The following is a 124,394-nucleotide window of genomic DNA, read 5'->3' as shown; positions in this document are numbered from 1 at the left end:
TCTTCATACCGTGAACCTTGGATCTGCAGGATCATTTGTTTCTCGGAAACGCTGAACCAAACCCTATCTATCCCAGGCCCACTGAAGTAGACTCCAGATCTCAAGATCCAAAGATCTCAAGAGAGCCATGTCCTCATGGAGCGTCACTGCTGGAGGGTGACCCCAGAGTCTTGCCAATTGTCTGTCAAAGTCTCATAAAGGGGCTAGGGAGGAAGCTCAGTTGGTAAAGTGTTGGCCTTGCAAGCATGAAGACTTGAGTTCGATACCTAGCACCCGGGATGGCAGTGTGCTCCAGCCATCTCAACCCTGAGGAGGAGGAGAAAGGAGGGCGTGGAGTTTTCTGGTTAGCCTAGATGATCGGCAAGCTCCAGGTTTAGTGAGAGGGAGGGCTCATCTCACGCAATAAGATGGAAACGTGGTGGATGTGTGGCCTTGTTAGAATAGGTGTGGCCTCGTTGGAGGAAGTGTGTCACTGTACAGAACAGAGAGCCTCCTCTGGGCTGCCTGTGGAAGCCGGTCTCCTCCTGGCTGTCTTTGGATCACGATGCAGAACTCTCAGCTCTTCCTCCAGCACCGTGTCTGCCTCCCTACGGCCACGTTTCCTGCCATGATGATAGTGGATTGAACCTCTGAAACTGTAAGCCAGTCTCAATTAAATGTTACCCTTTGTGAGAGTTGCCTGGGTCACGGTGTCTCTTCACAGCAATAAAAATCTAAGACAATACCTAATGTCAACCTCTGGTCTCCACCCAAACACACATAATGCACATACTGGCATGCACAGACAGACGACAGACAGACAGACACTTCATAGCAGTCTTTATGCTGAGAGTTCCACCCATGCATCTGTGCATATATTGTGTGTGTCTTGATGAAGTGCACCCCCATCGCTCCCCAATTCCTCTCCTACTCCCAGCATTGCCTTTCCCTTCCACCCACATGTGCTCTTTGGTTTTTTAAATCCATCGAGTTCACTTAGTGCTGCCCGAGTGTGCACAGGTGTAGGGCCCGTAGGAAGCACTGGTGCCTGGGTAACTTTTCAAGGGCTGCATCCCCCAAGAAAACTTACTCTGGGGAGTTTGTTTGTTTGTTTGTTTAGCAGGCTATGCTGTCCAGGATGGCCTCGAACTCTTGATCCTCTTGTCTTGGGTTTTTAAGTATTAGTCTTCCAGGTCAGAGCTTGCCTCTGCTTCCTGTAGCCTTCTTTCTCTCCTACCTAGTGTTGGAGGGTTGGAAGGGTGGAACGGGGGTGGAGGAGTGATAGAGAAAGGAAGCCACAGAGTAGCCAAAAAGTCCAGCTACCCTCTGAAGACAGGACAGAGAGAGAGCAGACCTTCTCCACCAGAAGACATAGCAAAACCATGCTAGCGTGGGCAGCACCCAGCCCACCTTCTCCTGGAGCCAGTTTATCTATGAGAACAGGTGAACTCCCTGCCCTTCAGTGGGCCCCTCTTCCTCCTAAGCAGTCCTCATCCAACCTCCCCTCTCTTGGATTTTCCTGGTGGTCATCTGGTTTTCTTTGTTTACATTGCAGGGTAAGAGAGGAATGCTTTTCTCCCATGATCAGGACCAAGGTTAGCACAAATCCACCTCTAACGATCACTCCACTCGAGATTCTAGCCAGTGCAGTCAAACGAGAAAACAAATACGAGCTGTCTGGATTGGAAATCAGGACATAATCCTGTATGAAGAACTTCTCAAAGAATCCAAAACACAGCAGCTAGCACTGAAGAGTCCAGGGATGTTACAGGATGCGCAGGCTAGTTTAAAGTATCAACTACATTTCTACACAGCCGCAGTGAGCAACCTGGAAACAGAGCCGGGAAAATAGTTCCGCTTATCCTGGCCTAAAATATTAGCATAATTCCTATCAAAATTCCAGCGAGGTTTTCAAAGATTTATTTATTATTTTATGTATGTGAGTACACTGTCCTCAGACACACCAGAAGAGGGCATTGAATCCCATTACAGATGGTTGTGAGTCACCATGTGGTTGCTGGGATTTGAACTCAGGATCTCTGGAAGAGCAGTCAGTGCTCTTAACCACTGAGCCTTCTCTCCAGCCCCCTCCAGCGAGGTTTTCAACAGGCCTAGACAACTTGTCCTTAAGTTTGTTTGGCAGGAACTAGATTAGCTGACACAATCTTGACAGAGAACGAGATGGGAAGAATCACTCCACCCCAAAGGCCTGCTGTTTGGCTACAGTGATGGCTGTGTGGTGTTTGTGGAAGGAGGCTCAGAGATCAAAGGAGCAGAATAATAACCCCACACAACTACGTTCAAAACACCGGCAAAGGTGCAGGGCCTATTCAGTGGGAAGCCGGCTTTTCAAATGATGCTGCAAGAATTAGATATTCCTGGCCCCAAAGAACTCTAAACCTAGGTTGTGGCTGGCTCAGACAGAGACAACCTAGCATGCTCTGGGTCTGATCCTTAGAGCCAGGGAGGAATGGAGGGGTGACCCAGAGACCTAAATCTCACAACTCAAACGAAAGACTAACTTGTTTGATCACTTACACACAGAAGGCAAACTATAAGACTCAGAAGAAGCAGAGCCTCAGAGATAGGGCTCGGGAGAGATGGAGTTCTGATGCAGTTTCAAAGACCGTGAGAATAAAAACATTGCCTCACCGAGCAACAGGCAACAAGGGTTGCTAAGCGAGGCTCAGGTGTCTAGGAGGGACAGCAGCAGGCTGTGGCTGACAGTCTTGCTTGATCCGGGTGTATAGCAAACACAGACACTCACCACAGACCACTTGGACGATGTCTCATGAGCCTCCCTCAGAAACAACGCAAAACACATGCCGAGCAAACAAATGCTAGTCAAATCAAAGGAAAGGCAGCCCCAGGTCAGGCAGCGCAGACAGAGGAACCAGCTTACCAGCCAGCCCCCCCTTTCACAAAGTTTCTGCCTCTGTGGAGGACATTCTCACCATCCCCTCAAGCCCCATGCCCAGAACTAGGGTCCCAAGAGGACAGGCGGAGCCTAAAAGCCTCACTGTTCAACAGCAGTTCTGAGAGAAACCTCGTTCCACCATAGTGCCTCCTGGGCACTGTCCCGGAGCAACACAGTCTCTGCTGTTTGGAAGACTTGACCTGCCCATTTGAAGATCTGGAAGTCTCCAGAAACCAGGGCTATTTGGTAATAGCCATCTTCACTGGAAATAAGAAGGCATGGTTACCCAGACCACATGAACAGCGTCGTGAAGCTCTTCCCCTCAGAGAGTGATACAACCGGTCACTCACTGGTCTTTAACGGTCCCCCATCTGCCTTTCACCCTGGCTCCGGTCAGAAGCCTCCCTTACCTCATCCACCACCAGGACCAGTGAGAACTACTCAGATGTACGCGGACTCTGCCTCTTCAGTCTACCAACCGCCCACATAGTCCACAGTCTGGAGTTTTCCTATATACTTACCTGCTCCTCTAACCTCATTTGCAACCTGTAGCTTAAAGGGGGGCCAGTACCCCTAGCTCAGAAGTCTGAAGTTCTTGTTCTGGCTTACAACAAGGTCCTGTCTGGCATGGGTCCTCTCTTCATTCTTCTCTCCACTGTCCCTCTCCTCTTCCTCTCTTCCTTGGATGGCCATTCTTGTCTCTCTCTCTTCTCTAAGAGCAAATGCCCTGTCTAAGGGCTAACTTCCTGTCCCTCAGGTCTTGGCTCACCCTTCTCAGAGCGGGTGACCTTACACCCAATCTCAGTAGATCCATTGCTGCACTACTGAAGGCAGGCCAGCAGCTTTGCAGGTAGATTGGTCCTTCAGAGTTGCTTTGACTCAGGCCTCAGATGGCCAGGCCCTTGTCAACCTGCGTTGATCCGTCTATATACAGAACCTTCCCCAGTTCACCACTGGCCAAGCGCAGCTGAGACCGTCCCCAGGGCTATCAGCCAAATGCTGCCAACCAAGTGCACTCCTAGTAGCTCTCAAAACAACTGCTTACACAAGATGGCTGGGCAGTGAGGCCGTGCCCACCCTAGCTTTCCTGACTGATGGTGTTCATGCTTGCTCTTGTGTCGTTCTAACAGAGGCCCCACAGGACCAGGGCCTTCTCTACCTCACATATCAGGTAAAGCCAGCATACAGGAAGCATTGAACACTTTGCATTCGATTTTCACAATGCCTGGAAAAGCAGTTTGTGTGTTTATTTGTTCTCTCTCTCCCCCATTGTCTAAATGACTTGAAAGAGGCTCTGCCTACAGAACATATTCAGGAAGTGGTAAGGACCCAAATTCAAATGCGGCTTCATCGAACTCCATGGCCCACATCCCTCTTCTACACAGGAGTGATGAGAAGAGGACAGTTACAGAGTTGGTCCTATGTCCAAAGATGAAGAGGAACAGTGAGCACAGGCTGGACCTCAGCGGGCACAGGCTGGACCTCAGCGAGCACAGGCTGCACCTCAGCCCCCTGCACATACAGCAAGTGAGCAGCTTGGTCTTCATGGAGCAGGGGCTGTCTCTGAGCCTATTGCCTGCCTGCTTGCCTGCCTATGGCTCCCCCACCCCTACATGAACCACCTTGTCTGGGATTTGCTGTGCAGGGGTGGGTGGGGTGTTGTGTTAGTTGGGGAGTGATACCCAGAGAGGGCTTCTCTTTCTCAAAATAGAAGGGGAAGGTGGAATGGGGGAAGGACTTGCATGAGGGGGTACCAGGAAGAAAGGAAGGGCTGATATTGGGCTGTAAAGTGAATAAATAAACAACAACAACAACAACAACAACAAAAGACGAAGGGGAATATTCTGGATGTGCTGATCAGATGAGAAACCATCGTCACAGACTCAATTGTTAATACAATGTCCCCCAGACAGAGATTGTCATGAACATGAATGGAGACGTCTATGAGCTGAAAACAGTGGTCAGGATTGACTAAGGAACAAAACTATGTCCTCTTTTCCGTTTTATTTCTAATTATTCTAATTACTGCCAACTCTTCTCAAAGAAGCCTGATAAAGCCCTGTCTTCACAATGACCCAGCATTTTCCTGGTCCACTATCTACTGAAAGAAAGGGCCTCCAGCCTGTGGGGTTTCAAGAATTGCCAACCTTTTAAGATACATCTTGGATCATAATAGTTCGGACTCTCAGAAAAGTCCCCAGAGTGATTTGGACTAACAGTCCCATTTTTTAACATTTTTATAATTAAATTATTTATTATTGATTGATTGTGTGATGTATGTGGGGGAGGTGGGGTATGGGGTATGGCCTGTATGGAGATCAGAAGACAACTTCCAGAAATAGGTTCTTCCCTTCCACCATCTGGGTCCCAGGGATTGAACTCTGGTTATCCGTTAGGCTCAGCAGCAAATGGCTTTACCAGACGTGCTGTCCAGCCCTACAACAGACCTCTTGCCCGGTATTTTGTTAGGCTCAGAAGAAAAAAATTGTCAGGACCTTTGTGGATATGGAAATCATAAACTGGAAACTCTATTTCTCCATAATATTCACTGAATTATCAGCCTCTGTTATTGGGTGGCCGAAGATGTGCAGAAAAAAAAGAAAGAAAAGAAAAAGAAAAGGTTTGTGAGTGCAGATCTCTGAGGAAATGGGAACATTGTTTCTTCAGCTGGCAAGGAATCACAATTTGGCCCAGTCTATTCATCCACAGGATACACATTGCTGCTTCCATGCTTCTCCATGGACCACTAGGACTAGCTGCTGGTTGCATCTACGGGTGTGACTCTGGCTACTCCGTCTAAGCCTGGCTTTGCATCTGTACATTTGGTTTATGAGACCGTCAAGGACACAGCCTGCTCAGCTCACTTTGCATATGGCGTATCAGGCACACAGAGGCAGAGGAAATGGTACACCTGCTCACACCGATGTCTCTCAGCCTCTGCTGGGCCTTAAGCTCAGGATCCTACTGCTTCCTCACAGAACCCTAAGTTACCCCCATTTTATAGATGAGAAAGCTGAAGGTTTGAGGCCAATAACTCTCAGAAGCTGATAATCCATAGCTAGAGTAACCTTGGTTACCTGCTTCTTCCTTTGCTTCCTTTACCTTTGGGCTTCCTTAAAGTTCCAGTTCAGAGTATCTCTAAACCCGACTGCCACAGTTCATGGCACCAGAATGCGGTCCACCACCTATGAGGATGCTTCTGCCAGCACTGACGTCAGCAGACCCCACATCGCACCAGCATTCAGCATCAAGTGTGAACTGGAGAGACAGACCCGTGCACCTTGCTTCTACTTTCCAAAGTTTTGAACTCAACTAGTCAAGGTAAACTAGACAGGGAGCTCAGGGAATCCAGAAGACCACCCTTTCAAACTACGGAGGACAGCAGGCTATGGGGCATGACATAGCTACTCTTTGGGATTGAGCACATTTCCTCAAGAGCCAGAGTCTAGGAGGGTGAGCCTCAGTCAGGCAGCTTGTTTCTCATCTTACTTCCCTGCACATGGGCTGTGCTCTGTGTTTCTTGTGGGGAGGAGGGGAGGCAGGCTACCCTCTTAAACTGATAAGAGAGAATGGCTAGGTTTTCTAGAATTGGTACTACTTGGCCTGACAGTGGGGGGCATATCATCCCAGCACTGGGGAGGCAGAGGCCAGCTTGGTTAGAGTTCCAGGACAGCCAGGGCTATAAAAAAAAAAAAAAAAAAAAATCTCAAAAGCCACCAACAACAAAAAAGCAAAACAAAGAGGTAGTACTTGAACTAAAGCTATTTAATAAATTGAGAGAGACAGTCTTGGATAAAGCAGGCTGGCCTGGGACTCTTAGTTTTCTTTCTTAGCCTCCCATGTGCTGGGAGACAGGCACGAGCTACCACTGTGAGCTTTGACCTTGAGGGGAAGTAGAAACAGCAAGGCTAACAGGGCAGTTTGGATATTCCAGTGCAAGAGTCACCACATGCAGACATGAGCAACTGCAATAGCCACACAATAAACTTCCTATGGGTCGAATGCTGTCCCAAGCACTGTACAGAGAAGGACATCATGTCATCCCAGTTGCTTACGTTGTCTGTCTTGATAGCAAATCAATCCCTTACAGGCCGGAACACCCTTCAACCCCACCTCTGTATCCCCATTGCTCAGAAGAGTGCCTGCTATGTAGATCAGATTCAGTAATTTGTCTTGTTTCTCTTCTTTCCCAAGTATTTAAATAAATGTTTAAATCCACGAATCTTCTCAGCCTGACAAGATAACCTAATTCATATGTGACGCAGAAAATAAAAACATCTTACACAACAGACTTTATAAAGCTTAAAGTTATCTGTATTTTCTATTAGCATAAAGTCAAAAGCACTAGTCTGATTGTCTCAGGGCTAGCCATACGCAATGAAAGGTTGTTTAGAACTGTTATGAAAAACATATGGGAATTCTAGAGAAAATGAAAGAAATGAGACTCATAGCTATTTGGGAAGATTCACGTCTAAACCTTTGAATTAGCTGACTGTAGAAAGCACTCCTTCTTTGGGCAGTTTCACAGGGGTCCCGGGATCACAGGGGTCAGACTACAGATGATGTTTTAGCCAAGCCAGGCCAGAGTCTCTAAGATGTTACACTTGGTTGCAGTCTATTAAGTCAGTCTCTGCACCTATGGAAATGCCAGGGGTCGTGGCACATGCCATGAGCTCAAAGCCAGACTGAGCTATAGTCTCAGAACAACAACAACAACAACAAAAAAAACTAAAACTCCTCAGATGTCCTGTTGCCAAAGACTGGGGAAGTGGTTCATCTGTAGAGGGCTTATCTAAAATGGAGGAGATCCCCATTGGGAGCTGCCGAAACCCAGAATGAACATGCCTGAGAGGTGCAGAAGTCAAGATGATTTTATTTATCTACCTACTTGTTTACTTTTTTCAGACAGGGTTTCTCTGTGTAGCCTTGGCTGTCCTGGAACTCACTCTGTAGACCAGGTTGGCCTCAAACTCACAGAGATCTGCCTGTCTCTGCCTGTGCTGGGATTAAAGGTAGGCGCCACCACGCCCAGATCCATCTTTTGTTACAAACCAAGTGCCAAGATAGATTGGGCTACGTAATTTAAGAAAGAAAGGAGTGGGGGTTGTACATACAAAGGTCGTGTGAGACACAGTGCAGTGAAGAAGCCTCGGCAAGAGAAAGGCAGGCCTCCGGAGAAACCAACTCTGCCAACCCTGGGTCTGTGGCTTCGAGAACTAGAAGCCCATTCCTCTAAACTGCCAAGAGAGAGTAACTGGAGCCGTCTACCATGAGCATGAACGGTGAAGAGCAGGGAGTGTTTCTGCTTGCACTTACCTGTCCGATGCCCACGGATTCCTGAACATCACTTTACCCTTACGGTCCTTTCACTTTACCCTTACGATCCTTCTAGCAATCGCCTTCGCTGGAAGCAAACTCAGATTATCCTTCATTTTAAGTAAATGACACACCAGAGTCCAGGCAGCTCAGTTAACTCCTAACATGGAAAGACTTTAGTCCTTTAATTATTTTTACTTATGCATTTGGATGTCTTGCTTGCACGTATCTATATACCAGTTGTGTGTCCAGTGCTGCCACAGGCTAGGTGTTATCTGATACCCTGGAATTGGAGTCATAGGTAGTTGTTGTAGGTGCTGAGACTCGAACCTGGGTCTTCTGGAGGAAAAGCCGATGCTCGTAACCACTGAGCCATCTCCCCATCCCCTGAGAGTGCAAACACTTCAACATCCCTTCCAAGTGGGGACCTAGGGCACATTTAATTTTATTTCTGCCCTTAAGTTTCTCATTCCAGGTGGAGTTGTTCGAAAACCTGGGGTCTCTCTTTACGACTGGTAGTCTCAACATTCTAGCACTTACTTCCTATGAGTGAGACTATTTGCTGTTGACGATAAAATTCCCAACAATTACTAACACTAACCGACAAGATACCTCTCAGGATGACTCCTGATCTGCAGAATAAATGCTTCTTCCACACTAATCCTTATTTTGCAGGGTAATACTATTTGGCTGGTATTATTGGCAGGGCAGGGAGCTGATGGCAGTCCTAACTTTGGTTGTTATTCACGGTACTGAGGCTCAACCCCAGGGCCTGACACAGAGGAACAACCCCAACCCTGATCCTGGGCTCCTTGGCTTGTGTTCTAAGTTTTCTTCTGCTTCCTTTCCCTGTCCACCCATCTTATCCTTTATTCTTTCCACCAGGAACTGCCTGTGGTCTCCGCACTGCTGCCTGCTTGGTTTTATGTGGGTCAATTCCACAGTGGCTGTGATGTCAGGGCATCTGAGGGAGAGGGGAGCAAGGGAAGGGAGCAGTGCGTCTGACCGTGGGATTTGTGAACATCTGCTTATCTTTGGCGGACGTGGGGGAGAGGGAAGGCTAACTTAGGACATTGGAGGTTCATCCCCTTGTCTCATTGATATTTCTTAGAGATGCAACACAGGGCCTCGGTCATAGTAGGCAAGAACTCTTCTCTTTGGTTTTTAAGGACAATGTCTTCTGTGCACGGTGGCTCACAACTTTAGTCCAGCACTTGGGAGACAGAGGCAGGCAGATCTCTAGGAGTTCTAGGTCTTCACACTGAGTTCAAAGTCCACAGAGTAAGTACATAAACCAAGGCTACAGGGAGATTCTGTTTCTTTGTTGTTTTTGTTTTTCCTTTTCCTCACTATACAGCTCAGGTCACTATAGCTCAGGCTAGCCCTCCAATTTGTAATCCTACCTCAGTAGTGAGTTCTGGGATTACAGTCATATACTGCTGTATGTAGCAGAGAATATTTTTTTAATAAAGCATGAAGATGACCCTGGATGATATTAACGGGCTCACTGAAAGGTTTCTCAACCAAATAAAACAAATCGTGCCAAATCCAAATTACAACACTTTATTGCAGCATCGGCAAAGGTCAGATTTCTGAAGCTGGTGAAGATTGGGCAGCATTTCCATGTGAAATGTTACAACTTTACAAGTTTTGTTTCTTATTGAAATCTACATGCAGAAACTGAAACATGGTAAAAGAAAGATGCAAAATAGAAAAAGATGTAATCAAGTTGTAGCATACAGATGTGTCTGTTAACTAAATGACTACGCCTACTGGGAAGCAAATGAAAGACACCTATCCTAATAAATTAACAGACTGTCAGAAACAGACTAAGAACCCTCATTTCTACTGGGGAAGGGGAACAAAAGGAAACGAAACAAAAGCAAAGTAAAAGCTCTACTTGTTTCCATAGCTTGTTTAGACACAGAGGCTGTAAACCCATGAAGGTCAACCAAGTACTCTGATCCACTTCTGTCGTCCTTCCTTCTTCTGTGACATGCTCACTGGCACGGCTTGTTTTCAATGATACTTACAATGGGCTCAACTACATCCCCGTTCTTAGGCTGCTGTCAGACCTTCTAAGCCATCTGAATGAATGCTTTGCATATTAACAGTCTTCAGTTTTCCTTCACTCTAATAGGCAACTTTACATCACTGACTCTGATGGTTAAAACAGGTTTTTCTCCCTCATCCCTTGTCCCTCTTGAAACAAACTCCTTACACAGACCTTTCCTGGCGGCTTGTCTGGCATTTGGATATCTTGCATCATTTTGCTGTCCTGCATGGAAGTTTTACTAGAAGATTTTACTGCTTGCTCTATACTGTTCTACTGTAGTCCTGGAGCCCCCAAATGTATCTTCTTCCAACATGGGATGTTCAATTCAGAGACACTGTAACTTAAATCAAGTTTAAAACTCAAGTTCATTTCCCCCATACCATTCCCATCTCAACCGTTTCTTCTCCGGCTCAGTCACCTCACGGACGCTCTTCTTGGTGTAGCTCTCAGTAGTCAAGTGAACCTTCTCATTTCTTGACTGCCATTCTCAAGAGAAGATTAACCCTCACGTGATTTCCATTACAAAAGGCCTTTCTGCCTTGTCTGGAAGCGTCGGCTTGTTCCGGTGTTGGCAGAGGCTGGTGTTTCTGCCTCATGGCCCCAGCCTGTCCCAGGTTTAGATTCGCAACTCTCTAGACCGACATGCTGAGATGTGTCCGCTGCTCTCATTCAATTGCTGGAGGACTCCACTATCCACAACATCAGATACAGGACCTAATGAAATGACACGTGCTGCTGGATCAACGTCTCCTAAGGTACAAACACAACGGTGTTAGGAACTTTACCACACGGGGCAGGAAAGTGTCAATCACCAGCAACCACCATCACAGTTAATGCTTCCTGAAGATCCTAGATGCCCTCCATTGGAGGTGCGGCTCCATACCTTTTCTTCAGCTATTTCCTCTCCCACTCCCTCCCTCCGTTGCCCACACTTTCAATATGGTCATACACAGCCCAGCCTGGCTTTGTACTCACTATGTAGGTGGCCGAGGATAATCATGAACTCCTGACTCTCCTGTCTTCCGCTCCCAAGCCATCGGGTTATAAATAAGCAATGTGCTGTCATACTTGGCCCTCTACACTAAATTCTAAGATGCTGAGAAATCATGCTCTGTGAGTCGTTGGTGTGTATATCGCCAAAATGTGTATCACCAATTTGGTGCCGTCTAACATCTAAAACATCAGACTATTAACTTATTTGGAAACAGCTGTTGGGGGGTTGGGGATTTAGCTCAGTGGTAGAGCACTTGCCTTGCAAGCGCAAGGCCCTGGGTTCGGTCCCCAGCTCCGGAAAAAAAAGAAAAAAAGAAAAAAGAAAAAAGGAAACAGCTGTTGGCAGATGCAATCAGTTAAGATGCAGCCATGCAGGGATAGGCTGTTTCCCACGATACTGTTCTTACAGAAACAAGTATGGACTTGCACCGGGAAGAGTGCTTTGTGAAGACAAAGACAGACTAGGGCGATGCATCTGTAGCTCCAGGACTGCCAGCAAACTCCTGGAAGCTGGGACGCTTGAACACGTTCTTCCCGGCTCAGAAAAAATCAGCCCTGCCTTACTCACATTTCCTGCCTCCAAAACTCAGACAACAAAATTCTGCTGCTGGAGCCACAGAGGGCAGGGGAACAAGCTGCTACCCTATGGTCTAACGAGCAGCAGGTCAGAGTGCCGAGAAACTTTCAAAGAATAAAACACAACTCTGTCTACTCAGAAAAAAAATCTCTTCAAGAACTGAACTAAAAAGGGGACAAAATACTGACACAATCACTCCCTGACAGGGAGAAGCAAAGACACAAGTCTTTCCTGAGGTAAAGGCAAGCGGTTTCTGAAGCACAATCACCAAGTGCAGTGGATGAGAGAAAATCTGTAAGTCAGGCTTCCAGCAGAGTATCACTTGATTGATTACCTTACAGGCAAAGAATTATCCTGAGTGATTCTAAGAGCTGAAAAAAAAAGTATTTCTAATACATACCTGAGTTAATGTTATTCTAGGAAATATGTAACAAAAGTACCAAGTAACCTTAAAATATTGGCGTAAAGAAGTCCCACGTGGGTGCTGTGGAACAATTCATAATTCTACAGAGCCTGGAGTTCCCAGAGCTGAAGGCCACCCGAGCTACACATAGGGAGAGTCTGTGTCAAGAGAAGCCTCCAGCCGGGGGTGTAGCTCCGTGGAAGAGCACACACCTAGCTGGGTTATTCACCCATCAGTGTGGGTAGGGAATATAATACAAGCTGTGAGCCAGCTGTCCTAGGTGCTTGAAAAGACAAGATGGGAGAACTAAGGCAGGGACAGCTTAAGTCAACCTGGACGGTACAGCAAATGCCCCGTTTCAAAACAAGGGAGGGCAGGACGCATTTTGGTAGATAACCCACGCATATCTGCCGAGCTTAGAGAGCACTGCACTAATCTACAGGAAACCGTAGCACCCAGGTGCACCAGTCTCAACACTTGCTGAAGATGTCACGGCGTCAGCTTCTCAAGCCTGACTCAACTGAGAGCAGCTGGCTCTGGACTACAGGAGACTAGAGGGTGGCTTACTTACAGCAGTTACCTCATTCACGGAAGTGCCTGGAATGTTCTAAAGGAGTCAGGTTTTATTTTACATTCTTATCAAGTCTTGATTAAGCCTTCAAATCCCTAGGCAAAGATGTTACAACTACTTCAGTAACAGGTAAATTTCACTTTAACTGACATGTCGTGTCATGAAGATTAATAACTGGCTCAAGAATCCATCTGGAAGCAGTTTCTCAGGTGTTTACCTCACCAGAAAGTCCCCCTACCACAGTACACTCAAGACACCTGATGACACCACATTCTTCTACCACCGTGCTCTTGAAGTGAAAAGCAAAGAAACTAAACAGAACCCAAACTACGAGATGATTCCAATCTGTCATTCTTTTTTCAAAAAACTGTTTCTTCACTTAGAATTTAAATTTTAAAACCAGAAACCACTTGCCACTCCAAAAGGCTCAACACCTCTTTACATGCTTGCCTTCTCTTTTACAATGTTCATTCACACCTACATTGTTAAAGTGTTCATTGCACGTTACAAAGGGCCTTTAAAAAGACCTGTGTGAGTTTTTGCCTGCATGTATGGATGCATATGTACCATGGACATGCCTGATCTCATGGAGGTTAGAGGAAGGTGCCAGAGCCCCTGGAAATGGAGTTACATATGGTTGTGACTCTCCACCTGAGTGCTGGGAACCAATGTAAGTCCTCAGAAAGAACAGTAAGTGTTCTAATTAATCACTGAGCCATCCTTCCAGCCCCATGCCATCCCTGTCTCCCCCTTCTGAGATGGTCTGGAATTTGCTAGGATGAAGGCCAGGCTTGAGCTCAGAGAAATAACCCCTGCCTGGGTCTGGCTAAGTACTAGGGTGTGTGCCGTCATGCTGGGCTCAGACGGTCACTTGTAGAAGATTATGGATGCTGGCTAGTTTTATGTCACCTTGACAAGAGACACCTAGAGTTATGAGAAGAGGGACCCTCAATGGAGAGTGCCTCCATCAGATCCAGCTGTGAGGCGTTTTCCTGATTAGTGGCTGATAGGAGAGCCCACTGTGGGTGGGGCCATCCCTGGGTTGGTGGTCCTGGGTTCTATAAGCAAGCAGGCTGAGTAAACCATGAGAAGCAAGCCAGGAAGCAGCACCCCCCGCCCCCCCCATGGCCTCTGCATCAGCTCCCACCTCCAGGTTCTTGTCCTGACTTTCTTTATTGATGAACAGCAATATGAAAATGTAAGCCAAACCCTGTCCTCTCCAACCCTAAAACAAGTGGGTATCAGTGTACTGCGGTATTACTGTGACAGACCTGACCATGGTTTTGGAGGATTATGGAAGACTTTGGAAGTCTGGGAGAGGACAGCTCAGCAGGACGTTCTGTGGGAGCTTGGAGGACAACAATGTTGAGAGCAGTGCAAGCTGGCCTGTGATGTTTCAGATGGAGGTTTAAGATTCCATCACGGCCATTTGCTCTTCTAAGACTCCATGGTTCTAGTTAGCTGGGGCTGACCAATCAGCTGTGATGAGTGAGATTCCTGAACTACTAACGTGGAGTCTTTGCTTTGCTGGGATACTCAATGTTGGTTGGCTAGTGCTGAGAATTAAGTGGTGATTAAGAAGAGACTTGCACCAATGAGGTGGAATCTTCTAGGAAGTGTTTCCTGAGAGCACAGAGAAGCTCTGTTCCAGAGGCAGCCATGGCTGTACCTCATGTTGGCAGCGGAACTCAGTAGTTTATGAGTCACACAGGTGGTACTGGTTTTGAAGGCATGGAAGAGTCACAGAGAGCAGCTGAGGCTGGCACTGTGAGAAGCTAGAAGAGGCCATTACTGAAGGTGCAGCCTCAGAAGCAGGTGAAGGCCTGGGAATAAAGGGGTCATGAAGAGAAGCTGAGGCTGACGCCCAGAGGAGAGCCGGAGAGACTAATGGCGAAAGTGCAGCCCAGTGGCAGCAGAGGACCCCAGCAGTTCTGGAGATGACAGCACCATGGGACGACCACCAGACACACCACAGCACTGGAATGGAGCCCTCCAGAGCCTAGAGGTCAAGCTGTGTGCTACAGAGGGCAGAGCTGGAGAAGTGACCCCAAGCCCTGAGTCCAGAAGATCACGAGAGAATCCCAGACACTAGACATTGTTCACACAGCTGTAGTTCTGTTTTGATTGCGACTATGTCCTGGTTCTTCCCTCTTGAATTACATACTTGAAAGTATGTAATCTAATTTTGATTTTTACACGAGCCCACAGATAAAGACTGACTTTTAAAAGAGATTTTGGACTTTTTAGGAAAATTAAATATTTTAAAGAAAGTGAAGTTTAAATGGGTTTAAATTTTTAATGATTATGGGACTTTTAAAGTTATTTATATTTTTAATGTGAGATCTTGGGGATGAATAAGAAAGGAAAAGTGGTTTGATAGTGATGTGTTTCTGTGTTAAGTTGACAAGGGGTCAGTTGTACTGGCTGGTTTTGGGTGTCAACTTGACACATGCTAGCATTCATCAGAGAGGAAGGAGCTGAGCTGAAGAAATGCCTCCATGAGATCTAGCTGCAAAGCATTTTTTCAATTAGTGATCATCGGGGGAGGACCAGCCCACGGTAGGTGGTGCCATCTCTGGACTGGTGGTCCTGGGTTCTATAAAAAAGCAGGCTTGACATACCACTCCCGAGCATATACCCAAAGGATCCTCATCCTTCCATAAGGACACTTGCTAAATTATGTTGACAGCAGCTTTATTAATAATAGCCAAACATTGTAAAACAACCTAGATGCCCCTCAACTGAAGAATGGATTGAAAAAAAAAGTGGTACACCTACACAATTAAAAAAAAAGAATGTCATGACATTTGCTGGATAGAACTAGGGTTTTAAAAAAAAAAAAAAAAATCAACCTGAGTGAGGTAATCCACCATGGAATATGCTCACTTATAAGTGGATATCAGCCATAAGTACAGGATAATCATGGTACAACCCAGAGACCTAGAGAGGCTGAGTAAGGAGGTCGTTAGAGAGGAGGCAAGGATCTTCCTGGGAAAGGTAAATAGGTTTTTGAGAGTGGCCTGGGGTGGGCAGGCATGGAAACAGGAGGGATCAGGTTGGGGGGATGGAGGGAGGACTGGGTTTGGGGGACATTTTGGGAGTGGGGTAGAAACCTAGTGCAGTGGAAACTGCAAGGAATCAATGAAGGTGACTCTAGCCAAGAGTCCTCGTAATGGGGGACAGGGAGACTGAACAGGCCATCCTAACACCCAAGGCCTCAAGTGGAGGGATTGGGACACCAACCTAGTCACAACCCTCCAACCTACAGTTTGTCATGGCTGCAGATGTGCTGGGACTAAAGCCTAGCAGGCTCCTCATTAGAGAGACCAGAGAGACTGCATCGAGATGGAGAGCCTCACAGCCACATATCAGTCGGAGCTCACAGAGTCCTTTGGAGGAGTCAGAGGGATCAAGGACACTACAAGAACATGTCCCATACAGTCCCCATTGATGGGGACTCAAGTGGGCTCACAGAGATCAGGGGCCTGTATGGGTCTGACCTAGGTCCTCTGAATATATGCTGTGGTTGTGTAGCTCAGTGTTCCTGTGGGGCTCCGAGCAGTGGGAGCAGGGGCTGTCTCCGACTCTCTTGCCCACCTTTAGGACCCTTTCCCTCCTACTGGGTTGCCTCGTGCAGCCTTGATGTGAGGACATGTGTGGGATCTTACTACAGCTTGTTATTTGTGTTTGATTCATGTGACTGGGGGCCTGTTCTTTTCTGAGGGAGAGACTGGGGGAGGAGAGGAGGAGAAACTGTACTCAGGCTGTAATGTTTGAGAGAAGAATACATGAGGAAAGATGAAGGGAAAGCAGCCTCGGCATCAGCTCCTGCCTGAAGGGTCCTGCCCCGACTTCCTTTAGTTATGAACAGCAATGTGCAAGTATAAGCTGGATAAACTGCTTCCTCCCAGCTTGCTTATTGGTCATGGTGTTTTGCTGCAGCAAAAGCAACTAAGACAATGGATACGTTATTTTTTTTTAAAGTTGTGGTCTTAGATAAAACAGACCAAGAGGTTAGCTGAAGAGTGGAGATGGAGAAGAAAATGAAGTGATAAAACCTGGGCTGTAGAAGTCTCTCTGTCTGTTCACCTGATGCTTCCTCAGCTTCTGATAGATGCCAGGGAGTAAGCACCCCGTAGGAGACGCGAGACAAACAGTCGTGCATCTGCAGCAATCCTCTGCGGGGAGAGGCAGCCTAGCTTTACTGTGGCCAGGCCCAAGTTACCAAGGCAGGCCCTAAGGAAGGAAGAGAATTCCCTGGGGCTCAGGAAAACCAGGAAATGGCTCCAGAACGACGGTGTTAGGGATGCAGTTAATTAAGAGGCCAGCTTGGCTGAGAATATGAGAAAGAACATTAAGAAATGTTAACCAAGCTGTGTAATTCAGACTTTATCCTAAAGTCACTGAAGGGCTTTAGGTAGACGGTTTCACAAGGTCAGAAGGCAGACTCCATCTCAGAATACTAGGTCTGAGGAGAATGACCTGGAAGAGTTCACGCAGACTGCAAAGGTGACGGGCTACAGCAGCAGTCTGCGCTCGATGTTAGCTAGACAGTGCCGCCATATTCCACGAGAAGTAACAGTCCTTTGATCTGAATCTCGGCACTGATGTGGAAAACATGGGCACATTACAAGTACTTTACTCAGTAGAATACCACAGAGAAGTTAACGTATTATTAATCAGAACTGAAGGAAAGAGACGAGTCAACCTCCTTCTCAGTGTGCAGAGAGAGGGAGGGCTGTCGTGTTTGCATTAACGAAGCTGGAGAACACAGTGTGGGAGGGGTTGGGTCAGGCCACCTTCATGTGAGGTTTGCCTCAGACACGCAGGAACTCAAGTTCAAGGTATTGATAAGAGATCTTGATAGCAATGGGTCACAGCAGGGAGGGCTGAACTATTCACAGAAAATAGAAGGCTAAGAGGAGGCCAAGGACCAGGTCCACAGGGCAAGGACATCTGTACTGTCTGTCTGTGCTCACAGAGTTTAGTGGGGCTGGAGAAAAGGGAAAACGCAGACCCCAGCAGTCAGAGAAACGACAGGAAAAGAGAAAGAGAGCCTGATGTGGTAGTCAGGTATCCCGGTAGTCAGGATCTCTCAGTCCAAAGCCACAGAGCTACACAGCAGGACTCCATCCCACAAAGGGAGGGCACTGGAGAGGTGGCTCAGGGCTTTTTCAGAGCACGCAGATTTGAGTCCTGGCACACATGGTGGGTCATAACTGCAGGCCCAGGGAATCCAGTGCCTCTTTCAACCTCCTCAGGCACCAGGGATGTACGTGGCACACAGACACATACATGCAGGCAAAACACGCATACAGAGAATTAACAGTGTAAAAAGAATAAACAAAGCTTACACTCAAGTAAGACTCAGAGAGTGCCCAAGGGGCAGTAAGGGTGCCCAGTAAACTTCAGCATAATGGCGGGACTGAGTTACAACCTTCCAACGAGGAGAGGAAGAACACACAAGGCTCCTTCTCTCAGTGGGGAACTCGAAGGGAAATGCTAACAAAGAGTTTTGGAGAGACTAAAAAAGCATACACATTCATCTATAAAATTTATATATTTATATATCTACTTCTCCATATGCTGTTCTTGTTTCCTACTTCCTAGGAAGTACTTCATATTAAGTGTCTCTCCTGCTCTCTCTCTCCCCTCCCCCCCTCAATAAATGACTAAGCTGGGCAGTGGTAGTACATGCCCTTAATTTCAGGCAGAGGCAGGCAGATCTGAGTTCAAGGCCAGCCTGGTCTATAGCAGCCTGAGTTCTAGGGCAGCAAAGGCTACACAGAGAAAGCCCCCCTTTGAGGGGGAGCACCCCTCCACCCTCCACCTCCAAACACCTCCCCTCAGAACAACAACAATGACAACAACCAAGAAAACAACAAAATACTCAAAGCCAAAGCCAACAAGAACTAGGGCAGAATTAACTCTGAAGTACTCCAAAGTTCATTTTTCCACTGGACTCTAGCCCTGAGGGCACTGACACTTGTTCTACTTTTTGACAATCTAACATATATAAAAATGATTAAAAGACATTAACTCTGAACACTACAGCATACACTTTACCCTTCTTTTAAGAAAGTGAATAGGCAGGAATCTAATACTTCTCATTGCCTCTTAAGCTACTTTGTGTTTTAGCAGCAATGTAACAGGCTTCAATAAAATTAAGCTCTATCATTGAGTCTAATGGTAAATTCTTATTTTGTTCACCAAAGCATCATAACAGACATTTGTTAGGAAGAAGCGAGTGAAGGTTGTTTACCTCCCACCAGTCTTAAAGATTAGATCTGCATTAGGTGCTCCCTTTGGATGTTGGTAACGAGGCCGCCGCTCACGATTAGTGTTTGCTGGAGCTGGGCGCTGTGCGAGAGACTGCAACATTTCTGTGGTAGGAGCGAAGAGGAAAATGCTGTTAGCTCTGGTAAATATATCTCCACAAGGCAATGAAACACCAGGGAGAGCAGTCTATTAGTCCTTGCATGGAAGAAGCTGACTTTCAAAGAAGAACGTTCTATAGGCTAATGGTTATGAAGTATTAAAGCATGAAAAAGCAAAGGAAGTGACTGACAGCTTTGACAGCTACCTAAAGCTCTCTAGGACAGCCCAGGGTGCTGCTCCTCTGCAGGTGCTGTCTGTCCTGTTTTCCATCGGCAGCTTTCACTGGCCTTGGGCCTTGGTTGGTCAGCAAGCCCAGGGCTCTGCCTCCCAACACTGGGGTTGCACACTGGCTTTTTATGTGAGTGCTGGGAAATCTAACTCAAGTCCTTTGCTTGCATAGTAAACAGCACGGTAAACACTTTACAAAGTGAACTTTATAGCCCCAATTTCCCACATTTTTATTTTTATTTAAGTTGATAAGATTTATCTTTATATCTGGTTGTTGTGGTGCACCCCTTTAATCCCAGCACTTGGGAGGCAGAAGCAGGTGGATCCCTAAGTTGAAGGCCAGCCTGATCTACAGAGCAAGTGTCAGCATAGTGCTACACAGAGAAACCCTGTCTTGAAAAAAAGAAAAGGAAACATTATTATTAATTTTAGCTCTGTCCGTGTGTGGGTTATGTGTATGTTAGTGCAGACAGAGCCTAGGAGTTGTCCCCTGGAGCTGGAGTTACAGGCAATTATGGAGCCGCCTGATGTAATTGAAGGAACTTAAACTCAGGTCCTCTGGAAGAGCAGTGTGTGCCTAACTGATGAGCCATCGCTCCAGCCCCTCTCCATTGTTAATAAGTGATCTTTCTTTCTTTCTCTGAGATAGAATTTTACTATGTAGTCCAAGCTGTCCTCAACAGCCTGCAGAGTGATGACAGGTAAGTGTATTATGGGCCGCACTACCATCCCTAGCCTGTAGCTCTCTTTACCTTGATAATCTTCTTGTTCTTGTCGTTCGTTGATGTCTAAGGTGAGCTTTTTCATCCTCATCCTCTCCTCTTGTTCTGCTTGTTGCTGGTTCCAGTGATTTGCAGCAAGTTGGGATGACATGGGCACATTGAGAATCTTAAACTGGAGGAAAAACAATACTGGAATAAGAAACAGCCTGATAAAATGGCAAGGACGGTTAAATAAATGAGTTTACAAAACAGTACTATCTGTTCTCCACTGTAATCCCATCTGTTAAAACCTGTGCTATTCTAAGGAGACACAGTGTTATTCTAAGTCTAGCAGTGGATGGGAACTGGAAGGCTAGCAAGGTGTGACCGGCCTCATGAACAGCAGTGCTCTGGACGTATAACCTAGAGACAGGATCGCCCTGCAGACGTGTTGTATGTGAGTGAGCAGCAGCGAGACGAAAGCACATTCCTTTCAGCCCTACTTGCCTCCCCAGCTAATGGGGAAACCTGACCACCTCCAGCACACCGAGCACTTCTTTGTTCTAAAGACAGATGTGACAGGAGGAAGCAGGGTGACACAACCGACACAGAATCCAGGTCCCTTTCTTGAAATGCTGGTGTGTAGCAGGATGTTTCTAGCTGAGGAATGCACATGGCAGACAAACCTAGATAAAAACCTATTAACTAAGGCCCAGGGTCCCCTGGGAAACTCTAGGTGAACTATGATAATCAGCTATGCATAAAACAAAGTGTTTCATAACCTAAACTCTGTGCACAGCAGTGTGCATGCTTCACACAGGAGACTCGTCTATGACTGGATGAGGCACGGTGAAGAAAGGCAGGGCTCTGAGAGCTGTGCTCAGCAACCCAGATCCCTCTCCGCCTGAATCATGCCTCCAAGGAGCTCAGCCATCACAGTCACTGCTAAGGCGTAACACTGCACAAGGTCTGATTCACTGCCGTCTCACTTGGAAACTCGGCTCTTTGTATTCCTTCAAGTCTCTATCAGCATTTCCTTATGATGGGACCAGTCAGTCAGCGTTCCCCTCAGACGGCAATAACATGGGCATGACACACAAGGTCAGACATACTGCATGTACACTGCACCAACTGTATTCTGTTTTTATGACAGCAGATCATATCGAAATAAAATATATTAAGTTAAACTAAGTAATTTTCTAACCCAGGCTGAGATGGCACAATAAAGAATAAAAAAACGCTATTGCATTTTTAAAAATTTTACTTAGTTTAAAAACAAACAAACCTGATTTCTTTTTTTTTTCTTCTTCTTCTTTTCTTTTTTCTTTTTTTCGGAGCTGGGGACCGAACCTAGGGCCTTGCATGCTAGGCAAGCACTCTACCACTGAGCTAAATCCCCAACCCCCAAACCTGATTTTTTTTTTTTTTTTTTTTTGGTTCTTCCCCGGACCGAACCCAGGGCCTTGCGCTTCCCTAGGCAAGCGCTCTACCACTGAGCTAAATCCCCAACCCCCAAACCTGATTTCTTAATGTAAACAACACACCAGTGTCATACACCATGTTTGGGAGGCTGGTTCTCTTAGTCATTACACTTCCTGGTCTCAAGCACTAAAAATGTATGGAGATTTTTAGAAGGAAATGGCCCAACTTACAAAATACCAGAACAAGGTAGCCAATAAGAAACATACATAATTGGTTTTTTTTGATCAATTCTAAAATACTTTCTATTACATTTAAATATTCAGTAAAATAGTACCATTTTCTTTTTATTATGTTCCTGTGATAAAACCTGAAATTTCTTCTCAAGTTCAATTATGACAAACTTAATTATACTGACAGTATACTAATAAAACAGTACAAAGGATTATAAAGAAATTTTCACATTGAGTTTGTTCTCAAAATGTATTTAGTATTTGTAAAACTAAAATTATCTTTATTAAATTTTATGACCTCTAAGAAACTATATAAAAGGAAAAGTTCTCAAGTACTGTGTGTTTAAAAGAACTTCTTTAAAAAGTAGGAATAACTTTGCTACCTCCACCGAATACCTTCAGTATAAACCAGCTTGGAAGAGGGGCTCTCCACAGCGAACAGGATGGGAGGACTGAGGTCACTCGAACTGAGCTTCTGAGGCATGGCGTGAATATGAGTAACATCGGGAGACTGATGGTGCTGCTTTCAGCTGAGTTTTACGTTTCACTACATTTTAAAACTACATACGCATACATAATATAAAGTGATAGGATACAGTAAGTACTAATTATCCTAGTAAAAAAGTGCAATAAATCATAATTCCTTATGACTACTGACTGTAACACAGTGGTTTTCCTTCCAGTATTATGTGAAATATACTTTGCCTTTTTCAATCATTCATTTTATTTGCACCTTTGCTTGTGGGAAGGGGAGAAGTGCATGCTGGATCCCTAAGAGCAGGAATCTCAGGTATCTGTGGGACCCTGGTTTGTTATATGGTGCTTCAGACCAAACTCTGATCCTCCTGACTGTATTGCAAACACTCAACTGTTGAGTGATCCCTCTAACCCCGACTTTATAGTTTTAAAAATAAAATATGCTGACCTACATAACTGAGCTGTATGTTACATGTTTTACTTTACTCAAATTCATAAATATGTAAATGCAAAGCTTGTCACTGCTCTCCTCTTACGTCTCTGCACCCACCCACCTCACCGGTCTGCTTTTCCCACCGTTGACTGTCACTGTAAGGCTTCTCTAAACAAATGTAGTACAAAGAAATCTTTCACTGAAGTAAAGAACATTCCTATACATCACTACACTTCACACTTGTAGAAAAGCCACCGCTCCGGAAAACAGAAGACCAACTGCCAAAAACTAAATTAAAAAAACAAAACAAAAAACCAACAGAACAATATAAGCTCTCTTATTCAGACCACAAGATACCATGATGTTTCTTTAAATAATAATTTTCCTGAAACTGGCCTTCAAATTAACGACCCTGTCTCAGCCTCTCAGAACTGTAGTAAGTGTGCATCACCACACCTGGCCATAAGGTGCATCTTGATTTACTGTTAGAGCCTCCATCCTGTGTAAGGACTAACCAGCGTGGGGGAAGTTGGTGACAATGCACCCTTATGTACACCTGGATATAACAAAGAGGAAAACTAGTATTGTACAGCTTTTACTCAGAAAAGATAAGTTTCCTTTGAGTTAATAAAACTAGAATCCAAGATACGTGTAAATACATTATGCAGTAATGCTATGCAGTAATGGGAATCAAAAAACACTTCTTATAGTTGCTCAATACTGTCCTTTACGCCGCACCTCACCGTGTGTGTGTGTGTGTGTGTGTGTGTGTGTGTGTGTGTTCGTGCATGAGTGTCTGAGTGCCCAGAGAAGGGTGGGAGGGAGTGAAGGAAGTATTTAACTTTACCACACTGACTTTAATGTCAGTCATGGTGTAGTCTTTGCTGGCCCTATTGTTTTACTATTATTGAAGCTATTTTACACTCTAGCCACCAAACTAAACGTATAAGGTAGGGCTTTATCACCCCTTAGTTAAACAAGAAATTACAGACGGGAACACAGTTACTCATCTAGAAATTAAAAAAACAAAAAACAAAAAACAAAAAAACCATGTATGTAGTCTCATAACACAAACTCAGACCAGCTGGGATCAGCACTGTGGAGGGTGGGTGAGCACCGGCAAGGTCCTTCTGAGGGCAAGGCCCTCAGGCTTGGGGTAGGGTGCTGATGGCTATCTTAATCTCTCCTTGTTTTCCTACTGAAAAGGAAGGAGGGGTGTCAGGTCTTAACTTAGTGGGGGTTGTCTTTATCAAGGGGCAGGCCCTCAGCTCTCACAGCCTGCAGAATAGCTTGACCGCCAAGAATAGAGACTCCAGCCCGACTCCTGGAGGTGGAGAGTCAAGGCTCCTCTCACTGTGTAGGGAGTATGTTAAAGGACTCATCCTGCTTATTCCCAGGGTTTGGGTACTGGCACCCACTCTGGAGGTAGCTACCTCAGTTTCAGGCTCTGGTGCTCTTACTAAACAGGGCTGAGGGCATGGAGGGGACAACCCACTTTGAGCCCCAGGTTCAGGAAGGGCTCCGTCTCAGCAAGTGTATGTATAAAGGGAGTCAGTCTTTATGTGGGCTCCCATGTGCTGGCACTGGTGACTGAGGATGGTGCCGCAGGGCTGCTCTTTGTCCTCAGGACAATTCAAGGCTGAAGCTAGGCTTCAAGGACCTGGGTGGGTACAGAAGGTGGCCCTCTCTTCTCTAAGTGACAGAACTGGGCCTCAGCTACTGGATCCAGAGGGGGATAAATACGAAAGACTAGCAGGGAGGCAAGCTGGGCCTAGGGTTATGGAGGAAAAAGGGACAGAAAGGCAGACATCCAAGATCAACGTAGTGTTTACCAGGAGCTGGCCCTGCTTCTCTCAGGGATTCCTACTCACCATTATCCTCCTCATAGGATCTTGTTTTTATTCAGTGTGTGTGCATGTGAGTGTGTGAGTGTGTGCGTGTGTGTGTTGAATGGACACTGTCCCTGCACCCACTGAGCCATCTCACTATGCTGGTCTCAGTACTTTAACTGCAGATACTTCTTTCAGGCACAGACAGCAATCACTAACGCCACAGCCTCCCTTCCTGCTCGTCCCTATGCCTGTTGTCTCCTTTCACTTGTTTTATGTCCCTCATCTTCCCAAGCCAACACTGTGAATTCCTTTACTAGACCAGAATGAAAGCTCCAAGAGAGAAGAAACTACTTAGCTTACGCTCTACGTAAAGAGCTTGGCATAAACACAAATAAACCAAATGGTCATGTGAGTAACATGTACCCACCTAATTAGCCCTGACTCCCTGTGACAGCTCCTGTAGTTCCTAAATGCTGGCACATTTTTCATTCTAATACATACCATTATTTTATATATCATTAAGACAAAAGTGAGTTATAACATGAATTAATGAACCTGGTATCAGAAATGACAAAACATAAAAACAGAACTGATACGTGTGCCTGCAGGAGCCGTTTCTGACAGCCAACCTTCATCTTTGTATAGCATCTCAGTGGGGAATAAGGCCCATGAGGACAGGTAGGTATGCCGCTGTGTGTCACCTATAGTCCTAGGACAAGGACACGTATGTTTACCAGTGCATAGGTGATGCTCAGGAAACATCTGCTAAATGAATACATGAATCCCTAAAACAATGGCCTAGTAGCCAGGGACATGATTTTGAGAGACCATATGTTAACATACAACAAAGAAAGAAAGAGTAAGAATGTAGGAGAAGGTGTGGGGCCAGATAACAGATTTCAGAGAAAATTGAACCTTGGCACTCAGTCCTTCTTGGTCTGTCTGTCCATCTCCTCCTCTCCCTTGCCCTGCTGAGCCTCCTTATATAGTTTTCTACTTAGTCAAGTAATTTATATGTCCTTACAAATTATACACACTCCGACCTTAGAGGTCCTTCCCATTAACACACCAATCACTGCATCGTCTCACACACATCATGGGTAATATTTCTACCACTGACTACTCTTAAAGTTTCCATCTCTTTTTGTAGGAAAAACCAGTAGCTTGGAATTTACTGAACAAAGCAAATTCTCACACTGATAACCAGGTTAGCTGCACCTGCACAGGGAGAGAGCTTACCTGCTGTTTATTGCCTTTCCTTGTCAGCATGACAAACGGCATCGTGTCTGCAGACTCTGTCTCTCCTTCCCCCCCACCAAGTGGGGGACCTTTCCTCAGCTGGCTTTTGAGATGCAAAGGAATAGCAACATCAAGTTGGTGTACTTTCACAGATTCACCACTTCGCTGCTTCAAGACAGAAATGTAAAAGTATATAAATATTCTGAAACACACAGAGAAATATAAAGATAAACCGCAAATGATTCATTCGACATCATATTTCTTAAAACACAACCTTAAGATCCAGACTGGCAAACACAAAACAAAGAAATATTTCTCCTCTCTGCCTAAAAGTCTCTGAGTCTGATGACAAGGAACCCTGTGGTTTGGCTTGTTTACTGCACCAGCCTCCATAGGCACACAACACTGTGGGTCCCGCAGACTGAGTTCTTCAAAAGCATTCTGTCCTCCCTCGCATGGCTTTGTAATTACAGAGACTCTGTGAAGTCTGACTCTTCCACGGCACACACACAGGTGCTCCCTAACACTCAAGAACAAATGAAAGCTATAGCAATCACATTAATTTCTTAGTAGTATCAACTGATTTTAGCATTTATAAAAATTTTCCAAAAAGTTAATTGCATGAATCTTCACTGAAGACATTAAGTCTGGAGGCAGTAAGATTAAACACAGTTAGCCCTGGGGTTTGGGAGACAGCTCAGTAAGTAACGTGCAGGCTACACATGCATGGGAAGCTAAGTCTGGATGGCTGGCACCCTCATAAAAGGCTGGGTAGAGTAGTATTTGCAGTCCACAGGGACCCAAGCTTGGATGGCTGGCACCCACGTAGAAGGCTGAGTGGAGCACTACTCGTAGTTTGAACACCAGGAGGCAGACAGAGGGAGATCCCAGGCAGGGGCTCACTTTCAAGACTGTGTACGCCAATCTCTAGGTTCAAAAAGTCATGTGAGGAGTGATAGATGGAGACGCACAATGTCAATTTTGGTGTGCACACGGGGGGGGGGGAGATTGATTTAGTGTATCTTCGGAAAGCTTAACTTTTAAATGAGACATGCACATCAGAGGGGTCACCTGTTTGGAGTATGCCTAACTGGGAGAAGGCAAGTGCAGGGATTTCATTGAGACTGAACAGAAACGGGACGTATGAGACCATTAAAGACTTAGGGTAACTTCTTCTAAGCAAATGGTAAAATACCAGTTTTGGGAATGCAGAAAAAAAAAAAAAAAAAAAAAAAAAAAACCAAATAGGGAGAACAGATGCCTGAAAGGATGTAGTTAGGTGGGAGCCTACATTATGCTAACAACTGTCTAAACCCTAATGAACGCAGCAGGCTGACTCCTCTGAGGTCTCAAAACTGCTTTTCTAACATTTAAATCTTCTTTTGATACAAACTTTATATATTCAAGAAACTTGCCCATCAAGCAAAACGGCCATTTTACTGGTTTTTGTTACAATTCATCAGAACTGGCCTGAAGTAGTCTCAGATGTACTAGGTTTATAAGGATCTTTAACTTAAAAAGCGAGAAGTGCTACGGCAGGTAAATATTGACCTGCAAAGTATTTTTAAGTTATTAATGACGAGAAAATTAACATATTCTCTTTGTATTTTGTTTTTACATACAAAGGGATATTAGTGTCTGTACTAGTTCCTCTATTTTCTCTCTCCGTGCCTCAGCCTGAGGTGCAAGCACTGTTAGCAACAGGCTGTTGCTCCCCTTTCCCTTACACATGCTAACACACAAATACTCACACAACTACTTCCGAGCAAACCGTCCTGTACTAAACACAGAACTCATTTGCAGAGTCCAGAGCTTTGAACATGTCCAGGTAACACTGCATCACACACCTGTGTCCCCAACCCTATTATTATTATTGTTGTTGTTGTTATTATTATTATTATTTTACTTTTGTGAGACAGGACTAAACTCACTAAGTTGCCTGTGGTAGCCTTGAACTCATTCTGCAGTTCAGTGGGCCTTAACTTTGTGATCTGCCTGCTTCAGCTTCTGAGCAGTGGGGATTCTAGGCATGGCACATACTGTCCTTCCCGATCCTATTCCTGGGCATCTTTCTCTGTGAACATCATATACACACGGGGTGGGCAGCAGATATAAACGCACACACATCTCCTTATCTGATTCTTCATTGATAGGTAACTCACATTTATCACTGATAGACAACCCAAGCTTATTTGACATCTATTTTGCACGGTTTTCCCTAGGTGAGTAAGAGAGGAATGTGGGACCTGTGCTCCAGTGTATACACAGGTCAGAGGCCACCCTGCTCTGGCTGGCTCACTCCTTCCCCCATGTGGGTCCCGGGGAAGAATTCAGACCATCAGTTTGGCAGCACTGCTTTACCTGCTAAGCCATCTCAGCAGCCTAGGAGCGAGAGATGGCTGGATCCTAAGGATATGAATCTACTCATGGAGGCGCAATATGATGACATCATTGACAAGTAATACAAACTAAGGAAGTGAAACCTTGCTGAGGCTTTACATGAAATGTGCTTTCTAGATTCACGTTAAAAGGAGTCCCCAGGCTGGGTGTGGGTGCTAGTGCATGGCTTTAACCTCAACACTAAAGAGGTAAATACGGGCAGATCCTTGTGAATTCAAAGTCAGTTTGGTCTATAAAGCAAGTTCCAGGCAAGATCAATCCAGCTACACAGTGAAACTCTATCTCAAAACAAAATCCCTATAAAACAAAACAAAACAAGTTCAGTCCCCAGCTAGGAGTGCTACTTTGGGAAGTGTTTGAAATTTTAGGAGGTGGGAACTTGGAGGAGGAAGTGAATTCTGGAGAAGGACCCTCTGAAGAGTCCCTGGCCCCTTTCTGTGTCTCTCCTTCCCCGCCATTATGAGGTATGCAGTCTTTACCACACACTCCTATTACCTCGCCTCAGGCATAAAGTAATGATGGACTGAAATTGGGGCCAATTTTCTCCCATCTTGGACATCTTTCTTCCCTAGAAGTTGTTCTCTCGAGTGTCAGAGTGACAGAAGGTCTAACCAACACAAGCAGGACACTGGGGGCACTGATGTTATCAGGAATGTGTCTTGTCTCTGTCCCCTTTCGGTTTCCTTGGGGTGATAGCTTCCTACACTATACACTTCCTTCATGATGCTTCTGTGCTATGTAACAACTGAAACAAAGATACAAAATGAATTCTTCTATTAAACTATTTCTTTCAGGCATCTGTCACTGCAACAAAAGATCAAACTCTTAATCTGGTCAAGCACCTAATGAACCCTGTTCACTCCACCAACTGCAAAGCTCTCCCATGTCTCTCTTTCCTGCTACTGTGCCTGCACATTATCAAAACAGTTGCCTACACAGGCCTTCTGTGTTTGCAGTCCTGCCTCTGTCAGAACTAGCTGCATATGGGACTTGCTCTTCCAAGGCTTCCATTACAGTTCTCTGTTCTTGTCACCATTTGTCTGTAGATTATGTTCACCGATGCTAAGCCTTTATTTAGTTTTCAAAGGTGAGATATTTTCTGTCATAAGACCTCTGAAATTTTCTCCACTTTTCCAGAATTAAACTTTTTTGTATGTGTGGATATTCTGCCTGCATGTATGCATCTGCGCATCGCTTTTATGCCTTGCTCCTGTTGAGGCATCAGATCCCCTGAATCTGGTGTTACAGAGAGTTGTGACCACCATGTGGGTGGTTAAAATTGGACTGAATTGACTACCTGGAAGAGTAGTCAATACTCTTAACCACCCAGTCTTCTTACCAGCCCACTTCTAAAATTCTAAATTTAAATAACGCCATTTGACCAGCTCTATTTAAAATTTGTGCTATTAGAAATGTCTTTTCCACTATCCCATCTAAAGAAGGATCTTCCCTTTCTATAACCCAAAACATTCTATCCTTACCAATGATCACAATTTAGAGTGTCTACACAGTGGTTTTTAAGTATGCATCCTCTCTGAGAATAAGAACGTCTGTGTTACTACTTGTGCCTCACCTTTTGTACAAGGTTAGTCACATGCTAACTTCTTCAATAATCACCAAATGGTTACTGACTCCATAAGCTTCTTCATGGAAACTGTTTTATTTATCTTGTAGAACATTACAATTATTAATTATGTTTATTTGAAATGCCTCTAAAATGGTAAGACTCTTCAGGCTAGTTTTGAAAGCACACACATGTAATTTAAGCGCACAGGAGCTGAGGCAGGAAGACCGTAACCTGAGGTCTCTGGGATAATTATCATTTCAGCCACAGGCGCCTGCCAGCCGTCCATCACTGGTGCTAGGGAGCGAGCTGAGCACGGGAGGTGCATGCCCTTAAAAGCGATCGCTCCCAGTCTTACCGTAACCACATTTGCTCTCACTCTCTCATGAACTGTGAACTGGGATTTGGAATACAAGGCAGGACATGCTGGCAGTCACATGTGTGTACATTAGGGAGTAATGGGTGTCTGTTTACATAAGGGATCCTCATATCAATCAGAATCTTGTATGCCTCAATGGTCTGTGTTCCAAAGAGTTGTCAAAATAGAGCAGTAATTCATACCTGAAGGTTTTCTAGCATCATTTTGTCCAGAGCTTGAATGAAGTCCTCATCTTCTACACAAGGAACATGCTTCAGTCCGCCTCCCTTAATCATCACCTCCTTATCAAAGGAAAAACCACAACTCATTTTCACTGTAATGTTTCTAGGTCAGGGCCTTTCTGTATGATGATGTGGTCAGCATAACCAAAGGTAAAGGGTATAAGAACTTGTTACCCAAGGGAAAACTCAAAGGGAGCGCCCATGGAAGCTACTCTTTAAAATCACAAGCAAAAAGGTCAAGGACTAAAATTCAAGTACTCAAAACCACCACACAATTTGGAAAAAACAAATGCTGTCATACATACAGCATTCTCTTCGTCAGTCTCATTCTCCTTGTTGGAATCTGTGAGGTAATCTGTATTCTCTTCTTCCTCCTCCTCTCCCTCGTCTTCATCATCAGAACCCTCCTGAAATGACATCAAGAAACAATCAAACCCTTCCATAGGGTGCTTTACTTGCCTTATGAAGACGTGTAGTCTACTCACTCCTCCCTTCCTTATGGAGTCTGTTTAAAATGAATGGTAGGACAAGTCAGAAAGCCAACATTTCCTACAGGCCAGGAGCTAAACCACAGGTCAAATGGCATATAAGGCTTCTGCATTAACGTAAATTACACGAGAAAGGAGTTCCTGAACCTTTAGTAGTTCTCTCTTCTAAGAAAATTTCTCACTGTATTTTTTAATATTCATCTAATCTACAAAGTTCAAATTTAAAACCACCAGTTAGAAACCGAGATAGAGCACTAAGTTTTACAAGGTGCTTTAGTGTAGGAGTGTTCTCTTGTCCTTTTTTGTTCCTATTTTTTACATTAAAAACAAAATAAAAATCCAATCTGCAGCTCTATTGACCCACTGCTTCTGAACAGACAGGTTACTTTACTGCCAGACATGAAATTCATTCTTAGTTTAGCCTCCTCCATGAGTGAACATACATGCTAGCCTTTTTCTGCCTGTTACTTCACCTAACACAATGCCCTCCAGCTCCATTCATACAAATGACAAGACAGCATCCTCATATGGGAAAATTAACATTTCATAGTGTAAGCATGCCATATTTTTATATATACCATAGAAACCATCAAGGTTTGAGGAGACAGATTTGATAATTACTAATCTGATCACTACATAGTATATCTGGGTATCATAAACCATACATTCCATATATATGGTAAATGAGGTGTCAATAAAAGTTTTAAGTCCACTATGCTACACTCAGCTGCTTCCTGCTGTACCAAGGCAAGTGAGAAATACTCCCTGAGACCATGACTTGAATTGGTGCTACTGTCAGCTGTGTGTATGTGGAAAATGGTTCTAAGTCCCAAAGATATACCCCTATACAAACATCTGTAAGGTTTTAGAGTTCTACACACAAGATTTAATAAGAAATACTACAGCCATCGAGGAACAGTGTTTTCTGCCAAGCCTGCAGACCTAGGCTTGATCACTGGAACACACAGAGTATATGACCGCCCCATGTAAGTGCCGTGGTACACATGTATGCCCATACACTCACCTCTAATAAATACTAAGAGCTAATAAATTAAAGCCTAAGCTTTATTTTCTAAATAGTTTTCTACTTTAAAATTGAATTCACAAATGAAGTTCTTAGCTATGCATGGTGCATATGCTTTTAATAAATCCCAGTACCCAAGGCAGGATGGTCAGGAGTTTGAGAGATGTACTGGCAAGTTTCTTTGAGCCAAGCTAGGGTGACCTGGGAAGAGGCAACCTCAGTTGAGTAACTGCCCCCTTCAGACTGACCTGTGAGCATGTGCTCCCAGGTTATGTAAGAAAGTAAACGGGCTAGCCAGCCAGCAGTGTACCTCCACCATCTCTGCTTTATTTTCTGCATCTAGGTTCCCCCGTGATGTCCTGCAAGCTGTACCATGAACTACACCTTCCTCCTTCCCAAGATGCTTTTGAGACTATGGTGTTTATCACAGAAACAAAATACAAAGTAGGACAAAGGTTCTCTCTCAAGGTACACAGTAAATTCAAGAGCAGCCTAGAATACATGAAACCCTGTCTCAGAAACAAGCAAGCAGACAAAACAAGAACCTAATCTTAAATCCCCCCCTGAAGAAAATGCATCGTGTGTGTGTGTGTGTGTGTGTGTGTGTGTGTGTGTGTGTGTGTGTGTGGTGTGGTGTGTGTGCGCGCGTGTGCGTATACACGTATATAGACCTATTTTTGGGGGGACCAGGTTTCTCACTGATTCAGTTAGAGTAGGTGGCCAATGATCTTCAGTCTCTCCACAGACAGTATTACAGGCTTCTCTGTGTGGTGGTGGAGATAAAATTCAGGTGTTCAAAGGTACTCTGCCAAATAAGCCATTTTCCCAACACCTTCTCCCCATGAATCAATTAATACGCAAAAGATGCTTCTTATTAAAAAAATTAAACTAAGTTAAACTAATTAACAAAACCCCTTTTCATTGCTCAGTCAATAAGCTGTATGTCAGGACTCTGAGGGAGTGAATAATGCCGAGATCACTTATATACCTAATACAAGGTAAGTGCTACACAACACTCACTGTGAGGGCACGACTAAACAGGTCTACATCTGCTTGGCAAATGTATTACTCCCTTGAGTATTTTTAGGGTATGAATAGTTGAATGCATAGATGCAGAGAGCCAACTGAACAGAATGCGTTCATTTTCACACACACACACAAAATAGATCCGTTTGTCCTGATCTCCCTATATAATAACATAATAATGGGTAAAATTAATGCACCACAAAACCTTAGCTAAGTCAAGCAGGAGAGGGATACAACAACAACAACAACAACAACAACAACAACAACAACAACAACAACAGCCCATGTTGTAACCTGGCTCTGCTACTACTATAAATGTGGGCAAATTACTTAATCTATTTGTAACTTAAGTTTCTCACTGACATCAACTGTGTTCACAGGAAACAATCATACAGACAGAGCTCCTACAATAGTGACTAGAGTAACAAATGTCAGTAACTATTATTGTTACTGTAACAATGAGTTTTAATACTTTCTTTTGATAAATTACATGTTGCAGAAAATTGCTTTAATACACTATCTACTTAATCTTCAACAGTTATTTGAATTTTACACTGATATTTAAGAGAAAATATCCTGGTTGGGAGCTGCTGAGACATAAAAGAACCAAGATGGGGCTGGAGAGATGGCTCAGTGGTTAGGACTTGCTGTTCTTGCAGAGATCCTGGTTCAGCTCCTAGAACCCACATGGTGGCTCACAATGGTCTGTAGGTCCAGCTGCAAAGGCCCCAGTGCCCTCCTCTTATGGCACTGCACACACGTGGTGTGCATACATATATGTAAGTAAAGCACTCATACATACAAAAGAAGAACCAAGCTGAAAACAGAACTGTAGCTCTGTGGGGACGGGCATTGAAGAGCTGAGCCCAAGGCTATATGTGTGCTAAACAGATTCTCTGCCACTGAGTTAAGCCCGTATGGTGCCCTGCTGTTCCTAATTAGTTGAATTCTTGCCTTTTCTTTCTCCACTGGAGTAAATAGTAGAATACTCCCTCCCATGTCTAGTACTCCACACACATCTTTCTTCTTCAATAATTTCTCTGCTTCTGTTTGGAGGATAGCTATGGGGAACAGTGACCTTGGATGTGAGGAGAGGTAAAGCACTCCAATCCTACTCTTGCCAAAGTCAACCCATGTTTTTCATAGAGCCATGCAACTCCTCCAACTGAACGTTCTGTTTGCTTTTCTCCCTAGCAGAGATGTGTCCTGTGCAATGGTTCCTTTTTGACTTGAAATACAAGTTTAAAACAATAAGCCCTTCCAGATACAAAGTTCAATACTGAAAACAAAGAAATGCATTTAAAAAGAAAAATATACCTCAAAGTCTTCACAAGAAAGTTATTTCCTATTTACTGAGGATGTTAGATTCAATAGACTTTGATCTAATTAGTACCACAGAAAAATTCAAAGACAATAAGTCTCAAAATCTAAAAGGAATCGCTCTCATTTCCTTTTGTTATATAAAGTACTTAGCAAGCCAATTTTATATTTCAGAATTTTTCTACAGCAATTTCATTTTGAAAATGAATCAACAGAAAGTCCATCCATTATGCTGAAACCAATTATGGAAACATACTCCAGCTCTCAATTGTTAATATATCTATTTTAAGGGAGCTGTAAGGTTCCAAAGAAAAAGTAGCAGCACATAAATATTTAAAAGTACGTTCCTGCTGCCTATAAATACTAGCCAATTATGGAAGCCATAGAGTACTGACTCTTCTGCTTTTCCCAATCATCCATTTCTAACTAAATGACTTGGGTAGTTAAATCACGTGAAATATCTGTTAGCAGCTAGAAAATCTACAGGCTTAAAGAAAACATGGTCTGACAGATTTCCACTTATACCGTAGGAAATCTTAATTACCTTAAATTGCTGGGTCCATTCCCTTTATATCTAGATAGAGCTTTAAAAACATCTATTGTGACCCATTAATATTCTTTTAAACACTAAACTGTAAATTCTCTAAATATCTAGGTTCCATATACTTAAACCAAAACGTTACAACTTAAATTCCCTAAATATTTAAGTATTAATTATAAGTGTTTTTCAGTGTTTAATGAAAAATCCTACTTCTAAGCTACCACACCATCCTAATTGCTTTAAGCACTCAACACAAAAAGTTATATACACTAATGATTTTATAATCTGGAAGTATAAAGAGCCATGGAATAACTTCAATTTCTGCATTAAATTTTACCTTCATTGTTACTCCACCTTACATTTATCCTACTTATAACAGAATGGTCTTATTTTTAATTATACATACTTTAAGAATTTATTTAACTTTATGCACGACTATTTTGTCTTTATGTATGTGCACTATGTGCGTGCCTGGGGACAGAGAGGGCGCTGTACCCCTGGAACTGGCAGTTGATAGCTATCTATAATGTGGGTGCTGGGAATTAAACCTGGGTCCCCTTCAAAGATCCTCATACCCACTGAGCTGTTTCTCCAGCTCCTACTTTAAAAAAATGTATTTATTTATGTAGATGGTGGTCTCTCTTCCTGTATGTCTACATGACAGAAGAGGGTATCGGATCCCATTACAGAAGGTTGTAAGCCACCATGTACTTGCTGGGAATTGAACTTAGGATCTCTGGAAGACCAACCAATGCTCTGAACCACTGAACCATCTCTCCAGCCCCTAGCTCTTACTTTATATTAAATTACATGTATGTATATTCAGGTATACATGTGACCACAGACACCAGAAGGACATGGAGCTGGAGGTATAGGTGAGTCTGAGTCACCTGAAGTGGCTGTTGAGAACTGAACACAGGTCTTCGCAAGAGCAGTATGTGCTCCTATCAGACCTAACCCTTCATTGTTAGTTTATTTGAGACAGGGTCTTCACTAGCTGGGGACTCACCAAGTAGGCAGGGCTGGCTGGGCAGTGAGCCCCAGGGATCCATTTGTCTCCATTCTCTAGATGGAGAACTTCAAGCAACTAACATCTTGCCTGGCCTCCGCTGTTTTAAGATAGGGTCTCTCTACATCAGCTTAGCTGTCCTGTGAATTGACTGATCAGACCAGGTTTGCCTTGACAGATATCTATCTGCCTCTCCCTTCCAAGTATTAAAGGCATGTGCCACCATGTCTGGTTTGTTTGTTTTTGATTTAAATTTAGAGGATTGAATGGAGGTTCTCCTGCTAGCATGCAGGCATATTATAAAGTAAGCTATCTCCCCAGGTCCCAAGAAAACATTTTTAGTGGATCCTAAATTGCAGGGAAGGAATTTCATATAGTTTGACCTAAGAGCACAACACCGAAAGGGCAAACTATGTACACAATGAATCTCCAATTTCAGATCTACTACAGTTGGTAAAAATAAAGCAAAGTATATAAATATTTAGACAGTAAAATTGTTTTTAAGAGTATAAAACTCAAGGGGTTGGGGATTTAGCTCAGTGGTAGAGTGCTTGTCTAGGAAGCGCAAGGCCCGGGGTTCGATCCCCAGCTCCGAAAAAAAAAAAACAAAAAAAAAAAAAAAAACAGAATATAAAACCCAAAGATTGCCCACATTCAACAGTAAGATTAAGATATAAAGAAAATCAAAACAATATTTCTCTCAAACTGTGTGTGTGTGTGTGTGTGTGTGTGTGTGTTTTAAGAACATGCGCTCCGCCGCAGTGCCCTCCTCACACACGCACGCCTGCACGCTGGCTGGCACTGAGCGCACTCACTTCTTCTTCCGGCTCGTTTACTTCACTCTCATTTCCAGACTGCTCCTCTGTCTCAGCTCCTCCTTCTTCTTCTTCTTCATCCTCTTCAAGATTTTCCCCTTCTGTCATAGAATCTTTGGACTCTTTGTCATTTACTAGGCCTTGAAAAGAGGGCGAAAGTGGAAAAAATACATTTAGAAAGATAAATGTTATATATGGTTTTTATATCACTTCACTTGAAAGGTGTGAAGTAACTTAATAGCCATTTTCTAAGAACAATAAATGGTAATAATTGAAAGTAATTTTGAGAAACATGGAAAAAGTATACATTTCTTATCCACTAGACTATAAAAAGGAAAAATAGTATGTATGCACACATATGCTTTTTCCCCTTTCCTTACAGCTCCGAATACGTAAAAGATAACCTGGTTTAAACTCGATCTCAGATGAATAAAGACAAAAGACAGCCGCATATCAAGTTCAGTCTCAGCATTTATAAACACAGACCCATGCTGCACTCTACAAATATTTCAACACCCTTGAAACCACAGAAGTAAGTAGACAGAAACCGCATCCCTCTAGCAGAGGCGTCGCGTTCGGTATCAATCTACGCAGACTGCTTTGTTGTTCAGTTTAACACGCTTTCCTCCATGGGGAACTTGTCCCAAATCTTTCCCTTTCCGTGGCACCTACGTCTCCCTGCACAGCTCTTCTTCACACTGGATTCGTTTCACCCTACTCACTCGACTTTGAAGAAACACGTAACAGAGGCCGACCTATTTCCCAACTCTGTCCTACAAATTGCACAGAACTGGTCTTTAGATGTTGTTCATCCAATATCCTTCTCAATGGAGTATCCTTGAATATGTGGCTTGAACTGTCACTGACCTTCCTATCTGGTATAAATCTACCGACTGCCTGGTCCTAAAGCACATGGACCTCTTTACAGTTGATGCTACACCACCTTATTTCTTTTCTAGTGATTTCATAAATGTTGCAAGACCATTAAGGACAAAGAAATTAGTTTATATATTTCAAATTTAACAAAGGCTATAAAGTGATAAGCGTACTGAAGGCTTAGTAAATCAATACTAGTTATTCACAGAAATTTAGTAAAATATAGGAGAATTACTGATAAGTATTAATCCTCTCATTTTATGAATACTGATGTCAGAGTTTGAATTTACTGTAGTGCTCTAGCCTAGGCACTGGTGAGATTACAACAGGACAGAGTGATCCAGCACCTACTTTCCGTTGGAGGGAAAAAGAGGACAAAGGGAGGAAGCTCAGTACTACCTATTTTAAAAGTGAAATTGATACTGAAGAAAAACCGATGGTGTTACAGGTTATGTCTCATTAATCTAAGTATTTAGTTATTGTTTACTGGCTTTCATATATAAAATTTTATACATGTATATGTTTTCTTGGATTTTAAAATCTTTATTTACTTGCTTGTACATATGTACATGTATGTTGTATGTGTCAGGCCATGGCATGAGTGTGGAAGTCAGAGAACAATCTGCAGGAGTCAGTCCTCTCCTACAACACGGGTTCCAGAGCTCCGTCAGGTTTGCCGGCAAGCATCCTTACCTACGGAACCATCTTGGAGACCTCTAACTGGATTGTAAAGACAAAATATTTCACTGATGATTATCAAAGGCAAACAATGCAAACCAGGGGTTTACAACCTAAATGTTAGCCAATAAACATAACAACGCAATGGTAAGTTATGCGATATGAAACATTATCACACCATTGTCCTCTTCTTTAAATATGCACCACTGAGAAAACTATATAAGCAACTGTCTTGACAGTCGTGCTTCCAAAGTATCAGGAAAATAGTATTATTTCTAACGTATTTTCATTTGGACCACAACAAAGCTTCAAAACCAATTTGTAAGCACTGCCTTTCCAATTTGCTTTACTATAGAAGAATGATCAAACTATGAATGAATACCTAGGAAACTGTCAATGTAAACAACGTATGTGAAATATATAAAGGACATATGGGTAACAAAATGTAAAATATAGACAAAACACAGGCTATTAAAATATTAGACGTGTATATGGGAACAAAGTAAACTGCTGGACGGCTCAGTTTGCCTGCTCATTGGAGTGGCCAGGGCTGCGATGCCTCTGTTTCTTTCCAGGGGTTCAGGCGAACGGACTGCGCCTTCCGCACACTTGGAGTCCTAAGAGCAAGCACTGTTTGCCGTCTTACACATTAGCTGCTGCTTCAGTTTGAACTTTGTTTGTCACACGTGAAGAACACCTCCCTCGTTCTGGCAAACAAACCACACTCGATAAAACCCTACAATCCTGGTCTGCATACGCTACACTCATTTCACTATCCTCATGGACACCACTCTCGCAGTTCACCTGTGCACTTCATACAACTGTGGTAATGACCTGGCAAGGAAATCATTTTTAATTTCAAATCGTATAAAATGTGCACAGTTTATGGGGACTTGTTTATTTTGTGGGTTTGTTGTTTTGTTTTTCTGAGACAGAGTCTCCCTTAACAATCACGCTGGCCTTTGACTCTGCCTCTCTGCCTTCCAAGTGCTGAGATTACAAGTGTCTGCACTGGACCACATACGGGAAAATTTCAAACAACCAGATTTGTTGTTTTTGGGGTACATTCTTTTGCAAACTTAAAATTTGGAAACATGAGTACGAGACCATTTTTAAGACTTTTATTCAACCCATCTGGTTCACTGGGTTTCTTTATTTTTAAGAGTCTTTACTCATTATATGCTAAATTAAATGCCTCATATTTAATTAGAACTACTTTTGGACCTTTATTAGTTTTTGGCTTTGTTTAAATTTAAGAAGTATACTCTTTTGCTTAAGAATATATTTACTCATATGCCTATGTTATTTTTACTTCTCTCATTTCTGTTTTTCGCAGTATTAGCTGGAACCTCCAAAACAAAAATTGATCATTTTGGCTTTATTTATAGTTTAAAGAAAAACGCCTTACTCATATATTCTATCTACCTAAAGATATGACAATCACTTTAAAAAGCAATACAATGGTAAATCTTCAGAGTCAATAACAGAATTAAGCACAGCACAACCAAACAAAGGAATACAATCTGTTAAAACATACAAAAAAACCAAAGATTCTTAAAACGTCCAGTTACAAAACTGCAAAAGCATGGAAAGCTAAAAACCCACCACAAATCACATTAACATATCACTCTACCTGCAACACAGGTGCTCTTTTTTATATTTCTCAGAATCACTGGCACAAATGTCATCTACGTTAATACTGTAAATGGCTTCAGACATTAAAACATAAGTTGAGTATTTCCCACTAGCTTCACTTTGCACTGGCTGCTCTAACTTAGGATGAGACGTCCCCCGGGGGGCTTGAAGACAATGGCGAATACTGAAGGATGCTATGCTCTCTCAGCAGAAAGTTTACTTAAAATGCATGATCTACATACATCCTCTTCCTTGTATCTAACCTCTGAGGCCAGGAGGGAACGGAGTCTGACTTTAAGTGACACCATCTTTATAGTTTCAAGCCATAGCAATGATTCATTTTTCCTTCTTCATTCCCCTCATGAATAGTTCAATGCCTTTTAACCCTTTAGTTTACAAAAAGATAAAGCAATCTCTCTTTTCCTTCCTTATGCCCCTATATGTAGTTGTATCATTTATGAAAATTTCTGGGCCCTAGGCTACGTCTTAACAATTTCAAAACATACAAAGAACATGATAATGCTTTCTGTGAAATGATTTATTTAATTGGAAATCTGAAAAGAAGAAGAAACGGGGTAACCTGGGTCAAGGTTGAAAAGCCAAGATTCACCCCAGGTCTTTGTGACGTGAGCAGGAGGAGGACACATGGGTACTGCACACTCAGTGCAGAGATCTGAACTGTCAGGCAAGCACAGGCATAGTCTCAGCTGAGATTTACCGGAGATGGTAAGCTATCAACATCCTGGAGGCCTGGGGTAGGGAGGGCTGTCACTCACCTCTATCTCCGCCCCTGACTGGCTCTTCAGACAAGCAGTGGGATACAGCAATACTCTGAGTGTAACTGAAGGACGGGTGCAGATGAACACACCGAGTGCTCACGAGAAATAAAATAACTTTACCAACTCTGAGAAGATTACCAATTCCTGAGAAGTCTCAGGAATAATGCCTGCTGAAAATACGCTATACATATGAGACACTTTCATCCAAAGATTTGCTCAGAAACCAGAGTCTAAAAGTAAGAGCAGTTGACAAGACTGTATTTCCCCTTCACTATCACTTGCTTTACGTCCTGCTTGATCGTTTTATTTCAGCTAGAGACCAGTTAGTGAAACCAACCACACCACACCTAACACTCACCAGTGCTCAACATCAGAGATACAAAGTATGCAAGTGCAAAGCTCTGACAGGAAACACAATAAAACAGATTCCAGAGACAGTCTGACCAATCCCCTCCATTCCTCTCTGTATAAATTGCTTACCTAGTTTTATTAAGAATTCTCGTTCCAAGTCTTGTACCTGCCTGATGGATTCTTCCAGAGAATTACAGAGTTTGATCTTTGGTCTTAGCAGTTCTAGTGTATCACTGATCATGTAATCTATATCAATAGGAAATGGATGGTCTTTTGTCCAAACCTCCAAACTTTTCTTCCACCAAACATAACGCTGACAACAAATAAAAAAATAAATTTAGCTATAAGATATTAATAACAAAAATTTAAAATAGTAAGTTGTACTGTGATGTTACCTAGTTATAATAACTAAGTTAAAAGGTTGAACAAGAAATCTATAATTTTTATCAATCGACAACAGCAATGATTCTAATTCCGATTATTTTCTCCTATCTATTTTTGAACCAGTTGTTGAGTTTAGGCTAAATACTTTTTTTTTAGTCTGGTTGTCATAGGTTTAAAAAAAAAAAAGACAGAAAAAGTATAAACAAAATGTCACATACACTTTAGGCTTACCACGGAATTGACACATTTAAATTTATAAAAGTAGATTGGATGCCTTAGTTTTAATAAATTATCATTATTTTCCTATGCTACCCGCTTCATTTTTTTAAAAAAGGTCTGGTAAAGTATTTAAGGATGAAACCCCTTTTTTTGGAGACAATGTTTTTCTGTGTAGCCCTGGCTGTCTGTGCTGTAACGCAGAGATCTACATATCTCTGTTGCCTGAGTGCTAGGACTAAGGCGTGCAGCACCACGCCTGGAGAAGATCAAACTTCTGAAAAATATGAAAATACATTATGAAATTTACTGAGTACCATGTATATGCTACTATATATTTACATTCTTGCTCTTATTTCTAATATATATTAACAAGTAACACAACCTAAGCCCTTTCTATATTGTTACATTATATTATTAAAAATATTTTTACAGGCGCCTCAGTTATCCTCTCTCCCTGGTGACCGAGGCTCTTGCTAATCAAAGTGTGGGCCCCACAGGAAGCTCTATAGAAACACAGATGGCCCCAGATCATAAACAAGCACTTGGAAGTTAGTGTTTTCCAGCTGGCCCTTCCTACCTGCCTTCTAGAGCCTAGTCTGTGCTCCACAGTAGTGAGCTGCACGGTCTCATCTCAGAGGCTGATACTCTGTACTCTAGGTGCCATACAGTAACTGTATCTCTGGAGCCCACTCCATTCAAACTCCTAGTTCCTGTATCTATCTCGGCCACACGTTTCTGTCAAATTAATTTAGAAAACAACTTTCTTGATTTTTAGTCTTCAGTATTTCTCAGTGACTCTTTTCTCTGAGGCTGGAATAAGGCATCAAATAAGAATTTCTACTTTGGATATTAATACTCTTTAGAGCAAACCTCAGGTATTTAATATAGACAATCTCCAGTTTAAGCAAGTCTTAAGCAAGTTTACACAAGGACTTTGACGTTGAACCTGCAAACTCCATTCCATCCCTTGTTCATAAATGTATAAGATAAGGCAGTAGGTACAAAAGTATGAGAAAGCTAAGACTGAAATTCCCCAACATTACTTACGCCCCCTTCCATCCAGCTACTCTGTGAATGCATTCCGGTGCACAAGTTATAATACCAAACCTCCCTCTTCTCAAGAGGCAAACTGTCACAACTGTGGTTGGGTAAAATCAAGTACTACTGATTGGTATTTAACTCAGCAACATTGTAAGCACTTGATGAGCTGTCCCTTCTAATCAGTACTTACTATGTTGTATTTCACAGGGAATAATGGTTGGGGAGCATGGTTAACTTTTGTGATACAAACCTTATACAAATTGTATGATTACCCCTGTATTTGTACTGAACTTATTCTAAATCACAAATTATGGAATAAATAAAAATATCACAAGTACAACCCAAGAGTTTACTAATAGATACATTTGCTTTCTACATTATAAATGTTTATGTGAACCATGATTTCTCTAAGGTAAGTAAATAAACAATGAATAACTAGATAAACTGGATCTTTTAGAAACAAGCATTTTGGACATAAACTAAAACAGACGTGAGAGAAGAATGTTATCAAATCACAAGTAGCTGGTTGTGGCAGTGCACATCTATGAACCTAGCACTTGGGAAGATGGGACAGGAGGGTCGTGAATTTAAGGCCAGCCTGAGCTACATGGTGACACACTTTCTCAAACAAACCAAAACAAACAATCCCCCCCCAACAGGTTTTTACTTTAATTAAAGAATTATTGAATGAAATACTATATTCTATAAATTACCGTGCCAAATTTACAATCTACATACTTTTCAAAATTGTCAACCTATCATTACCAATGATAGGCTGCAAAAATTAGTGTCTGTGTGAATCTGTAACACAATTTAAGGTCTCCACAGTAAGTATAACCTAAGTGTGAGCATATATAAACAATACATAATTTCTTTGCTAAAATTTGTTACATATGTACCTAGTGAAATAAATTGTATATTGTGCTTTCATACCTGAAAATATACAAGGAAGCAGTCAAGTTTTCTTTTACTGGAACCTCTGTCAAAGTACTGGCCACAGGTATCCAAAATAGTGCAGACTAGTCTAATTCTAAACAGATGCTCAGGAGGGTCCAGGGAACTTGGAGACCCATCAGGGTTGACACCAAATGAAGTAAAAGAATAAAGAGTTCTGAAAATAACAGCCGATTCGACCATTCTGTAATTATAAAGTTCTCCTAAGAACTTGGCACTACTGATGCGCCTCTGGTTAAATTTAGGTTGATTAACCTGAAAAACAAAACAAGAAACACCCCACAGGTTTTCAGTGAAGGGTAGCAATAAAACTGGAAGGGTTATTCCTAACTTAAGAGTACCAACTATTCAAAGAACATCTGTCAGAGCTAATAGTAGCTTCTTTACTCCTTTTCTAATACTGTGGCTATTTCTAAATAGCCTGTCATTTTCTAAGAAATGGTTATCTTTAAAATGCCTTAATAAAAGGTACATGTTAGATATTGAGGTAAATATTAAGCTATCATAAGTGAGCTTTTTCTAAATAGTTACAATGTCTTCCTATAAGCCCACCCAAGCTATTTCCTTTGCAATCTATGAATCAAGAAATAAAGGTAGCTAGTTATATAACATTTATATTAAGAGGAAAGTATGCAAAATACCTATAATTATCAAATATTTATAATTAGTAAGCTTATCATTTCCTGTGAATTGTCTCAATAACCTAGAAATAATAAAAATATAGTGTAATCTTACAAAATAAACTTAAAGCAGCTTCAGAAAAAGAATTAAAATAGATACTAATGATTGTTTGAGTTTGCAGCAGAAAATTTATTTTTATTTTTTATTTATTTTATGTCTGTGAGTACACTGTAGCTGTCTTCAGACACACCAGAAGAGGGCATCAGATCCATTACACATGGTTGTGAGCCACCATGTGGTTGTTGAGAATTGAACTCAGGACCTCTGGAAGAGCAGTCAGTGCTCTTAACCGCTGAGCCATGTCACCAGCCCACGGCAGAAAATTTAATATACAAGTTCACTTACAAGTAGCTCCTAAGAAGCAGCAAATGATTTAATATAAAAAACAGGCTTTGTTGTTGTTGTTGCTTTTTTAAGACAGAGTTTCTCTATAACCTTGGCTGTTCTGGAACTCTCTCTGTAGACCAGGCTGGCCTCAAATTTACAGAGATCTGCCTGTTTCTTCCTCCTTACTGCTGGGATTAAAGATGTATACCACCACCCCCCAGCTCAAATTAATATTTTCAATAGTAGGGTTAAAAGACTTTTACGTTCTCCACAAACTGTAACTGGGTATAAGTATGGAGGAAATGTGTTACCTCCATTCCCAATCGAATATCTTCAAGTACTCCGTCCACAACGTGGATCCCAACATCCTCCTGGTAAAGCACTAGTCCTGCTAGGAGGTTGGCTACACAGTGAATACTATTGTATTTCACATTCCAGATGTTTATCATACAACAAATGACATAGTCTTTAACTTCTTGGTCCTGCCAGGGCAACTTTCGCATCTGTCTCAAAACCTACATGAAGAAAATGTTGTTTAAATTATTAAGATAATTTTAAAATCTGAAATACTTTAGTAGGTTTTTATCAGTTTTCTTATGTTACAAAGAGGTAAAATGAGATTTATTAATTATGAAAATTTATTACCATTACTTTCTAGACCTTTCCATAATTTCTACAGTATTTCTCAAAAATGTCCCATAGCATTTGGGTCTTAAAAGAGTCAAATGAGAGCTGATGAGATGGTTCAGTAGGTAATTACACAGCACGTGCATGTATAAAAAATGTACAGAGTATAGTCAGAAAAATAAACTAACAGTAACTTAGTCAAAGACTAAGCTTGCGGAAAGAAAAAAAGCCATGGTTTGCCAAAACTAGTATATATGATTTGACATAAATAATCTCATTTAAAATCTATTTCTAACAAATAAAGCCATGTTCAGACCAATGAAAGAATAGATGGTTGAGAAACAAGTTGCACAATCAGAGCCACCTAATCTTTGACAAAACCAACCAGTGGAGAACAAAACCAAACAAGACAGCCTCATCAGCAAGTCGTACTGGAACTGGCTATCCACAGGGAAAGAGTGAAACTAGATCTATCCCTCTCCCTTCAGAAAAATCAATTCAAATGGACCAGACCTTAATGAAAGACTTGAACTTCTCAAAGTGCCAAAAGACACCAGAAGAAACATGTTAGGCACAGGGAAGGCCTCTCCAAAGAACTTAAGAAATAATCCCCCAAATTAACAAAGGGGTCGACAAGAAATTAAAAGACTTCTGCACAGGAAAAAAAATCACCAGAGTGAAGAGATATAGAGAATGGGAATTAATTATTATTGTTATTTAGATAAATACTGGCAATATCTTCTAATCAATAAGTGAATTAATAGGAATAAATACAAATTGCAATATGTAAAAAAGTGTCCAAAATCTTAAGCCATTGAAAAAAGGCAAGAGTCTAGGTCACCACAATCATAATGGCTATCAACAAGAAAGCAAATGCCAGCCAATTCTGATAACCATTGGGAAGAGTCAGTGGTGGTGGCACAGCCCTTCCGTCACAACACTCAGGAGGCAGAAGCAGGAGAGCTGTAGGTTCAAGGCCGGATTGGCCTACATAGTGAGTTCCGGGGCAGTCAGAGACTCGTGGAGAGAGCCTGTCTCCAAAACAGTGGTGGAGGGTTGGGAGGAAGAAGAGAAAGAATAGGAAGAAAGGAGGAGGAAGAGGAAGAGGAAGAGGAAGAAGAGGAGAGAAGACAAGAACCCAGCATTACAACTGGTAAGAATTTTAACTAGAATAGCTATTATGAAAGTCAGTGTAGACATTCTTCAAGAAAGCTAATAATAGAACTGCCGTACCATGACAAACCACGCCATTGGGGTATGCTAACTCACTGTACCAGAAACCTGAACATCCATGTTTACTGGTACATTTATCAAAATAGCTAAGTTATAGGAATCAATAAAGACAGAGGACGGGTAAAGAAAACATGGTACACAATGGAGTATTACTCAGCTGTAAGGAAAAATGAAATTATGAGACTTGTAGAAAAATAGAGCAACAGATCATTATGTTAAGCAAGATAAGTCATGCTCATCACATGTTCTCTCTCATGAGGGCTCTAGATCTAAACTTGTGTGTGTGTGTGTGTGTGTGTGTGTGTGTGCATTTGTAAGATACAAAGTACAGAGAAAACTTGGGGACAAGAGGATATAGATGACAGGGAAAGGTGGAATACAGAGGGTAAAGGAAAACGTGCTATTACAGCAGAGGGAGGAGACAAGCAGAGGGCAGAGGGGGTGACAAGAGAAGGGTATCAGAGGGGGTAGGGGCAGGGCAAGTGTAATAACACATTATGTATGGAAAAGCCATAATGACACTCACTATTTGTAACTTAAAAAAATTAAAAATTGAGTTGGGGAGGTGTTTGATAACCACTAAGTCCACATAAAAAAAGCCAGGCATGACTACACAATGACTACAATTCCAATGCTGGACAGGGGAGGATGGGAAGCTCCCTGAAGTTTGCTGGCAAGCAAGGAAAGGTGAATTTGCTAGTTCTAAGTTTAGCAAGAGAAAACACCTAAATGACATTAGCCTTTTGGCCTTTATATACATGTACAAACACACACACACACACACACACACACACACACACACACACACACACACACACACACATTTTCTAAGTCACTTAAGAGAGAAGACAACCTCAGTTTCCTTGTATGTAAAATGGGAAATAGTAAAAGTATCACAGTTGGGATCAAACAAATTAAAATATGCGCAGTGTTTACTGAAGTGACTGATAAAACAAATATGTCAGCTTTACTATTTCAAAATCTCTTGGGGTTGGGGATTTAGCTCAATGGTAGAGCGCTTGCCTAGCAAGCACAAGGCCCTGGGTTCCCGGGTCCCCAGCTCCAAAAAAAAAAAAAAAAAAAAAGAAAAAAAATCTCTTATGATCACAGTGATCGGCAGAGCTCACTCTGAGGACAGATTCTTTGTACCTTTGCTATGGAAGGAACAGATAGATATTCCTGGCAGGCTGTGAAATGGCCCTTTCACGTATCCCCGCTTTGTAGAACATCTTTCAAGCACTAAGTGTGTTTTCCTTTCCACTCCCACTGGAAACGTCAGCCTCCCCTATGGAGAAACTTTCAGTGCTCTCCAAACTGTACCCAGCTCTGCACTGCTTTGAACAACCCTGAAGGCAGCTCCCTTTCCTAAGGCACGTCACTCCTTATCACCTTCTACACAGACAGAAAGGAGCGCTCTGCACTCCTAGTACAGAAACCTGTAAAGCTAACAAGCCAACAGTCTGCCTACTGTCTTAGAGGTAAAATTTTAACAAGGTAACCAGATTAATGTAAGTCAGTGGTTCTTAGCCTTTTCTGAAATCATCATCCTGTTGTGATCATTTCCAGAAAAATCAAAATAGATATCCAAAATTAGAGATTTCAGAGGAATCTTGAACCTGTTCCCTGCCTAGCATGCACAAGGCCCAGGCTAACCCCAACTCCCCTGCAAACACCAAAAACAATAAGAGTAACAGTAAAAAAGATAAAAATAAGTTTTAAATATATATATAACATTACAATTAAAATCTGAAGTGAAACATCATAATGATAAAAAGTCATAAAAAATACAGAATACGTATCTCTAAGATCCTGCAGCACCCAGCCCATGAGTGTCTTCTCAGGAGGACTTGAACAAAGTCATTCCTAATAGAGCGCAGATCTGCCCCAACCCGCCCTGGAGTGCACGGGGGCAGCCCCAGCACAACCCTCAAGGTGATCATGACTAGATGATCCGACTCAGATTTTACCTTTTCCGTGGTGACCTTAGAGAGATCCTTGTACAGAAGTTTGCGGACATACTCCTGAAGAGGAGGCCGCTTCCTTCTCACCGTCTTCTCGGCCGGCGGTGGGTTGCAGTAGTAATACGCGTTCTCCACCATTGTAACGTAGCGCGCGTCCAGGTGCATTGCTTGCTTCTTTCTCATCATTTGCTCCTGAGAGAGAATGTCTACATTAGCCAGAACGTTCCACACGCATGACGGAAAAACACGGTCTGCTGTGAGAGGCAACAGCATAGAAGTGTGCATCACTAAGGTCTGAGACCCTGAGCGCTAAGCTTCCCTGTCTGCAGAGGCTCCTGTGGAGATGGGATGATACTGGACGGCATCAGCTCTGAGGAGGAAAGATTGCCAGTCACACACGGACAGCTCAAGTCCGAGCTGCAGCTTTACTTGATTCTGACTCCTAAATTTTACTTACACACTTGACCCTTGTGCTCCTTAGGGTTAATACTGGCTAGAATAGTCATAAGTCAAGTCACGAACTAACACATTCTAAAAACTGTAGTAGCACAATAGTTTACATCCCGAGAAGCTAAATGATGCCCCTGACCCCCAGCCTTTCTACTGCCTTGACCACTGGAAACAGAAGCTAAGCTAGAGAACTCTAGAATGCGTGCATTTTGGCTTCATGTGAGGGGAACCCCATGAATAAAAATGCTAAGAAACCACACAAATCCATGCCTCTTCATTTCAAAACTTATCAGTAAATTATTCAGCCTCAAAACTAGACTATAAAAAAGAATAGATAAAATATCACAACCAAGACATGTATAATGGGTTTGACTGCATAATCTACATAACTCATTGCTGTGAAGAGACACCATGACCAAGGAAACTTTTGCAAGGAACAATATTTAAATAGAACTGGCTGGCTTACAGGTTCAGAGGTTCAAGTCCTCTATGATAAAGGGTAGAACATGGCAGTGTCTAGGCTTGTTCTAAAGGCAAATAGAAGACTGGCTTCTGCACAACTAGGAGGAGGATCTCAAAGCCCACTCAAACAATGACACATCCACTCCAACAAGGCCACACCCACCCCAACAAGGCCATACCACGTAATAGTGCCTCTCCCTGGGCCAAGCATACTCAAACCACTATCCACTACTCCCTCCCTGGTCGCCACAGACTTGTTCAAATACATGAGTCTACAGGAACCACACCTAGCCATAGTATGATGAAAAATATATTTAGTCCAAATTCAAAAGTCCCCATAGTCTATAACAGTCATAACAAAGTTAAAATCCAAAGTTCAAAGTCTCTTCTGAGATTCAACCCATCACTGAAGTGTAATCCCCTATGACATCAAAATCAAAAAGCAGATCATGTATCTCCAACATCACAGGACATATATTACCATTCCAACATGTCACAGTGAAGAAATACTGGACCAAAGCAGGACCAAAAACTGGGCAAACAGACTCCAAACTCTGCATCTCTGTGCCTGACGTAAAAGCTTTATCTTCAGATCTCCAAATCCTTTCATCTTTGTTGACAGCAGCACAATTCTTTCTCTTGGGCTGGTTCTACTCCGTTAGCAGCTTTCCTCAGCAGGTAGCCCACAGCCCTGACTGACATCTCTAACATCTTAGGGTTTCCAAGGCAACTTCAACTTTACAGCTCATGTTCCACTGTCTAGGATCCACAACTGATCTTCTGGGCTCCTCCAAAAGGCTTGGGGCCCTTCTCCAGCTCTGCCCTCTGTGGCACTCCAGGCTCTGGCTGATCCACCCCAGTGCTGCTGTTCTTGGTGGTCATCCTGTTTGATACCGCCATCTCCAATACACTGGAGTCTTCTGCTGCACCCAGGCTTCACCAATAGCCTCTCATAGGCTCTCTTCACAGTGCCAAGCCTCAACTGCTTTGCATGACCACTTCAGTCATAGGCCGTCAACTACAACTGAGATTGTACCTTACCAATGGCCTTCCATGGACTCTCACAGTGCCAAGTCTCAGCTGCTCTTCATGACCCCTCATACCTTCAAAACCAGTATCACCTGGGTGACCCTTACACATTACCAAGTACAGCTGCAGCACGAGGTACAACCTGGCTATCTCCAGAGCACAGCTTCTACTCTTAGAAAACAATTCTCAGAAAATTTCACCTCAGTGATGCCGATCTGTTCTTAATCACCACTAATCTCTTAGCTCCAGCTAACCAGCATCAATTGTCCCAGCAGTCCCTTTTATTATTGACTCTAAAGCAGGAGCCATGTGGCTGAAGCTGCCTGAGTTCTGCTGCTTGCTGGGGCTGGTACTTGGCCTCCTTGTTCTGTTACATTATCACCAGATTTCTGTTTTCCAACTCCTTCACTGCCTAAGCTTGGCTGTCGTGGAACGTGCTCTGTAGATTGACCTTGAATTTAGAGATCTGCATGGCTCTGTCTCCTGAATGCTGGGATTAAAGATGTGTATCACCACACCTGAACTTGCTCTGTACCAGGCTGGCCTTGAACTCAAGAGACTTGCTTGCCCCTTTTTCCTGGAATTGAAAGCATGTACTACCATGCCTGGACCTAATCTTTGCATGGCCACTATTCTGCAAGATCCGGATCAAAAGCCTGTGGATTGTAGCTCATTCCAGGTTAAAAATACAAATGAAAGCAATAACCAGGTAATAACACCTACCATAACATAACTATTTTCTTGTTCAACTACAAAGGCATAAACAGTAAGTTTAGCTGGGTGGGATCTTTCCCTGAGGTCACCTCTCCCTTAGTCTGTTTATCTCTTTGATCACAGGATTCAGTTCCATTGCATGTCCTGGTGTCCTTTTATTACTAGACGCATACATTTGTATTTTTCCTCTATAAGCTTGCTCCTTTTCATCAAAACACTCTTTATGAGAGTGAACTTTAGTAACCATACAAAGGGATTTATATCAACCTGCTTTGAGATTTTCTTTGCTAGTGCAACTAATCTAAATCTCTTCATTTTAGTCTCAGGCATACTCTTCAGACAAAAGCACAAAGTAGCCACATTTGTCACCAAAATATCACAAGAAATGGGTGCGAGGACGCATACTCCAGTTGTTTCCCCTGAGTCGCTAGAGTAGGCTCCCACCATTGAAATCGTGCTCAGCACAATGCCTTCCATGTTCCTAGTAGGATGGCCCACTAAGACCCACTCTATAACTTATTATAAAACTTAATTTTATAATTTTTAGATTATACTTTAGGTATATATTAAAAACTGTAGGGACACAGCAAAAACAAAGATGGTCCCTAATAGTACTGAGTAACTATTCATTTGAATGATTTGTTTTCAGGGGGTCATTTCATTCTCTTTTAATAAAAACAGATATTATTAGTATGTGAGTGCACACATGCATACAAAATGTGTACGTGTGTGCATGTCACACTACATGTATATGGACCAGGGAACGACTTTCTGGAGTTGGTTCTCTTTCCACCTTTATGTGACTTCTGGGAATCAAGCTCAGGTTGTTAGTCTTGCAGAAGTGAACTGTACGGCCAGCTCACTAGCTCTTCTTTGAACTAACTGGCAACAAAGTGAAGAAGAATCCCTATGGCTCTCCAGTATGGCTGTTCATTTGTGCAGGATGCTCTAGGTTAGGCAGAAATGCTGTGGTCAGATAGCAGAGGAAGGTGACAACACTGATTAATACTTTTAATCCTTGAAGTAAACCAAGACTCTCAGCATTCCACCAGTTTCTGCAGGCCCTTACCAAAAGCACACTGGTCCTCAGGTGTGATTCTGGAGATCGGAAAAGAAACCGTCCACAGGTCTCCAGTAGGGTACATGCCATTTCAATATGATGATGAGAAAAGTCTGACAGAAGCATCTGAAAGAATAAGAACAATGAACAACTACAAAGACAACACATCATTTCTAAGAGAGAAAGGAAACAATGCACGCACCTGCTGTAACAACTTGTAAGATGGAAATAAAGTTGATTTAAGAACGTTTTACTGCTAAACATCTGCTCACCATCAAATTTTTGCTAAAAACAAAACATCCTGGAATATATTTACAATCTTTCCTTTCAGAAAAGGAAACTGATATCAAAGCCTTTTCTGTATTAGATACTATGTATGTATTTTAATTATGTATATGTGTTATTTATGTATGTGTGCATATGTATGTGAATGGCTTAGTTTAAATGTAAATGGGCTCACTCATCAACACAAAACACAGACTAGCTTATTATGGTCCCTACCCACAGCAGTAAGATCTGACTACTTGTTGTCTGGAAAACACATCTCACTAACAAAGACACAGACTGAGCTAAAGGATGGAAACTGATGTATAAACCAAACAAAAGCTCAGAACCAGCTGCCATAGCTATTCTTATATCTCATTGTAATGCCCTTTCTGTTGCTTTAATAAAGCAGTCTGACCACAACTGGGGGAACAAAGAGTTTATCTAGTTTTCAGATTATAGTCCACTACTGAGGGAAGGAACTCAAGCAGGGTGTCGGGGCAGAAGCCAGGGAAGAAGGATACTGCTTGCTAGCTTGCTCATGTTTAACTAGCCTTCTAATACAGTCCACGACTGCTTGCCCAGGGTATGGTGCGTCCAGTGGGCTAGGTCCTGCTGTATTACCAGTCAAGACAATCCCTTATAGACAAGCCCGCAGACCAATGTGACCTGGGCAATCCCTTAGTTGAGACTTTCTGCCATGTGGCTCTACTTCTGTCAAGATAACAATGAAAATAAAGTAGTTTAAGACAAAGTAGATTTCAAACCAAATGTCAAAAAGAGATCAAAACAGGCAACTACATAATAACAAAGGTGAACAATTCACAAAAAAGACATAACAGGCTGTGAGACAGGGAAGTAGATAGCTCAGCATGTAAAGTACTTGCAATGAAGTGCAGAGTTCAGATTCCTAGCACCAATGCAAAAGCTGAGTGGATATGGTAGCTACCTATATTCCAGTGCTCAAGAGACTGAGCTAATCCATTCCCCAGGAAACCTGGTTAACTAGAATAACCAAATCAGTGAGCACTGGTTTCATGTGAGAGACCCTGTCTCAACATACAAAGTGGAGGTAAGCAGAGGAAGACACCTGGCATCAACCTTGACAACACACACACACACACACACACACACACACACACACACACACACACACACGCATGGCCACAAACAAATATACATTTAACAACAAAAACCGGAGCTAAAGAGATGGCTTAGCAGTTAAGAGCACCAGCTGTTCTTGCAGATAACCAATCTGAGTTTGACTCTCAACATCCATATAGTGGTTCATAGAAGATCTAATACTATATTCTGACCTCCACAGGGACCAGGCACACACATGGTGGAGAAATATATACAGGCAAAACATCCATACAATAAAAATAAATAAATAAATAAATAAATAAATAAATAAATAAATGTATGAAAAAAACAAAAAATGATTTAACAATAGTGGATAAATATGCACTGAATGTTGGGAGTTCCCAATTTCGTAAAACAAACACTGATGGGTAAAAAGATGACATAGTTCCTAATACAGAAGTGGATGATTTTAAACTCTATTCCTATCTTTAGGTAAGTCAGGCAAACTAATACCAACAAGGATATTTAAGAGGTAAGTTAGAAGTAATGCATGGTGGTACCACCCTGGTCTATAGGACAGTAAGAGCTACACAGAGAAACCCTATATTAAAGAGCCAAAGAGTTAAACCATCTCTAAAACAGATGGCAATCTAAGCCATAAAGTCTTAAAGAATGTAAATAATTTCTGTATCTTATCAGAACATAATGCAACACTATTAGATATCAAGTACACATATCTTTTTTTTTTTTTTTTTTTTTGACACAAGGGTTTCTCTATGTAGTCCGGACTGTCCTGGAGTTCGCTATGTAGACCAGGCTGCCTTGAACTCAGAAAGACACTCCTGCCTCTCTCTCTCTCTGCCTCTGCCTCTCTCTGCCCCTCTCTCTCTGCCTCTGCCTTCCAGTGCTGGATTAATGGCACATACTAAGACTAGGCCAGACTACACACTCTTAAATGGTCAGTGGGCCACTGACAAAATCAGGGAGGAAATCAGTCAACTCCTAAAATCAATTGCAAATGGAAGCAAACTAATCAGAACCTTTGGGTCGCAGCTGTGGCAGTTCTAAGAGGAAAGTTTACTGGTATGAGTGCTTACAAACACAAAGTCAGAGATCTCAGAGCTCGAGACAGCACCATACTCAAAGAGTTTCTGATCCTATAGGGGATTTGAGGCTCACAGCACCTGCAACTCCACTTTCAAGGGTTCTAATGCTGCCTTCTAATCTCTGCAGGCACCTACACTCAGGCATCATCACTGCGAAAGCTGTTGTATAACGAGCAGAGCAGCTGCCCGTGGCTCGGCTGTCTTCATGCTGGACTCCTAACATGGCGGGGGTAGGGGTGAGGAAGGGGTGGGGGGGGAACAGGAGCTGTCCCTGAGTCTGCTGCCTGTCTTTGGATTCCTTTCCCCTGACTGGGCTGCCCTGTCTAGCTCAACAGGACATGTGCTTAGTCCCACTGCAACTTGATATGCCAAGGCAGGTTGATATCCCTGGGTAGCCTCCCCTTTTCATAGAAGAAAGTGAGGAGAGGTGGGTGCAGGGTGGGGTTAAGAGGGAGAGTCTCCAGAAGAGGAAGGGGAAGCTGTGATCTGGATATTAAGTAAGTAAAGAATATTTGTTGCTCTTCCAGAGGACCCAGGTCAGGTTCCAACACCTCACAGTGGTTCATAACCATCAGTAACTCCACTTCCAGGGAATATACCCTCTTCTGACCCCTAAGGAACCAGGCACACAAGTAGTACACAGACATACATGCAGGCAAAACATTCATATATAAAATGAATAAATTAAAAAATGACTGTATAATTAATTGAAAGCAATTTAAGGATAAACTGTAATTCTCAACAAAATCCCAATGACATTCTTCATGGAATTAAAAAATATCTTATAATCATATGGAAGCACAAAATACCTTAAATAATCAAAGCAATTCTAAGCAGAAAGAACAATACTAGGGACCACAATCTCTAACCTCAAACTATGCTACAGAAACACAGTAAGAAACACCATGGTACCAACACAAAAAGAAACACACAGACCAATGGATTAGAACAGAGTACCCAAAAGTAACACTTCCTACCCCACATACACTCATCTTTGATTAAGGTGTCAAGAACATAAGTTAGAAAAAGAAATCATCTTCAAGTGGTGCCAGAAAAACTGCACCGACATATGTGAAATCATGAAACAAGGAGCCTGTGGAAAGAGCGCAGGGCGTCAAATACTCTCTACCTCTAGAACCTTAATTTGGATCCTTAGCCAGTCTAGCCAAATGATGAGTTTCAAGTTCACTGAAAAGACTCTTATCTCAGAAAATGAGGCAGAGACTGATAGAGGAAGACACCGAACATGAACCCTGGCATACACCCCTGTCTCTGTCTCTCTCTGTCTCTGTCCCCCTCCTCCTCCACCCCCCACACTTGTTCCAACTTTCATCCTACACAAAATCAGTTCAAAATGAATCAAAGACCTTAGTGTTAGAGGAAAACTTGGGCAAAACAGTTCAACATACAGGCATGGGGAATAACTCAAAGGAACTCAAACCACTCAGAAACAGGTCCTAAGGACTGACAGATGGGATCATAGGTCATTAAATCCTGAACAAAGACAGCAAGCATCATGATGTACAGCAAGCATACAGCAAGAGAAAGAACCTGACACAGGAAGAGCGTCTACCATCCACAAAGAACCTCCAAAATCAAGAACTAAAAAACCAAAACCATCCAAGTAACAAATGTGATCAGAGACTAAACAGACAATTCTTACAGGAAGAAATACAAGTGACTAAGAAATATTTGAAAAAGTTTTCCTTAGTCATTAGGAAAATACAAGTTAAAACTACATCAAAGCCTGGAGAGACAGCTCGAACTTAGGAGCCTGAGTTCAGTCCCAGCACTCACACTGTGGCTCACAAGCACTGAAACTCTGGTTCCAAAGGAACCGATGCTCTTCACTGCCCTCTGATGGGTCTACGCACATGCAAACACATACAAAAAAAGCAAAAGACAACAAATGCTGATTAGGAACTATGCAGAGAAGAACCCTTATTTAGAGCTGTTAAAAATACAAACTTGTGCAGGCACCATGGAAGTCAGTTATGGAAATGCTTCAAAGTATCAAAAACAGCAACTGCCAAATGACCAATTTATAAGCATATGGCCAAAGGACATGCTACAGACATGCATGAACATCTGAGTTAATCATTCAATTATTCCCAACAGGCAAGACACGGAAGTACTGTAGCAACGACACAGCAAAAGTTTAGTCTTACGAAGAATGAATACTATCATCTACAGAAAATGAAAACTACGTTAAGTGAGAGAAGGAAGGCATGTTTTATATCATGTGACGTCTAGACTGAAGTGTGTGTGTGGTGAGGGAGAAGAGAGGTGGAAAGGGGGTAAGCTGAGAACAAGGAAGCAACAGAGCCCATGAGAGCTGAGGGCAATGACCTGGAGGGAGGCCGGAGACCACTGAGGACGTGGAGGGAGAGTGGAGAAGATAGCGGGGAGGGCGGAAGGAACCAGTATAATAACGCATGTGTAGGAAATGCCACAAGAGGGCTGCAGAGGTGGCTCAGCAGTAGAAGCACTGGCTGCTCTTCCAGAGGTCCTGAGTTCAATTCCCAGGAACCACATGGGGGCTCACAACCATCTGTAATGAGATCTGCTGCCCTCTTCTGGTGTGACTGGACAGCTACAGTGTCCTCATATAAATTTAAAAAAATTATTTTTTTTAAAAAGATAAGAAAATGCCACAATAATCTCCATTTCTTTGTGTGATAGTCAAAACACTGACTTAAAAAAGGTAGCGATGTCAACCTTCTCAGAGGGTGTGGTGGTCTGACAAACAACCTCCATCAACTTATGGGGCACTAGTGGCACTGTGGGGGATGTTAGGCCTTGCTGGAGCAGGAGTGGACAGGTGCAAGGACATACACCTGTAAAGCTCAAGTCAGGCCCAGTGGTTCTCTGTCTTCCTGTTGTCTGCCTATCAGCATGCAGAGCTCTCTACTGTAGTACCACGTCTGCCTGTATGCCATCATGCTTCCTGCCATGACAATAATGGACTAACTCTCTGAACCTAAGCCAGCCCCAATCAGATGTTGTCCTTTATTATAAGAGCTGGCTGTGGTCATGGTGTCTCTTCATAGCAATGAAACCCTAACTGAGACAGAGGGTGAAGCAAAAGGTCAACCTTCAGGTCTGAAGTCTTTGTTGAAAATAAAAAAATCAAATATATAAATACAAAAACCCTAAATGGTATGGAAGCTGGGCTTAGTGGCACATGCCCTGTTAATCTTAGTACCTAAGGCAAGAAGGGTACAGTAAGCCCAAGAGACTCTTAAACAAAACAGTTACGACAAAAGTCTCTGCAGATTAATCTATACATTACTGATAGTGATCTTCTTAAAACGAATCTTAATGTATATTTTGTACATAGACTTGTATAATTTAAAATTACACAAAAATTCGCACTGGTGCTTGCATGCATGTGAGCTATGTGAGGGTGTCCGATCCCCTGGAACTGGAGTTAGAGACAGTTGTGAACCGCTGTGTGGATGCTGGAACTGAACCTGGGTCCTTCTGGAAGGCTTGACTTAACAGTTGAGCCATCTTTCCACTTGCACATTAAGATATCTAAGCAGTCTGTGGCAGGTTCCCAGGCAGTCCTTGAGAGCTGCCTGAGGTTTGCCTGAGACATCCTCTGTGGATAAGTACTCTTCCGAGACTCCCTAGGAAAGCACAGGAGGCTTAATTCTCTGAACGACCACAGTGACTATAACCATTTTTAAACTGTAAGAATATGCAGTTTCAGTGGAGAAGTTATTTTAGGGAAAAAAATGAATTTTAGAAAAAGAATGATCATTTAAAATGCATGTTTACCAAGTGTGCTCTAACTTTACCACACGAGATTAATGTTACTATCAGACTTCTAACTTAGTTTCATTACGGACAGAGAACATAATATGCAGTGTTTCAGTAACCAAGCCAAGAACATCTCAGGATTATTTTGGTGTCAATATAATGTTAATTATATGAAGGGCTGGCAAACTGTTCATCAAACTCCAACCGTGCATGCTGCTGCTGACTGTCCATGACTGGGATTGCCTCTTTACAGGTTTAAGCTTGTCAGACACAGAATGCTGCCTTGGTAGGATGGCCTTTCCACGAGGAGAGCGATTCTGCCAATATGCTCTCTGCCTCACAGACTTTCACAACAGCTTAATGAAACCAGTTTCCCTGACTAGTATTTATACAAATGGATTTTTTCTGTCTTTATTTTGGCCTATTTTGTCTGTATCTCTAAGAACACAAATCAATTAACCAAATTGTGCTTATATGCTTTTTACTTGATATATTTTGTCCCTATATTTAATTACTGATATTCCTGAATTTGTATCTATCATCTTACCATTTGTTTTCTATTTTGCTAATTTAGTTAATAATATTCCTTTTTACAAATTAACTTTGATTTAATTAATGAAATATTTAATCACTTCTTTTTATCTACAACTTATAAATAAAACTTAAAATTTCTCTTCTCTACTAAGGACAATGCAGCAATTACCTTTAGACAATGCAGTGTATCATTTTTGGTGAACATCTTAAACTTGGTTAGTTCTCCAATAAAACGGACAGTTTTATTCTTTGTTTCAATGTTGATCTGGTCCTTTTTTCGAACCTATAAATGAAAGACATTGCTTAGATAAGTAACACTTTGAAAATCTGTAATAAGAACTAATATATGTTTCCATTCACTTCAAATATTTCAAATAAATTGGGTAAGATTTCTTATTTTCAAATTATTTTGAGGAAACGTTGCCCACATTGCCCACACTAGCTCCAGAAGTGCTCTGTGAAGCTGCTTCATGACCATGTCATTTGAGGAATCCAAACATTTTGTCAGGCTTGAAGAAGCTCTCAAAGTACCTGCTTAATTTAAGTCATCATTTTTCATATTTATTTAGTAACCTATGCCTTTTTAACGTAATAGTAACCACTATCAGTTAACAGAACATCAGATTAGTATTTTAAGAACACACTTTAGGAAATGCTGCTTTAAAAAATATAAATGCTAAAAGTTCATTTAAGTGAAAAGTATTTTCCAATGTTGCTCTATATTATCAGTTATATTACATATTTACTAGAACTTACTGTGCTGAAACATGCAATATATTCATTGTTGTTTTTAATTATCAGAAATGACCATGTGTCAAAGTTCAAATCTTATGGGAGTTTTAAGTTCTACATTGATGTCTATATTTAAAAAAATCAAATGTAGTAAAATTCCTTTAAAAAGGTCAACAGTATAATACACTGAGATAAGTGTAACTAGATTTAACTGTAGGATTATAGTTTCATAAGAAATGCAGATTACATGTAGAGATCTACCATGTAAACAATGAGTATGAGATGGTGGCATCTCCAGTTAATGCAGTGTTCTTTCCAGAACATCACCTACTTATTTTACCCATGTTATAGCATTCAGGAGAAGACATGACAGCTGTCACTCTTCTGGTGTAGTGGGGGAGGGGGACAAAGGGAGAGAGGGAGCAGGGTCCCAGAAGTGTTAGATGACTCTTGACTATGGTAAATACCAAGATTCAAATTTCCCAACTAGTAATGCAAATTTACTTCCATAATATGATGGAATTCCAAGTTTAAAAGAAAGCCTTAAAGCCATATACTTCATGATCATTATTTTACTGAACCAGACAGCCAAGCACTCAATGCAATTTTTTGAGTTTGGGCATCTACTTTATTTAGCAAACAGAGCAGGTATCAAGACTTTTTAGAATTTGAGTGATTTTTGTTTGTTTGACTGTTTGACAGGTGATTGAGAAAGGGTCTTATATTGTAGCCCTAGCTGACTAAAGCTTCCTTCACAGACCAGGTAGCTTTAAACTTGCAGCAATCCTCCTGTCTCTGCCTCCCTGCACGGAGGACTCAAGGTGTGTGACGCTACACCTAGACTATTTAAAATGAAACATGCTTATTAAGACCCCAGAGCAAACTAGGGGACATTATTACTAAACCTTATCTGAAGCATCGACAGAAGTATATCAAGCAAAAACAAAATCGCAAACATACCAGAAAACTTTACCCATATTATTTACAGATAAGCGATCTCCTTGTGATCGGAGACAAACAGAAATTACAGCCAGAGCAGAACAAGTACATGCTCTACCTCTGCGCTCCCACCAAGCCCTACCAGCTGCTGAAATGTGTTACCTACTCTAGTAACTTGCTGTACTGTGGGACATCAAGATTTATTCCTGTTGCCTAACTGCACTCCACATACCTTCCAGATATTCTCTTTGTTTCTCCCGCAACCCTTCACCCTTCCCAGACTCTAGTAATCACTTTTTAAAAGAAGATTTCCTTTTACTTTATGTGTATATGCAAGTGCCTGCAAGTACATATGTGTACCTGCTGCCTGTGAAGGCTGGAAGAGCACGCTGGATCCCTTGGGACTGGAGTCACAGATGGACAAGTCACCACGTGGGTGTTGGCAACCAAACCCAGGACCTTTGCAAGAGCCAGTACTCTTAACCACAGAGCCATCTCTCCAGACCCAGCAAACACAATCTAACTCCCCATTTTTATAACATCTATTTTTTTTCTACTTTTTCTTCCTTTCAAAACTATGAGACTTTTAAAATGAAGACCTATTTTCATTATCTCTATCCTGGATGTTCAGAAGAGAAGCTGAAAACATCTCACAAGACTATACTGGGGGAGAGGACCCCACTAAGTTATCCTAACTCTCACTCGGAGGTTTTTCACTATCATTTCTTCAAAACTTATACTCAAACAAATATCAAATAATTTATGCAAAACTACACTTGATCTTAGCCAAAAGGCTGAGAAGCAATACTTCTGCAAAACTGCATACAGATCTACAATATGCCTTTGTTTAGTGACTACCATTGTAAGATCTTACTTAATTATCAATTATCCTTAACAGAAATGCTGCTTCCAGCCCAATATTTAAAGATAGACAAAACTAATTACTTAGTGTGCATCACCAAGTGATCTCTTCAGATGTATCCACACATAGATCTTTACAACGTTTTATGCCTGTTATTTACTACTCCCTATAAGAAACTGTTTGTCCTAGAAAGGCTAATAGATAGTTGTCCAAAAAGATCCTTTCCCCTCTACAATTTGTTCTTTTGACTTTACATTAACTTTACCCACTAGATAATTCAACAGACTTTTCTACAGATCTATTTTATGCTGAGCTTGTAATCTCTTCTGAGTCTATAAGTAATATGTCTTAATGCACACATATGTATATATTCCCTCATCTGGTAAACTACTGGTCTCAGAAGTAAGGTGCCCTGTCCACCTACTACGTAGGACAGGAGTGAGGGTTGAGGAGAAATCTGAATCCTTTACTCACACACTTTGCCTCAGAGTTTTCATTTACTTTTTTATGTTCTATGTTGCACATAAAATGCTATAATTGCAAATGTAAGTTTAAAATCACATACACACAATAAAATAGACACACTGCATAAACATACTTGTATTCCATTTATTTTGACCAATTGTTTTAGTATGGCTCTGAATGTTTCTAGAAGCTTATGTGTCGAACATTGTCAACAACTCTGGGAAGTAGGCCCTAGGTGGGAGAGGTGGGTCCCTGGGGTGTTTATCTTCAAAGGCTCTATCTGGTCCCTGCTCTCGTCTTCATTTTCGATTTCCCATCCATTATGACATAGAAAAGCCTCTACTACATATTCCAGCCATCAGGATGCTCTTCCCAAACATGAAAGTCAAGCAATCATTGACTGAACTCTCCAAAACAACAAACAAAATGTATCCCTCAGCTCTTAGGTTGTTTATGTGAGGCATTTTGGTCAATTATGAAAAACTAGTACACGATAAAGAATTTTAATTTAAAACACGTGGAAAGACCACTTTTAGAATGTCGGTGAGGATTCATGATTTAAAAGCTGTCCTCTCCATTAGGGAACAGATTCTGTTGTCCACTGGAGGACAAAGGACACTAGTCACAAAATGTTCCTCAGAGCTGCACTATCTAAAAATAAACTTTTATGAAAAATTATTCTTGGTGACTATTACTTTGGCGCCATGATTATCAGACCCCCTTTTAAAAAAACAAAACAAACAAACAAACAAAAAAAAACCCCAAAAACCAGAAAACCACTGTTGGGCTTTGAGATTATCAGCTCCTCCTAGTACAGTTCATGATGTAAACGAAGCTTTCTGCTGTTTTCTCCTCAGAGCTGTTCAATGTAGGAATGTCTCTAATGATCTAGAAACATATTGCCAAAGTGTTTATCTAAATTCTTACCTGATTGAAGTATGTAAGAATGTTGATTTCTCACTTCTATTAGCTTTATTGATCTGTCAAATTAGCAAATCCATTGTTTAACTAGAATTTCTTTGACTACATATAGTTTTATCAGCTTTACTTCTCAGCTGAGATTCTTAAGGGGGCAAATATGATCATATTGTGGCAATATATTGGACCTAGATAGAAGACAGAGACAGGGAAACCTGGTTAAAGAGCTATTGACATAACTCGAGCTGTGGACTATGAAAGACAGTGGCAGCAGGCATGGTGAGCAGTGGCTAGAACCGGAGTGCTTCAGTGCTGTGGCAATAAGAGCTAGGGAACTTCAGAGAGAATGAAGGGACTATGACAGTTGAGTAGAAACATACTGAATTATGAGAAAAATACAGAAGTGCATTCAGTGAAGTAAAGTATAAAGATGTTTTAGAAGAAAATAATGAGTCTGTTTTGTGAAGACAATTGGCTTCTAAAAGGACAAGAAAACTACTATGTACTGGAGAGGCTCTAGCAAGGCACACACATTTGGTGACTTAATATCTTTGGAAAAACAGGCATCAGCTGAAGCTACACAATTGGGCTCCCTCTGGAGACTCAGGACTGAGTGGGGGTGGTGGTACACACCTGGAGTCTTAGCACATGGAAGTGGACCACGGAGGGTCAATTCAGAGCCAGTCCTATCTACTGCAAGATGAGCCTGGTGCTGGTCTGAGCTACATGAGCCCATCTCTAACCAAAGACTAAGGGTTCAACCCAACTTAGAGAAGATCAAAGACAAGAAACATAAGTACAATTCAGGAAGACAGGTAGAATACAGGGAAGAAGTTTTCTGATGATATTAGACTAGGTACTGTATTGTACCTGGATTATCTCTTTCAATTCTAAGGACAAATATTGCTTCAAAGATCCAAATTATTCTCCTTAAATAGACCTGTTCAGCACCTGAATAACTAAGCACAAGTCACGGTGTTAACAAGGTGGAGCCAGCATGATGTCTTCTAAAAAAAGTCAGCATAATCCAGTGGTTTAGAAACCACAGGACATCAACTAATGGGCAATCATGACAATTTAGAGGTCTCTATCAAGGGTGTTACTGTGAAGCTTTTAGGGAAAAAAACCCTAAAAAAACTCCAATGAAAAGGAAAAACAAAAATTAGGATATGGTAGCACACGCCTGTGATGGTAGTACAAGGTCTTCCCTCTAAATCCGAGGTCATGTCCACCACCAGTGAACTGGAGGCTGGCCGGGGATGTGAGTCCCCGTCTCAAAATGAGGACATGAGAGAAGGGTGCTCTGGGCTGCACTGTGGGACCAGACAGACACATGTGGGTCTGCAGCTGTTACTTTGCTTTCATTGATAACAGTTTACACTAAACACATTCAAAGCCTAACAGAAACGAATTAGGAAAGAAAGTTCACAGACTAAGGTAGGAGGGACCCTGAGAGAGATGGAAAAGAATCAATTACCTCAACTGGCTATTCTGAGAACAGTGGGCTCCAAAGACTGCAGCAGAATAAATTATGTCAATTCCTTCAACTTCCACTTTAATTTTCAGGGTAAGAGAGGTATACATGTATAGAATGCTCTTAATTTTTAAGTTTTTCACCAAATGTACTAATTATATTTGTGTTTTGCTTAATTTAGAGTCTGGCTGAGAAAGCAACGCATGTAATTGATACAGCACTTTCACAGTGCTCATTGGAGTACCAGCTCCTCACTGGAACAAAGGATCCATTACGTAATCAAGAACATGGTTTCGGCTGTCTCTGTTCCTGAAGTAGCAGCATTTATCAAAGTGTGTTCTTTATGGGATATATACTCATCCTCCTCTAGGACATTCACAGAGCACAGTTACCCTCACAAAGTTCTGCCACGTTTTATAATAAAACAAAACTGTTAAGCTTTAATGAGCTCAGTGTTCCCCAAGTTCTCTAAATACAGAAAGCTTACCTGGCTCACTATTGCCTATAAAAGCCTAAAACACAGGTAAGCAAACACAGCCCAGGGAAATCTCAATCACAAAGACAGTAACCAATAAACAGTTATTCCTCTGCCCTCATGTGAGTTTCTTGCTCTGAATTCAAAGCACCCACTCTACAATAAGTTTACAGTCATACAAGTATACAATCATTATTTATTATTTTCCTCTTGCTTTTACATTTACATCTTACTTTTGAGCTACACTGTGAGGTTCCTGACCTCAGGGATTATCTACTCTCCTTTGGCTGCTCGGCAATTCTGCTGACTTGTCCACCGAGCACAGCAAACAACAGCTTTATGGCATTCCCAACAACTCACTCTGAAGTTCTGTGAACAGAACTTCGTTGTTTCAAACGCTATCACTGCCCACTGTCAGTCACTGGCAGTGTCACTGTTACCTACCACCATGTATTTGAGGGTCCATTCTCTTACTTCCATAAGGTGACTGGGTAAGTAAGACAGGAGAACTACTAACATAGTCTACCCAGTTGTAAAACTGGGAAGGAAGGCAAGCTACCTGGGAAAAGAACTGGTATTTACCAGAGTGTTCTTTAAAGAACTTAACACTATGCAAGATAAAAATTCTGAAGGCAAGAATCAATAAAGCACAGGCAACAGCAGAATTCACTGCTGTCTTAGAATTTATGAAAGCTGTTACACCTCCCACTTTTGGAACTCGACACCTAAAGAGGCACTTATGGGACAGCAGACCCAACTGTACTCAGGCTAATTCTCTTTCTTCTAGGAACAACAATAAGGCCTTGGAGAATGGGCTTTAATTTATAACAAGAAAAAGTACAGTTCCTATTATAGGAGGACAAGACAGTACCAAGAGCTCCTGTCCTAGCTGAACCAGCATTAACTGAGCTCTGTTAAGTACATCTACACTTTAAATTCTCAACTGTTGTGTCACTATCAATTTCAAAGTATTCTTATCAACATAATTATGCTCAAAGAATCCTCACTCAACTTATTAGAACATATAATTATTACAAAATAAATGCTTAAATACATACATGAAATCTGAAATCCCCCCTCAGCATGGAACAAAGATCCTCTGCTACATCAGACATGCAGGGATGCAATGTAGCAACCAATCTTGCATAAAATGGGAGCAAATCCAACCTGCAAAAGTTACATGTGATATGTGTAAAAAGAAAGACATACCAGAAATAATTCACTTTAAAACTTAAACTTTCCCAGATTTACTCACATAGTAAATAGTTTGTTAAAAAGCTAATAATCATTCAGATATGCCAATTTATTGCCATTATGAAGTTTCTAAAGATTCAGTAAGCCTTGTAAAAGTGTATTAATAACCTGGCATTTTCCAGTCTGTTATTTCAACTAGGTTGTGATTTTGATACATAAAATACTATGTGAAGAAAATGCATTCTGACATGGCATAAACTTTTAATTATATAATTGCTCAGTAACAATACTTACAAACCTAAAGCCAACTTAAATACTGCAAATCAGAATTCTTTCAAACTGCTTCCTTTATTTATCCAGGGGTAAGTCATTTGGAAATCTCAGTTTCTGAAGTAAGAAAGTAACCAAGAACTAAAAATTATGTAAGATATTAACATAATATAAAAGTCCCAGCAGACTTTGTTCATCACAAACCCATGGGGCCCTCATTCCAACATCACTGTAGCCAGCAGCAGTGTGTGCCATCCATGCCACCGCCCCTCCACGACACAGCACTCTTCCCCATCAGTATTTACTTAGTCCAGCACCCTAGGCAGCCGCTGCTGATCAGAGTCAACACAAGCTACAACTCGCTTCACCCCAGCACAGCTCTTATGGTGTAGACCTTGACTATTCATGCACTGCACACACAGGCTGGAGGTTGGAAGCAGTAAGAGGAGAGTGAGTTAGGTGTTCCAGCTACACAGTCAACAGTGCAGGGACCATCAGTGCAGAGATGGGAAGTGAACGCTGCAAACACCAGTGCAAACTATGACAGCTGGACGTGCTGAGAACATAAAGAATCCTACAGTTCGTAAACACCCACATACACCCCTGGATTACTGATCAGGGTAGGAAACTGGTCGTTATCACTCTTCAGTGACACCGACAAAGGTGGCAGAGGAAAACTGGAGATACGGGGTTATGGGGAAAAAAGCACATTCAGGGCTCAAGTATTAAAAACTTGTTTCTTTCTTTGACCCCTGTATTTCTTTTAAAACTTTTATGTTAACATTTTGTTTTTAAACAAAACCTTTTCATAAGTGATAGGATGCCCCTTAAATTCAGAATCTTTGCCATTATAAAAAGGGAAGAGGACTGTCTGTTCTTTAGTTAGGAAAATAAGTTATAAACAACAACACTTTATTCTAAACAAAGCTTGAAGGCCAGAGAGATACTCAGTGAATTAAGGTATTTGCTGTCAAGCCAGGGAACCCAAACTCAACCCACGTGACCCACATTAGTACAAAGAAAGAACCAATTCCCCCAAACTGTTCTCTGAGATATATATATATATATATGTATATATATGTATTATATATATAATACATATATATATGCATATTTAAATAAGTGTAACTTAAATTTAAAAAAACCTTAAAAATTAAAAGAAGCCAGCATGGTAGAGCTAGTCCTAACCCTAATACACAGACATATATTATTCAACTTGTTGGTAGCAACAGCCTCTCTATGAGACGGCTATAGTCACCATGCCAGAAACAAGAAGACAGGTACAAGACTGTGGTAGCTATTTACTCATATCTAAATAAATTTTAAAAACCTATTTTAAAAGATTTCAAAGTGTTTTGAACACAAACATTTATTATCAAACTTTAGATACTATTTAAAGTATTTTAAAGGTTTATTTGTTGAAAGTTAAGCTTCTGCCATACAAAAAAGACATGATATGGGTCATATCACTCTCTGGTAAAGTTACAGTACTAAGGATTCCTAAGATTGCTGCTGCTGCTGCTGCTGCTGCTGGAGTTTAAACAGAAATATCCTGGCGAGATGGCTCTATGGTGAAGAGTGCTCACTGTTAGGCCAAGGACCCAGGCTTGGTTGCCAGCGCCCACACAGAGGCTCACAACCACCGGTAACTCCAGTTCCAAAGGATTAATTCCCTGACTCCAATGGCTTATGTACACAAGCAGTATACACATGCTCACACACGTGTGTGCTGAATGTATTTTGTATTTCAGATACTTAACTTTCAACAGATAAGCCTTTAAAATATACTAACGCATCTCTATCTGAAATAAATACATACTTAAAAAAAACTTGGAACGAATGAACTCTTAATTTTCTTTTATTAACCAGATGGATTTATACTAACTTGCATATTATATTCTCTGTAGGTTCTTTGTTTTCCATATTCAAGATCTAGGTCCTTTGTTTTCCATACTCATTTTAACAGCATATGGTTGTTTCCAACTAATAATCAATTGCCGGGTGCTAGAGAGATGGCTCATGCTTATGAGCACTGGCCGCTCTTCCAGAGGACCAGGGTTCCACTCACAATCATCTGGTTCTGGAGACTCCAATGCTCACTTCTGACTTTTGAAGGCACCAAACACACATGGTGCAAACACATATATGGTTGGCAAAAAAATTACTCATACACATAGATAAATGTAAAAAACTAATTAACTAATTCAAATATGGGAATTTAAACTAATCATCCATTCTCCTGACTCAAGAACTGAGGCCGTAGAACAGAGCAACAAGCTAGAAGGGCCTGGTTAAGACACTGTAAACAGTTCTTCTGTGATGGCCTCGGGGCCTACCTGATGACTCTTTTGTTCTCTCCCTTCACACTGGCATTCCTCTATCTCATTCGAAACCTTGGCCTTTCTCCTTCCTTTTGAGAAGAATATACTTTTCCAACACTCATGCTGTATCTTTTATTGCACCCAAGTCACTTAAAGAAACCCAGAGAATATCCCAGTGAATCTGAAAATCGACCCTCTCTCTGCCCCTCCTGCCTCTTTTATCCTGGCAGACCCTGAACTTGGGAGAGTGACTCATTCATCTCTGGAGCATCTGGGATCACACAGTCCTACGCCATTAGGCCTGGCAAAGGGTCAACCTCTACAGCACAATACAGTGCAAAAGAGACTACTCAGTTTTCTGAAAAAGAAATGAGAAATTACGTAAGATCCCTCTTCTCAAAGATGAATTCTAAATATTCTGATAGTGATGATTATTTTGTTAACCAACAGTTAACAGTGAACAGTATAAAAACAATTCTTCTAAAACACTAAACCCTCAGCTGCATCACAGACTTACATACATACCACTAGCAGTTAATGATCAGCATTCAGTCACTAAGTTCAAGAAAAATGAAGACCAAGACCTCACAAGTGCTTGCTCCTGAGGAAAAGTCTTCCCGCAATTCAATTCACTAGTGAGTTAGCCTTCTAAAACAAATACCCCTCCCCCTTTGAAGGCAGAGCCCTCTGTATAGCTGGTCATAAACTTGTTAACTCTGTACATAGGGCTAGCTTTGAACTAAAAAACCTACTGCTTCAGCCTACCCCTTTTGATCCTCTTAAAAAGTTTTGAAAAAAAAAATTAATGTTGAAAGCTATTAACCGTATATATTCTCAAAGCTGCTTTGGAAAACATTGACTTTGAAAGAATACTGTTATAGCTTCATTTAAAAAGTGGAGGAACTCTGAGTTGCAGAGAATTTTCTTAGCATGTGTAAAACCCCAGATTTGATTCTCAACATTGCAGAACAATTTTACCACAGAAAACATTACAATGGGTGCAAAAAGAACGTTTAGTGGGAAAGAGCATTTGCCACCAAGTCCAACAACTCCAGCTTGATCCTGAAACCCAGGAGGTGGAAGGAGGAACAACTCTCACAAGCTGTCCTATACCTTCATATGGCCTACCCGGGCTACATATAAATACACACACACACACACACACACACACACACACACACACACAGAGTGTACATTCACAATTAAAAGATAATACTAACAGAATATGATTCCACAATGACAAAATATAATAAAGACTAGGGTCATTTTCTCTGGAAACCACAACCAAGTCAATTGGTAGTTTTCTTTCTATAGTGCTGACATTCTAAATAAAACAGCGCCACCACGTGGTATAGTTTGCTAATAGAGTTAAAGGAGAAAGCAAAACAAAACCAGAAACAAATCTCTCATTCTTTCCATTTTAAATTTAGTGAGTATAGAGGCCCAATCTGAAAATATCATGAAAAATATCAAAAACCAGCTGGGCCTTTAATTCTAAAACTCGTAGGCAGAGGCAGATAGACCTCTATGAGTTTAAGGTCAGCCTGGTCTACACAGTGAGTTCCAGGACAGCCAAGGCTACAGAAAGACCCTGTATGGGACAAAACCCACTCCAGAACCAAGTGCACACTTCACACGTAGAGCTGTGTTTGCATCACCCCATGGAGAGTCTGCACATTTACCTCTCAATACTGGGCTAACTCTATGTGGAGTCACAGTCATTATAAGAACATACACAGCAGCAGTAATTAAAACAAGGAAAGGTTTTTGAGGTACTTTTCCTGATTCTCACTTTAATCTCAAAATCTACCTCAGGTAAAGACCTTCAGGATGATGAAATGCTACATAACTTGATCTGGGTGGCAGACACATATGGATACTTAAAGATTAAGTACTTCATGTAAAAATTTCTATTTTTATCTGAATGTGATGTGGCTATTACAAATAAATAACAACAAAAATTTACAAATTTACAAATTTACATATTTTTACAGAAAGGATTCAAGTGCAGGGTCATGATAGGAAATGGGCTAATTTTGAAAGCATGCTGCTACAGGCAAGAAGTCAGGTATAAGAGCCATCTATTGTATGATTCTACTTTAAAGAATTGTTCAATACAGACAATTTTTGGTTTTTTTTTTTTTATATTTGCCAGCCATAGCTTTACATTTTTAATGATTTATTTCTTTTTATTTAATGAGCATTGACATATCTGTGTGAGGGTGTCAGATCCCCTGGAACTGGAATTACAGATAGTTGTGAGCTGCCATTTGGTTGCTGGGAATTTAATCTGGGTCCTCTAGTAGAGCAGACAATGTTCTTAGGTGCTAAGCCATCTCTCCAGACCCGACACCTCTTATTTAAAAGGGAAAAGAGGAATAAAAGTCATTGGAGGTTTGGCATTTTCCTCAACAAAGTACACACTGGAGGACAGCTAAGCTCACTGCCAAGACCCCCATATAATCCTTGGATTTACACAGGCATAGCTAGTAAAATAACTAGTAAACGACCTATTCATTACTAGTCTCACTAGCAGACCTTTAGCCTGGTTATGTTAGATGAGAGGAATCCCAGCCACAGTAAGGAACAGACAAACTCTGGAAGAGCCCTCCTTCTCAGGGAAGATGATGAAGAAGTGTCATAGAAGGGAGGAGCCCTTAGGACAGGGTGCTGAAGAAGAGATACGCATGGATGGTTAAGGAAGCCAGGATTCTAAAAACACGGTCAAAGACACTTTTCTTGCCGTTCCTTTCAAGTGAGTTCAAGCCAACACTATATGGTCCAGACAGCTCACAAAGTGACTTTTCATCCCTAGCACTTCTTTCTCAGCCCAGAATACTCTAACCATCTTATAGTACACCCTATGCCCTGTGTTCCTTCCCTTTCCCTTTCTCTGTCTTTCTTTCTCTATGTCTATCTGTCTCTGCCCCCACACACACACACACAGAGAGAGAGAGAGAGAGAGAGAGAGAGAGAGAGAGAGAGAGAGAGAGAGCGCTTTTAAAGGGTACCAATTATCTCTCTTATTCAAGAAATAGTTTCCAAATGAATGGCAATGAAGAAACAAGCCATGAATGGCAGGTCTTGAGTTTACTGTATAGTTCAGGTTAGCCTCAAACTTGGAGCAAACCTCACAGCCTCTCAAGTTCTAGGCTTATAGGCTACAACACCCAGCTATGTACAGTTCAAAACCAGTTCTTAGTGTTAGAGATGTGCAAAATTCAAAGCTCGTGTCCTGTCTCCTGAAGAGCTGAATGCACCTGATTTCTTCCATGAAGACTTGCCAGAAGGACCCTAAAGAGAACTTACACTTGCACAAGGGAACAAGAGCAGCTGTTCAGTAAGACAGCTACTGTACTAAGGCTTACAAGGTAAGTTACCATTCCCAATAAAAAACAAAGGAATCCCTTCCAGGGTGGAGAAAATGGGAGTATTCAGCTGGTCACACTACAGAAGTCACTCTACACATATCAGGATTTTACCAGAGAAATTAAGAATTAAGATTGACTCTGAAAACAAACACAAGCTGCATAAAAACGGGCATTAAAACTAAACTTGTCCCATAACTTTATAACTTCGGATGTCAGGCATTCTGCTAAGTGCTAGAGATAAAAGTAGTAAATATGGCCCCCTTCCTGAGGCTGACAGTGTCCAGAACAATACCCTCCATACACAGGCAGGAGGCCAAGGACGGGATTGTGCTGTGCTGTGGCTTGAGGCCACGATCTTTCCAGTCTCTGTGGACAGACTGCTATCTGTCTCCCACCCTCCTTCCCACTCCTCCTCTGTACAGCTAACCCTGGGTACTCCTACCACACAGCTCTGCTTCCTCACTCCTCCTCTGTACAGCTAACCCTGGGTACTCCTACCACACAGCTCTGCTTCCTCACTCCTCCTCTGTACAGCTAACCCTGGGTATTCCTACCACACAGCTCTGCTTCCTCACTCCTCCTCTGTACAGCTAACCCTGGGTACTCCTACCACACAGCTCTGCTTCCTCACTCCTCCTCTGTACAGCTAACCCTGGGTACTCCTACCACACAGCTCTGCTTCCTCACTCCTCCTCTGTACAGCTAACCCTGGGTACTCCCTACCACACAGCTCTGCTTCCTCACTCCTCCTCTGTACAGCTAACCCTGGGTACTCCTACCACACAGCTCTGCTTCCTCACTCCTCCTCTGTACAGCTAACCCTGGGTATTCCTACCACACAGCTCTGCTTTCACAGTGCCTTCATCATCAGCTGCCTCAGACTGAATCCTCAAATTCCACTTGCTCTGTATTTCAAAAGCTTCTCTCTTCTTGGTAATGAAACTAAGAATTATTCATCCATTTTCCCTACAAATTGTAAGCTCTATACAAATACAAAGATAAAATCAATCTGTTCACTATTCTAATGTATCCTCTGTAATAACCACAGCATATAGCTGACCTTAATTATTTAATGATTAGATTTTAGAAAATGCTTTCATCTTTCTATGTTTAAGTAGACAACATAAATTATTATATTAAACATTTAAGGTAATATTAGACTATGAAGTCCATTTCTCAGAGTTTTAAGATGTGGCACAATTTTTTGAGCAGGAGTTTAAGTATCTCGGGCCTGGAACATTCTAGCATCTGAGGATGATCCTGAGCTTCTGTTCCTCCAGGCTTTTTCTCTCAAGTGCTAGGATTACGAGTCTGTACCACTATGCCCAATCTACATGCATCCTTTTTCTTTCTTTCACATTTTTTTCTTTCCTCTAAACCAGTAGTTCTCCACTTTCCTAAGGCTGCAATCCTTTAATACAATTCCTCAAGTTATGATGATCCCCAACCATAAAATTATTTTCATTGCAACTTTATAACTGTAACTTTGCTATTGTTATGAATCATAATGTAAACCTGGTTTTGGACAGTCCTAGGTAACCCCTGTGAAAAGGTTATTAGACCCCTGAAGGGATTTTGACCCACAGGCTAAGAATGCTACTCTAAACTTGTCAATTCCTCCTCTTTTCAAGTCTAGGTTTCTAGCAGAACTGAACTATTGGAACCAGGGGCTTTACAGATAAATTTCGCTCTGAAAGGACAGACAATAGGACTTGGGAGTTGGCTCACTTGGTTGAATGCCTGCTGCACAAACATGAGCTTGAGCTTCCCTTGGCACTCATGTAAGCAAATGGGTGCCTTAGGATCTTTCTCTTTCTCAAATTTGGGTGGAGGCACCAGTAAAAGGAAGAAGTCGGTCTTTTATAGGTAAACCACATCACTGCATGATTTCTTTTGTTATATAACATTTTTATTTTGCAAAGTGATTTATTGTTATATTATAAAAATAAGTCTACATAATTATTGATAAATGTCTTCAATCAAATGGAAACAATAAAAAAGCATAAAAACAAGCATTACTTTCTATAAGGTAAAATCATTTGAAACAATTCACTCAAGTGGGCTGGCATGCCAGCTTTAATGGAAAAGGTGTTTGTCACCAAGCCTGACAACCAGAGTTCAGTCCCCAGGACCTATATAGCAGGAGGAGAGAACCAACTCTCTGGTTGTCTTCTGATCGCCATATGTGCACCGTAACAAGCATGTGAATGTGCACACACACACCAAACAGAATAGAGAGTAAAATGCAATTATATAAATGTATATATAGATTTCTAAAGCAATCCAAGATATTGGGAGAAAACGTCGAATTTTCAGCAATTCAAGGTGTCTCTATATTATATTAACTCTATTTTCATCTGTATGAACACAGACGCTCACAGTAAATAAAGCCTTACTATTGGACAACGTTTTCTCCTGGCTTGCACATAAGATAAGGGTACACATAATCAGTAGCTCCTTAGATTTGATAAAGTATACGATTTCAAATGTTACAGCCACAGACGACATGAAGCCATCTTTCTCAATTATATTAATCATTACTGTCACAGTTAGAATTCCTTCTCTATCCATGCTCCTCCTAACACTGCTGGAGAGCTATCTCCGAGGTTAATGGCAGTGGTTAAGGACCTGGGCTCGATCCCGTGCACCCATCTAAGGCAGCTCAACACCATGTCTGGCTCCAGCTGCGAGAGATCCAGCGCCCTCCTCCGGCCTAGACGGGTAGCAGATGCACACAGCAGCCAGGCGTGCCATTAAAACACCCACAACCCACGGTAAGGAAAAGTAACTTTTTAAAGATAAAAAGTAAAGATTTGGTTTCAATGAGAAACTTTAGTAGTACCGAAGTAACGCTAGTTTCTATGTATCAATGGACTAGAAAGTCTTCAATAAAATCCCTCAAAATCCTTATCTGTGGAGGCAAGAACCAATGTTAGCCATACTGTAAACTATCATAGCAGTTGACATATTTCCTTTCCTTTTGGATTAATTTCTTTCATTCTATTTAACATGCATGAGTATTTTGAGTACATATATGCCTAGTGCCCACCAATGTCATAGCACGAAGAGCACTAGATTAGGTCCTATGAAACTGAAGTTAGAGACATTTACAAGTTACCATGTAAATGCTGGGAATAAAACCTGGGTCCTCCTCTGGAGAACAAGTCCACTAACCACTGAGTCATCTCAAGTCTCAACAAACTTCCTAATTTCATTGAACAGAAATGACCAGGCACAGTGACCACACCTATATATAATCCTACTGTCCAGAAGTTAAGAGCAGAAAAAACTCAAATTTGAGGCAGACTGGGCCATGTAAAGAGCTCTGAGGTCTCAATACTTAAGATCTTTCTCATAAAAGAAGAAAAGAATAATGCAGTAACAGAAACGAGCTTCCTTCTGAAAGGTACAGAGTAACAAAATAGTCAAAGTTCTCTCTGCTCTTTGTAACTCAGTGTCAGTTACTAACACCACCAGCACGATGGAGCTTTCAATTTTACTGAGTGAAATGTCTACGCAGGATATCTCTTCTCTGACATTAGAGCTCAAACAACTTGAACATTTTCATGTAAGCCTAAGAGTTACATATACTAAATTACCATCATATCTATACAAAAATATAAGCTCTTCCAAAAAGCTACAAAATGTATTTTATGTTTCCCCTTAGAAGGGAAAATAGAAACCAATTAATTAATTGCCTCTAGTCATTAAGTTTATTATTTAGGGGTTTTCTGTTGCTGTTTCATTTTTTTCACTCATTCGTTTTTTGGGACAGGCTCTCTCCATTGCCCTGGCTGTCCTAGATATTACACACAGACCAAGCTGACCTTGAACTGAACTGCCTGCTTCTGCCTCCTCACAGGGACCTGTCTGACTCAGCCTCAGGTGCTATGGTTAAAGATGGCCACTTTCTCTTTTCTTTTCACTTTGTTTCACTTCGTTTTATTTTTATGTTTTGAGAAAGGATCTCACTGAGTAGCCCTGACTGATCTGGAGCTCGCTCTACAGACCAGGCTGACCCGCAGCTCATAGAGTTCCACCTGCCTTGGCCTGAGCGTGCTCAGAGTACAGCGTGTGCCACTGACCCCAGCCTGTTTGGTTTCCCAAGGGAAGAGTTTCACCTGCACACATGGGCTAGGCTGTCTTCAACTGCTTACTCCACCTGCTTCAGCCTCCTCTGAGTGTTGGTTATAGCATGTAGCACCACACACAGCAAGTTATTTTATTATTACTTTATCTTAAAATAGCATGTAAATACTAGAAGAAATACCTCCATCAGAACAAGACAAAAATTAATAAGATACTAGAAAATATGCTAATGTAATGCCTGTTGAGCTAATAAAACTAAGTCAAGTGGCCGTTTTAAAGAAATAATTCAGTAAGAATGCTGATCTTACATTACTATAAACATTACTATTCAAATACTGACCTTTGCCTAGGAACTATGAAGAGCGCCCGAACCAATTTCTTCCTGTTTGCCTTTGTGTTCATGTTCATGCAAAAGTCCATGGCTGCCTAAAGAGGAAAAAAATTTTCTTAAAAAAAAAAAATCCTCGACTTAGCTACTGAAAGTAGCTATTGTTTTAATTCTTCTTAAATACCCAAAACAGTTTTGTTCTTTTTTTTTTTTCTTTTTTTTTCAGAGCTGGGGACTGAACCCAGGGCCTTGCACTTGCTAGGCAAGTGCTCTACCACTGAGCTAAATCCCCAACCCCCCAAAACAGTTTTAAGACACTAGTATTATAAACAATAAGCACATCCCAAACTACAACATTAAGTCCTTTATATAAGTCAAAATATACATTCCTACTTTTAAAAACATGCAACTTTGTGTTGAGAACAGAACTTAAAGGTAGCTTCCAAACCTACCGTGAGTAATTTGGCAAGTAACTTTAAATTCAATCTATGCCTGAAACAAGTAAGTAAGAGCTAGAATAAGGAGTCTGTGCTGTAATCCAGTGGCAGAATGCTTGCTTCGTATATGTGAGGCCCTGGGTCACATCAGGAATACTTGGCCTAAGTAAAAAAAGCTACTAGTTCTACTAAGGACAACCAAAACACAGTATTTAGGAACAAATTTCATCAATGTCTTAGATCTAATAAAAACATAAAAAGAAAAACAAGAAAAGATTAAAACTCTAGAAAGTTCCTGAAAACAGAAACATGAGTTAGCTGCCCAATGTATCCACAAGGAGATTGGCTCCAGAAATCTCCCAGAATACGCAAAATTACAGGTGCTCAAATTGTTTATGTAAAATAGTATAGTTTTTGCATATAACTTGGGTTCCTCTTCCCATATACTCTAAGTCATCTCTAGATTCTGACAGTAACACAATGTTTCATAATTAATGCATGCTTTATAAATAGGTAATGATGACGAACTAAACAGTGTGTGTGTGTTCAGAACAGATGCAGTTTCCTCCCAAACTATACTTACTATCTGTGGTCAGTAGATAGAACCAGTAAATATGGAGGGATGCCTATACTGACCCTGCATTATCTATCTAAAGGAATTTTGGAAAAACAACTTTTTGTGTACCTCTGTCTGTCCCGGAACTCACCCTGTAGATCAGGCTGGCACTGAATGCAGCCTCCCTCTGCCTCCTGAGTGCATGGTGACTAAAGGTCTAGATAAGACTGTTCTTACCATCAGTACCAAAGGCCACTTGGACACACACAGGAAGCTGTGTTAAGAGTGTTCTACATGGGGGCTGGCAAGATGAGCCAGCAGGATAAGGCACTTTCTACTCAGCTTGACAACCTGAGTTTAATTCCCTAGACCTAATGCACAAAGAGAATCAACTCCCTTAAAGACATCCTCTGAACTCCCGACAGTGCTCTAGCACCACCCCCACACAATAAATAAATGTAATAAAAATTTGAATGATGTTCCATGTATCAGAAGCTAAATACAGAATGTCAATATAGTACACACAGGGTTTATGTGAAATGAATGGAAACACTGAGTTGAATACTCAAGACAGCAGAGTAGCAAATTCCAGGCCAGTCAGTGTCTGCCACATGAGGACAAATGGGAAGCAAGTAAGGTTGGTTATGTGTGTTTGTTGTATGACAACCCATTAAGCAGCTTTTGAAGAACTTGTTTCAAATGACCAAATAAATAAAATAAAGCTCAATTCAATAATCACTGTTTTACTTTGAACAAAGATAAATTTTTCTGATCATCAAATTCACAGGGGGAAGTGAATGTCAAAACTCATAGGAGTCTCTTGAGAATACTTTGAGGTAAATTATATATAGATACATATACAATTGTACACATAGAATTATAAGCTAGGAGACAAACTAACAAGTCAAAGGTGAACTGCTTATGAGTGACTATAGCAAAAGTAAGTCACCGTGAAGGAGACGGCACATGAACCAAGGAGGCTCGCAATGCACTTGACGGACACTGAGTAACCCACGTCTAGTGACTGTGCACAGTTCTCCATCGGCATATTTCAGAACATTAACACAGTAACTAGAGAACACGAATGTGTCAAATTAAGAAAAATTAGAGAGGCTACAGAGACAGCAATCAAGAACGTTGGCTGCTCTTCAGAGGACCTGGGTTCAACTCCTATAAGGAGACTCACAAGTATTTGTGTCTGAGTCCTGGGTATTTGACACCCACTTCTGGCCTCTGTGGGCCCCAGGCACATACATGGTACACATGTGGGCAAAACACTGTACACATAAGATAAAAGGAAATTTTTTTTTTATTCTTTTTTTTTTCTTTTCTTTTTTTTTTTTTCGGAGCTGGGGACCGAACCCAGGGCCTTGCGATTGCTAGGCAAGCGCTCTACCACTGAGCTAAATCCCCAACCCCAGGAAAAATTTTTTTTAAAGGAAGAAAAAATAAAGCAAAAGATTAGAGTGGTTGGTAGAATCAAGCAAACAATTTTTTTCTCATTATTGCATATGGCGGTTAGTGGATCTGAGGGTAAAGGCACTTCCACCAAACCTCACCTCCCAACAACCAGAATCCTCACTGTAAGAGAAAAGTAACCCTTATCCCCAAACAAGATGTGTGACAAAGGTGTTCACACATACACAGTAAGCAAATGTCCAAACAAAACAGGTGAGTTTGAGGCAAGCCAAGCCACAAAGTGAATTACACAGAGAAACCCTGTCTTGGAGGTGAAAAATTAAAGAATGGGAAGGAGGGATAAGGGGAGGGGATGGGAAGGGAGGGAAGGGGATGGGAAGGGAGGGGAGGGGAGAAGAGAGGGAAAAGGAGGAAAGGCAAGGAGAAGAGAACCCTGAGGTACCCAAGTTCCACTTCCCAGGCCCATTTTGTACCATTAGCAACTGCTTGTAACTCTTCATGCAGGGACTGACTTCTGGTTTCCATGGGCACCAACACAAATCACATATATTGACACATACACACAACATTTCTGACTGAAAAAAGAACTAATTTATGTCAGGGAGGTGACTCAGTGGTAGAGTACTTGCCTAGCATGTACAAGGCTCTGAGTTCAATACTCAACAACATTAGGGAGAACTCAACATTAGGAAGAAAAAAAAAAGTCTTCTCTTTTTCTTTTGAGTCAGAGTTTTACTAGATAGTAACACACAGAGCACCCAGACCATCTCTAAACTCTCAGTTCTACCTCGGTCCCGAGTGACAGAACTGCACCATCACATGTGGAATCTCCTACACCAATCGGCAGTGCGTGTCCATCTACATGATTCTTAGCAATGTTCACAGGTAGCAAATAATAGCTTACAGCCATGCATACTTAATACACACGTGATACTCTTACATTACACCATTTAACATCATAGAAATCTTCCATGAAATAATACAGGAATGAAATTTCTTCAGACAAGAACTAGGGAACTGTCAAGCTTTAGAAACTCTAATTAGATCATTGGCAGTAAGTACCTTTAGTTGCTTTTCTTGAAGTAACAAACAATTTGTCAACTTCAGAAAGGTTTCTGCTAAGTAAGTGGATATCCTGATAGGATGGCAGACTATGATAAAAGCAACTTGTTGAACCTGCAACTCTATCAAACCAGTAATTTCCTTGAGACAATTTTGAGGCAGAACTGCTTTACATAAATCCCCACTCTGTCAGATTAAAAGGATATAAGGATATTGACCACTATGTCAGCTATCACCTTGACATACAAGAAACTTCAAATGAGGCATTGCCTCCAACTGGCCTATGGGACAACTGTGAGGCATCTTCTTGATCCCTACACCCCACCATCCTTAGGCAGGTGGGCATGAGCTCAGGAGCAAGACAATAATGGCTTCTGCTTAAAGTTCCTGCAGTATTTCAGGACCTGCCCTAACTTCCCTCAAGGATGACTAATAGCCTTCAGGATGAAAAAGAATTTGTTCCTCCCCAAGTAGCTTTTGGCCAGTGTTTATCACAGCAACACAGAAGCAAACAGAACATTTCATGTCCAAATACGTTGGGCTGCAAATTCCAGACAAGCCTCAGTCTACACAGCAAGTTCCATGGTAGCCTGGGCCAAATGAATACCAAGATCCTGTCTTACAAAACAAAGCAAAGACCTGATGATAAAAGAAGAAAAATATATAAATGTATGAATTGAAATAAAATAATACATGAAAGTTAACATTTTTTAAAATTACAATTCATAGGCATAAAGAATAAAATGGTGGGGTTGGGGATTTGGCTCAGTGGTAGAGTGCTTGCCTAGGAAGCGCAAGGTCCTAGGTTCAATCCCCAGCCCCGAAAAAAAGAAAAGAAAAGAAAAGAAAAAAAAAAAAAAAAAAAGAATAAAATGGTGCTAATGCTTTCCTGCGGGTACAATGCTAGCAACAGTCCTCACCATCTTTGCAAACACCAAAACAGGAAAAAGGCAGGCACTCTGAATATTATGGAGAAAGCGGCTGCCTTAGGCGCAGCTGGAAATCTACACAGCACCTTTTAAGAGACTCATCTAAAACCACAGCAAGGTCGCTGTATGAAGGGGAAAGGAATCAGGTCAGGTCAACAGGAATCTGGACCTGTACTTCCAGCCCTAATTTAATCTGTATCTACTCTGGATTCTCACAATAAGACTCCTTCTGAAAAAATGGTTCACTGTATGGTTTGCAACAGCCTGAAAACCACTGATACTCAACACTTTGAGACTTGTCAAGTCTATGTGCTCTTGTAAAATTATATAAGGATAAGAACCCTTGTCAAATAGCTATAGGAGCTAAGAGATGCTGAGAGCAGAAGCAACCCTCCTCCAGGAAGAAGCCCCCTAACTTTCTGCATGCATACACATGTACTTAATAGCAGCAATTAAAGAGAAGGCCAGGAACTTGAGAGCATAAGCTATGGCATGAGAGGAGTTAGACAAAGGAAAGAAAATTGAGGGAAATAAAAGAGAAGGAATACCTTGTCAATCAGGTCTCGGTTGACACAGTTGGGCAGCTGCTGGAGGAAAGCATCCACTATGAGTTTGAGGTGAGATCCAGTGCTGGCTTCTTCATCTTCTTGTTCTAATGTGAAATCAGGTTTTGGACAAGTTAAACAAAAATTAATAAACAAACAAAGACTGTAAGAGCAAGCATCCAACTATTAAGTGATCTGAGATGAAGACAGAGGATGTGTATGTGGCATATGCACATGTATGTGTGTAAATGTACATGCCTGTGCAGATGTGTCTGCCTGCGCAGAGGCCAGAGCAGGTGGAGGTGAGTCAGTGTCCAGTTTCTTGCTGAACCTGGAGCTCACGTCTTTTGGCTGACACAAGCTAGTGTCAACGATTCTCCTGTATCTGCTCCCCAGAATACATAAGCATGACGAAGACTATGTTCACCTTGTCATATAAGTCCTGGGACCCAAACTCTGGTCCTTACAGATATGCAGCAAATGCTCCTTAACCACCGAGCCACCCCTCAAGCCCAGAAAATATATTTTGTAAGGTATTTCTAAAAGCCTAGGATATTGGGGACATGCCTAACATCATGCATAATACCAAGCCATTATAGTATTTCAGATACTAGCTATAAATGAACAACTTTTACCCTTAAGCATCTACACACAATAAATAAAAAGTAAAAAAAATCTACTCATAAATACATACAGAAAATCTAGTTTTAATCTGCCCGTCAAGTCCTCATGTTCTGCAATTAATAGCACTACGCTCTTTCCTTCTGATTTTGAGGGTGGTGGCTGCAAAAGCGTGCACACTATCTTCTTTTGGACCGACTGTGTAATCATAGAACTAAAGTCCTCCTGTGGTATTTACACAAAGGCAGTGAAAGAAACTGTCTTTTAATATCATTAACTGGTATGATTTAGAGCTGGAGAACTCATGAGCCATGTCCACCCCATGTAGACAGAGAAAATAAATACTAACAGAAGGTATTCTTCCAGTTAAAAATCCTAACGAAGACCAGGAAGGCGGCACAGCAGTTAGCACGCGCTGCTCTTCTAGAGGACAGATCTGTTTCCGGAAGGCACACCGAACAGCCCGCCACTGCCTATACTCCAGCTCTGGGGAACCCAACACCCTCTTCTGGCCCCTGTAGGCACCTGCACGTAAGCATAGCGTGCATTCACAGGGAATCATACATGTACAAATAAATTAACTTAAAAGAAAAAGAATCCCAGCGAACTCAATAGTTGCTACTGAGTACAGTTGCTCATGGGTACAGCTCTTGCCTGGCCTCGGATTTGATTTCCTCATACCGCAAAAATAAGATTTTAAAAATATAATAAAAAGAAAATAATGAATGTATTTCTTATTACTAAATAAAAAATAACTCAGTTTAAAAGACAGATAATATTAACACTGACATAATTTCATTCCAATCATTTCTAACTCAACAATTTTAAGTAGCTGTCAAACACATTCATGGCAAGTGTCATAACAACGACAGTAAGAGATTTAAAATATTCAAGGCTGGGGAGACAACTCAGTGTAGGCTAAGTATTGTGATACAAGTATGAGGGCCTGAGTTTATCTCCTCAGACACCCATGTGAGGTCAGGCACATCTGCAACTTCCGCTCTTATGACAGGTGAAGACAGGAGAATCTCCACAATCAGTCACAGGCCAGGCAGCCTGGCCCAGGAGGCAAAGAACTAAAAGGAGGCCCTGTCACAAAGAAGGTGAACAGCGGGCACTGAGGGTCCCAGCTCTCACCTGATTTCCATATACATGCCAACACACACACACACACACACACACACACACACACACACACACACACAGATAGACAGACACACACACAGACACACACAGATACACACACATAGATATACACACAGACACACACACACACAGACACTCACACTCACAGACAGACAGACACACACACACAGATACATACACAGACATACACACACACAGACACACACACACACAGACACACACACACACACACAGACACACACACACAGACACACACACTCACACATACACACAGACACACACACACATACACACACACACACACACTCACACACACAGATACACACACACACACACAGACACACACACACTCACACACACACACAGATACACACACAGACACACACACACTCACAGACAGATATACTCACACACTCACACTCACAGACACACACACATATACACACACACTCACACACACACACACACACACACTCACTCACACACAGACACAGACACTCATAAAACACTCATGTACAGAGTAAACTAAAAACAATAAAAAAGCAACAGAGAATTATGAAGATCCATCCTCTCAGGTTTGTGTAAAAATAACAAACACTGATGACACAGCCCTTCACCTTGTTCATCAAGGAGTTTCTTTGTAAGATCTTCAGCTTCATCTCCACCTTCTAACTCCAGTGTGTCATCATTAATTTCTAAATTCTCCAACTCAAGTTCCAAATCATCGGGACTTGATGCTTCCTTATTATCCTTTGGTTCTTTTGCCTCTGTTTAAAAACAAAGAATTAGAAAAGTATAATGGCAGAATATTTGCTGAGCATTCAGGGACTTTGGGTTCAATGTATCAAAAATAATCAAAACATATAAAAAACAAACAGAAAGCATCTTTTAATTCAAGGTCAGTTCAAAATCCTGCTACAGGGGTGGGGAGCTGGCTCAGCAGCTAAGAACACTGGCTGGCCTTGCAGAGGACCTAAGCTTGATCCCCAGCATCCGCACCGTAGCTCTCAACTCTCTGTAACAACAGTCCCAGGGGATCTGACACCTCTTCTGGCCTCCAAGAGCATCAGGTGTGCATATAGTGCACAGACATACACTCAGGCAAGACATGGATGGATTTTAAAAAGCAACACCTTTTAAATCCTGCTACAAAAACATTAAAGATTCACAAAAATCTACATAACTTCTCTAATTTTTTTAATCCTAATCTAATTTTACAAAAAGTAAAATTAGAGAAAGATTGATAAGTCTATATAATTTGGATAAAAACCTAGAAATGTATCTGACAAATCCGAATGAAAACTTAAAAAAAATTTTTTTGAGTTTTTTTTTTTTTTTTAATAAAACAAATTGAGCTTTTTGAGAGGCCAACTTCTACAGTTCTATACATCATCTGCACTGGAGAAAGGAAAGAGGAAAAAGAGAAGGGATGAAAAGAGGGAGGGATGGAGGCAGGCTTGTTGAGGATTGGGTCTAACGCTTTGTCTTAATTCGGCTCCCAATTAGGAATCACAAGGGACTCTGCACACAGACTCTAAGAGAAGCCTGTCCCCAGTCGGCTCTGACTGGGAAACAAAGCTGCCATACAGCCAAGGCTGGGCAGAAAGGTGCAGGGGGCCTTTTAAATTGCACAGGCAAGGGGGAGAGAGAGGAGAGACAGAGAATCACCACGACTTGGAGGAGAAGGATCATATGTAAGAGCTACAGGAAAGAAAGCCGCCAGCCATGTAAGAATTTGGGAAAACGGCCCTAGGGGCCACTTCCTCAGACACCATGAGTCTGGGGTAGCAGAGATGAAATGTTGATTTAGCAAGTCAACTCAGGAAAGTTGGAGGGGAGCGTGTATGCTAGCTGCGGAGAGGATTAGAAATGCCCAGCCACTGAGCTAATCAAATCAACATTAGCTGGCGTGTGCATGCGTGTAACTAATTCACCGCTACATAGGCTAGCTTACATGGTATCAGGTCTATGCTAAAGACAGGAAATAAAATTCATTACAGTGGTCTCACCTAAGAAAGCTCTCAAACTCCAACATAAGTTCATTCTCATGTTCTCTATTTCTCCCAATTTTATTGTATGTGTATGAATGTGCTGCCTGAATGAACGTCTGTGCACCACTTGTGTGCCCAGTACCTGCAGAGACACCCAGAAGTCGGTGTCAGATCCCACAGACCTGGAGTTATAGATGGTTATGTGCTGCTACGTGGGTGCTGGCAATCAAACCTAGGTTCTGGAAAAACAGCCAGTGCTCTTTACCACTGAGATATGTCTCTAGTCCCCTTCCTTTTATTTTTTATATTTACTATATCCTTTCCTGGGTTATGCAGGCAGTAACAATGAAATATGAATTGATATAAAAAAACAATTTAGTAGCAATATACTAAATAAATAAGAAAAGACTAAATGCAGAAAAGACCAATCGGGAAATTGGTAAGAGGAAACAATTGAACTTAACCAAAAAAATCAAACCAAACCACAGAACCAAATATTCAACAAAATTGGCAACAATGTTGATATCTGTAGCAGTAGAGTGATAGGTAAATATGCATTCATCATATTAGCTTCTCTTTTCTCCTTGAGATTTTAAAAAATCTATTTGTGTGTGAGAGTGTGAGTGTGAGTGAGTGAGTGAGTGAGTGTGTGTGGGGGTGGGGTAGGGGGGAGACTCATGCAGGAAGACTATTACAGGTTCAAGTTCAGTCTGGGATACATAAATTCTAGGCCATCCTGGGCTATAGAAAGAAACCCTGTCTTAAAAATAAACAAAATTTAAGGACTCAAGGTCAACAATGTATACTTATGTCCCCACATACAAAATTAATAAAAATTCTTTAAATGTGTACTTAAACCACCTAAAATATTACCAGTTCCGTGGCTCATAGCCTCCAGTTTCTGTAATGAAGGAAAAACGGTTTTATATCATGATACTCGATGCCATCCCATAGCTGTAAGAAAGGAACTCTTGCTTTGTCTAAAGCTCACTCACTCTCTTTCAGCAACTATTTGAAGTCCTGTTCAGCTACATATTGTTCTAAACACCAGAGATACAACTTGATTAATATAAACAAAAAAGCTGCTTCCCAAATGAAGCATGTATTTACTCCTTATGTTTACTAATAACTCGTTATCAGAAATGGCTTGGCAGGAAAAGGCCCTTGCTACCAAACCAACCCCGTCTTGATCCCTGGAGCCGACACACTGGAAAGAAGAGAACTGACTCCTGAAAGTAGTCCCTGACTCCCACATGTGTGAGCACATGTGCATACATATAAGAAAAAATATATCTTTTTATTTTACAAAAAACATCTTCTGCACAGGGTTATAGCTCAGTGGTAAAGCACTTACCTAGCATGCTCAGCCCCTGGTTAAAAAAACCAACAAAATGTTCCTGATTACCTACTACACATTCACAACTACGATAAGCTGCTGAATGCTGAGAAAAAGAAAAGCCTTAAAATGTCTCCTATATTAGAGAAAGTTCCTATATTCCATATATTCCTGTACGTCTCCTATATTTACAGGAAGTTAAACTAATATTCATGAAGAAGTCAAGTCGGGGACATATTATTAGTAATGTTTGAGAAGCACAGGCAAGACAGATTAACATTTAGGATAGAGAATTAAAGGTATTAACACACATGATGACACGGTAAGTCTCAGAGAATTATGCAGTGTTTTAGAGATAACAATAACAATTTTAAACTGAATTCCAAACTCAGGTAAAACCATTAAATCTATCACTGGGATGCCCATTATATTTAAGAGGTAGAGAGAGGCAGATCTCTGAGTTCTAGGTCAGCTGGAGTCACACAGAGAAATCCATTCTCACAGGAAAATAAAATAAGAACGTCATTGGGCACCATGGTGTCCCTCTAATCCCAGCACTCCAGAGGCAGAAGCAAGCAGTTTTCTTCAAGTTTAAGGTCATACATAGAGAGTTCAAAGACAGCCAAGAATACTAAGCGAGATCCTATCCGACACAAACAGAAAAATCCAGTAACAAAACAAAAAGGGAAAGCGGAATGTCAATAGCAAGGAGGCTGCAGACACGGCTAAGCAGTTACGCTCGAGCACCTGCCTTCCTTCCAGAGGCCACAGGTTCAGTTCCCAGAACCCACACGGCAGCTCAGAGCTGCATCTAAGTCCACTTTCAGGGCATCCAATTCCTTCTCTTGGTCTCCTCAGGACCTGCACACACATGGTACATTTAAATACATATAGGCAACACTCATACATAAAATAAAAATAAATCTTAAAGATAAGTTAGTAAGGAGATTAAAATAATCTTAAGAAGGTACAGAAAAGAGTGACAGCTAAACCAACAGCCAGGTAGGCGTACAAACACAGGATAGTAGTGCAGATCGGAGGAGGAGCACAGACAGATGTGAAAAACAAGGGTTAGCAGCACCAGCACCTCCTGCTCTACTACTAGTTTCAGACCTTCAGATTTTTCTCAGCTAACTCATAGAGGCCTGGCTAGAACTAGCCTTGTGAAAAAATGATGCAGACAGATAGCAGTACAAAACCTATGCTTTGTGGAGAAACTCCTGTCTTAAGACGTCACGAGACTTCATTGTAAGATACTAAAAAATAGGGGCTGGAGAGATGGCTCAGCGGTTAAGAGCACCCGACTGCTCTTCCAGAGGTCATGAGTTCAATTCCCAGCAACCACATGGTGGCTCACAACCATCTGTAATGGGATCCGATGCCCTCTTCTGGTGTGTCTGAAGACAGTGACAGTGTACTCACATAGATAAAATAAATAAAATCTTTAAAAAAAAAAAAAAGATACTAAAAAATAAACACCTTCCACCAATTCAAACTAATGCGAATATACTGGCTCTAGTAAAAGTGTGTTCCCTAGCTAGGAAGACAGTTGGGTGTAGTGAGGGTTTGGGTTTCCTTAAAACGCAGTTATGTCATATGAATGTGCTTTTGTTTTAATCCCAGGTATGGGTATGGGGCTGCTTCAGGTTGTCCACAGGAGCTGACTGACTCGTGCTCTAGGAGGACTTTATTTTTGCCAGCTGCAGAGAGTTTATGTTTGGGAGTCTGGAGAGGCTACAAATGGGCAAGTCCAAGAGGGCCTGGGGTGGCGGCTGCTCCCCCTCTGCTGGTTCCTACTGCTGCATTTGCCGTTGTTGGATTGTTACTTGCTGGACTTCTGGATTGCCGTTTGGAGAAACCTGATGCCCCTAACTAGCAGGAAGTAGTCTAATGAGGTCTATGCCCCTTTCCCCTCTACCCTTCAGTCTCTCCTACCTACTGTTGGGAGGCTGGAAGGGGTTGGGGTAGGGTATGGGTTGGAAGAGAGGTAGATAACATAACTCAGTAAAGTGGCCCAAAAAGTATGCCAAAAGCTCAGAGGGTAGGAGCATGTGTAGAAGAATAAGTTCTAGGCTGGAGAGATGGCTCAGTGGTTAAAAGCACTAACTGCTCTTCCAGAGGTCCTGAGTTCAAATCCCAGTAACCACATGGTGGCTCACAACCACCTGTAATGGGATCTGATGCCCTCTTCTGGTGTCTGAAGACATAGACAGTGTACTCACATACATAAAATAAATAAAACTTAATGAAAGGAAGAAGTAGTTCTAATCCCCAGCATCCACGTAGAAAGCACAGATTTGGTCACTGAAACCAGTACCACCAGCACCAAGAAGTGTGTAGGAGACACAGAATGACAGGGAACAGAGGCATGAGGGCGTGGTATGCAAATTGACAGCTTAGCTCCAGACTCAGAGAATGGCATGGACTGTAGGGAAGACAGGGAAAGTCCTCTCTGACTTCCACATGTGGGGTGGGCCTGTACAGCTACATGTGTGTGCCCACCAAGCAAAACAGGCAACCGTTGCCCTTTAACACACTGATCCTCACTATTCTTTCATTCATTTAATCTAATGCTCACAGTGCCAGTCCTTTTCAAGCACGTACCATTCTGAAGCGCATTTCTACCACACAAATGGCAACTGTTCCCTTGAGAATTTATCTTCTTATTGCCCTGCAAGCCTGACAACCAAGTTTGATCCTTGGAATCCAGATAAAGATAGAAAAAGAGAACTGACTCTGTAAAGTTGTCCTCTGATGTGCATGCACTGCCCCCAACCCCTGGCCCACAATAAATTAATTATAATTATTATTATCATTTTAAAAAGTAATTTACCTTTGGAATCATCTTTGCTAGAATCTTTGTTCTGACTTTTTTCATTGTCTTTAAACAAGATGGCTGGAACAAATGCTTTCAAATCGATGAGGTTTTCATAAAAATTCCGAGCGTCTTCGTCTTCCCATATGCCACCTTCTAAGTCATATTCTCCAGGTTTGCCAGGTGTAAATATATCGATTCCAGGTCCATGCTCTACAATAAACCATGAGCAGAGAACAAGTCAGAAGTGGTAAACATAGCACTTCACGTTTTATTTTTAGTTTTGTGCCTATTAAATCTCCATGTTTCAAGTGACTAGATTTTCTTCAATCAGCAAGCACTTAAGACTATACACGATTATCTTTTTGTATTCTGTTTTCCTTTGAGACAGGGTTTCTCTATGTAGCCCTGACTTCCCTGGAACTCATTCTGTAGACAGGCTAGTCTTGAACTTAAGAGATCCACCTGCCTTGGCATCTTGAGTGCTGAATTAAAGGCTAGAGTCACCATGCTTGGCCTTTCTAAAAACACTTATTTATTTATTCCTCTGTGTGTGTGTGTGTGTGTGTGTGTGTGTGTGTGTGTGTGTGTGTTCACGTGCACACCAAACCAGGGACCTTTGGAAGAGCAGTAGTGCTCTTAACCACTAAACCATCTTTCCACCCAGTAATCATCTTTTTAATTATTATAATTACACACACGTGTGTGTGCACACATGTATGCTACAAAATTTTGTGCTGGAGGTCAGACAACAATTTTCAAGAGTCAGCTCTCTCCTACCAACAGTGTGGATTTGGGGAATCAAACACAGGTTACGAGGCTTGTGAGCCAAGTACTTTTACCTACCTCACATGCCCAATTACATTGATTTTAGTTTGGAGCTAAGTACAGGAAGAATAAAGCTGTAGATGGGCTCATGATTCAGATGTAGGAGTTTATTAGTTTGTTAGTTTATTTAGTTTTAAATTCTGAGCTTACTACTCTATGGTTATATGTCAGGGGAGAGTGAGGAGGGAAAATGGAGACATAGTTCTCCATTCTCTAAGAGTTGATACTGGGAGGGAGACTAGGGAGCTTATCGACACAGTGCTGACCTCGCATGTCCCAGGGCCTGAGTTCTCTCCTCAGTACCTCTAGACCCCAGGGGAAAGAAGAATTTGCTACATGGGTCTAATCCTCAGAACAAACACATGGAGAAGTGGGAAGAGAAAGCCAACTTCACAGAGCTGTCCTCTGGTCTCCACATGCGCACCACGGCACTTACAAGCTCTTCACACACGCACACAGGAGTAAATAAATACTACGATTAATCATGTGGATTAAAATTAATCCCACAGGTTAATTATTCACTAAAGTCATTTAGGGAAAAAACAGCAAAACAATATAAAACACTGGCTCTTTAATTATTCTGCATTCCTTGTAAATAATGTATTCTAACAGAGCCTTACTAGGGCATAAACCCATACACCAAAAAGGAAAACATTGACAGTTTCCCAAGTTCTACAAAAAAAAAAACACAAGCAAAACCAGAAATTAAACAAACTAGACAATACCTATAACACTAACAAAAAGTTATTTATAAGATAATTTTATTTATGATATATTTCATTAAAAATCTGATCTACTATACACATAGTATATGTTTCATACATGGGTTTTGGTCCTGATTCCTTAAGCAAAGCTCCCTAAAACTCTTGCAATTTCCTGCATTACATGCTTTTTTATTCAACGTTCATCTTATTTAAGGTTATACTAAGGTAAGTTAGAGTGGGGTACTTAGCTTCAGGACATGTCCAGTCACCAGGAAAATCAAATTAGTACTCACAGACCTTAAGATGGACAGGACAGAGATTAGCTTTAAAAAATTCTGCAACAGGAAGGTCGAAAAGTATGAGGAAATCCTATCTAGTGAAACCCTATCTTCAAAACAAAACAGAACAAAATGCTCTGGAATAGGGACAGTTGATCAGCTTCAAATACTTACTTCTCTATACAGGAAGGGTTGGTTACTCACCGACAGTACATAGGACAGTGTCCTTGGTTGTATATCTGTATCTTTTATAGTTTTTCATTATAATCTGATAAGTTTACAATATTTTCCCCGAGTTCTATGAGCCATTTTAGTTAATTACCTCATCGCATGAGGCACCCACAGAAACCCTGCTCTTTATGGCTTAACAGATAGAACAGGGGCCAGACCTGCAGTGGCATCTTGGGTGGGGACGACTGCCCGATTATCATAGATAACAATTAAAGGTGTCCTAATCCTTTAGTGGGAAGGGCATTTTGAGACAAGGTCTTTCTACAAAGCTCTGGCTGCCTAGAACTCAATATGTAGACCATGCTGGCCTTGAACCAATAGAGATCTGCCTGCCTCTGCCTCCCAAGAGCTGGGATTAAGGCAAAGCACCACCAAATCCAGCCAGAACCTAGTTCTTTATTTGTGAGAGTTAACACTAATTCTAGGGAGTTTCAGAAATGAAGTTTAAGATACACAAATATCAGAGAATTGGCCAGGATGAGAAAAATGGCCCATACCTGGCAACAGCAATGCTTTGTGGGAGAATACAGAAAAGTGTGTGTGTGTGTGTGTGTGTGTGTGTGTGTGTGTGTGTGTGTGTGTGTGTGTGTATTTCAGAAAAGTTCAATACACTAATATAAGACAAAAGCTGATAATGCCCAAGCAGATAAATAAAAAAGAGTAACAACAACAAAAAAAACCAAAAACTCTTTCAGTGATGGGGTAGGTGAGACAGGGTTTCTCTGTGTAGCCCTGGATGTCCTGGAACTTGCTCTGTAGACCAGGCTGGCCTTGAACTCTGAAATCCACCTGCCTCTGCCTTATAAGTGCTGGGATTAAAGGGAAACACCACCACTGCCCAGCCTATTTTTTTTTTTTAATCCTGAAATATGAGCAAGTATTTCACACATATAAAAATACTAGGCTAGCAAGCAATCATTTTTTAAAAATTTAACTTCTTGCCTGCATAGACGGCTCAGCAGTTGGAGAGCACGGGCTGTTCTAGGACTCCAGCACCCACATGGCACCTTACAGCTGTCTATAATTCTAGTTCCAAGGGCTCCAGCACCCTCCTCTAGCCTTTGAGAGCACCAAATAAATAAATAAAACAAAATAATAAAATAATTATAATATAATAATATAAAAAGAAATACATTCTGTGGGCTGGAGAGATAATTAAGCTGTTAATGAATATGCATGGCTATCATAGAGGATGAAGAGTCTGGGTCCCAGCACTCACATGGGTGGCTCATAACTGCCTGAAATTTCAGCTCAAGGAGATCTGACATCCACTTCTGGCCTCTGTGGGGATTGCGAGCATGTACACAAACTCATAAACACATTATTAAAGCTAAACATTCTAGACCAATAAATAAAAATATATAGGCTAGCAAGAAGTAAGTAGAGGTGTCTGTCATCAAGTGAGTTTAGTCTTGGAACCCATTTGGCGGGAAGGAGAGAACTGATTAACAGAAGCTAGCCCCTGACACCTGACACACACACACACACACACACACACACACACACACACACACTCACACACACTCACAATTAAGTAAATAAATGCAAAAAAGTACAGAAATATTAGAACTGCAATATTGGATTCACTTTCTTATTACACATCTGACAGAACAAATCTCTAACCCCAAATGCTGTTTACACCAAGTCCTCATTGGACACCATCTGAGGATAACTCTAAGAAAAGAATTTGAAGAAACTCATAGTATGAAAGGAGCAATTCTCTAACTGCACGGCCTTGTCCATTCAAGGATGAGTTTCAAGTAGTAGTTGAAAATTATTAGATTGTAATTCCTAAACTTAAAAAAAATTTGAAGTTATTTATAAAGATTAAATTTTTATTAATGTGAACTTAACAGGCCTTAGAGTAAGTGCTTTTGTTTCTTTTCTCTCTTTAATTCTGAGCTGGCTGGGAAGACAGTACTCGCCACACAAACCTCAGGACTCCAGTTCAAACACCCAGCACTCGCATCAGTTTAGTGTAATGGCACACATCCACGACCCCCTACTTGGGGGATAAAGACAGGTGGGTCCCTAGGACCTGCTGGTCAGGGTCTGACCAGTCAAGAAACCGTCTTTAAAAACTGAGGCACCTGGACGTGGCAGTACATGGCTTTAACCTAAGTGCTCAGGAGGCAGAGGAGGTGGATTTCTGATTCTAAGCCCACCCAGGGCTATAATTTTTTTAATATTTATGTCTATTAAAAATTTTTAATATTTAATATTTTTGCCTGCGTGTGTGTATGTGCAACATGTGCATGTGTAGTGCCTGAGTAGGTCAGAAGAGGCCTTTGGATCTTGTGGAACTGACGTTAAGGATGGCTGTGAACCACCATGTGGGTGCAAGCCTTCTTCAAGAACAACAAGTGTTCTTAACTCCTAAGCCAACTCTTTGACCCCTCTCAAGACCCTGTCAGAATGTGACAGAGAGACAAAGACAGAAAGAAAAACCAAGACAGAGAGGAAAAAGAGAGACAACTCGGAGGGAGGAGAGGAAAAGGGAAGGAAGAAAGGAAGGAGAGAAGAAAGGAAGGAAGGAAAAAGAAGGAAGGAAGGAAGAAATCTCTGGCCCCAACACACACACACACACACACACACACACACACACACACACACACACACAGGTAGAAACTGAGGAAGTTCTGGCCTCAACACACACACACACACACACACACACACACACACACACACACACACACACACACACACACACACACAGGTAGAAACTGAGGAAGTCCCTTGACATTTATCTCTGAACGCCATATACATGTACACACATAGTCCATGTACATTCCTTATGTACATGTACACAATACACCACAAAAATACATTTACTCATACATACAAAAAGCTGGTTTAAAAAATGATGACAAGGTATATCATGCGTTGCTGAGAGGGCTGAGTGGGAAAAGATTGCTGCCAAGTTTGATTACCTGAGTTCAATCTCAAGAACCCAAACAGTTAAAGCAGAGAACTGACTGACTCCACAAAGTTGTACACAGACACACATGAATGAGGACTGGGTTATAGCTTACCTTCTGGTGTTGGTTTGTCCTGAGGAAGATCTGGCATATTTTCATCCAAAAGGTCGGCTAAGGATTGAGAATTTGCCAGCAGCTTCTGGTAAGACATGGCGAACTCTTCATACTGTTTATGCCTGTCCTCACTTAGCTCGCCTTTAGAGTGCAGAATACGCCTATAAATAATGAGGAAAGCATCTGGTAAGCTTGTCAAAGCAGGCATGATCATGGGAAACAGTCCATAAAATTTTATCTTACACAGAAATTTAACAATGTTCCTTACTAACTTATTTTCAAATCTCATGTTTGCTCTGGATCTGCCTTAAAATTAAAACACATACAACAACAAAATCACCCAATTAAGCTTATTCAAAGATGATGAAATATACATTCAAAATCACCATAATATTTAACTTTACAAAATAACAAAAGATTATTTATTACTTTGTTTAAGAATAGAACCCTCTAACATACAGCTAATCAAATATTTACTCCATGCAGTGATTACTAACTGGTTTTCGAAAGCAACAAGTTGTGAAAAGAATCAGTTATCCTTAAACTTCAACAACGACTTGATAAGAAAATATATTTAAAATTTACTGTAAAATAATTATTTTGTTAAACTATGCTTTCCTAAGACATACTACTAGCCAAAATACACATCACAAGTCAGTTTCTAAACATAACAGGCTTTAAGAGATTCAAAGGTAGAATATCATCCATGAACTTCTGTGATTTAATCAAATTACTATCTGTGAAAATCCATTTCTCTAACACAGTCAGTCTTCAGTTTACAGTACTATTAATCCAATGGAAAAACAGTAATGATCAGCCCGCCTACTCAAGGCTTTCATGGGGAAGTCCAAGGACATAATTCTTCCTACCTCACAAAAGTACCGTAAATTACTCTTGATTACTAATGTAAAACTACTAGGAAATAACCAAAATGTGTAAAGTTAAAATCCCTACTGCATTAGCACAGGCAGCTAAGACCCTCACAAGAGGATGCAATCTGCTCTCACTAACAGGGATCTGGTAGTACAACCAATACTTAGAAACAATGCCATACACAGAAAGGAGGATCTGTAGCACGGCTGAAATTGGGTCTCCCGTAGCCCAGGCTGCTCTCAAGCTCACTTGTGTTGCCAAGGCTGGCCTTTGGCTTCATAATCCTCCTGTCTCCACCCCAACTTTCAGCAAAAGTTTCCAAAAAACAACTATGAATTTTAAATTAAAACAATTCCAAAAGTAATATTTAGAAGTTTAATGCTGGGCATCTGAGCATTCTCCATAAACTAAATCCGGTCTGGTTTTCTGGGTGTTATCTTCTTACAGAGACCGTGTGAGCAGGGCGTGACTGTGGGAGAACTCTCTAGTCTCCACAGCCCCGGATTCCCATCACAGGAGCAGTAAAACACAACAGGAGGAAGGGGAAGGAGAAAAATAATTTACTATCAGATATGCTTAAAATTTTAAAGTTTTTCACTCACTTTACAACTTAAAAATATTATTAGCAACTTCTAATATAACAGTATAACCATATTTGCCTAGGCTAAAAGTATTTTTCTATAAAGACCAAAACTATTAAGTTTTCCCTGTTATTTACTTAAAAGTAATGTGATAAGCAAAAAAGTTTCTCCTAACATATATGCAGACATAACACCCATATACATGAAATATATAAACAAAAAAGATTCTTTCACCAAGTTTAGAGATTTTAAAACTTAAAACAAGAATATGTATATTCATGAAAGAAACTAACATTACTATGAACTTATCAGGACATTTAGTCAGTCCTAAGAAAATTCAGGAAAAATTTAAACAAAACAAGTAATTCAAAGAAATACTGCCCCCAAATGATTCTAATTTTAAAATATTCAGTGGGCTGCCAAATTGGATCAGCTAATACACTTGCCATCAAGCCTGACAGCCAGCTTCTATCTCTGGAACATACACACACACACACTACACACACACTACACACACACACACATATATATATGTGTGTGTGTGTGTGTGTATAGTGTGTATGTATATATATATTTATATATATGTATATATACCCCTATATATACATGTATACAATATATACATACACATCTATATATACATCCATACAATACATATATAAATGTAAATTTTACATTTTAAGTAAGAACAATATATAAATTATTGCCAAAGGTGCTAAGAACTGAAGAGTTTATTCTAAAGACAACTCTAAGCTGGAAGTTGGTAGTACACGCCTTTAATCCCAGCACTCAGAAGGTAGGGGCAAGCAGATCTCAAGTTCAAGGCCAGTCTAGTCTACAGCGTTCCAGAACAGCCAGGGCTACACGGAATAACCCTATCTTGAAAAAACAAAAACAAAACAGCAAAAAGAGGGGGCTGGAGAGAGATGGTTCAGGGGTTATGAGCACTATCTGCTGTTCCAAAGGTCCTGAGTTCAACTCCCAGCAACCACATGGTGGCTCACAACCATCTGTAATGAGATCTGATGCCTTCTTCTGGCATGCAGGATCACATACAGGCAGAATGTGTACATAATAGATAAATAAAATAGATAAAATAAACTTTAATTAAAAAAGAAAAGAAAGATGATTCTGTTAGGGGATAATAATTTCAGTATAGCTAATGAATATTTCCATGCACCACTGAGGTCAGCAGGAAGTACTTGCCCCAAAGCCTGATGACCTAAGTTCTGTCCTAGGAATCACGTGGTGAAAGAAGAAAATCAACTTCCAAAAGTTGTCTTCTGATCACACACACACCATAGAACACCTGTGCCCACACACACAAATGTAACAAATGTAACATGATTACAGTGTTACAACAACAACAAAACAAACAAACAAACAAACAAAACAGGGTAGGGGAAGCCTAGAACAAACTTAGAAATGTATTTCTCTTACAAGGTCTAACTTCTTGGTCATCTGAGGAGCAAATTTTCAGTCCATTGAAATATACAATTCTAAGAATTTCTGGCACATAAGCAGTACAGTGTTAACTATTTTACCACGACTGAAAACAGAATTACTTCAGGATTGACTTCAAGTTCAAGTACTTGCTTGGGACTAGATTCAAATCAATGATTAAATTTAATTCAATGCATCTAGGGCCTAGTTCCTCTCCAGTTCCTCTGAGATCAAATTAAAACTTTAAAACTGGGGCTAACCAAGTACATATGTGGTGAAGATACACACACACAAGCAAGGCATCCATGCATATGAAATAAAACAAAAGCTGGAACTGGAGAGACGTCTTGATAGTTAGCTCTTCTGGAAGAGTTGAGTTAGACCCCAGCACCTACATAGGGGCTCACAAGAGTCTGTACTTACAGTGCAAAGGACTCTAACACCTCTGGGGGCACCATGAATATATGTGGTAAACAGACAAACATGGAGGCAAAAATACACTTAAATAAAAATAAATATATCTTAAAAAAAAAAAAAGCTTTAAACCTTCACAGATAGCCCTTAACCCTCCCTCAAATCTTATTTCTGCTTTTTGTTGCTGTTTTGTTTTCAAAAAACGAGGTCTCAGTGGTAGACCACTTGTCTAACCCTTGTGAGGTCCTACGTTCAACTCCTACTCTAGAAGGAAGGGAGGAAGGGAGAAAGAGAAGGAAAGGAGGAGGGAGGGAAGGAGAGGCCAGCTGGCCTTCAACTCAATGTACTACCCAGATGGTATGGAACAAGCAATCCTCCTGCCTCTGGATTCTGAATATTATGGATTAGAGGCATACACCACCAACCCCAAGACCATGATCACATTCTTTAGCAACACTAATTCATCTAGTTGCTTAAAAAATATGTATTTAGGTTAAAAATTCAGTAAAAGACCTCTTAGGAAAATAGAAACTGAGATTTTGACTTGTTTTCTAACTAAATCATACATGGAGAACTCAATTTAGTAAACAGGACAGGATACCAACAGTGGAATTTCAGGTTCTGTTACAAACAGATCCCAAAGTGGTATCTAATTTGATCACTATCTAACACATGCTTACTAAACAGCTCATGGGATCTACAGCACACACTAAGACTATGATGATTTTAGCAACAGAAATCAGTCATCAAAAGTATCGGGTGGAAGTGGAGTTCTGACTCTAGCTTTGTCAAGGCCCTGGGTTCAGTCTCCATTAGAGATTAAATTAAAAAAACAAAATGAAAATCAAAACCTCACCCTTTTTTCCCACACATTGTTGGGAACAGAACTCAGGGCTTCATGCATGATAGGCAAGCACTGACCTTGAGCTCTCTCTACCCCTCACCCAAATTACTTATATAAGCAAAACCACAGTAATGATAATCGTTTTGTATCCAATCTTCTTAGAAACACATCTACTAGCAAAGCTGAAGTGACAGCATTTTTCTGAAACCACTGTTAATCAGAGGGCAGTAAACGTTTTCTGTAAAGAATCAGGAAATCAACTTTCTAGGTTTTCCAGACCCCAGGATCTTTACTGAAACTGCTCAATGCTACTGCCGCAAACACTAACGGCCAGGCAGTATGGAGATGCATGGGTTTACTATGCTAAGTAAAACTACTCACAACAGTGAAACGTCATCATCATGTAACTGTCACATGTCACTAAGCTTTCCATCACCTTTTACATATTTTTACTGTCTGAAAACCATTGTTACACTAGGCACTAAAAAACTTGTTAATGACCTGCTCAGGCCAGTGAGCCACAGTGTGTCAATGACTGGAATTAGTCAAATCAATTAATCATCACTATTAAATGTTTATTAACTACCTTGGTCCCTCACCATGACTGCGCCAAGGCTGAGGTAGTAGTACCCTCTCACAGATGTAGAAAGTAATGAGAGAAAACCGGTCCCAAGTCGTATTATAACAAAAATGTGTAAAAAAGATTTCTTGCTGCTCACACCATTAATTCCAACACTGGAGAGGCAAAGGAGGGCAGATCACCATACGTGCAAGGACAGCCAGGGCTATAGAAAGAAGACCCTGTTTCAAAGATCAAAAGCTTTTATTCTCCAGGTGTTGGTGGTGTACACCTTTGGTCCCCAGCACTCAGAAGGCAGAGGCAGGATGACCTCTGAGTTCAAAGCCAGAGTCTACAGAGTGAATGCCAGAGACAGCCAGAGCTACACAGAGAAATCTTGTCTCCAACAAACAAACAAAAGCAAAACCAAAACCAGCATGAAACATCACCATTTAGAAACATCCTAAGTGTTCTCACACTCACAGAGCTCGGAGTACTGCAGCCTCCAGAGCGCTGGGACTGAAGGCATGGGCCATCACACTCACTGAAGGGGTTTTTTATGTTACTATTACGACACTGACAAGCATCCACTCATTAATGCCTCACATTAAAAGGTATGCTTTTTCTTTCCCATCTTTTCACTCCTATGATTTGATTTTTGTTATTCCCTCTTATTTTACTTATATCTATTCTTATTTGCTCTATATTGCCTTACAAATAAATTTCTAAAGCAAGCAAAGCTGAGGTAGGAATATCAGAGAAAAACGCTGGCTGGTGTTTAAAACATTTAACATATCAATTTTCAAAACAATGATTTGCTCAGAGGTTTTCGGAAAGATCAAACAGGCAATACATTAAGTAATAAACATTTTTCTAAAAGCATTACAGTAGTGCCAGATGCAGTGCACACACGATTCACAACAGCCCCACGTTTACATGAGAAGAAGAGCACTACTATGATCTCCACTGGAAGGTCAGGGATACTGACGCACAGGTGTGTGAGGTAACTTGCCCAAGGATACACAGTAAATGACACGTCTGCAGTGTGAACCCAATTACCCTGGTTCTGGAGTCTGCATTATTAAAACGTAGACTATGGCTGCCTCTAAAATCAAAATTAATCTGTTTTGTACATGATATTGGAATTACAAACTCTCTTAAGTATACACTCCAAAATCAAGGTGCTATTTTAAATTCTCTTTTTAACCAAAACTGTAACCAGGATTCCTCTGGCTTGCAGTGGAGTTGGTAAGGATTGAGTGGCCAGTCAGAAGGTTTACAGCGAGCAGTAGGGACAGTAATGGATGCTGTACAGCTGTGAGGGGTACAGCACCGAGAAAGGGAACTTCATTGTCACTGGCTCTTCAAATTGCTTTGGGCAAGTCCTCAAATTCCTTTATCAGTCACCTTCAAAAAGCAGGTATTTCCTTTAGGGTTATTGTGAAGACATCAGTAAGATTATACATGGAATTCATGTATATGAGAAAAAAGTACTAAAACTATTATAAAGAAGTAAAAAGCTTCAATGCCATATATTTTGATCTATGAAACTGCGGTCAAGATGCAAAATAAATTAATTTTTAAAAATCTCAGCAAATATACAAACATCCTTTTAAAGTTTGATCTTACATAATCACAGAAAATAAGACACATAAAATCTTGAAAATATGGTCGTGACTAAATCCAAGAAAAAAAAATACTGGGTTTTACCTCCGATTTGCTCCCAACTTGTCAAATCATTACAGAAGTAAGTCATAAAATTACATTAAATTTCCTTACAATTTAAATCTCATTTAAATTTGGTTATGTTTATCTTAGGAAAAGACACCAGTGTGTACAATGTAACTATTAAAATATTTATTCATTATTATGTGAAATTCATAGTAAACTAAGAGGAAGTAACAACACAGGGGTCTTATAACACTATTAAAGTTTGCTTAAGGAGAAAATTCAGGGAGGCAATATCTTTTTTTTTTTTTTTTTTTTTTTTTTTTTAGGTTTTTCATGACAGGGTTTCTCTGTGTATCCCTGACTGACCTGGAACTAGCTCTGTAGACCAGGCTGGTTTGGAACTCAGAGACACATCTCCCTCTGCCTCCTAAGTTCTGGGAATAAAGGCATTGACCATCACTGCCAAGACACATATAACCTTGAATATACGGTAGTGAGGCAATCTCTTAATGATGTGTAAATATTACCAACTGATCAACCTGTAAGAATAGGTAAAGCATACCTGAAGGAAATAAAAATAAAAGCAATTTAAACTTAAGTAAATTTTAAATCAGTATATTTAAGTTTCAACATTAGTCAAACTAATAGTACTTCTCAGATTCTTTTAAGCTAACAGTGTATTTTGAAATTAAAAATCTTTGCTTTTACCAACCTTAAAAACTCTTGGTTTTGTCCAGATTTTCAGTTATGTCAATGACAATTATACATCCAGTGGGTGGACTGGTTTGGGAGAGACTTCTGTTTCAGACTGTGATGATTTATCAGAGGTCTCTTGGTTTTAGTATGTTGTAGTTCTATTTCACAGAACTGTAGTTCTGATTTCAGAGGATCATGTAATAATAGGTGAGAGAAAGGAGAATGTTTGCATTCTATTTACAACTTTTACTAAACTTTAAAATCAAATTGCTATTGCCAACAATTTGGGCAGTCAGGAAAGGACTAATTTAAAAGGTGTGAAAAACAACACTTGCTACTCTTTCCGTCAATCACCAGTGTGGGGAGAGATGAAGACACTTTAGAGCAGTGGTTCTCAACCTTCCCAATGCTGCAACCTTTTAATACAGCTCTCCATGTTGTGGTGACCCCAATCATAAAATTACTTTCATTGTTATTTCAGAACTGTAATTTTCCTACTGTTATGAACTGTCATGTTAAACATCTGTGTTTTCTGATGGCTTTAGGCAACCCCACACACACTGCTTTAGGTGTTGGTGGTAGAAGTGTTAGCCCAGCAAGCATAAGCCCTGGCCTTTGTCACAGCACAAAGAAAAAAATCATTTTTTTTTTCTTTTCTTTTTTTCGGAGCTGGGGACCGAACCCAGGGCCTTGCACTTGCTAGACAAGCGCTCTACCACTGAGCTAAACCCCCAACCCCGAAAAAAATCATTTTAAGAACTGAGAATTGATTACTTCAATATTTGAATATATTACTTTAGTCTACTCAAAGAAAATCTTAACTATGACATTATATTGACTAATCAATTAAATGTTAAAAAACTAGTAAAGATCTCTATTAACAAAATGATCCCTAAACACACAGAAGGCAATATTTACCAAACATATAAAGCTACTGTCACATACTAATCTTAAAATTTATACATGCTGTAACTTCCCAGAGCTACTTAAGATCATGTAAGTAAAATGTATAATAAACATGATTTTTTAAAGTAAAAAAAAATTATAATTCAAATTTTTCAAAGTTCATCTTACCTAAAAAGCATCGCTAGTCAAAACTATAAATTCTTCAGGGGCTTAGAAGCATAATGAAGCATAGACTATAGGCCCAAGTATGAGTAAAGAATAGTTACAAACTCACTACCACTCACTCGGTTACTCACTCCAGTGTCTTTAAGGAAACAGCAGAACTTACTGTACTATTATTTGTTTTATTTTGTTTTTGAGACAGGGTCTCTGTATAGCCCAGGCTGTCCTAGAACTGACTCTGTAAACTAGGTTGGCTTTGAACTCAAAGAGATTTGCATGCCTCTGCCCAGAGCTGGCATGGAGCTCAGCCAAGAAAGCACCAGAAATTCTGAGTCAGTCTATGTCTAAAACTGCTGGGCAGAGCTGGGCCTGGGGGCACACCTGATTTCAATACTTGGGAGGCTGAAATCAAGAGGACCATGAGCAGGAGGCCAGCATAGGTTACACAATAAGACTCAAAAAGACAGGGCTAGAGAAATGGCTCAGCGGTTAAAAGCACTGGCTGTTCAAAGGTCCTGAGTTCAATTCCCAGCAACCACATGGTGGCTCACAACCATCTGTAATGGGATCCAATGCCCTCTTCTGGTGTGTCTGAAGACAGCTACAGTGTACTCATAACATAAAAGAATAAATAAATAAATAAAACTCAAAAAGACAACAACAACAACAAAATTGGCTGAATGGAATTTAAAGTATAGTCTTTAATGCACACAGAATAAGATTTCACCAGCTCTAAGGATAGTGCTTTCTAACACATTCAACAGCAAATGACTATGTGCATTTATGATTCCTAGACTGAAAATAGTGCTCTTGATTTTCCTAAGACACAAAGGGCATAAAATTTTTTAATTATGTGTGAGACTAAAGTCTCGGGTCACTTATTACTCAGTTTTCTACGCTATCACATCTAAGAGAAATCTTATTGGAGAAACTACTGCCCGTGTTTCACATTTGAAAATAACTACTGGGTCGTGTCTTTAAAGAAGATACTTTTCAAAACTGATGACTTCAGAAGTAAATTGTAATAAGGTACTTTCGGAAGAAAGGAATTAACCAAAAGAGACTGTGTTAATCCATTATCTTTCCTCAGCTGGGTTATCTGCATCTTCACTACCAAGCTGATGAGCAACTCAAAGTATCTTGAACTCAAAATAAGTTACTAAGCCAGGTGTCAAATATCCTCTATTAAGATTTTCACATCTGAATTACTGCATCAGTAAGCAGACAAAATATGCTACAACAAATGTCAACATCAATCTACACTGGAAGTAAACTCTTAAAACCATAGAGTAACAGTTCTGTTACTGCTGGGGGGTGGTGCACACATCTTTAACCCCAGCACTTAGGAAGCGGTGGCAGAACAGCCGGTCTACAGTGAGCTCCAGTGAGCTCCAGGACAGCCAGGGCTACACAGTAAAGCTGTCTTAAACAACTGCTGCCACCCCCATCACTGCTGCCACCACCCCAGCTAAAAACAAAAACAAAAGAATCCACCCAGCTCCGGGAGCAAAGCTGCTAAGTTTCTGAAGAAAGGCCACAGAGATAAAAGAGCAGAAGATGCCTACCCAAACTGTGGGCGCACCATTTACTGCCTTTAATCTCAGCTGGCAGAGGCAGGAGGATCTCTTTGAGTTTGAGGCCAACTTGTTCTGATCTTCAGAGCAAGTTGTAGGACAGCCATGGCTGTCTTGAAAAACAAAAGAACCCATTTACTTACCTGAGCACTTAATAACACACACAAGATCACTGTTAAAATAGCATGTCCAGACCATCTAAATAAGCCTGAGTTAAGCCAACAGTGGGATGCCACCTCAAAAAAATAGAGAGCCGAGAAGCATGCACTCAGGGCAAAACTTACTGCACTAGTTCAAAATGAACAAAGTACCTTAACAGTAAGTAGTTCGTTTGAACCAGGCAGTAGTATGCCCTTAGTCCGAGTGCCTAGAGGAGGTGGTGAGAGGGTCTGTGTGTTCAAAGCCAGTCTGGTCTACACAGCAGCCACGGCTACCCCGTCTCAAACAAACAAAAATAGAGCAATGCATTTGAGAATCAGGCTTCAATGTAAATAGTACTGACAAAAAGACAAAAGACAAATGACAAGACAGCTAAATAAGCTATAGCAATCCTGGTCAGAGAAGACAAATCAGAACCAAATGTCCTAAGGGCAGTGAGTGTATGGAAAGCATTGGAAGACAGTTATCCTGAAAAGAGAAAGCATCTGGCAGTCAGCAAGTCTGCAAGAGAAGTCACAGGGATCAGACAGGTGTGTCTCACAGCTATAGTAAATCACTATAGCTCCTCTACTAAGATGCTCTAAGGCTAGGAGTCAATACAGAAACTCTAAAGTAGACAATAGAACCCATCAACTGTTGTTTACAAGGTCAGTTGTGATGTATCAGGTAAACTATAAAGGGACAGGTGAATGAAAATGACAAAGTCTTATGCAAATCATAGTTAAGGAGATTTAAATATATGAAAATTAGTATTCACAACCATAGACGAGAATAGCAATTCCATTTCTATTTTACTTTTTCCTTTGAGATGTGATTTCACTGTTGCCCAGAGAGTATACTTCTCAGCTGAGTGACCTTTGGTCCCCAGGACTGAGCATCTGCATGACCCTGTACAATATACACTACAGTGACACACTCCTTCTTTCTGGCTAAATCAATCACCATCCAGGGCTAACTGTTCACACCAGTCCTCCCCCAGTGCATGCTCATGAGGACAGGAAAAGGTATGCCTCTCCCATCAATGGCCCATCAAGAAAAGTTCTAAACTCCTAAGCCTGTAATTTTCTCAGTGAAATAAAACTGCTATTAGTCCCTTCTGTATACCCCAGACCCCAACAAATCAACACCCTCATTAAAGTCAGCCCAAGACCCATGAACTGCTGATCCTGATGTGTCCTCGGTGCAGTAACGACACAGTCTTCTGACAGTAGAATCTGGTTTCTAGTGGGGCCTTTTCACCAGTGACCACAGCGACAGCACGGTACTCCTTTAAAACTGGGAACAGGAGCCCTCAGGAAGATGACTCCTGTCAGTACACTTTAAAACTTATCCAAGGGGGAAAAAAACAAAAAACATATCCAAGGACACTTTTCATGCTATCTTTGAGCTACTTCTCAGAAATGTGATCTAAAACACCACTGCTAAGGAATGACTCACTCTCTTCACAAGAACAAGTAGCAGCAGTGACATCAACAACTTAAACTCCAAAGCAATGGAAGCAAGGCAGTTAGGAAGAGCACAGACAAGAGCGCAGGAAAACAGTGGCAGCCCAGGTCAAGGGGCAGAGACAGAAGAGCGACTCCTCGACATTCATGAGGATCTTACAGCACAGGAAGAAAACAGCAACAAAGCAAGAATCACCTCCTCCTTATTGGGTGGTTAGAGATTTAGACTCTCTAAACCTAGTGTAGAGTCACATTTAAGCATGAGACGGAAGGCTGCTACGCTGTTGAATGTCCCTGGAACACTAAGACATCGCCTGTGAGGAGCCCTTCTCCATAAGCTCTCAGTGGATGGAGACTTTAAACACCTAAGCACGAGCTCCACAATAAACTCTCAACTCTGAGAACATTGGAAAATCACCTGTTTTGCCTCTCAGTATTCTGAAGCTCCCTGTGGTCCCTTTTCAGGTGTTTGGTCAGAGACGTAAAGTACTCTTTTAAAAGATTCTGGAAAGGCTGCTGCTTCTCTGGGCTAATTATCTCACTAGGAGGAAAGTTCAAATTAAACTTCTCTGCAGCACTCTTTACTTTCCTCGGTACAAGTCCAGCAATATCATCTCCACAATGACGACAGAAACTGATCACCACAGACACATGAGTGTGGGATTCTCGATCAGCATTAATAATACTTTTTAGCTGTTCATAGATTAAGGAAAGACCTTCCTTGTCAGTGAAGATTCCCACTATTGTCAATTCTGCAATGAAACGCAAGTCAGTTCTTAGCTTGGTAATGTTGGGCGTTTTCTCCTCTTTCCTTGCTTCAAAATGTTTTTTCCACACCTGAAGAAGTGAGGGTGCAAAGTCAGCGTACCGCTGGTGAAAGAGAGAGCAGAGGTGCACGGCACAGTTCACGTCAGAGATTTTTAATTTTGCTTCCACAATGGAAGCTACGGCTTCTGCAATATATTTGCTTAAATTCAGGCCATTAAAATCATGAGACAAGGAGTCTCTCTGTTGTTCTGTAATTGTTTTTAGTTTCTTGACAAAAGCAGTATTTTTCTTTAAGCTCGAATCTAGGCGGCTAAAGAAATTTTCCTCTGGTCGGTTGTCTGGAGCATTTTGGTTTTTGCTACGGAGTTCCTTTCGTAATTGATGGCGTTCCCACGCCTCCTGATGAAGCTGAAGAGATTCTTCTTTCTCTCTATGAAAAAGACAAAAGAAAAATAAGCATATACATTTTGAAGCATCATTTATAAATCACTTAAAGTCAGTGAAAATGTACACTCTAAGTATAGAATACAAGAACAAGAGGAGCAAGAGGCCCTCCACTGCCTTGCCGCCTTGGGATCCTGCAGACCCTGACTGAGCCCTGTGCACCTAAGTGAGCACTGGGCCTCTGATCTGCATTTGCCACCTCTTTCATGACTTTCAAGGCCATTGTATTAACGGCTGATATACTGACAGCACAGAAAATTATTACACCTACTGTGGTAGAATGATTTCCAATAATTTAAACTGTTAATCACTCTGTCGATTTGCAAGTTCAATTGATCTAAGACACAGTGCTCGATATGTAAAAGATAAGATGATATGCCTGGGAATAATATAAAATGTTAAACCAAAGCACTGGGTAAATAGCAACATTTACACAAGAGACACTCAGTTAAAGAACAACCATTATAAAATGTACTTAAAGAGTTCTCAACTGTCAAGTATTGTTTCTCCGTAGTCAGCATTTATCAAACAATTAGTAAAGGCCAGCCTGACCTATATGAGGAACTTCCCCCCTGCAACCACACGCAGCAAAAGAAGATACTGGACTGAAGAGATGGCTCGAACTTAGGAACACTAGCTGTTCTCCCAAAGAACCCAGGTTCAATTCTCAGCACTGGCAGCCACACCAATCTTAAACTCCAGGTTCAGAGGACCGGCTGCCCTCTTCAGGTCTCTAAAAGCATTGCACATATGTGGAGACCAGACATGGATGTTGGTAAATACACATATTACATAAAATAAAAAGCTCAATTTTTTTTCACAAGCATCAATAACAAGAATGACTAAGAAGTCTGGGAAGGAATTCTAGGAGAACTACCAGTTTAAAATCCTTTAATGAGTGTAAGTAAACTCAACTTAACCTAAAAGAACAGATAAAGCTGACATAACTTTTTTTTCTGTTTAAAATGAAGTAATGATTTGGGGCAGGGATGATTTTGATTTTAAAATATTAGAATATATGTTTTAAAATATAAATCTACAAAAAAGTAATTTTCCTCTTCCCAGCTAATCACTTCTCTTAACTCCAGGCCCCATGCCCACCCTTGCTGAGTTAACAAAGGGGCTGCATTGGGTATACAAAGCTTTCAGTCATATGAAAGCCACAGGACTTGTAATAAAAGAAGCAGAAGCAGAACTCAGTATGCATCTGAATGAAGCAAATCAGTTTTACCCTATACTGAAAACAGTGTAAAATATAAAGACCTTATGGGCAAATAAAATACAAAACCCCTATGCGCTTTAAAATATTCTAAGAAAGGACCTGGGGATATAGTTCCATGGCACAATGCTTGCCTTTCAAGCTATGGCTTTAGGTTCAAGACCAATGCCCAATTCCACTAATCTATATACATATAGAATTTTTTAAAAGTAATTATTAAATAAGGCAGAAAAGAGATGTGGGGTAAGACTGGTTCATTATTATATTTTATCTTCATAAATATTTGAAATTTTTCCAGTAAAAGGTTAGGAAGTGGGGCTGGAGAGATGGCTCAGCAGTTAAGAGCACTGGCTGCCCTTCCAGAGGACCTGGGATCAGTTTCCAGCACCTCATGGTGGCTCACAGCCATCCATGGCTGTTCCAGAGACTCCAACACCATCTTCCGGCCTCAGCCATCACTGCATGCATGTGCTGCACAAACATACCTGCAGGCAGAACACTTACATACACAAAATAATAAAATTATTAAAAAAATCTCCGAAAACAACAACAAAAGAATTGGTTGTTTTCAGTTATTTTAAAAGCACCTTGAAGTTGGATGTGTACAGTGCATGACTTTAACTCAAGCACTTGGGAGGCAGAGGCAGGCAAGTCTCTACAAGTTAGAAGGCAGTCTGGTCTACACAACGAAGTCCAAGACAGCCAGAGCTACAAACATGGTGAGACCCTGTCTCAGGAAAAACAACAACTTTGAAGGGGCAAAGGAAGTGCTTTGAAACCAAGTATGTTTATGAATTAAAATCTTAGTACAAGGATCAACACATACTACATACTACACAAGTCTAACAGCTAGGTCTGACCCCAAAAGCCTAAAGCTGAAGGAGAAAACCAACTCCTGAACATTGTCCTCTGGCCTCTTTGCAAGTGGGCAAGAATGTACACATGCACAGAGACAATTTACAAAACATTTTGGTTTTAAATTTTGGAAGAAAAATAAGCACGAAATTCTGAAGAATCTTGATTGTGAATATTCTAATATTGGCCACTACTACTGCCTTCCAGACCTCCGTCTCTCCCTTATTAACAAGGGGGAGACTGGACTGGAGAAATATCTCACTGCTTAGAACAACCTGCTGCTCTTCAGAGGCCTCATATGTGGCTCCCAGGACCCACATCGTGACTCACAACTACCTGTGACTATAGCTCCAGGGAACCTGATGCTCTCTTCAGGCCTCCTGGGTTACACCCTGGGAGACACACACACACGCACACACACGCACGCACGCACGCACGCACGCACACACACGCACACGCACGCACACATACACACCTTTTTGTTTTTTAAAGGAGAGGTGGACGGTTTGTAAATTTTAGTTGACGAGCACTGGCCTAGCATGCAGAAGGTTCAAGGTTTAATCCTTCCCACTGAGGCTAGAGAGGGAAGCTCCATGAACAAGGTTTTTACAAACAAAACTCACATCACCTTAGACCTCATAAAACACTCAAGACCGCACTACTTACGGACCTCAAGCATGCCCTGGTCAGGGGACCCAGTGAGACAAGCTGACAGCCTCCCAGACCTCCCAGCTAGGGGCCGCCTGTTGTTATCTCAAACAACCACTTCCCCTCTGCGTCTCGGGCGCCCACTCTCACTCCTTCCCCTACCCAGGTTTCTTACTTCAGCTGGGCAGCTGCTTCTTCCTGCTGCCGCTTGGCCTGCTCCTCCTGCTTTTTCCTCTCTTCCTCTTCCTGTTTTTTCTTTTCTTCCTCTTCCTTCTTCTTCAACTCTTCCTCTGCCTTCACCTTCTCTTCCTCTTTTTTCTTGCGTTCCTTGTCTTCCTTTTTTCTCTTATCTTCTTCCAGTTTCTTCTTTTTGTCTTCTGGGACCTTACTGACCTCCTTCTTGGCAGTGATCTTGAGATCGTCTTTTGATTTCTCCTTGCTGCTCACTGGCCGCCTCTCACTGCAGTCTTTCTCCTTGTTGTTTAGTAAAAGATTCTTTTTCCTCCATACCTGCTGACTTTTTCCGCTCAGCTGGCATTATGTGACCCAGGACAATCTGTAAGAGTAAAAGAGCGTCAGTACCATGGGCAGAATGCCTTTTAATTAACAACACAACATATTAATGAAGCTTGGCACCCATGAGATTTTTTTTTTTTCAGAGCTGGGGACCGAACCCAGGGCCTTGCGCTCGCTAGGCAAGCGCTCTACCACTGAGCTAAATCCCCAACCCCAGCACCCATGAAATTTTAAAATGCACACGAAGTAGTGCTGCTGTGATGAGAAGGAACACCTTAGAAGCCGAGGACACAGTGGTAGAAAGTGCTTACTGAGCACGCCCAGTACTCAATCCCCAGCACCGTGGCAAAAATTGGTTACATTCCTCCTTTTATTATTATTAATTCTGTATCCAAGGGTTTTTTGTTGTTTTGTTTTTATTCTTTAATTAAGGAAACATTTAAGCATAAAAGTGGGTTGGACATCGTGGTACATGCCTTCCTTAGGAGGCAGAGGCAGAGGCAGGTGGACTTCTATGAGTTCCAGGACAACCAGACTGAAAAACCCTGTCTCAAAAAATAAACAGCGGGTTGTGGTGGCGCACACTGGTAGAATCTGCTGAAGGAGGCAGAGGCAGGAGGATCACGAGTTCAAGGCCAGTCTGGGCTACACATTTTGGGGCTGGAGAGATGGCTCAGTGGTTCAGAGTACTGACTGCTCTTCCAGAGGTCCTGAGTTCAAATCCCAGCACCCACATGGTGGCTCACAATCATCTTAATGAGATCTGATGCCCTCTTCTGGTGGGCCTGAAGACAGCTACAGTGTATTATAAATAAAATAAAATAAAATAAACAGAACAAGAAAGTGCTAGTGCAGCATTTAGAACTTCTAGGCACATATTATCAGTCCAACCATGATTAACTTTAAAACAATCCATCACTGTAACTGGAGACAGCATGAGTAAGTTTTAACCCACGCTTTTTACATGGTTAAGAGCAATGCTCAATAGGTTCAAGGTAGGAACTGTCATGAGTTAAGAGGTCAGCCTGTGTTATATAGTGAATTGCACACCAAAATAGCTATACAGTTAAGTCCCTAACTTAAAAAAAAAAAAAAAAAAAAGGGCAAGGCAGCTCAGCAGATGAAGGTGCTATGCCCAACCTGACCAGCCCAGGAACCCACAGTGGATGGAATACGAGAACCAATTCCTACAGGTTGTCATCTGACCTCCATTGGGGATGCAGCTCAGTGCACAAGCATGTCTTAGGCCCTAAATTCATTCAATCCTCCGCACTGTGAAACAAGCAAATAAGTCTGAGTCTTTTGCTGTGATCACAGTTCAGTGAGAGAATGCTATCTAATGAGGGAAGCCCACGTCTCAGCACTCCAAAATGAGGGAAGAGACGGAGATCCTGATTTATTACTTCATGCAATATTCTTGGAATGTATTTACTCAAGAGAAGAGTTACAAAGCAAAAACTCTTGCTTCCACCTAACCAATGAACAGAGTATAGAATTCTGAGTCATAAATTTTACCCGTTACTATAATCTTATCAAACTTGTAAAATAAAAAACTCTCTCACATTAGAGCAGGCTTCAATCTCATTAGTACAGGAGAATGTGTATAAGCACAGTGATTAATAAGGCCTGCATACTCTGTTCTGTGCTGTCAGCAGGGCAGCCAGGAGTCCAGAGTTTCTAAGCCTCAGCACTGCTATCATTTGGAGCAAGTCTGGTGGGGGTTTTTGGGTTTTTTTGTTTGTTTAGCAGTGTTAGAAATGAAAGTCAGGCTTTTGCCCACAAGGTAAGCACTCTACCACTGAGCTAGAGCCTCAGCCTATCAGATAATTCATTCTTTGTAGAACTTAAAGGTTATCCTATAAACCTGAAGCAGCTAAGCACCTCTGTGCCTCCCATGTAGTAAATGACAACAAATTACTCCAGATAATAAATGCTCCTGAGGGACATAAGTATCACTGGCTGAAAAACTACTACTAGTAGTACTACTTACTACTACTGCACTAAGCCACTTACACACAAATTCAACTTAAATAAAACCTGTAATTCAGTTGCTCAGGACCATTGTACTTCAAGTGTTCAATTCCCCATGACCAGTGGCTTCCAAGCAGGGCAGTGCAGATACCAAACATTTCCACCATCACAGAATGTGCTATTTGGACAGCACTAAACAAACTCACATGCTTAACTGGAAACTACATAAACTGAAAGAAAAAACCTGTATATATCACCAAAATGTAGGACTTCTCAAAAAATACACTTCTCTACCTAGAGCTAGGTATCTCACATAACTTTCAGGCAGTGCTTTTATGTTTTGACTTCTAAATTATCTGCAAATTACATATGAGAAAAATCACAATTTTATTTACAAAGTATAAAAGTATTTAAACTTCTTGGTGTCTTGGAAAAAGGTAAGGATGTACAAGTTGTCTTAAGTATTTTCAAGTACAACATTTAAATTATAGCAAGAAATCCCAGGTTAATAACTAAAGCCTTTGCAATAATAAAGTATCAATAAATAAGGAATTTCCTACTTTAGAGTTAAAATATGACCAGAAAGACAACCTAGACCAGGAGAGTGCTGAAGGTCCATAGACAGCTTAGTACCAGCCTCCACCTTCCTTCAGCCTCCCCGCTACTCTCATTTACCTCTTACCCTGCAGTGTATACCGCCTTGACTGTGACACCACCACGCTCTAACCCAACCTTCAAACAGTGTAATGCCAGTGTCTAGTCACAGGTACCACACTAAACCTTTTATGTATATTGTCTCACTTAATACTAAAGCTTTTATGAGGTGGGTATTGTCTTCCCTACTTATAAATGAGTAAACTGAGACTTAACCAAGTAACTTGACCAAGGTCCCCACAGCTGGTGATAGAACTGGAATGTGAATTCACAGTCTTAACCAAAGTTAAGAACCCTGAGAGCGCCGGCCTGTGAGATGGAAGACTTGATCACAGACCCCGACTATGACAAGTCATAGAACTGTGAATCTCAGCAGGGGCCTAATAATGCTTTGGCACTTGCTCCGTGAAGCTCTTAGCTTACTGGCACACTGGCTGAACCTACGGAGACACGTCCTGTTTAAGGTAACAATACGATCTTATTTAAGGGTATTAATCGTTATATGCAACAAAATTTTATAGAATTTGTATTTTGTGATGTGAAGTATCAACAAGGTATTTCAAGATTACAAAAACATACAGTTCTCAGACAACAAAATCAACATCAGAATTTATAACTAAAGTGTTCCTTATAAATTAAATTTTAAATTTTTCCACAGAATACAATCTCACTCTTTATCTGACAAATCCATGAAAGATCATCATTTATAAGCTCTGCAGGGTCCCAAACTGCCATGACTCACCAATATTCGTTTATTAGGTAAATGTAAGTAACTACCACACTAATAGACAGTGACAGTCAATGACAAACTAAGACACCTCCTGCTTCAGAGGATGACAGAACAGATTCCCAAAGAGATCTGTAAGTCCTTTGTCAGAACTAAATTCCAGCTAACAAATTTATAACCAAAAGTACAGGCAGCAATGGGACGTGAGCAAAGAGAACAGGTGTTCAAGTCAGCCTCAAGTGTGTATCCCAGCTTTGGACCCTATTAGCTACGGAAATCAGGCAACTTAACTTCTCCGTTTATTCTACTTATTTGCAGATAAAATGGAGCTGGTGTTCCCTAGAGTCACTAGCCTACATCACAGTAGCTACCATAGAGAAAGACACTAAATAAATGTCAGCTCTCTTTCACACCTGACACTGAAAAGGTGGTACAAGATGAGAGATCTTTAGGATTAAAAGACTACGGGGCTCTACCCAATCCAAGCTTCTGGTGCTGACGACAGCGCTAGCTGCCCAAGGTTACCCATCTGCCTCAGGAGCTACCCAGTGCTCTTTTCCACTCTTCACACGCACCAAGTTAACTAAAAAACAAACGTGAATCCAACGAGACACATTCGTATCCTGTCAATTTAAATATAATAAATTAAATCTAATAAAAATGCTAGATTCGTATTTAATAGCAGCTAAATAATTCACCTAAAGTGTTTCCAAATTCTCCATGTAATAAAATAATGAATATAAAAGTTAGTGGTGTTGAAGTTGAAATAGGATTAACTTTTACAAACTACTCTGCCGGATTACAATTATATTCAGACTGCCTGTAAACTGGCTGAAAGTATGGTTGAAAACCACCTTTCCAGCTCCTAAAACACCACCCTGGGCACTCGATCTGTATTATTTTATCTGCCTTTCTAATTACATTCTAAACTCCCAAAAGAAAAAGTAAAAAAGGACTCTTTTACTAGTAAAACAGATTCTAAGACAGTGTCCTGAGAGAGGACAGAGAAGGGAGGTGTTTCCCTAATACAGCTATAAGTCTGCTAAGTACCATATGGTCTATGTATGAAATCACAATCAGACTGCTCTGAAAATACTACAGAGTAGGAGAATGCTGGTTTACCCTTCAAGTCTGGGTTTTGAACTCAAAATGTTCTAAAGGTAGAACAGCACAGGGATATCTTCTGGTCTCTGAGTTTATTCTTTTACAAAGCCCATATGTATCTTATATGTATGTGTGAGACTTACTCAAATTTTTCAGAAATTTCACCACAGCTCAATAAAGGCTTGCCCGATGATTTGTACGACTTTTATGAACACCTAAAAACTATGACAAATGAGAAGAGTCAGTAAAGAGCCTTACTTTCATCTACCGTGTCAATTGATACATTTAAGTTTTTCTAAGAGCTGAGCTATTCGCTACCATGCGTATCCCCAAAACCTGTAAGCAGCCTCTGCTCGGCTCACCAGATCAAACACCGTGTGATCACCTCTTTAGTTCAACAGTACTCGTAAGGGAAGTAATGAGAGCCTTGAGGAAGAGTCGAAGAATCAACTAGCCTACCTGATTAAAAGGAAGTAAACCCAAACAGCCCGGTTCTCACCATCTGCGGGTCCACTCCAAGCCTCTTCCCCTGCACACGCATCACCCACAAATCTCCCACAAACCCCCGCTGTGGTTCAGGGTCCCACCATTGACATACTTCCCGTCCACAACTCCTATTCCCTGGGGACATCTAAGCCCCAACCCTAACTTCTCAACCTACACTCCCTCAGCACCGAAGCCTCTCGAGCTTGTCTGACTACTCTACATCCTCCCCGCTCCCCCGTCCACGCTTCCCTCCGGACTCCGGAGCTCGCCCCAGCCTCTCCACGCACTCTTCCACGCCCCCGAACACCTTCCCCCTCCACAGCAGACTCCCCCGCCTCCAGCCCCGAGGCTGGGCCCAGGCATGTGGGGCAGACACCTCTTCTGTCGCCCCTCATGCCAGCCTCGGCCCGGCCCAGAGATCCCTCACATTGACCAGACCCTCCGGGAGAGGGGTCTGAGGAGAACGACGTCCGACCCGCTCGTCCCTCCACTGCTCGCCGCCCCCGGAGAGCAGGAGTGCGGAGTCGCCTCTCGAGTCCCTCGGGGAGTAGAAGTCCAGGCCGGTACCCCTCCGCGCCAGCTCTTGCCTATCGTCGGAGCGGAGGGGAAGGAGGATCCCTGGGACTCACCTAGTGCCTGTTGTCAACATTAGCCCCGGGTTTCCCAGCACCAACTCCAGCGCTCAGGCTCTCCCTCCCTCCCCCACCTATCTGCAGCCGAGGGCCCCTTCCCTCAGCTCCCTCCTCCCTCCGCCCGTCGGCCCTCCCGCCCGCCACTCACCAACGCGGCCGGGCTGCTAGGGGGGCGGGGCGGAGGGAAGGGGGGAAAGGAAAGGGCTGCCCGCATTACTGCCTAATCCAAATTGACCATCGCTGCCGGTCCTCTCTGCGTGTCCAGACCCCCATTTGGGTTCTTAAGTGATAAATATATACCCAGTCTCGAGGGTACTCTACTTCTTCAGTGATTCGTTGAAATTCTCCTATCTGTAAATTTTTTTATACAGGCAATATCTAGGACAGCTTCTTCCAGCACCTTCATTCAGGGCCCCAGCAGAGGGGAGGAGTGTTCCAAGGACCGGAGGCGGGAAGTGGATTGGCCGTCAGGAAAGGGAAAGCGCCTGAATTGGAGGTGCGCAGGCGCAGGCAATTCACGGGTTGGGGCGGGGGGAGCGGGAATGAGGCGGGGCGGAACTCTAAGGAGGCGTAGAAGAGTGGTGGGATAGTAGAATTACGGGGCGCTATCGGGGTCAAGTTTGGTCACCCAGTTCTCAAAGAGGGTTGCCTGATGCGAACGCGGGGAAGGGGTTCGAGGAGGCAAAGTCTGATTGGACTAATACCGAGAGGTTGAAGAAGATTTAAGGAATTGAAAACTGGAGAAGCTAAAGAACATGGCTGGTGAGGAAGGTAGAGGTTGCTTCGGAGTAGGACTAGACGGGTGGGGGAGTTTCCAGAACCAGTTTCAGGTGTTGGGCCTGAAAAAAACAGCTAGAATTGAGAGCAATCAAGGCTTTTCCCATATGGGAAATACAAAAAGTCCTTTATTGTAAGTATTTTAAATTCCACAGTGGAATGAAATCGCCCTTTTTTTTTTTAAAGGGATGGGGTTACGAACTTGAACCAAATTGACTTTGAAGTGCGTTATCAGCTGCACAACCTGTTTTCCCAAGTGGATATAAATGTGCGTCTGACCTCCGATTCGTGTTGAAATTGTGGTCTGGTTGGATGTACATATGGTACCGCTCTGGCTGGCCTGTAGCCAATGGATCAAAGGTGCAAAACAAGACTGGATTCCTGCTTGACGAGGAGCCACACCAGTGTTCAAGCCCATACAATGAATGATCTGTTAGCATCCTTAATGCTTGGGATGTCGTTACCCCTTTGTATTCAGCCTTTGCTTGTTTGCTTTCTCCCTGCTCCCTTCATTATTAGTAGTAAGTAAATTCTCTTTCAAATTGTGCACTTCCTGTGTTAATTTTTTCTTGTTCAAAACAACCAATAGGTTAATCACATAAAGGGTACCCTACCAAAGGAAAGAGGTGAATGCTGCAATTCTATACCATTGATAAGTAATTATAATTTTTTTCTATGATACCACACATTTGCAAGTTTGGGGTTTTCTTTTCTTAATTTGTCTGCCTTACCCTGCTCCAGATCTGGTGTGGTGGTGGTTCACATCTGTAATTCAGTACTGGGAGGCTGGAGCAGGAGGATTGTTACGAGTTAGAGGCCAGCCTGGCACACTAGGCAAAATCCTATCTCAAACAACAACAGCAACAGCAAAAAGTGTTTGTTTCCTGGGTCTGGGGAACAGAGCTTACGTACAACATTGCCTTATCTTGCATGAAGCCCTGGGCTCTAACTCAGGACCCCATTTAGAAACTGAGAAAATGTGGGGTCTGGAGAGATGGCTTAAGAGTTAGAATCACTTGCTGCTCTTGCAGATAACTGGGTTCAGTTTCCAGCACCCACATGGTAGCCCACAACCAACCGTGTAACTCCAGACCCAGGAACTCTAGTGCCCTCTACTGGCCTCTGCAGTGCACGTCTGTACATCCAGACACACACACACACACACACACACACACACACACACACACACACACGAATTTTCTTTTAACTTTTCAAAGAGGAAGAAGAAAAAAAAGATTTACCCCTGTATTGATGAACAAGTTCTCATCCTAAACAGGTCAACCCCTGTCTTGTTATCAGGTTTATTAGGAAATCTTGTGATCACAGGGATCAAAAGAGAGGAGGAGCTAAGGATCGAGCTCAATGGTAGAGCATTTGTTTAGCACGCAGACAACAACCCTGGGTTTGGGCCCCAGCACTAAACCATAATGTGTTTAGTACGCTAAAGCCTGTGTTATCCAGCTAGATACAGTTAAGTGAACAGTTGAAACAGGAGAAGGAACTCTGCCCGAGAGATGAAAATTTAATCATCAACATTACAGGTGCTGCTCGATTTACAACAGGCTTGCGTCTTCAACCCAAACTGAAACTACTTCAGCCCCCTAACCTCCTAACATCCTAGCTCAGCAGTGCAGTGTGCTTAGAGCCTTAGCTGCTATCTCTCATGAGCCCTTAACATAGCCAACGGGGAACTGCAGCTGCCTAACCTCCAGGCCAAAGTTTGCTATCTCAAGGCAAAAAAAATGTCAAAATGTGACTTTTTACTGAATGTAAGTTTACGTTTGTACCATCATAAAGTCAAAAAATCCTAAGTTAAACTGTCATCACATAGGGGACCATTCTTACAGCCACAAGAATGGGTAAGAGATTGCCAAAGAAATTATCAAGAAGCAGAAGGCTTAGGACTAGCCCCAGAGAAACTTCTAAGTATATAAAAGTTAGGTCTGTATTGCTCCTGTCTAAAGGAAACACGGACAAAGAGTGGAACAGAGACTGAAGGAAAGGCCATCCAGAGACTGCTCCACCTGGGGATCCATCCCATATACAGACACCAAACCCAGACACTATTGCTGATGCCAAGAAGTGCTTGCTGACAGGAGCCTTATATGGATGTCTCCTGAGAGGCTCTGCCAGAGCATGACCAATACAGAGGAGGATGCTCGCAGCCAACCACTGGACTGAGAGTGGGGACCCCAAATGGAGGAGTTAGGGGAAGGGCTGAAGGGGCCCTATCTTGCATCAATGGGAGGAGTCCTTTGGTCCTGTGAAGGTTTGATGCCCCAGTATAGAGGAATGCTAGGACGGTGAGGCGGGAGTGGGTGGGTAGGTGGGGGAGCACCTTCATAGACGCAGGGGAAGGGGGGACATGATGGGGGTTTGTAGAGGGGAAACTGGGAAAGGGGGATAACATTTGAAATGTAAATAAATAAAATATCCAATTTAAAATAAAGAAAAAAAGCAGGAAATAAACAGATTTATTAATATCCAATTCTGAACATTAAAAGTGAAAACTATTTTTTAAAAAAAGTGAGGTTTGTGAGTGGGATATCAATGAGAAAAAGGAAAGCCAGTGAGAGTGTGGGTGTCATGAAAGGGAAGGAGATTTCCAGAGAGGGAAAGGGAGAGAATGAAGAATACAATAAGAGTGTGCTCACCATTGGATGAGCTTTCAAGGAACCATCTCGGCCTTGCATAGGGCAGGCTAATATTTAAAAAGATGGGTCTCTCTCTTAGATGAGGTGAAGATTAAGTTGAAGCTGGAGAAGGAAAACGACATATTTGGGAGATTTTTATGGTGAAGAACAGCAGAAAAAAATATAGCCATGAGAGAGAGCATGGGATTTGTTTGCTGTTTCCCAGGATTGGGATGAAGCCCAGTGTCACAGGCAGGCTGGTGATGTACTCTAGCACAACCTACCCTGTATCACTGCTGTGCTTTTCCTCTTCCTGGCTGTGTTTTTATATGGGGGAAATGTAGAATATGTTCTAATGGAAATGATCCAATAGGGAGGGGGATTATTCGATGATAGAGAAGAGAGAAAAAGGGCACCATAGGGGCAAACTCCTGGTGGCGTGAAGATACAGACTGGCAAGCTCAGGAGGAAACAGTGTCTTGAGTTGAAGCAGACATTTGGTCGTTAAAAGACCACAGGCCCATGTAAAGGGGAGCTTGTAGATTAGGAGGGAATTAGGAAGCACTTTCCTCTCGTTCTTACTTTGAGTGTGTGTGAATGCTCACACGAAGGCCCAAAGTTGATGTCAGATGTCTTCCTTGAACACTCTCCACCTTATTTCTTTTTTGAGACACTGCTGTCAGTAAAACTAACTTGTCAACTTGGCTAGACTGGCTGGCCAACCAGCCCAGGAATCCTCCTGTCTCTGCTTCCCCAGGTCTGGGTTCCAGATACACACCCTGCCCGGTTTTTACATGGACACTGGGGTCATAGCCAAGCACCTATGCTTTGGTGGTAAGGACTGCATGGAGCTTCCCCAATCCACTCATATTTTCCTCCCTCCCCTCCCCTTCCCCTCACCTCCCTTTTGACAGTTGCTCAGGGTCAGAGCCATAGCCTTGTGTATACCAGAGATTATGGTTTTTTTTTTTCTTTTTCTTTTTTTCAGAGGTGGGGACCGAACCCAGGGCCTTGCACTTGCTAGGCAAGCGCTCTACCACTGAGCTAAATCCCCAACCCCAGAGATTATGTTTTAGTGATAAAACTAAAGTAAAGTCATCAGCTAAGAGGAGGGTGAGGGACGAGAGTGCGGACATTTGAAATGAGAGAACACGGGAAACACACTTTGAAGAATTGGCAGGGGGTTAAAGTGATGCTCACCGGTGAGGAGGAAGGAGAAGTCAAGCAGAACGGACGGACGAGGGAGTGTGTGCGCTCACAGCCTGATAGGAGGAAAGGATGCAAAGAAGACAGAACAGGACTCTGACCTCACGGTGAATTAACGCGTACCAAGAGAAGTGGTGGGGAAGCAGGGATGGGAAACGAGGACTACCCAACCGTACAACTGTCCAGCGTGAGTTCAAGTCCTGCGCTGATATCGGTGTCGGTGTGAACTAGCGCTAAGCATGTGACCTTTTTTTTTTTTTGAAGTCTAATTGTATCACTTTATTCCAGGGACCTCCGTAGTCGGTCTCCCTATCCCACTCCCAAACCTCAGAGCAGGAAATGAGCTTGGCTGAGAAGATTCATGCTTGATGACCTGGGGAGGCGTGCAGCCCCCAAGAAGAAGGGGAAAAGAAAAACGGGGAGGTTTGAAAAGCAGAGGGGTGCACCTTCCCTTCTGAGGAAGCAATTCTGGTCTGGTTCCAGTTGCAAGGGGTAGGTAAGAGAAACCTAAGGGGTGCTTACATTTTTATCCGGGCAAGCGAATCTCTTACAAAGACTTCCTCCTTCGTTCGGGGGAACAGACCATGCAACAGCAGCACAGAGAAGCGGACAGCCTGCCCATTGCCAGGCCGGGCCTCTCTGAAGAAGAGGCTCTGGCCCCACACCTGGTTGGTGCCTTCACTCTGCTCCACATTGGCCATGCCCGATGGTGACGTACCTGAAAATGTGCGTGGTCTTCCACAGGAGAATGGCGTGTGCTGTGGCGGGTGGGGAGAGCAGTAGGAAAAGGAAAAACCCAGATTCTTAACACATGGTAGGAGAGGATTCTACACTGAGCTACCGTCGAGCACAATTTAATTTAACCAGTTTAAACTGCATCTAGGTTTTGGTAAGAGTCATTGTAACAGCTGGGCATGGTGGTGCAGGCCTAGGATCCTAGCACCTAGGAGATGGGAAGGAAAAGAGAGAGTTTGAGGCTTGCCAGAGAGAGAGAGAGAGAGAGAGAGAGAGAGAGAGAGAGAGAGAGAGAGAGAGAGAGACTACTTCTGATAGTACTTTTTAATACTTTTTCCTGGAGAGAGGGGGAAGGGATTGATTACTTCTGACACTACTTTTTCCTGGGGTGTTGAAATAGTAAAAGAAAGAAAACAAACAAAAGAAAGAAAGAAAGGAAAGAAGGAAAGAAGGAAGGAAGAAAACCATTTAGCACGCAGATAGTACGTGCCTGATGAATGCTATCTATTGCCAAATCATTTTTCAAACAATAAACTCAATCCAAACGACTTTGCAGTTTGAATAATAATAGTACTGTAACTTTCCCCACTTTGTCTTAAAACTGTTTACAAACCAGTGAACCTGGCTCCCTTTGCCCCAAATACCAGGAATCTGTGTTGAGATCATAAACTTGAAGGTGAAGGTTGACATGTAAGGGCAGGGTTAGGGTGTCGGGGGGGAAGACTTTTCTTAGAATGGCAGCCAGTAATGGCCAAGGTTTGTAAATGTGTGCAGAATTACCAGTCAGTAACGGGGGAGCTAATGGGTAAGGCAAGAAAGCATGTTCTCTTTATAGCTGTATTCTCTCCTCTCTCTCTCTCTCTCTCTCTCTCTCTCTCTCTGTTTGTTTTTGTTGAGGCAGGGTTTGTTTGTTTGTTTTAAATCTGTCCTTGGCTGTCCTGGAGCTCACTCTGTAGACCAGGCTGGCCTCCAACTCAGACATCCACCTGCCTCTGCTTCTTGAGTGCTGGGATTAAAAGTGTACACTACTGCCACCCAGCACTAGCTGAATTTCTAAGTTCCTAGCTAGTGTGAGTTATCTGAGATACCCACACACAATTCAGAACTGAATTTCCAAGAACAACTGCATACAGGTCCCTCTCGTGTTTACCTTTTCTTGTGTGTGTATGTAAGACATTTTGACAAACGCGACAAAGTGACTAGGCCTGGCCTAGTGTCAACATATGTACAGAACAGAGCTGAATAAAGTGGGTCTCTCAGAAGTCCAGTTGGCCTTAATGGGAACTGGGTGTTACACACAGAGATGTGGAATGGAGTGGAAATAAGACTTGGGATGAGGGGAGCTGAGGAATCTCTCGGTGTGGTCACTTGTGAGCAGGAGATATCAGACATGAAGGACTTTCTGTATCTCTTGTCACTGATACGTACCCAATCCAGACAGGAACCGTCTTCAGACACACCAGAAGAGGGCATCAGATCTCATTACAGATGGTTGTGAGCCACCATGTGGTTGCTCGGATTTGAACTCAGGACCTCCGGAAGGGCAGTCAGTGCTCTTATCCACTGAGCCATATGTCCAGCCCTCCCTAGGCATTCTTTTCACTAGATTTATCTGTTCTGTGCCTGCTCATTGCTAAGCCTCCCTGGGTTATCTTCATCCTACCTCTAATGTCGAGGCTGGCGATGATGCCCTAGAGCCAGTTTCCTGGTCTTGAATGTCATTAACTATAAGACCAGGGTCACTGGTGCCATTTCCACCCGCCCCCCGTTTCCTGCAGATCTTTCTTGGAAACTGCTGTGTGCCCAGTATCTTCTATAGGACCCAATTGTAGCTCCCAGCCCTAAGTCTGATCAGGGACGATAAGCTCAGGGCCTATGGTGTCCCTCTCCTAGAACTGCTGCCATGCAGGGGTGCCTGGCCAAGGACCTTCAAGCCCAGGGGCGTCCCTTAGACGGGCTCAAATGCAGAGTCCTCCCACTCACTCCCACTGCATCTTCATGCTGCTGTTTCTGTGTGTACTTGTGTGCCAAAGGGAGTCTCATGTAGCCCTGGTTGGCCTCAAACTTACCATGTACCCAAACAGCATCCGGATCCTTCCCTGAAACTACAGGTATGGACCACCACCTCCGCTAGAAAGCTGGTATCTTTGATCACGTAATACAGGGAGTAGTTCCAAGACAGTTGGCTGCAGTGAGCCTTTCCAGCCCAAAAAGACCTTTTGTGCCTCTGGGCAAGCGTGGGGTCAGAGCATAGTACCTGCTGCCTCTGGCCAGGATCTAACAAAGGTAACCTTAGCAAACCCTGGCTGCAGTCTGTCTTAGGGTATCCTGTTTAAGTGTCGAGAACTCACTCTTTAGTGAGCATGACAGGACTGGAAAGATGGCTCAGACATTGAGGACACTCGCTGACTGCTCTCATAGAGGACCCTGGTTTGACTCCCAGCACCCACGTGTTGTGGTAAAAATAAAAAACGGATCGGCGGCTACTGGTACCCACACATTCCCACTCTGTGCGGATGTGCAGGAGCCGCGTGCTCCGGCTGCCTCACTGCCAGCTGCTTTCACACACTGTCCCCTCAGCGGGTTGTTACCATGCCTGACACACACCTCACATACACATCGCGTTCCCTGTGCTGTTCTAGTGTGGCGCCATGCCACGCTAGCCCCAGGCATTCTATAACTTAGCATGGCTTCCAGAACTTCGACAGGTTGTCTCTCTGCCACCCCCCACCCCCGAACTTTGCTCACATCCCCTGTAGCCCGGTAAAATCAAAACTCTAGAAACTTGTAATTTAACAATAAGATGTATACGTTAAATCCTCAAACTACAATACATCCACAGAATAAATTCACTGCCAATTAATAAAGATAGAAATCGCCCATCTAGACAAGGTAAAATTGACCTAAGACACCAGGATCAGAATTATCCTCCTCCGCTGTCGCCATCCCTACCCCCAATCCTTCCTAGACTTTTCCCCGCCTACCCTTCCATTTCATCCAATGATAGGCTCCGCCTTATCCTGGCCCCGCCTTGCTGCATAATGATAACATCCTACACATCTGGTAGCTGAGTTCCGGAGGATCCAGTGTGGCTTCACAGGCATATACATACAGGCAACACACACCCATACACATAAAATCAAGATGAGTATGCCCAGATCATCAGAAGTTTGACCACCACCACCACCACCCCACCCCACCCCACCCCTGGTGGCCCATACTTGTTTCTGTTTCGCTGCTTGTGGAGAAACTCTCAACCATGGAATACCCCTGCACAGTTTCTCTACTGTAGTCCTGGCTGTCCTGGAGCTCACTCTGTAGACCAAGCTAGTCTTGAACTCAGAGATCAGCCTGCCTCTGCCTCCCGAGTGCTGGGATTAAAGGTGTGCGCCGCTGTGCTTGGCTTCAATGTATTCATAGACCCTGCTTCTGCCTTTTTTCTGTCTTTGTGAATTCCCTCGCACCCTGCTCATTACCAGCTCACCATCTGCAGCGGGCAGCCTTCAGAGACTTAAACACTCTCCTCACAGTCTTGAAAAAATATCTCTTTACAAAGTGTATTATAAATGAGA

The 124,394-nt window shown here is 41.8% G+C and overlaps 1 protein-coding gene and 2 long non-coding RNA genes across 3 annotated transcripts; 1 reads left to right on the top strand and 2 right to left on the bottom strand.

The window, feature by feature from the left end:
- Nucleotides 1–19,070: 19,070 nt before the first annotated feature.
- Nucleotides 19,071–109,919, bottom strand: Upf2 (UPF2 regulator of nonsense mediated mRNA decay). The gene is given in 21 exon segments (XM_032885264.1): nucleotides 19,071–19,195; nucleotides 20,171–20,312; nucleotides 25,753–25,920; nucleotides 30,278–30,376; nucleotides 30,622–30,723; nucleotides 36,540–36,679; nucleotides 40,988–41,171; nucleotides 43,436–43,711; nucleotides 44,776–44,979; nucleotides 48,292–48,477; nucleotides 52,010–52,126; nucleotides 58,922–59,035; nucleotides 65,676–65,784; nucleotides 76,203–76,288; nucleotides 81,142–81,245; nucleotides 83,523–83,672; nucleotides 89,066–89,260; nucleotides 94,121–94,281; nucleotides 105,866–106,645; nucleotides 109,557–109,870; nucleotides 109,872–109,919. Coding segments are annotated over 21 exon segments (3,804 nt in total).
- Nucleotides 109,920–111,052: 1,133 nt separating this feature from the next.
- On the bottom strand, nucleotides 111,053–115,542 carry LOC116884031. Its single transcript, XR_004385811.1, has 3 exons — nucleotides 115,469–115,542; nucleotides 114,497–114,575; nucleotides 111,053–111,169 (listed from the first exon to the last, which is right to left on the bottom strand). It is a non-coding gene; the product is annotated as an uncharacterized LOC116884031 (long non-coding RNA).
- A 486-nt stretch (nucleotides 115,543–116,028) lies between these two features.
- LOC116883543 lies at nucleotides 116,029–116,797 on the top strand. Its single transcript, XR_004385770.1, has 2 exons — nucleotides 116,029–116,233; nucleotides 116,435–116,797. It is a non-coding gene; the product is annotated as an uncharacterized LOC116883543 (long non-coding RNA).
- The last annotated feature ends 7,597 nt before the right edge of the window (nucleotides 116,798–124,394 follow it).

The sequence above is a fragment of the Rattus rattus genome, chromosome 14, assembly GCF_011064425.1.
Source record: "Rattus rattus isolate New Zealand chromosome 14, Rrattus_CSIRO_v1, whole genome shotgun sequence".
In the NCBI taxonomy this organism is placed as follows: domain Eukaryota; kingdom Metazoa; phylum Chordata; class Mammalia; order Rodentia; family Muridae; genus Rattus; species Rattus rattus.
The sequence above is the reverse complement of the archived record's forward strand: the minus strand, read 5'-3'. Positions and strand labels throughout refer to the sequence as shown.